Source organism: Neolamprologus multifasciatus, chromosome 9 (assembly GCF_963576455.1).
Source record: "Neolamprologus multifasciatus chromosome 9, fNeoMul1.2, whole genome shotgun sequence".
In the NCBI taxonomy this organism is placed as follows: domain Eukaryota; kingdom Metazoa; phylum Chordata; class Actinopteri; order Cichliformes; family Cichlidae; genus Neolamprologus; species Neolamprologus multifasciatus.
Genome location: NC_140447.1, coordinates 25,825,164 through 25,954,818, shown reverse-complemented (window position 1 = coordinate 25,954,818; position 129,655 = coordinate 25,825,164). Strand labels below are relative to the sequence as shown.

At 40.8% G+C, this 129,655-nt stretch overlaps 2 protein-coding genes, 2 long non-coding RNA genes and 1 pseudogene across 6 annotated transcripts; 4 read left to right on the top strand and 1 right to left on the bottom strand.

Moving 5' to 3' along the window:
- The window catches only part of LOC146511677 (serine/threonine-protein kinase H1 pseudogene), a 3,994-nt pseudogene extending 2,420 nt beyond the window's left edge, over nucleotides 1-1,574 (top strand).
- Nucleotides 1,575-8,995: 7,421 nt separating this feature from the next.
- On the top strand, nucleotides 8,996-14,685 carry LOC146511676 (uncharacterized). Its single transcript, XR_014876157.1, has 2 exons — nucleotides 8,996-13,194; nucleotides 13,381-14,685. It is a non-coding gene; the product is annotated as an uncharacterized LOC146511676 (long non-coding RNA).
- A 3,747-nt stretch (nucleotides 14,686-18,432) lies between these two features.
- Nucleotides 18,433-27,338, top strand: LOC146511675 (integrin beta-1-like). Its single transcript, XM_085173061.1, has 2 exons — nucleotides 18,433-21,050; nucleotides 21,461-27,338. The coding sequence occupies exons 1-2, from the start codon at nucleotides 20,835-20,837 to the stop codon at nucleotides 21,587-21,589; spliced, it is 345 nt and encodes a 114-aa protein (XP_085029187.1). The 5' UTR covers nucleotides 18,433-20,834; the 3' UTR covers nucleotides 21,590-27,338.
- A 4,016-nt stretch (nucleotides 27,339-31,354) lies between these two features.
- On the top strand, nucleotides 31,355-66,813 carry LOC146511673 (enhancer of polycomb homolog 1-like). Of its 3 annotated transcripts, none has more exons than XM_085173050.1 (15): nucleotides 31,355-31,731; nucleotides 32,434-36,447; nucleotides 45,271-45,430; nucleotides 47,114-47,259; nucleotides 47,701-47,907; nucleotides 48,507-48,655; nucleotides 51,620-51,773; nucleotides 52,856-53,014; nucleotides 53,254-53,343; nucleotides 53,534-53,682; nucleotides 55,168-55,580; nucleotides 60,917-61,041; nucleotides 61,475-61,622; nucleotides 63,015-63,461; nucleotides 65,117-66,813. In XM_085173050.1, the coding sequence occupies exons 2-14, from the start codon at nucleotides 36,295-36,297 to the stop codon at nucleotides 63,428-63,430; spliced, it is 2,469 nt and encodes an 822-aa protein (XP_085029176.1). In that variant the 5' UTR covers nucleotides 31,355-31,731; nucleotides 32,434-36,294; the 3' UTR covers nucleotides 63,431-63,461; nucleotides 65,117-66,813. The 3 variants fall into 3 exon arrangements, with proteins under 3 accessions (XP_085029176.1, XP_085029177.1, XP_085029175.1); XM_085173051.1 differs by having other exon boundaries at nucleotides 31,356-31,731; nucleotides 32,434-32,554; nucleotides 63,015-63,426; XM_085173049.1 differs by having other exon boundaries at nucleotides 31,356-31,731; nucleotides 63,015-63,426.
- LOC146511674 (uncharacterized) lies at nucleotides 48,328-50,238 on the bottom strand. The gene is made up of 2 exons (XR_014876156.1): nucleotides 50,156-50,238; nucleotides 48,328-49,918 (listed from the first exon to the last, which is right to left on the bottom strand). It is a non-coding gene; the product is annotated as an uncharacterized LOC146511674 (long non-coding RNA).
- Nucleotides 66,814-129,655: the final 62,842 nt, after the last annotated feature.

Genomic DNA, 129,655 nt, shown 5'->3' with positions numbered 1-129,655 from the left:
ACTGAGAGTGGTATTCATATGCTGAACTCTAGCAACACTCAGCGAAACTGTCTGTTTAAAGTGACTGTTAACGTGCTGTAGCTTGTTGCTAGCACAGTGATTGCTTGGTTTAAGGAATGCAAAATTATGATCAAGTTTTATACTTCTTTAAACTTCCCAAATAGTGCTGTGGTAAATTTAATTTGTGATCTACATGTTGCACTGGTTTCTAAACACAGGCACAGTCGGTTTATTTCAATATAACATGCCCAATCTCCCAAGAGCCATTCAGTTTGGAGCATGATCGCAAACTGAGTGATGACATTCAGCTGCAGGCAATTTCCTAACAGGACAGGCACTGCTTGTTAATTGCAACCAGAAAAGCATTTAAATTTAGGTCATACATGTATATATTAAATCTAGGCCTAATGTGGCAGAGAATCATTATAATGAAAACATTCTTCAGTAACTGACAGGCTCTAATGTGGGACTGCAAACCGTGCAAATATTTTTTGACATTGGTTCTGTAGCGCTCTTCTATTAAAACAACTTAGTTTTTTCTTTTGAAGTGATCTAACAGGAAATGCCTGATTAACAAAAGTTTATTTCTTTACCGTCAACATGTGCAACGCATTTTTTTTTGCAGATTTAATGGGGAATCGTGTGTGTATGTGTGTGTGCGTGCTTGTGTGTGTGTGTCTGACAAGCCATGGCATATAGAGCACAGATACACAGAGTGCATGCAGCTGAATTTGTGCAGGTCGTGTTAGAGGACAACTCATGAGATTATGGTGAAAACTGTGAGCGCTGTCCATGGTCCTGAAATTTTAACAGTTTTATTTGACTGCAATGAAAACTTTATTAGGGAAAACTGTGTTTGATCTATATCTAAGGCACGATTGTTTTCAAGATAGGGTTCAAAGTCCATGTCGTCATCCCTTTGTTCTCTCAGTTCTTCAGCTATTTCACTTCAAATCTGATGGTGCAGGCTGTGAAAATCCTGCACCTGCATGAGTTTTCATGCTTGATTTAAATATTCCTCTTTCTATATTTTATGCCTTGAGAAAGAAACTGCCAGGAATGCGTATGCAGAAGGCTCAGTTGCAAAAATCTCCAAGTTTCCACAAGCAATCTTGCCATTGCACTCTCTTTTTAAATACAAACTTTACTTTTGTTAGGGCAAAGCCCAGTTTGTGTTGGCAAAATCTTAATCTTGAAAACAGGAAGAAGCTGGAGAAAACTGTCAAGGTAACCTTGAGCATCTATTAGAAATGCGTCTTTGTTTATTTTCAACTCTTTGGCCAGCTGTGGCCTCACCCACTGAAGTGCATCTGCTTCCAGCATAATCATTGAAAAAACTGTAGTTTTAACTAAATCCCTGATTTTCATTTTGACATCTGGTCTTCTCCCTATAGTATAATCTGGCATTATTTATGACGTGCATGCTCTGAAATTATGCTAAACATTTCTTCACATATGGTCATTACATCTACTCACCACACAATAATAATTCATACCTTAATCACTACGCTATCAGAACTACCAGAAATGGTGCCATCCTTCCATCCTTGCCTGACATAAGTAGGAAAAAAAAAGTCAGCTCAGCACATTGCAGTGCTGGTGTGGTAACAAGGTGAACCTCTCCTTGTTTTCATGTCTTCTTCTGCAATATTGCAAAGCACATGAAAGAAAATGTGAAAGTTTGTTGTGATGTCTTTGAGTTCCTCGCTTGGTTTGGTTCTTTGAGAATGCTTTGAAATGGTGGAAAATGGGGCCTTGCATGATTTTCTCCCCCCTATGTCATATAACTGAAGTGGGTATTTTTAACAGCCTATTCAGTCAAGCTCAGTAGTGAGTTCGGGCTTGTTCTTTCACGCTGATTACACACAACGCTGGATTATTCACTGGGCTTTAAGCCTGGCTCGATTCTTAGGGATGCAGTCTGACATTTTAGTCTGGCATACAAGAGGCTCCCTTACATAGGCCCTGGACTATTATCCCTGTGTTTACCGCTGCACTGACCACCAGCTGAACAATAATGCAAAATCCTTCTAGACTTCATGCAAGAGCTTATTTTATGTTTTTCACGGTGGTTTTTGACATAGCTCATATGTAGGCCACGCTAGTGAGGAAACAGTCTTGACATTAAAGCTAAAAGCAACATTTATAGAACCGTACGCTCAGTCTCTCACATCTCAGTGAGATGCAGTCAAGGCATCAATCTGTAAATTCATATGGTCGTATTATAAAGACATCATACATGGCTGAGTAACAGTCCAGGGCTTGATAGATCAGCCATCAATCACATTTCCATGTTGACAAGACACTTATTCTCTGTCATGTGCGAGTATCCACCCTCTCCAGCAGAGTGACAACACAGTTAAGCGCGTACGCTGTGATAATAATGTAGTGAAGGTTGACAAGTAGCCACAAAACATGGACGTCTGTCATCACAAGGGCTCCTTATGTCATTAAGAAGGGTTCCTCTCTTTGGGTGCCTCAGGAATTTCTTTCACATACTAAACTTGACTTGAAGCACATCAGTTGGAATGATATGTCCACCGATTAAACAAAGTGACTATACGGTCGTTAAGTGATGACGGGACGAATCCTACTTCCGGGCCTAAAGTAGTCTGCGTTTAATATGGCTTTTGTGTTGTTAACATGTTTAATGTTTTGTATTTTCTTCTATTTAATCTCAAAAAGCTCCTAAAACAGTCAGTGATCACTGTTGACCTCCCTCGGCTTTTATTACCGCTAATCATTTATTTAAGCTCAGTTTTTAAAACCTTAGGATGTAACTACAGCCCAGCCCATGCAGCAGTATATGAATGACTAACCTCGTATTGTGGATGGATTATCTCAGTTGTTCTCCTGACTGAAGTTTGGTCCTTTTACAGCATCCTGCCATGCGATTACATTTGTTCCTGACCACCGAGAACACTCACGTTAACTTTTATCGAGTGGAAAAAAAGTTAGCTTGTTTATATTATGCTAACATAGCTGTGTCGCTAGCGGTCACGTAGCACATCATTATATACCAGCTAGCCAAACTTCAGTAACCCTACAAACGTCACTGCTGTTTAGTTTTCTGTCTTCATTTATGTTGGAAGTGATAACAGAGCTGTACGTTTTAATTTGTTTCCAAAACCCCGCAGTCAGGACATGCTATATTGTATTTAGATAGAAGCTAGCGAGCTAACTTCCTGCTAACTTCTAACTCCGTTAAATGTCATAAATTCTGTTTTCATGGATGCCTGGATGTTAAACTCAATTGTTACACCTGGTAGAGCAGAACGCTGATCATTTTATTAAAGATGAAAGACTTTAGACAGTTTTTCAACTCTCAGTAATGCCATAGTGTTTAGGCCCAGACACGGCTAGTGACGTCAGACTTAACGACCGGATTGGACTTTGCCCCCTTCCCAAAAAATGTACACAGTGCTTTTCGCAGCAAGAAGGGGAACACTGACTGACTGGATCCTCAGTGTCTTACGGCGTACTACTACTGAATGACAGGGGTGGTTTGCCTGGAGTAATATCTTCTTGACTTGTGACGTTACAAGTGAATGTGATTGCATGTCAATCCAATCTGTGCATTTTCACCTCCACAGAGACTGGAGCGCAGGTGTTGCCAATAACATGAACAATGGCTCGTTCCAATCAAGTGTCCCAGTATGGCGTAACAGTGCGAACAAAGCAAATGCCATAGCGAGACACTGAAAGTAAAGCAGTCGAAAGGAATGAAGACATAATTAACTCGATTTCTGTGGTCAGTAGGAAAAAAAGGAGTAAAAATAAAGTTGGTATGATCACAGATGCAGTCAGCATGCCAAGACAGCCTTTGAAGACATTTGCTGGCAGTGCACATTCTGCTTCAACAAGATGGCAGAGATGCAGTAATTTAGTACAATTTGACACAACAAGTGATAATATTAAACAGTGGAAACCATCTGGTAAATCTAGATATGGTTTAAAACCCAAATACCCGCTGCTATTTATTTATTAAAAAACTGCAGTGCTGTATTAGAGCAAGCCCGGTACATTTATTCGATTTTTGTTACCTATCCAGCGTATCAGCCCCTTTTGCATTATGAAGTGTTACGGCAACGCAAATTTGTTTAATGGGCTTTACAAAAAATAAATAAATAAATGCATAAAAATTATGTAGACTTGCTGCCTCATAAAATATGCCTATCTGCTTAATAAGGGTGAATAATAATATTTTGAGTGTTTAGTACTACGTGAACTAAAAGAATTTCAGTTTGAATTAAATGCACTTTGGGCAACCTAGATTTAGCGAATTTTATCATTTAAAAAGAAAAGAGAACTAAAAAAATCCCACTTTTGTTACATTTCTGTTCCCCATGCGCTGGGCAATAACAGGTCCACAAACCCTAACAACACCACTGACCAGGAGCACTAATCAAAACAAGAATCTCAATCACCACAGGACTCGAACTCAGACTGCAAAATAACTAAAACAAAAATCCCTGTGCTGCTAACTTAAGGGTTTAAAGTTAAATATTAACAGTGCAGACGATGAAACCAGATCAAATTATTAAATCAAACAAGTATGCAAGGCTGTACTCTAAAGCAAAAACTCAATGCAGATAACTCAATATAAGTGAGGGTATTGTTTGAATTTACAGTGTTACAGGAATGAGTTATTACTTTTAAGCCTAAAAGTTTTCCTCTACCCAGCCCAAAGCCATGTTAAGTAAGTTAGCATATTTCTGTATAACCACATGCATTAACACATGGGTTTTTTTAAGCATTAACAGCAGACTGCAGTCATCGGAGACCATGTATAAATATGTATTCAATGATGCAGCGTAGCAAAAAGGATTAACTTCAGGTACAGATTGACATAACTGTTTTTTCTCCTCTTCCTCACTATGTAAATTAATACACAGGGGCTGCAATTACAAACATTTTTCCAAATGTATCAGCAACCTTTTGTTTTTATTCAGGCTGAACGGGGACTTTGGGCACATGCATGTGTGTAATTTTGCGTGAAAATGTGAGTGGGATGGGGGAGGTTGGAGGAGAGAGGCGAAGGTGAGACTGAATCGGAAATGCAGAAGGCCGCTGGCACCTTCCCACGAATTGGGTCCCTTTGTCTCACCGGCAGCCCCCACCCTTTCTTTTATTGCACTAGCAGCAGACACACAAACGGTACATTCATACGTGCCATGCACGCTCCACTCACAGGTGCAGCAGCACCTCGCCTGAGGACCTGTAGTGCAAACTCACGCTGATGCGTTTGCTCGGTAGTGAGCGTGAGGAAGAGGGGGAGCCGGGGATTGATGGCAGGGGAGTGAGGGAGGATGCGAGTGAGGAAAAGAGGAGGGGGCAGAGGACAAGCAGGACAGACGAAGGAACGGATGTAGCCTCAAGGGCTTTGAACGCCTTATCACTTAGTCCCTTCTCTCTTTATAAGACAAATAATTTCCTTTGCACATAATCGGGGACATCTCATCTGACTGACTGTATTTTGTTTGTGTGCCTGCGAGCGTGAATGTGTGGCAGTCTTTTGCATGTAAAGCAGCAGTCCTCGCATTAGTTCTGTCCAGGTAGCCTGGTAACCTCCTCTGCATTCTGCCGCTGTGTTGTGGAAGCCACACTTTCCTGACCCAGCCCAAATGTCTACATCTCCAAGCAGGAGGCCAAATGGGGTAAAGGTTAGGCCAGTCTGCCCCCTAGTGAGCACCATGTGAACAGCCCCAGCCTCCACTTGGCCACAGTATATTGTACATGACAGCCCACTCTCTCCTGCATCCGAGTATTGATATTTTGATTACCGTGGGTTAGCTGGTACTTTCACCTGAATTAGCAACAGGCCACCTTCTCTATTTGGACTTATTATGATGAAGCATATTTACCTCGGCTTTCTTGCTCGGGGAAGGCTGCCGGGTGAATCAGATTGCAGTAAATTGTGAGACAAACACTCGTGGAGTGCTTCATGTGATCTGCTCTTGCTGCTTCTCCCTTTTTACTCCCAGCAGGAGCCTTGATGGTTGCACCTGAGAGGTGAGAGTGACAAAGGGCATAACGCCTGCTCTTTTAGTCCACTCTCTGGGCATCTTCTGCTTCTCCCTGTCCAGCACCCTGCAAACATTTACCATGCACCACTGACACCCGACACGTCCACACCCCACTACATGTTCAATTAGATAAACTGATCAGGAAATTGAACCCGGTTGTCCTTTGTTTGTTGCGGGCCTGAGCCGAGCCGGTAACACTCATTACTCAAAAGTGCGTTATCCTCCTGATCACATTAGCGCAATCCAAGCTTCTAGCGTTTTCTTCATTTGTTGCAATTACAGCTTTGTCAGGTAAAGATGTAGCGTGGCGCAAACACAGTCACTGGAGCTTCTCATTCACTCTAACAAGATGTTGCTCAATAAGCCGAGCCCTGTAGGTTTTTCCACTGCTTATACCGTATCTGCACTCCACTCATCTCCCTCCTCTCTCTTTCTCTCCCCTCGTTGGCTAGCTCTCAGCTCAGCAGTGATGTATAACACTAGCTCTCGCCCTCTTCCTCTAAACGCAATAAAGCCTTTGTGTATTTTGACGTGAAAAATGTTCAAAATAAGGGGGAGAGATAAACTTCCTGAAGGAGGCTCGGTTCCAAGGAGGCAACTCAGTTATGTCTCTTCTTCTTTAAGTGTACAGGAGGAAGGGAAACTTTTGATACCTCTCAACAGCAGCATCAAAGACTTTTACTGCATAATTCCAGCTTTTTTCTCATACATTGCCATCAGGCACTAAACGTATGTATTCCCGTTATTTCAGATCAAGGACAAAAGGCATCTGCTAGCCACAGCTGCTATCAAATGTGTATTTCATGGCAAGGTAATAAGAGGCCTCGCCAAATCACCACCATTGCCAGATAAAGGGGAAAGTCAGACTTGTTAGTCGTGGGAGCTCAATCAAACGGTGTCACTCTGCCTGCCTCTCAGGTGTGAAATAACAACAGTGTGAGAAGAAAGTTTGACTGAGAATCTTTTCCTTTTTTTTTTTAAGACTCGTTCTGCTGGCAGCTCAGCACCCTGTGCTGTGCTTACACTCTCACTCACACTCCCCACCCCACCCCCAGTCACTACACCGTGAGAATAAGAAAGTCCCCCACTTCTTTGAATTCCTCTCACCGGCAACAGTCTCGCGATTGTCAATTTCATGCTTGATTAATTGTCATTACTCCGCCAGAGACAAAAAAAGGAGAGAGAAATGTATTTCAGGATTAAAATGGAGAGCTAGACCTCCCTAAAGAGTGAGATTTAGTCGGAGCAAGGTTGAGCAAAGAAGCAGAGAGTTTTACACTCTGATTTCACTGCGTTTAGCTTTTTCAGTCCTCAGACAAACATGCCAGAGAAATATGTGCGCTCACTGTGCTGAATATGGAAATAGAGAACAGAGATTAAGAAAGGGATCTTTTCATTGTGCTCATTACAACTCGGTAATAATTGAAATAACCAAATTTGATGGAAAATCATGCAATTTGTTTGCTAATTACTCTAGTTACATAAGTGTTAACAAAGGTGTGCCACAGGGTTCTGTTTTAGGACCTCTTTTAGTTGCCATTTTTTTAAAAAGTGTCAAAATTTAGAAGGACTACAATTCATCTCTATCTTTAAATAATACTTTTTCATAGACGATAGTTCCTTTTGTGGCCCAAGTGGTACTGTACTCCTACAATTCAATCCTAAATTGATTTAACCCTTTAAAACCGGTCAGAGCGGCATGCACTACTTTTAAATCCTTGTAGCTCTGCAACCACGTAAGCTAGCGCAATAATTTTTTTTGCATATGAAACCTGAGGAGTTGTACTTACATCTTATGCCATCAGCTTGTCCTAGGTCACGGTTTCCTTCCACATATAGCTTTGCAAAAATTGCATAAAAAGCGCTTGCAGCAACAAAAACATAATATTCCAGAAACACGCTTTACCGATCCGATCAGCTGTTCATAACACTTCCTATGTTGGAATAGACGTCAGCGAGAACTATCGCATGTCTGCCATTACCTGCCCGAAACCGGAAGTGACATCATTTTCACGCAAATGTAGTTTTCTTACCATCAGGGCCTCATGAGTTTCTGGGATGCTTAGGACTTTTTTGATGCATATGCTGCTTTTTTGCAAATTTGCATTATAATACTTATTTTTGTTTTTCCTGCAGTGTATAAAAATTGGTGTATTTCAAAAATAAAACTATGAAGACACTCAAAATAAATTTCCTGTGGTGGAAAACTATTTTGTGCAACTTTTTTGTATTTACAGTTTTGAGGGATAAACCTCTGAAATTTCTCTAACTAGAAATATATGTTAAGAAAACAAAACCGATTTTCAATTTTTTTTTGTAGTTTATTGCACTTTTTTGCAATTTATGTAATTACTATGCACTTAATGCATACATGTTATTAAAATTTAGGCTGTAATGGTTGTATTGATGTATAGCAACTTGAAATGCTCCCAAAAATGGCACTACAACATGTAAAAATATAATATAAACTCTGGCGGACTTGGTTCTATGGTAGGTCTTAAAGGGTTAAACTCAGATCTAAATGCTGCCTTTAGAAGTAAACATCACTACTTTCAGCAGGACACATATCCTCTCATTAAAAAAAGAAAATAAATGTGCTTGGCTGGATGACAAACTGTGCTTTAAATAAAACATATAGGTGAGTTTTGGCAAATCTCTGGCTTCACATATATGTGAAACTATAAATCAGTATGGCACTGGACCAGGTTCTAAGAGGAAAACTGTCTCTTAATGCCAACATTAGAAAAAAATGGATTTAATTTGCTAAAAGCCAGACAAGTGGAACCATCTGAAATTTGTACAATTAGAGAAATTAATTTCTTTTAAATGTGAAACTTCTTGGTCACATCAAGCACAGCGACCTTTTGTTGTCATTTTTACTTAGAGTATTGCTTTATTATGTCAAGTTTTTATTGCTTTGAATATATTTATATGTATGTTTTCTTAGTTTAATTGTAATCAAGGATTTTTGTAAAATTGTGATAATGATTATGACCATTCAACATTAACCAGTTGCCTGTTTTTCTTTTTGCTTTGATTCCAGATCAATCTAGTTGAAAATCTGTATCAATAATATTTTTATTTAAAATTTGATGGACGCACAAAGGTCATCACTTTCCCGAGGCAGGCCTCTAGAAAGTTGATTCCCTGACTAACAACCAAGGCTGTGATGAATAATTTAATGAATTTGAATTATGATAAGGATTCTGGTGTCTTCTCTCATCCTGCAAAGATGGCTTTGCCGATTTCAAAGCACTCTTTAATGTCAGCTTCGGTCATGACAAGGCGGATGATTTCCAATGGATTCCACTGAAGCTCATCTTTGCTGCCTTTATTGTGAAGCTAATGCAGGCTAAGATTAAACGTGCACCCAAAAAAAAAAAAATCCCACACATGCAGCAGAGCTGTCCTACCTCCCAGTCTTTGTATTCATTCAGCCAAGACTGCTGCTTCCTTTTGCCCAGTGACATTTAGCTTTCTTTTGAGTTTAGTTCTGCTTGTTAGGCCTGCAGAGCTCAGGGATCATAGTTTTATAGCTTTGTTAGAATGAAATCTTGCATCCCGCTTTGAAGCAGCTCGGAATCTGTGCAGGCGCTTCTTCTAGATACCCAGCTATTAGAGCGCTGTGTGTCTGTGTGTGTGTGTGTGTGTGAGGGGTTGTGTAGGCTGAATTGTCATCTTCTTGGGTGAGAGCGTTAATAGTCTGCTTGTTTTATCCACAGCCTTGGCCTTCAGTGTCCAACTTGGCTAAGGACTTCATTCTGCGCCTGCTAGTATTGGACCCGGCCACCCGCCTCACTGCCGAACAAGCCGTCCGCCACCCCTGGGTGGTCACCATGGCAGCCAACTCCTCCATGACGAACCTCCATAGATCTATTTCGCAGAATCTCAGGCAGCGGGCGTCACGCAGCTCCTCCCGGTGCCCCAGCAGCAGCACCACAAGCTCCACTGATGCCAGCAGCCTGGGAAGGCTAATGCCACCAGAGACAACGCCGAAGCAGCAGCAGCAGGGAAGAGCAGCTGGACTGATTCAGCCTCAGAGAGCCATACAACCTCGAGCCAGAGGGCACAAGGAGCATCAGCATCATCCAACTAAAGCATTAGATTCACGAGAAGGCTAATGAAAGGATGGAACCAGCTGCCCCAGCTCAGCTCACGAACCACAGGGAGCCTAAGTGCCTGGGACAGGTGTTGTGACAAGAAAGTTTTCTGGATTGAAGTCAGGTTTTTCTACCAGAGTTATAACCCAGGTTCCCCTAAAGGCTCATTTCCATCTTCCATTAGTTTCTTGTGGGTGAATATCCTTTGATTCTGAGGTTCTGGCCAATACAGAGACAGAGCTGTCCACCTCCACAAAATCTCCAGCCCCTGGTTATTCACACTGCTCAGACTAATGGATTCAAGGTCTCATTTAGATCATTATGAGTCACAACATCACCTGCCTGTGAAGAGGTTCATTCTAAAAACCTAAAAATTATCATTTGAGCAATGGGAGATAATCATAGCCAGGATGATAAAATATTTCCTCTTTGATCAATTTTTTTATTATTTAAACTCCCCCATCACCACACAGCATATTTTGAGGAAAAAGAAGGAAGTATGACAGCGCTCTTGTCTTTCCCTTTGTTTTTATTCCTCCTACATAGGAGCACCCACAGTCCTGTGGAAACGCTGAAAGCACAACCCATATATATACAGTGGCAGGCCTCTATCACGTTAAAACGAAGCCCTGGGATAAAGAGCTGCATCTTCTCCTGTGTACTTTGTGTGAGCTGTAAACAACAGCAAAGAGCCTTCTTAAGAATATGTGTTATTTTCCAGTGAGAAGTTTTAAATTGAAATGCAAATATGTTACAGGAGGGGAAAGGTGTGGAAAGGCTGGATTAAAATACAAGTGTGATGCCAAATATAATTGCCAGTGAAATCCAGTGTTATTTATCAGACATCGCGCATTATATCTGGTGGATTTTCCTTTTGTTGTTAAATCTTTTAAAACTAATGCTTGGACTGCCTATGGATTCAAATTGTTTCTGGCAATTGTAAGAGTTGTAAGTGTAAGAGAGCGCAATAGAAAGACAGCACAAGAGAGACGAGACAGTTTGTATATTAAAGTTTAATATTCAAGTCCATGGTTGTCAAAAAAAAATCTAGATTATTTTCAAAACCACTGATGCACATATACAAATTAGCCACAACACTCAAACCACTGACTAGTGAAGCAAAACACATTAATCATTTCAGTGTGAAATCCTTTGATTTGACACGTACATCCTGCCTAAACAATGGCAACCACTGGGCTCCCTGGCGCACCCCAATGGCAGTGGTCTCTTGTAACAGAATAAAACACTTACACAACTTGTTCATATTATTCACATGGTCAAAAATGTCATAACACTGTTAGCTTTTTTAAATATCTTTAACAAAATGCTAAGATGTTCCATGCTATGCTCGTGGCCTTCGGCTGACAAATACTACAAGCTGTTTAGTATCAGCCTGAACTATCTTGGCCAAACACCAGTCAGGCAAAATTAACTTCAAAGTCACATCATTTTTGCTCTTGATAATGAAACTTTAGAGTTGGCCGTGGGATGCAGCTGGAATCTTTAGAAAGTGCTAATAACTGGACCTTAAGGTTGCCACTGAAATACAAGTTCAACTTGGAAATACCCCCAGCTCCATTCTCACGGATACAGCGAAGAAGATGCTTTACCAAGCTGTAAAAATGTACACTATGATGTAATTTGGAAGAGGTTTGTGTATTATTTCTTCAGCAGGGAGCACAGACACTTAACACTCGCCTCTCGAAGGCTGCCCATACTCAGTGACCCGAGATCAATGTCCCTTTGGGCAGAACAGAAGAGCTGCCGGTTGGAAGTAAAGGGAAAAAAAAACACAGAGAACAGCATATAAGTAGGATGGTGGTGGGCAAAGAAAATCTCCTTAAAAGACCTGAGCCAACACTGCGTGGTCTCCTTTCTCAGTCCTTTGATGCCTTTTCTATATTTTGCTTTAAAATGAGTCAGTAACTTTTTGCTCTTAGAACCGTATCGCTTCATATATTATGAGAAAACTTCATTTTCTTTGCCTTTTTTTCCCCTGAACTGTTTGCAAAGTTTGACAGCACGCTTGAGAATGAGCTGATTTGTTATGGATTTCTGTTTCAAACTCTGCAAATAAAATTCCATTCACGGGCTGATAAAGAAATTTGAATTGAATTAAACCAAATCGAAGTCAGCAATAGTGGAAAGTGGTCTTTTTGTTTAATCCTTTATCTTTAAGACGGGAAAGCAAACTAACTGTCGCGTCTTTGTATTGGCCAGCTCCTTTTTGCACACTGACTAATTCCATTGTTTTTGCTGTTATAGTAGGTTTAGAGTGGGCAGTGAGAGCCGCTTGATCTCGAGGAAATTTCTATACATATTTACTGCTGTCTTTAATAGAGCTCTGCAGAAAATCCCCCTATTATTTTAGCTTGCGATGCTATGTGATCAGTCAGCTGTTGCTGCGCGAGATAAAACCATGCTATTATTCATTATTCCCACCAGTTGCATGCAAATAAAGCTACCGTTATCGTTCACATAGCTTATTTTTTTTGACTTCTCTACCGTGCAAATTCAACGCTTTAGATTAGGTTTAAAATATCTCCTCTTGCAAGTGGAGGAAAGTCCTGAGCCTTTGTATTTTGAGCAAGAACCGTGTCCTCAAAACTCATTTAGCTTGTGTGCTGCTGGCTCAATATCTTTTGGGGCTTTAGTCGCATCCTGTGGTCAGCAAGGCCAAACAATCGAGAAAGCAGAGCTCTGCAAAGATTGTAAGAGATAGCGTGTGCTCTCTAACGCCGGCCCAGTGCTATATGAGGACAAGTATGACAAGTGAGTGTCTTTTTCTTTTCTTCAGCTTTTCTCAGCAGAAAGCTGGGGAATTATTCTCTTTATCTTTGGCCTTACTTGAAGAGATCATTTGCTGCTCACGACCCTGAAACATAAGCCAGTTGATCCACTTGTGGCTGCTACAGGAAAGAGGATAACAGAGGGAGGGAGAGGTGGCAAAGTCCCACAGCTCCTGTTTTGCACAGGATGTGTATAAAGAAACCATCTGGTCGCTCCCCCAGAGGGAAAGCACCCCTACTCTCCTTCACGTTTGTCTACACACAGTAGAATCAGTCAAGGTAAGTGCCTTTTATTTCTATTGTATAAACCAAACACCCACAGGTCAAATTCATAGTCTTTTGTGAGCTGCTCAGTGCAGAGATTATTTTCCTTAAACAGCAATTACAACTCCACTCTGCCTTAATGATTTGAGAGGAAAGAATGGTCAACGTTTTAGCCAGTAAATTACTTTTTTTCTCTTCCAGATGAGCATCCTATTTGCTGTTGTCCTGTTATTGTACTGCAGATGCAAAGCCACAGGAACACAAGGTGGGTCAATACTTTTCTCATTGAGGATGCAATGAAAGTAAACTGTCTCATTATTCCTGCCGCTCAGAAATTCTCATTTAGATTGTAGCCCGGATCCCACCAGTTGTTTGCCAGTCAAAATTTGCTCTTGTCATCTGCTGCAGGCTGAGCTGCTCTCTTTTATATGCAGCGCAGCTCCAGACGCCACGGGACAGCAGGTGGACGTGCGTTCACTTCTGTGGGGCAATTTTTCTTCTTTTTTTTATTCTTTTCTTCTTCTTTTTTTGCAGTGTGTCACAATGATAAAAGCAAATGGGTTTGAATCAAATTTTAGGAAATACACTTATGTTTGTTGCCTTCACAGAAAGATATCCAGGATTTCTTTCGTCTGTGTAATCACTACTCATTCGCAGACAGTTGTGAGAGGATAGACTCCCCTCTCGTGTGTCTGAATGCTAAATATGAAGCTGCAGCAAACAGTCAGGTACATAAGCTCAGCGGTCCAACCTTTTTTTTGCGCCACGGACCGGTTTATGTCCGACAGTAGTTTCAGGGGTCGTCCTTTAAGGTGTCGCGGATAAATACAACAAAATAAAACCAGTACCACTACCAGAAAAAAGAAGATTTATTCATAACACATGGCAAAAGACCCAGGGAAACCTAGTTAACGATGAAAACAATAACAAAATAACGATAAAAAACGATAAAAAAAAACCCATAAATTTCACACCTGAGCCTCCACTCTTTGTTTGTTTGTTTGGAGGGGTTATTTCAGTTCCATTTCAGTTAGCTTCCAGAGAGGATTTTCTTGTTTCAGTTTAATTTTTATTGTTTGAAAATGATTTCTTTTTAGTTTCGTTTTTATTGGTTTCGGTGTTAGTTTTTCAGCTTTTGAATTATTATTACATGGTGGGAATATGTCAGTGGCATGACATCCTGTATCCACACAACAAAATGTTCTCAAGTGTGACTGATCAACAGATAGTGCTACAAAACACCTGTTTGCTAGTGTTACGGATTCAAATATTGAGGATGGATACAGGAGGAAAACCAAAAATAACCACACTGGTCCGGCCGGGTCAAGTCAAACGATGATTTAATGAACACACGCGTGGGAGATGGACACCATACAGCAGACAGCATCAAATCTCGCTTCAGACACCACACAACCATTGTTTTATGAAAATCAGGGTATTAGAACGCCCCCTCATGCGTACAGGTGGTACAATACAGTCAATATTGACAACTTTAGACACAGCAAAGGAACATTCTCTTCTTCTCGAGGACAGACACTGGCTCCCACTCATCTCCTTAGAGCCAACTGTCCCTTATGGAGACACAACACTACAGCTGCAAGGTTTTGCAAATTATCAAGTTGACCTGTGTATAATACGCTGAATCAGGCATGCAATATTAAATGAATGTTGGTTTAATTAACTACCACTACTTAAAAACTTAATGAAAAGATATAACTAGATAAAAAATCACAAAGAATCACATGATATCAGTGTTATGTAAGCGCGTGCAACCTCCTGGGCCCAAAGTCATCCCACACCATGGATCAGCCAGTCATAACGCTGACTGTAGTTTTTGACCTTTATTAACTCGGGCACAACTCTATAATGAGCAACAAACTGCAATGTATAGAAGATGATCATGTTTACACCTGCAATGAGAGATCATATGATTATTCTGACACCTGTAAGTAGAAGATTAACACCAGGTTATAGCAATCCCTGTAATACAAATGTTAATATACTGTCAATAGCTTCAATCAATGTTTAATGCCATGCTTGATAAATGATTCTGATATAATAATGATGCTAATGCTAAAATAAAAAGTAAAACACCCCCTTTTCACCCGACACTAGACTACAGTTATCTGCGTATTCATAAGCAGATATCAGTTTATAGAGATTCAGTTAGCTTAAACAGTTAAGATACCTCTGTAGTTTAAAAAAAATAATCTGTTTATGGACTACAATTTAGGAGGTATTGATGCATACAGATTTTTAGTGTGACTAAACTGATGACAAACAGCCAGTAGTGTGATTCTGATGATATATTGGCTTGAAATGTAATTCACAAAGCCTGTATTTTTAACATGGGTCAAGTACAAACTATAGAATGTTTTTTTAAGTTGTAAGAAAAGTGTTGCTAGGTGACTGACAAGGAAAAATGTGCATTGACAATTTGTGATTTTGTGCTATGAGGAAAAATCTGATCTGATCTTTACTTGACTTCCAAAATGTATCCAGTACAGAGCATAAAAATCAAAGTTTGCTTTTCTTCTGCGTACGCTGCATTCACATGATGCAATATTGGAGCCTCTTGCTGGTTTCTGTTCTCTTGCAGACCATTCACATCACGAATGTGAAAGTCAAGGGGTCAGGAGCTGTGGAGAGTGCCTGGCAGCAGGGCCACATTGTGCCTGGTGTACTTAGGAGGTGAATGGCCTCGGAAATACTCTGTGACTTCTTTTTTGGCGGGTTCGCTGTTAACTGAACACCAAGTATATTTTTGGTCCACAAAAAGTTTTTCAGTACTCCAAATCTGTTCCCTTTAACAGAGAGATGCTTAGTGGATATAGAAATCTCCAATTTATTTGAGTGGAGACCTTGAAAAGTTAGCAGTGGATGGGTTAAGTCCTAGTTTGTATTTTGTGTTAAGATTGAATGCTATTACTGATTAATCCTAATAAAATTAAGTAATTACATATTTAATTACTCAAAAATACAGTACTGTGTAAAAGTCTCAAGCCACACCTTATATCTTCATATGCTGCTTGGGAAATAGGTGTAAAATATAGAAGGCAAAAACAGAGTCTGTGCAATCTAAGGAACTTGAAGGTGAATATTTTAAAAAAAATGGCTTCACGACAGCCACCCTTCAACTGAGAACATTTCTAATCAAGATTAAACTCAAGCACCTCTCACGGGTGCTACGTCAGGTATTTGCTGCACTTTTTCCTATTTCTGAAGAACATAACTTTCATAAAATCTTAATTTCAGCTATAGCAATAGCTGATGAAGCTTTGGCTTTTTTAGGCCTGCCACTTCTTCTGTCCTCTATTTGTCCAGTTCTCCAGTTTCCTTAATTTTTTATGGGCAGACTGCACACGATGCCAAAATATCGCATCTTTTCAGCTAATAGAATCAGCTTGTTGGTTCAAAAGTACTATTTTATGTCTATTGAATTGTGTTATCTCTTCCTTTCTCTCTTTCTCTCAGTGTTTAATGGTTTAACAACTAAAAAAGATCCCTCTAAAAATGGTCAGATACAAGGACTGAACTGAAAATGAGTGAAAAAGGAGCCACTGTCCAAAGGAAAACTTAGCAAGACCTTCAGAAAGTCTGAAAAATTATAGCTCAAGACGCCTTTTAAAAAAAACTGCATGAATGTCTGACTCCTTGGAAGCAAAAATATAAACTATTCGAGGGTGGCTCAAAACATTTGCACAGCACTGTATATTTAGTACATCATATGTTGTCGTGTGCATGTTGTGTTGTATTAAACAGTGATGTAAGCATGTGTTTTATAACAACACAAAAACCCTGTAAGCAAGTTTTGAATATGGAACATCATATGTGTTACATTTTAATGATGTTGTTGAAAGATGAAGGGCTTTGTTTTTTGAGTTAAAAGAAACACACAGAGACACACACACATTCACATCCTTTCTGTACTGCTTCCATTAGCTGCAGCACTGACTTTGCCCTTTTTACAGTCAGTGTTGATGTAAGGCGTTGAACTTAACTTAAACCTGTGTAAAGAATTTTCTAGAAGTGGGTCAGCACATATGGGAGCGCTGCGACACAGCCGGAGCCCTGCTAAAGAGGGGCTGTCCTTTTGATCACCTGGAGGACCCTAGAGGTTCCACTGTCCTTCTGAAAAACCGGAAGATCACCTTTCATCCTAAAGAACAAAGACACAAACGCCTGCACAGAGTAGTGACCCAGCTCCAGCCTCAGACTGTCCCGCTGCACCTCAGACCAGGTGGGTATAAATTACCAGTATAATTAATGCATTTTTAATGACATTGGTAATGTTATTAGCTTATTAGCTTTAGCAAACTGCGCATAAAAGAGTGATGTAGCCAATGTCATTAGTTTGTGTAATGCAATTTTTTAAGCACTTAGCCTTTATCGTGATAACATCACGGGAAGGAAAGGACACTACATGTATTGTATCATGGTGACAATGCAAAGTCAAGTGAATAAGGCCCGAGTCACACAGCCCTAAAGACCAGTCTGCAACCATTTTGCAACCACTGGTTGCTGGGGTGGCAGCAAGGTGGTGCGGTGATTAGCACTGTTGTTCTCTCTGGGTACTCCAGCTTCCTGCCACAGTCCAAAGACATTTGATTAGATTAACTGGTAATTCTAAATTGCCCATAGGTGTTAATGTGAGTGTCTTTATGTGTTAGCCTCTCACCCTCTTGCCCTATGGTAGCTGGGGTAGGCTCCAGCCTGGTAGCAGGGAGGATAAGCGGAAGATAATGGATGGTGGATCAGAGTGGATTCATATTTGCTAGGGAAAAATGTGTATTGGCCAAAAAAAACTCCTTGCAATTGCTTGAGTCACTAGCAGATTGCTAGTTTGCTTACTTGTCTAAAAATACTTTTTATAAGCAGTACTGAAACTCTGAACTGTGAGACATAAAATGCATTGCCTTTAAAGTTCCACCTGGTGAAATGTGTTGGCTTCAGCACTGACGCATAAGTTGTATTTTGAAAGTGAACTCTCTCCATTTCTAGTCTGTGTTGCTCCTTCTCAAGTTTTTAATATCACTCAGCTAGCAATTAACAAGTGTTTGAAGACAAGTCAAGGTCTTCCATGTAGACATAACGGATGACGGTGGCAATCTGCTAGTGACCAAAGTAGTCTGGAGATTTTTGGTGCAGCTCTCTCCTTGTGACTGATTTCACCTAATGACAGCTTTCCTGTTCGTCTTATGAAACTAAAGCAGTCGTAAGTCAGTCAATAAAAACTACGTTATTATTGTGGTAACGAGCACGGTAACTAGTTATTATGCCAAAATCAGGAACGCGTTAGTCGTTACTGGGATTTAGATAGGGTCGTTACTCGTTACTTCGTGTGGTGGCTATCGCGGAGCTTCCACAGATTCTGTAACATTAGCAAGTGGTGGAGGCAGCAGGTGGATGAGGGAAAGGGGACGCAGAAGGAAAAGAGACCTGAGGCGGCCGCCGGTCCAAGTGTGAACTGAACTACAGGTAAGAAGTTATGACCTGCAGTCTATCTGGGTCAGATATAAACCAAGTTTAGGTGGAGTTTATTTTCGTTATTCTGACTTTTTCCGTACTGCGTACTAGCTAGCATGACGGAGTTTCTATACAGCTGGGTGGGTGCTATGAAGTTAGCACCCACCCAGCACCCAGCAACTCTAATAACTCTAAGTTATTAGAGTTGCCAACCGTCCCGTCTGGTATTCAGAGAAAATATTACGCGTTTCTTATTGAGGTGAAAAGGAACAATTTGTCCCGTAATTCAGCTACAATGAAAAAGACACAAAGCTGGAGTTATTCTGTGTCTTTGCTGCACAGCTGCCTCTTCTTCTTTCATTCTCTCCCCTCCCTCTCCTGTTTCTACTTCAATCATGAAAACTGATCAATGATCAGCTGATCGGCTCTCTTGTTTGTTTATCACCCACTTTGCGCCAGAAAGAGGAAACCAGCCGATGTCACGTTAAACAACAGCAGCACGTTTAAGCTTGATCAGCTGTTGTTAGAATTGATTTAATATTAATTTCTAGGATCAGCTGATGTTTGCTGGAGCCACAGCTGCAAAAAAGCTGCTGGTCATGATGTCGGTTTTTTTATCTGGTGAGAGGGAAACATGAAGATGAAACCAGGAGATGTCCTTACTGAATCATCAGAGCTGAACAGGTGATGGAGAAACAGGTTTACCTTTTAGGTGACATAAATGAGTTGAAGGGAAGTTATGAACTGTTTCTGAGAGACAGATAACCCCAGAATCCTTTTTTAGGTAACTGACAGCTGGTAACTGTGCAGGTGCGGATCTAGCAAAGTTTTGCCAGGGGGGGCAGGTAGGGCATTAACAGGGAGAGGTGGGCACAAAGAAATACTTTTCTTTCTTATTCTCATTTAAAATGTCTAGCTTTTAAAAAATAATTATCTGAATCTTACAACAAACGATTGATAGATCGATGCATATATACCATCAAAACAGTGAACATCACTGTCACAACAGTGTTTGTTTTCATTCAAAGGCTTTATGATTTTTCCTATAATGGTGGGCCAGTCTCTAGTTAAAATGCCCGGGCCGATTTTTTGTCCCAGTCCAGCCCTGTATGCAGCTCATCTGCAGTGTGGTGTTACCTACATCTTCCTATTCAGAAGGCAGAATTTCCGAGTTCTGAGTACAATCAAAGCACCACGACTGCAGTTTTCATGTTGGATGTAAAAGGTACACATGACGCTGTGACGTAGGCTAGAATCATGGCAGCAGTCAATGACGGTCCAGGCGTGGGATTTCTCTCGTGGAAATATGCACATTATCTTTTCCTTTCTATTGGTAGGTGGCACAGTGCACTTGTGGCAAGTAAGCAAGCTAGAAGACTGGCAAAGTTATGGAAGCAACACATTAACAAGAGAATTCTGAGTAAAACCAAAGTTACTTTCCCTAGTAACTAGTTACTTTGAAAGTAACGAGTAACTTGAAGTAACTGAGTTACTTTTGATAGAAGCAACTAGTAATGTAACTAAGTTACTATTTTAAAGTAACTTACCCAACACTGGCCATCACGCTTCCAAATAGTACAGAGCTACTTTTATAGCTGTGGTGTGTTTTGCAGTAGAATTTCCACATTTCCCATCTATAGGAGAACCCCAGAGCTTTGAGGTGAAGTTCAAACAGGTGAAGGACTACCTCATAGACCTGTACTACCTGATGGATCTGTCTTTTTCCATGGAGGATGACCTGATGAATGTTAAAAAGTTGGGGGCTGACCTCATGAAAGAAATGAAGAATATCACCACTTCAGACTGGGTCTGTTTGCCTCAGTTTCCTTATCATATGAAATTTAGGTCAATGCAATTTTCTTATAACTTTTTATATCTGCATATTCTTTTTTTTTTTTTTTTTTGAATACCCTTGTGCCCCATTTACATAGTTATACACCTGGGAGCTGCCCAGTATAATCATAATCTTACTACTGACCACTGAGCAGCACTGCTGGAGTGATTGGGAATTAGGTGCTTTGCTCAAGGTCAACTGGTAGCTTTTGGGAGACAGGAAACCATTAGTTATCTTTCTCCCCCCAATCCTTTTTTTTTCATTCACTTCTCAGCACACAGTACTTCTTATTTTCCTTTGTTCCTTTCCACTTCCACTTCCAAAAGATTTTGTTGCATTTGTGGGAAAGACAGTGATGCTATACATCAGCACTGCAAAGGACATGCTCAGAAATCCCTGTAAAATGACTTCGCCCTGGCCCTGCACCCCTCCCTTCACCTACCACAACATCCTAAGGCTCACCACCAACGGAAGCCTCTTCACAGAGCTGGTAGGGGGGCAACGGATCTCCAGTAACCTGGATTCGCCAGAGGTTGGGTTGAATGACCTGATGCAGGCCACCATGTGTGAGGTAATGTGAGAAAGCCCAGCAGGGAGCTCGACTGCAATACAGATATTGTTGCTTTTGTCTGAGTGGGTGTTATGTGGAGGAAGTGGAAAGACTGCAGACAATAGATGAAAGGGCTATTACAGAATACTAAGCTTCCTTTGGGAAACTGCATCGCTCAGTTTTGGGTGTATCTTAGACTCACAAGCTCTTAAACATGAACATTTGATTTCTATAATTAAATTTCACAGGTTTTTGATCTAAGCCCTAAACTTGAAGGCACAAAGTATTACTCATTCCCAGTTATTTGATTACATAGAAAAGCAGGTAGGTAATTCTTTTTTAGAAGTCTGTCAGAAACACTTAGGTCGTGGTCGCTGTGTTCAATTTGCTGCCAATCGGTAATTTATTGACTAAATGTTCTTCACTTGCAGCGGCAGATTGGCTGGAGAAACGTGACCCGTCTGCTGGCGTTCGCCACGGATGCTGTTTTCCACGCTGCTGGAGATGGAAAATTATCCTGCATTGTGTTTCCAAATGATTTGAGGTGTCACTTGTTATAAATATATACATTTTTTAGAAGAAGTTCAAGCTTAAATGGTGTTTTCATTATAGGTTTATTATAGTTGGACTTACACTGAAATGGGCCAAACATTGAAAATCATTGCAGAATTAATGTTTTATTTAATGGTTTTAGGATATCCAGAGAAAAAAGTGCATTTTCAACAATTGCACAGTGGTTAACACAAGGATTCCTAGTTCAAACCTGTCAGCTGCATGTTCTCCCTGTGCATGCATTGGGTCCCTCCAGGTATTCCAGCTTCCTCTCACAGTCCAGAGACATGCATGTCAGGTTAATTGGTGATTCTAAATTGGCCATAGGGCTGAGTGACTGTCTGTCTCCCTGTATTAGTCCTGTTACAGACTCACCCATTATCAGTTGGGATAGACTCTAGCCCCCTGTTAAAAAAAAAAAACGGATGCATAAATCAACAATATGTCCATGTTACTTCAGTGTGCTACAGCAGACCATGGATAATATTTTTCAGCCCATGAAAAACACAAGCACTCTCGTGATGTGATCTGTTAGATGTGTGCTACAGTAAACAAAACAGTGTGTTCTCCTCTGTCACTGGACTCTATAGACAGGTACACCAATCCAAATTACTGAATTCAGGTGTTCCAATACCTTCGATGGCCTCTGGTGGAAAGGCGATTATATGTTGTTATTATAAGAAAGGAACTTTTAATGTGTCAACATAACAAGACGTTTAGGACTGTTTCATGTTCCCAACTTTTTGGGAACAGTTTGGTGACGGCGCCTCCAGGCTCCCACATGATCGCGTACCAGTGCACAAAGCTAGGTCCATAAAAACATAGATAAGTGAGCGAGTGTGAAAGAACGTGACTGGCCTGCATAGAGTCCTGACCTCAACCTTATAAAACACCTTTTAGATGAATTAGACCTGAGACTGCAAACCAGGTATGGGAAGATGGTTAAACATTCCCATAAACACACTTGTAAACCTTGGAAAGCCTTACCAGAAGAGCCGAAGCTGTTATATCTCCGATGGGTAATCCATATTAAACCCTGTGGATTAAGAATGGGATGTTTAGCACCCCGAGGTGACTGCTGTTGTGATTTGGCGCTTTATAAATAAAATTGAATTGGACTGAATGTTACCGAGGCAGACGAGCGGATACTTTTGAGATTATAGATAGATAGATAGATAGATAGATAGATAGATAGATAGATAGATAGATAGTGCTACTTCTGCTACTTCTAGCAAACATAGCATTTCGGAGCAATGCAAATTACTTTTAGATCCATTTTCACTAAAAAGGCTTTTATAAACTCAAAATATACACCAACAACAAAAGACAAATATTTTTCATGAATTAATAAAGACCTTGCAAGAACTAAAAGGAGTGTAAATATCAGATTTCTATCCTTTTATTGCTCTGCAACACAGTTTAATTGGGTAATAATGCTGCTCGTTGTCTGCTGGGGTTGTCTGTCAGTTTCTTTTCAAACTCATCTCACTTGTTGAGAAAACGGATTAATTCTGCCTTGTGAAATCCCACGGTTATACTCACAGGTAAAAACCGAAGCTTTACCTTGCCAGAATGAGCCATCACAGAGGTATATGTGTTTTCACTTACTTTCATGCATGCTTGGGTGACTGTGCTCCCAAGGAGCATACAGTGTTTATCCTATGGACCAGATATTGCAACGCGTGCTAAATTGATTCCCGTCTGCAGTGAAATAGAGGTCCAGGCAGCTGCAGAGAAAGTCAAAGACAGTGATTTAAAGGTCAGAATCAACAGCACAGTTCCCTGGGTAGAGAAGATGCTGACAGGCACACCCTGATGGGAAACAGCTGGAGTGTTTGTGGAGTAATTCAAACCAAAGCTTTCATCTCTTAATCTCACTCGGGTTGTGTATAGAAGGCTGGGTGGGTGTGTGCTGTGCAGGTGCTCAAAGAGCATGCACGCCTGGATGTGTGCTCGTGAGTGTAATTCTTTATACGCGTGTGTTAAACATCCATATAGGTGTCTCGTTAGGTTCATGAGACTGTTAGTGTCTTGACCTCATTCCAGTCCAGACACTTGACAGGTGGAGTGAATATGGATGCATTATTAATCTATTTCTGTCTGGATGCATGGCCAACCAAGGCTGAAAATGGATGTGCAAGATACGGGCGTCACTGCTCTTTGAATGGTACTTATTTATCTATTTGGAGGGAATGGAAAGTCTGTTAGGGTGAGTGAATGAAATGAGCAATAGAAAGAGTTGTTAGATGGGAGGGAAAGAGGGAGGACAGCAATAGAAGGAAGAGGTAGAGCATGCTTAACTACTTATTACACATATATATTCTGGCCTGACTGTTATGCATTGCAATTTGCATCTGCCCTGACTCCACTCTGACAGGACCATCCTTCGGTGGCTCAGATTGCTGTAACACTGAGACAGAAGAACGTCCAGATCATCTTTGCTGTCACTGAAAAAGTCGCACTCTTGTATAAGGTATAGCAGGGCCTATCTGCAATAATTTATCATTTATTTGCTTGTGTTTATTTTGATGCTTTGCCGTTTGAGTTGTTATCTGAAGCTGACTGTAGACTGTAGCCCATATAAAAGACATCACCCAATGATTAATGGACTACATTTCGGAAGCCTCAAGTCTGGCATTTCTTCTGTCTACATGTTGTTTTATTGGAACCAGAAATTATCATATTTGCATTGATTAGCTAATGCTAGCTAGCTTGGATAACACTCGATGACAGTTTTCAAAGGATCTTCTGCAGTCACATGAAAAACTAAATGACTCAATAGGTTTTATAGCTTGTAGGAACAATACCTTTAGCAACAATAATCTGAAGCAATGATTTTCTGTACGACTTCATCAGTCTTTCACATTGTTTTGGAGGAATATTAACCCACCTGTTCTTCATAGCTTTTTCATTGAGGTTTGTTGGCATTTCTTTATGCACAGCTCTCTTAAGGTCTGACTTCAGCATAACAATGTGGTTGAGGTTTGGACTTTAACCGGACCATTAAAACACCTTCATTATTTTCTTTTTCAATCATTCTGTTGTAAATTTGCTGCTCTGCTGTGCTTGGGGTCATTGTTCTGCTGCAATGACCCCAATGACCCATGACCTGCTGCCATGATCCCAGTTTCAGTCCAGCTTTAGCTGTCAGACAGATGGCCTCATAATTGACTCCAGGATACTTTGGTATACCATGGAGTTAATGGTTGGTTTAATGATTGCCAAGGTCCTGTGGCTGTAAAACAAGCTCAAATTATCATCCCTCCACCACCCTTCTGATAGTTGATATGAGGTGTTTGTGCTGATGTTTTGTGTTTGATTATCTCCAAACATGACAGTGTGCATTATGGCCAAATATTTCCACTTCTTTTCATCTATCCAAAGGACGTTTTTCCAGAAATTTTTTTGTTTTGTTCAGAAGCAACATGGCAACTTAAGCCAAGCTGCCATGTTGTTTTCTAAAGAGAAGAGGAAACCCCCTCCAAACAAGCCATTTTTGGAGGTTTTTAGGCCTGTAGAGTCTAAAATGTAGCTCTTGAGGGTTTTTTTAGCAGTTTCTCTGAGCATTGAAATGCCTGACCACGGGGTGAATTTGCTAGGATGCCCACTCCTGGAAAGACTGATAACTGTCTTGAATGTTTTGAATGCCTAGACGTTAGACAACATACTCTTTTACCATGCATAACTTACTATATTAAGCTCTATTAAGTATAGCTGTATTAAACGGGAAAACCAACTATTGTACTATTTTACTATTTATTTCTACTATTTGCTGTAAAAATGTTTACGTTTTAAGCTTCCCTGTTTCCTTGGATGCCAACTGAGTAAAATTATGTAGCAGTTTCTGGAAAATCTATCATTTTTTGACCACTTGCATTGGACTTTTGCAAAAAACCTTCACCACATTGCATCTTTACTGGTTACCTTTTACATAAACAAACAAACAAACAAAAAATAATAATGTGCATTATTGTAGAACTGTTTTCCACTGTGCATTTGGTGCTCCAGTAAATATTAACTGCAACTCTCAGTTGCTAAAGTAAACTAAACTACTCAAGTGCATTATAATGAAGATAGATGAGACTGTGCTGGTGCCTAATCAAGGACCAATACCACCTATTTCCACTTAAAAGCAAAAAGCTACGAAAAACTTTACTGATGATTTGCCTGCAGATTCTGTCCGCTCACGGAAAATACCCTAACTTTAAGAACACAGTCGACATCTATAACACACAGGAATGAGCTGTTCTACATTGCCAGTTCACTGTTGTTCTGAATCTTTATGCTATATGTTGGTGAATCCAGAATTAAAGTTAATCTTTACCTTGATCTATCAGAGGGGGTTATTTTCACCATAACTATTCAAGCCCCTGTGCTCTGACAATACGTTCCACAGTCCTTAAGTAAGTCATCTGCTTAGCAGCCATCCTTGTTATAGCTCCAGGCACGCCTCCTGTCTAAATGAAAGGTTCCACATCTTTAATTTAATTGCATAGCTGGTTCATTCAAAACCAGTCAAAGAATTGACTTTAAATTAATGAATGACTAAAGCCATCCCTCCACACACAGTTTATGTGATACACATTTGAATTAGCTGTAGTTCAGTCCAGAGATTTGACATGTTTGTATTCTCTGGATCTTTCTGTCAGAGCACTTGAACAAATGCCATGATTATTCCCATTATGAATACAGTAAGTCATGAAAAATGCCTACTTGCCTGCTTCTGTGTTTGTAATGAGTCTGCTTCCGGCCACACTGTTATAACTATCGTGAACCTCTGGCATGCATCAGCGCAACAACACGACAGGCTCGTATGTTAGTTTAACTCGTGGAAGGGCAAAGGTTGCACGCCACCATCTTTACTTATCAACTCTTATAATCTCTCTGAAACATTTGGCTCGTTTTTTGCTAGTCCAGCTGGAAGACTTTGAATAAACGCATAAGCATTAATTTGACATTAAAGATGCCGTTGGGAAGAAGATGCTTCTTTAGGAAGACGCATCCCTTCTTCTTTGGGAAGAAGCATCTTCCCAAAATGTGAGGTCAGAATGCTGTCCAACAACTCCCACAACATCCTGCAGATAATTGCTGAAGCATATAGTGTAAGTGAACCTCAAACTCCCTTCCTACAGAGGTCATTAGCCTCATGTGTATAGCTTGCTGACACCACCTCATCTTTGAGAGGTTAACTGCTTTACTGGCTATAGGCACTGACCTCTGAGGTTGTTATGGAGCACAGCAAGTTTCCACCGGGCTTGCACATCTCCTATACTCCCACTGTAAGGACCACAGGCTGAGGCATGGAGAACAGGGGAGGAGATGCTCCAACATCTCTGTAGATGACGAGGTGCGTAGCTGCATGTAGCCGCGGCTCTGTGTGTGGTAAATTGTGTGAGTGATTCTGTTAGCATGCGGCCATCCTCGGTTGAAGCGATGGTAATGCTGATTATGATTACCTCATTAGTGGAGGATTATAATGGTGCTCAAGGAATTCTCACCCCCCTCTAGGTGAGCTTTAATGTAAGCATCACAGCACCTCTGTGTGGCTGCTTCACAAAGACCATGCCGCTTTATTATTAAGCCCCAAGGCTATAGTGAAGAGGTTGAGGTCCTGCTGAGCCCCATATGTGAGTGTCCATGTCAAAAGGACAGGGTCCCACACAGTCCTTCTTGTAGCCATGGCAACAAGACTTTGGAGTGTGGCGCATGCAGGTAGGTGAAGTGGCTTGACGGCATCAATTTGGCTAACAAGTTTAATTCCAGGTTATTAAGGTGGTGGTGGTGGTGGTGGGGGGGGGGGGGGGGGGACAGGCTGATGTGTGTTCCTGTGTTGCAGGTGTAAAGCAGGGAGAGCATTTTGTGAATGTGAGCAAGAGGAGTCGGGCACAGCGGTTGACTCACACCTTTGTCGCCGTGATAATGCATCTGAAGTGTGCAGTGGGCACAGAGAGTGCGTTTGCGGGAGGTGTGTTTGTCAAAAGAGCAGCAAAAAGCTCAGCCATGTGTACTATGGGGAGCTGTGTGAGTGCAGCGATTTCAGCTGTGATCAGTACCGAGGACTACAATGTGGAAGTATAGTAGCAGGAACACATCTACAAAAAAATAGCAGGAGGCCAGTATGTCTCTTTTAAAATGGTTTGTTCTACTGTCCCAGGGCGCGGCAGGTGTGTGTGGGGGGAGTGTTTGTGTTTCCCAGCATTCAGGGGCCGAGCTTACGAGTGTCTGTCTCAGGATGGACAGATTTGTGGAGGCAGCCACTGCGGCACCTGCATTTGCCATGACAAGCGCTTCCAGGGCCCGACCTGTGAGCTTTGCCCTTCTTGTCCCAGCATCTGTAACTTGCACCACTACTACGACCTTTAAAGTTCAGGGCACAATTAAGAAAACGTGAAAATGAAAGATTCTGCCACACTCTTTTTTTAAAAGCTGACATTTTTATAATCATGAATATGTCGAGTAACGTTAGTCACTTGCTACTTTCCAAGGTTGCTGCCTTTGCAATACAAGAAATGAAGTGCATGTCGGTTTGTATGCAGCCTACTACTACGCCATAAAACCAGCAAGACGCTTGTTAATTTTCCTATGAGTGACTGCTCTGGCCAAACTAAGAGCTACCTCTTCTGTTCCTGAGCTCCACCACCGCCATCATTCCCCTCCTCAATGTGCCACCAGTGCTGTGGAGCTGCTGTGCTTAGTTAGTTTGCAGGCATCCTTAATCAAATTTGAAGTAGTGCTCCTCACAGCTGACAGACACTTATTATCACCCAGGCACAGTTTCCTTTTCCCTTGTTGTTCTTTTCCCTTTCACCCATAAATGTAACATGTTGCAAATTCCTTCACCTCACTGACTAAGATCCACATGCACACTGACTAATATACTAATAAACAACATACATACAAAAAAGCAGCGGACAAACAAAAAGAAATGCATTATTAATCTGTTATGCTTGGTTCTGTGGAAACAAAAGGAATGGGTAACACTAACTTAACTGTAATGGATTGCTTATATTAAAAGTGACTAAATAAATGATTGCTTGAACTGCATAACTAACAGAGTTCTCTGAAGAGTTACCCCCTACATTGAGAGCACGTTGGGGGCGCTTTAATTGCCTTTATAACTAAACACATTTTCACTTTTGATTATGGTTCTTTTCACAGAGAATGTGTGTCATGCAGGGCCTTCTCAGTGGGCTTGAGTCCAAATGAGTGCAAGATGAAGTGTGCCCACCTGAACCTCGCCTTGGTAGGTCAGACTGGTGTCTTAGCAACAGTGGCTTTCTCTCCAGGCCTTTGCAGGTGAATGGAAGTGGACTCAGAAGGTTGTATAGCACATTTTTGGGTGAGGACCCTAGGAAGAGAAAAGTCTTTCTACGTAGCATGCAAACGAGGTAAGCAGAGCCAAATGCTCTATTTTTTTTATGACTACGCCAGTATATCAACATTAGATGAAGAAATTCTGTCAGTTGTAGCAGCTCCAGGGAATTGTTTTATGCAAAAATACATTTTATTATCGTAATAAGGGAAAGGCAGGGCACCGACAGAGATATAGATTAAACCTCTTTAATGCGCCTTATTGGCTGATGGTGGCATAAATGCAAATCACGTCTGTAGAATTCTTTAGGACTTTGTATTCTGCAGTCTGCCCTTTGTAAGTTGGTTAATGATGCCACAGTGAGATTGTACAAGCACGTTCATTTTATCTGAAATTCACAACCACGCGGTCTATGGCTGCTAAAGCGCTGTTGCTTCTTCTTGTCTTTCAAGAGTGCCCACCGGGGCCGAATGTGATCCAGATTACCACAGTGCTTTCAGGCTCTGTTGTGGTGCTGGGTGTGGCTTTGTTGCTGCTATGGAAACTACTCACCAGCATCCATGACCACAGGGAGTTTGCCCGCTTTCAGAGAGCGCTGGAGCAGAGACGCTGGTACAGGGTGAGCCCCTGCCCAAACAAATCCTTCAGTCTGTCACAGACTGCACAATAAATGCAGGAGTTTTTCTAGGGGACACCAGTACAGAGACCTATCAACAGTTAACACAATAAAGTGGGGTAAATTCAATACCAAGGCAATAGGAAATTCAGCAATAGCAAACAGAAATGTATGAATACATTAAAAGTAAAACATTCATTCACCTACACCTCCAGTCAATCAATAGGAAAGTAAATCAAATGCCAAATAACAGTCATGTCGTGACACTTGTTTTGCTGTGTTGCAGAAGGACGACCCCATCTACAAAAGTGCCATCATGACAGTTGTCAACTGGAAATATAAAGAGAACTGATAGCAGCCGTGGAAGGAGATCAACTTTTCAATCAGGATCCCCGTCGTGAAGCACAATGAAACAACATCCTTCCCCCTGAACTGTTGTCAACAGATGGGACCAACTTGTCTGTGTGGGTTGGCGGGTTGGGGTGGGGGGGCTGGGGGCGAGGTGGATGTTGACGCTGATGTCTAACTTACTCGCCTTTGATCTCAAACACGCAACCTTGTCTGCCTGTCTTCAATCCTTCACTGCATGCACGGCACGCACACATATTCAAAGAGCATCTCCCCTCCATCATAAGCTGCTTCTTATATACAAGCTTGCTGTCCGTGGGATATATGCAAAGTTATGCCCTCACATTTTGAAATTCCACAAAGGCTAATTACATGTAGCCAAATATTTTGTTGGGGCATGCATATGTGTTGGGGGTGGGGGGGGGGTTCCCATTTATGCTGATGGCTGGCTCAGCTGTGTAACTCGGGGCTCGGGAGGCGAGAGATTGTGAGGTGAGCATCCTGCATTCTGCATTGCAATTCCAGCAGAAGCGCGCGTCTTTGCGCAGGTCTCCACTGCCCTCTAGATGAGAGGAAAAGAAAGTGTCACTATGCAGGAAAAGATGGAAGGTGCTTCCAGTCACTGTAGCTATAGAAGATGACATTTTTGACACCAGTGCAAAATCCTGACTCTTGGGATTATTTTTTTTTGTACTCCAGCAGACCTGTGCATTTGTTAAACAGATATAGAGACAGATATGCTGCACAACTTTAAATGTGCAGCTAGTGTATGTGCCAACCACTTAACCGGTGCACTGGGCTGAATCGTGTAAACGCAGAGAAACAATGGGATGTTCAGATCTAAATGGATATTAGGGTTTTTTCCCACTGCCTACAGATGGCTGCTGATGACCTTGCTGGGAGAGTTGAGCAAAGCAATATTCATCAAAGTGATGCCTCCCCTCCACTCCCAGAGTCACTAGGCAGGCGTGCATGCAGCTTTAACAGCTAGTGGGGGTAGTGGGAGGTGGGAAGCGGTGGCGGCAGCAGCAGCAGTGGTGGTGGTGTTGAAGCAGCACAGAAAATGACTCCATATGCTTCCACTATACTATGCAGCATTCTCTTTGGACGGTGTCTGATCATGAAAAATGTGCAGTGCAGATATCAGAGCATCAGAAAAGGAAGGAAGAAGGAAGCAGGAGCAGCCCTGCCCTGCGACAAAACTAGTGGAGGGGCAGAGGGCGGTGGAGGGAGGTGACCAGCCCAGGAGACAGTTATGTAACAAATACTGCAGCTATGTTGTGAAAAAAATGTATCTGATTATTTGCTGTTCAGTAAGTGGCTCTAATAAGTTTTGCCCTTTGACTCCGTCTGTGTTTAAAAGCCTATTTAAATCCTATTATTTGCACACTACCGTAATAAATTCGCATTAATGCATGACAACATTTTTCCTATTATTATTATTATTATTATTATGTTGTTGTTATTCGTGGGTGGGCGGGGTTACTAGTGAGCTCATCCTCCCCGAGTTCTCCACAGGTGATTGGTGGCTTTCACCGTCCAATCACAATCCGCCTGTAAAGTGGTTTGGTGGTCACTTTGGATCGTTTAGGTTTTTTTTTTTTTTATCGAAGTAACCTGAGCTAACTAACCAAGTTTTTCGTCAGCGACAGGACATCTCTTCCTTTACCCTTGCTTTGGCTTCCAATGACCTCTCTTTTTGCATCAACGGCATTTGCAGATATATAAAAAGAAACTGAATATCCTTCTTTTTTTCCCTCTGAGGCGTCCTAGAAGGGAGCTAACAAGCGTTAGCATTAGGCTAGCATGACAGCCAGAAGAACAACTGCCACCATCACCATCCTCCTCCTCCCCTGTGGGTTTGCTGGCATCGGGTAAGTTGCGAGTCAAGCTCAAGCTTGTTTTCCCCGTGTTGTATCATTGGGAAGCGAAAGTTGTGGCTTTAAAGTCACTTGCGAGCTCAAATGAAACTGTTGGTGGCTGTCCGCAAACTGTTAGCTGGCTAGTAAATGGCGCAGGGTCAGGGTAACTGGGCTAAGCTAGCGTTAAGCTAGCATCTATATCGCTGTTCTTTGTGCAAGCAGCTGTGTCTGGTCTTGAGAACTGAACGAATTAAAAAGCCCTCGAAAACTCATTTTTTCGGGTTCGAAGCGGTGCCCAATTGCTTGTCATTTGCTAAAACGATACCTTACAGCTTTTTTGCTGTCGTGTCCTGCTCTGTTTACCCATCTGTTCCACCATATATGGCTTACTCTACTGTGTACTCTATTGCAGGAGCAAAACTTGCTCTGTGTGCTTTAAAACAGTCCAAAACCGATGGATATGGGAAAATTCATCCGTACAAACGTTTACTTGGCAGCGTTAGTGTATACGTAGATAGCAGATGTAGAAATTGTCGAGGTTTTCTCCATTGTAAACCTGCATACAGAGTTAAAGTGTCCTATAGAGAAAATAATCTCACAGCAGATGCTGAAATGTCTTCTGGGCTTAGAAATTATATTTGTTTCCAGTAATAACTTCCAGTAATAATGATGTTTATAAGCACTTCTTCTTTTTTGACTCATTTTGTTTCACAGGCCTCCATTATGGTCTACAGATGTGAGCCTATGTCTCCCAAATGGATGATGATTATTGTGACCGAAATCTTCGCCTGGATCTTGTATTCAACGCCACAAAAATGTTCACCCATCTCTTCAGGTTATTTGCGTTTCTTCTTATTTTCAGTGATTTTGATGAAGACTGTAAGGGGAGGGTAGCTGGTTTCCATGGTTTTCTTCCACTTATCCAATTCAGGGTCGTAGTAAGGCTTGGGCCTATTCCAGTTGTCAATGGGCAAGAGGTGGGGTACAACTCTCGACAGGATGCCAATCTGTCACAGGCCTAACACAAAGAGCCATAGATTCACATTTATGATGAATTTAGACTCACCGCTTAATCTAACATAAATTTCGCTAGTAGCAGGTCTGAGATTTATGGATTGAAGGCCTTGGTGAGGACTGGCAGTGGCCCCAGGTCAGACAGATCCTTGTGTACTAATGAGGGGTGTGAGAACTGGGAAAAGTGGGGAGGAGGGTGAGGCATAAAATAAGAACAAACAGGCTGCAGTGCAGGAATGATTAAGGAAATCAAGGAAATGGAACAAGCCAATGTATCTGTAGAGAGAAACCAGGCATGTACAGGGAAAACATGTGAACTTCACATATAAGGCCCTAGCTGGTCTGTGCATTCAACATCATCTATTGTGCCTCCTCCTAATATGCGTATTAATGCTGTAGTTTTTAATGAAAACTGTAAGCTTCCCATTTTTTATTCCTCAATACTGTGCCTATCCATTATAGTATATGTAGGGGCTCTGTGGTGTAGAGGTTTTACAGAGTTGGTTAACAGCCTTATCTTTAGCTTTATAAAGTGAAGAAATCGAAATCACTCCAAACACAAGCCTCTCAGATGCTTCTGTCAATATCGGATTGGCAAAGCTCTGCTTTCCAGCATCCTGAGCAGATCTTATCTATTAGCTTAGTTTACTGATGGGTCAGTAAGGCAGCAAAGGATCAGGCTGGCTTGCTTTATACAGAACGGTGAATGCATCATGCACAGAATAGAAAAGAAAACATTGTATAGTTTGGAGCTTGTCTAAGTAAGAGTTTATATTCAGTTTCTGTATTGAGTCTTCGTGTATAATAGTGCATGTTTGCATGCCGAGAAATCATCTTGGAGCAGTAATATTAAAAGTAAAAAGTGCTGTGTTCATAAAGCCAGAAATATCCTTATTCAGGCTGCCTACTTTCTTGATCAACTATAAAAATGGAAAACAAGAATTCATGCAGCTAAAGGTCAAGACTGAAGAAGCTATTGCATTTAGTTATTGTTCCATTAAATGAAATGGACCAGCAAATGTGCTGTGATAAACATTTGCTGAAATGAACAAGTTTGGAAGTTGGTGGCTTCCCTGATTTCTTTCAGCTCTCTGCAGTGAGAAAATGTGACGCTGATAATGATGCACCAATGAAAGTGAGAAATGTGTCATCTAACATTTGGTCAGATGTAAACTACATCTCAGAAGGACCAGTCAGGGTGGTAGGTTTACTTCTCTGCAGCATTTCCTGTACTGGCAACCACCAATGAGAAGATGAAGCTTCGCCGAGATGAAACTACAGCAAATTGACACTTAACAAATTAAAGCATTATATGCACCAGTGTATTTTTGTTTCTGTTGCCAAAAAAGGCATGAAACGTTGTGGTTAAAGCGGCATGTATGTACCGATTAGAAAGAGTTATTGCTCTGGGGTACTTCTTATTCTTACTGGCCAGGCACCAAAAAGATGATGCACATTGTCAAATATGAAATACACAGTAAAAGTCACTTAGTAAAGTAATGCACCTGAAAAATGACATAAATAAGGGCGCTTCCTGGATTCAGATGTTTTTTTTTTATATTGGGATGTAATCACTTTGTTAGATATACCTTTTCATTAGTGGTAACTCAATGCATTTAGGCATGTAAACATGGCCAAGGCAACCTATGAAGTTCAAACTGAGCATCAGAAAGGGGAAAGAAAGATGGTTTAAGTAGCTTTAAACCTGGGATGTTGGTGCCAGATGGCCTGGTCTGAGTAGTTCAGAAACTGCTGATGTACTGGGATTTTTCCACACACAACCGTCTCTAGGGTTTCAGAAAATGTTCACAAAAGAGAAAATATCCAGGGAGCAGCAGTGTGTTTTGTGACAGTACCATGTTGATGCCAGAGGTCTGAGGAGAATGGCCACGCTGCTTTAAGCTAATGGGCAAGTTAAAGTAACTCAAATACCCAGTGGTTACACAGAGCAGCTGAATGAACAACACGGTGAACCTTAAAGCAGATGATCCACAGCTCAGAAGACTACACTGAGTGTAACTCTTGTCAGCTTAGAACAAAAAACTGAGCCCGCAGTTTGCAAGTACTCACCATAATTGGACAGTAGAAGTTTGGAAAAATGTTGCCAGGTTTGAGTCTTCATTTTCTGTTGTGACATTTGGAAGGGTCACAAGTTGTTGTAAACAACATGAAAGTGTGGATCCATACTGCTTTTTATTAATGGGTCAGGATGATGTTGTGTGGGATATTTTCTTTGGGCCCCTTAGTAGTAACTGAACTAACCTGGTACTGACCATATTTATCCCATAATGACCAGTGTGCCCATCTTCTGGTGGCACACATAATGTTATATGAAAGATCATATAAATCATACTTTTCATGAACATGATAGTGAGTTCACTGTACTTCAATGGCCACTACAGTCATTAGATCAATAGTGTATAATAATATAATATACAAAAGATACTGTCATTTTTATATATATGGACATTAACTTCTTTACAGTAAGTGTATTTTATATTCAGTTTCCAGGGTGCACTGCTCTTCATTTTTGTTTGTTTAGAGAGAACACTACATGCAACAACACAAATAAGGCCAGAATACATATTTGTTTATTGCTCAACCTAAAGCAGTTTTGTTCCTGTTGCGTTCACCTTCTAGAGCATTTTATATATTCTGTAGTATTTGGGCGTAACGTTGCGGCTGTGATGACGACACATCGGACTACTTCCTGGCTCTGACCATGTTAATACGTTTTGTGCATTCGCATGAACACAAGCCAGTCCAATTATAATTAAAAGTGTAGTGTTTGTACCACAGGGTGGCGATATTTGCAAAACAATTCACTAATTGATACAGCATGTTCTGGTTGTTCATAATAATTTTAACACACGATACAAGTTTGAAGAATTGCGTCCTTGCTGTGTTAGAAAACACCCGTGAAACCTCTGAGTTTGGGTGGTGTGTCAGTCTTTAATACGATCTGTCTATATGTGGCGGCATAATGAATGCGTTACGTCCTTTTTACATTTTTAAAAAATGTCTATATATACTTTTTTTTGAAGATGTAAAATATATGTATTTTCATACGTCAGCATCAGCCTGTCGTATAACAGCATGAGAACATCCCGAGCTTAGGAAGTTCACATCCCATCATCAGCATCCAGCGTTTTTGCCCCCGCTGTCGATTCAGCCCCTCCTTCCTCCCTTTTCTCGTACCCCAAGGGTCTCGCGAGCGCGCACGCGTGCGAAACTGCGTGGGAATGGCTGTTTGTATGATCGAGGGGGTTGGGCCGCTTGGAGCGAGCGGTGAGCTGCATGAGTTTGTAATGTCCGCCATGTTGGCAATGGCGTATTGAACCAGGGAGGAACAGCGGTGCCTACGAGAGAAAGAGACCGACAGAGAGCGATCGAGACCCGGGCCTGCCCGGCTCTGTTCGCGCTGCTACGGACCCAAGCCCGCCCTCAATCGACCGGCTGACTCTCAGAGACCGTCACAGATTCATCCATGAGAACTCGAGGCAGACCTGCTGTTATTCCTAGCAGATCGAATAGATTTATGCTGCATCTTTTATTATAAAAATGAGTAAATTGTCGTTTCGGGCACGGGCACTGGATGCTAGTAAGCCCCTGCCCGTCTTCCGCTGCGAGGATTTGCCGGACCTGCACGAATATGCCTCAATCAACCGGGCAGTACCGCAGATGCCAACGGGGATGGAAAAAGAGGAGGAATCGGTATGTTATTTTATTGCTGCCCGACTGGCGGTGGATCTTTGGCGGCATTTTCATAGCGCGAGGCGCCGCTATGTTGCCTGCGCAAGCTTGTGCAAAATGGCCGCCATATTTTCTCTTTCGTGCGCACGATGGAGCTCGATGAAAACTGAATTTTACTAACCCGTTTCACCACGAGTGGCTGTGTAAGGTTGCAATATTGTGATATTTTATTGGTAAGCCGTGTTGTGTCCGTTTATTTTCTTTTAAGCAGTACCTGAATGCACAAAGAAGTCACGTGACCTCTATCTGTTCCACCATTTTGTTGACTTTCTCGTTGGTAAAGGCGAGCGGGATAGGCCTTGGACGTGGTGTACTTTTCGTTAGCGAATGCCAGGGGGAGACACTGAGCCTTCAGCCCCGGTTGACAGCTAGGCGCCTCGTGTTGACAGCCACAGCCCTGCCATGTGTGCTGCCTGTTTCGCGGAGAACGCGGGGTTTAAAAAATATGTCCCAGAGCTCTGCTTTATGATTAATAACTGCACACCTCTTCACATATACGTGGTTCAATGCCTGTAAACTGTGTTACGACATGCATGGTGTAGCCATGACGGTGCCATTCATGGGGAAGTTTCATTCGTGTAGTGCAGCACGCGGATGTAGTCTTCATTTCTGGAGCCATATTCCAAGTATCTTATTGGTTAGAAGCGTCGATGGCAAGAAAACGGTGATGATAGAGAAGTTCAGTTATGTTTCTGAAAATTGCGCTTAAATTACTCTTATGAAAGTGTCTTATTGCAACTACTTATTTATTACTTGAATTTCCTTCATAATTGCGTGAGTTTGTCCCACTGAGATGTCTGTATTGTGGTATTAGTCTGATTTTTGTTTTTTAACACTATAGTATATTGTTCTGCTTTTACTCACGTGTTTTGAGATTACACATATTCAAATTATATCCAAATACACAAATTTGCATTTGGCTGTAGGCAGATTGGGCTATATGTTTTGACCACAAAGCCTTTCATTTAGAGTTTATACCTGAAATGAAAGCTGTTTTTCTGATTGTAGACAAAGTTTAAGTTGCTCATCTGGTCGGCCCCACTGAATTTTTCTAATTCACTTTTATACACCCCTTGAGATGCCTCAGCAGACACAAACATGATCCACAGATGGGATGTAAAGCAAGTTGAAATCCTGCTTTCATACCCTCCTCAACCTGCTGTGCACATACACAGCAGAAATTACATAACAGTGTGACAGAAGAGATAAAGAGGACAGTTTTACTACAAGCCTGTGCGTGGCTTAGCTCCCTGACCCACATCCTGTCCAGGAACAGTGGGGTGTTGTTGCACTGACTAAATACCCAAATGTTGGCTGAGAGTTATGTTGTTCTAACTTACCAGCAGGCACAGTTTGTGAGTGTTTGTTGCGTCACAATGCATATGCATGACTTTGTCTCTTTAATTCAGAATTTTAGCTTGCAAGTGTAACCAGAATCTAAATCAGGTGGAAGTTTTTGTTGTTGTTGTTGTTATAATATAATCAAGGGACTAATTTCATCAGCATTTAAACCTTCAAACCTCTGGCGAGCAATTAACTTCTGACACAGTCTATTTTTGCAATGCAACAGGACATCTTTGCTTTCACCATGTCCTGCATAGTGTAAATAGTTTGTGTGTTCCAGTGGCCGTTACCTTTACACTCACATTGAATTGTTCCATAACGTCTGGGGAAGTTAAAAGGTAAATCTGTAAGCCACGTTTTTGACTACAAAATCAAAATGCTTTAGAGATGGACTTTGTCCCTGCGACGCCACAGTTTATGATTCACAATACGTCAGCCAGTAAATCCTCCTGTCCTTAATTATAATTTACAGAATTGCCTCAATGTTTTATTCAGTATGATAAGTCAGCAGGAAATTGTTTACTGATGGAGGGAAAGGGAGTTGAGGCTAGTTTTCCCATCTGTAACAGTAGATGTCCTTATTCACCTAGAGAAGTCGCCCCCTGCTGGCTGTCAGGTATATGCTTTTCAGTCCTGGAAGCTACATCTGTCCTTCACACTGTTTGCAGTCATGATTTCTCTTTGTGTGTATTTATTAACACACAAAGTATTGAACAGTTTGTTTAATCGACTAACGGTCTTACTTTGAGTGATTTCTAGAATTTTCACTGATTTCTGGTAGTGTTACTAAAATGTGTGGCACAGTGAAATTGGATGCTTCTGTGCAAACAGGAGAAACATGTAAAGACAAACAAAACACAGGCACCAAAATGCTCCGTGTGGATCTCCTTCAGAAAAACCAAATGGACAAATATGATGTCTGGTGCACACTACGTCCATAAAGCTACCATATTACAGCTTGATTACAGGGTCATTTGACAAGTATTAGGCAAAATAAACTGTTTACGGCAATATTTTTTCACTATTTTGATGGTCACTGTAGTGGCTATATTAATTTCTTAAAGTTCTCTCTTTCTCTTATATTTAATATAACCACACTACAGACAGACAAGCGCTTGTTTTTATGCGTTGTGGTTAGCAACAACAACGGTAAAACCACCGCGTGTCCGCTTGTTTATTTTCCACATAAACCTTTCACAATAAAGCTCAAGATCCTGTTGAGACTTTTCAAAATAAACTGAATCACGTGAAAGATACAGATTATTTACAGAAAAAGAGCCGCCAGGTGCTAAAAAATAAACCTTAGACTCAAACGTTAGAACAGGCTTTTCGCTGCAGCACGCCAAGTAATAAATACTCACAAAGAAAACGGCGGCCGTTACAACCTATGTCTAAAAATGTATCGTTTCATGCATCGGTTAAAACACTCGACTCGAGGTACACGACGCACAGCTGGAAACACTGCAGGAGATTCACAGAATTTACAGAAAATGTTACATTTTTATGATTTATATCGTTATCGGGACGATAGATGTCTTAATATTGGGATATGAGATTTTGGTCATATCGCGCAGCCCTATGCATTCGTGACCACTTTAGCTATAAATTGAAAGGACGTCCCCCTCCCCCATACTAATCATATAGTACTTATGCACCTGCGTCATGCCGTGTTTTGTGAGGGTTGATATTGAGCGACATTGTTTCTCCACTGAATTTTGAGTGTTGTTCAACATAAATCACTTTTTCTCATCTGTGGAAAACGAGCAGTACTTGTGGATTTTACACAATGTGTGTGCTTGGATTTGCTGAAATGCACCACTCTCACTTCCTCGCCTTCCTCTGGGCACGTTGAGCTGAAAACACCTGCTGGAGGCCACACTTTTGTTGCCATGGCAACTTTTATTGGAGTCGTCTATTTTTTTTCTTGGGAACATTTAATGGAGGGAACGCGTGGTGCTGTGAAAAATAGATTTTCATTTGTCTCTCCTCGATCTGCATCTGTGACCGTGACAGAAAGCAGAACTGCCACTGAGTCCCAGAACATTTTGTGTGGGAAGAACAAGAGAATCTGAGGTTCAATATTAGATTGTGTTTTCTCGGGTGAAAAGCCGCTAGAAGCTACTTTGTATCCAGTTGTTTTCACTATTTGTGCCCACTTTGCACTAGATGTGTCACAAGACCAAAAACGTTGTCTGTACCAAAATAATAAGTCAAATGCATACATTACAAAGCATAATGTGCTAATACATGATCATGAATCATCATATTCTTATAAAATGAACAGTAAGCCTACTAGTTAGCTATTAGAGTAGCTTTGCATGATCCACTGCTCAAATTAATTCTTTGCAGCCCCTCAGTTCGTCCTTTGCGTAATGCAAACTGTGCAAGCTCCTCTAAATTTAATCCACCTTTCTTCTTATTGGCTGCATCTTACAAACAAAAGGATTGACCTGAAGTTGGGAGTGGCCGCTGTGCTCACCCTAAGCTGGTTCCCTGATTTGACCATATGAGAGAGATCTGCTTTCACTGACATCATGCAGAGCCAGAAAAGAAATTGTGTTCAGATAAGTGTGGAGCCTGAGCATCAGGCCTTGTATGATACTGGTAAATATGCTAAACTCATCATTTGAACCTTTAGCTTTTTGTAATATGCTCATTTCATCATTGTAACTTGATTGTACAAAGCAGGACATAAGAAAAAGCATAAAATTTAATTTACTTAAAGTCCCAGTTTCTTATTTTTACTTTTTTTGGAAGCAAGACCATAGGGACAAGTCATTTTCAGCATCCAAAAACTGTCGAAAGTTCAAACAGCATAATGGCACATCAACTTGAAAGTTTGGCTAACACAGGCTTTCGCTGTGGGTCCCGTAATAACCTGGTTCACTTGTTCTCATGTGCCATTCACAAAATCCTTTTATCCGACACTCGCTCAACTCCTCTGCAGAGGAAATCCCAGGCTGTGAACCATGCTTGTGAGGATCACAGCTGTGAAAGATCAGGATATCTTTAGGTCAGAGAAGGCTCAGGGCTGCCTGCTGCAACTTGCCGAAGCAATATCCTTTATAGAAGCTCGCAAAGGCAGGTCTGGGCCAGGCTCAGGTTTAATTGGCACCTTACGTGCACGCTTTATGCAGGTTCCTTATCTCACAAAGCTCCTGGGTTCATCAGCATGTCAAACGGTAGGGTTCAGAGAGGGCAGTTTCTTTGTGGCGGCTTTATGAGCAAACGCATCCTTCACTGTGCCAGTTAAACATTGGATCATGTAGTTTACATAAGCTCATGTCATGTCAGTAGACAACGCTTTGATAAGCAGTACTCTCTAAGCTGTAACAGTTGCTGAGTAACAGTGCAGACAACAGTTAAGTACATTTTGTAAGAAATGTATTTCATTTGAATACTAGTTTGGAGTGGTTTGATTTCTTGCATCATTGTGCTTCAGTTTTTGCTTGTAATTATCAATACAGGCTGGTGTTTCAAAGACTTAAACTATGCTTTTAATTTAGATATGAGAAGTTTGATCTAAAATGTGCGTGCAAAGCTTAACTTTTAACGTTTTACGTCTCTGAGCTCAGAACTACAGCTTCTGCAGTTTGGGTTTAACCCAGGAAGGACTTTTTAAATGTACAATGACACAGAGCTGTTGGCTAATTTGCAGGAAGTTGCGTGTTTGTGGGCAGTGAACATGGCTGTGTGAAATTTTTAATAAGTGTGCCTGCTCATGCTCGCAGTCGCAGCCAAATCTGCCGCTTTGTTTTTGTCCTGACCCTTCAATTTGTGTAACCGTGCCAAATTCACTCTTGGTTGAGTGCTATTCAAGCTTTAGATTGTGATTAAGTTAGTGCTTGGTAAAAAGTTGTGTATTTCTCTCTTGTGCTCTTTTAGAGCCTGCGGCAAGCAGGAAATGCTGGGATTTAGGATGTTGTGGATGATATCTAAAATCCTCAGTGGTGAACACTTTCACAGTTGACACAATAAGATGTTTTTCTTGGCGTAGATGGTGCTTGATGGGTTTCCAAGGGGCAGATGGTTCAGCTCTGGGCACATGCTGTGTCCTTTGATGCCAGTTCACAGCTCTGATATGGTTCCCCTGTTACTCCATGCAGAGCTCCTCGTGGCTTTGAATTATATTTAAGGCAGTTCAGACACCCATGCAAGTGTGGAAGTGTATAAAACTGAGTCGTTGTTTGTGGTCATATTTGCCAGGCGCAGTTGGTATCTCTTAACATTGACCCACATTTCAGAATCTAGCCAATAAACTGTCGTTGAGAAAACGTGTGTGAAGTGTAAAATGAGTAGGAGCTCTGTTAAAATACTTGTTAGAGCAAGACGGATCTTGAGTTGGTTTGACTTAATTGGCCGTCTGTTGCATCGACCACAAATAAAAGGCCTACAGATATTGTGCGCTACAGAGTGAGCGTGCAGTGCTAGTAAGTTGCAGTGTCTTTGATGCAGATCTTAATGCCAGTGCATCAGTGAGAGCTTTGCTTAAACTTCTGTCATTTAGTAATAACACTGATTCTGAACTCCGAGGAGCTAGGGCTGTTCGATATAACGATATATATATCGGATGACGATATAAAAACGTCTATCGTTTCATTTTACGCTATCGTTTGTTTCAAGGTGTCGCAAAATAAACTGTTTATGGCAATATTTTTTCATCGTTTTTTTTAATGGTCACTGTAGTGGCTATATTAATTTCTCTCTTTCTCTTATATGTAATATAACCACACTATGGACGGACAAGCGCCTGTTTTTATGCGTTGTGGTTAGCAACAATGACGGTAACAGCATTGCGTGTCCGCTTGCTTATTTTCCACATAAACCTTTCACAATAAAGCTCAAGCTCCTGTTGAGACTTTTCAAAATAAACTGAATCACGTGAAAGAGCAGATTATTTACGGATGAGAAGTAAAAAAGTAAAAAAGGTGCTAAAAAATAAACCTTAAACTCAAACGTTAGAAAAGGCTTTTCCCCGCAGCACGCCATGTAAATACTCATAAAGAAAACGGCGGCCGTTACAACTTATGTCAAAAAATGTATTCATGCATCTGTTAAAACACTCGACTCCAGCAACATGACGCGCAGCTGGAAGTCGAGCTGCCCGAGATTCACAGAATTTACAGAAAATGTTACATTCTTGTGATTTATATCGTTATCGGGACGATAGAATTCTTATATCGGGATATGAGATTTCGGTCATATCGCACAGCCCTACGAGGAGCAATATGCTGTTTGGAAAATTAAGACACTGTTTTATACAGGGGGAAAAAGATTGATGTTTTTGTGTGATTCTTCCAAACAACACATATTTCAGGTAACTATCAGTTGTGTAATATGAAAACATTTTGTACTTGCTGAGTTCAAGAGTCAAACCGTCTGAGTCATTTGCCCACGTTTATGCTTCTGCTGCCAAGTTGGAGTACCAGATTTGCAGCTGAAGAAACTTTGCAGGTATTTTAATACGATCCATTGGCTCAACATAGGCAACAGAATATATGTAAACTTTTTTTTCTCCTCTCTCCATTTGTTCCACCTGAGAGGTGCAGTAAATAATAATGAGTCATTGTTGTGAGTGATAGTGGGGTTACCTGAGGGGTGCTCAATAGGAGGTGTTTGCCACAAAGCACATGCTACAAAGTCCAACTCGGCTGACTGTGAAGCTCACCTTTCCCAACTCATTGACATGGCAGTGCACTTGCTGATACTCCTACGCTGTTCTCCTGCTGATGACTCATTTCTGTGAGACATCATTACTGTGTTGGCATACATTATATAGACATAACAAACTATGATAAATATTATGCTTTGCCTGCCAGACAAGCCTAGACAAATGAATTGAGATTAGGTTTAAAATGACAGCTAAGAAATGCCACACAAACACTGAAAGATAATGAGCGAAGGGAACTGGAGAGGATTCACACCCAGGAGGTGCGGGATGTTCAGACGAGTGCGATTTTTATTTTGACCCAGCTGACATGTTTGTCCCTGACTCTGATGATGAATACACCCTAGAGGAAGAGGAAATGTTGGCAGCACCATATGAAGCCAGTGAGAGTTTCACAAGGGATGGAGAGATGACCATTCATGTAGCAGGCCTTTCCTGTTTTGGAACATTTTGTATTTGAACAACTGCCATCATGTTTTGCACTGACAAGTAAGATTGCAGTAGTTGATGTTTATATGTTAAGTGTAAATTTCTGTTTTGTTTCTGTGTTTATTTCATTCAAAGGTTTGTGTGATAAAAGGATTGTAGACTTTAAACTGGTTTGCAGGGGTTTCCTGCCTCTTAAACAGGTATACGAAAGGCTGGATTTACAAAGCTGAGTCTGGGGTTCCTTATTTAACAGAAGTCTGTGATTGTTCTTGTGGTATCTATTGCTGTTTGATAAACAACAATGGTGTTTATGCTTCACTAAATGAAGCCCAACTAAGAAAACATTATTACTATCCTGGTGTTGATTTCAAGGAAGACAAAAACTAAACTAAATCCTGGTTAATTTTGGGTGTAAATTTGAGTATAGATTTTTTTTCTGGCACAAGATGTAAACAGTACCTCAGTCTACTATCAGCCAAAAATATTTCAAACATCTGCATTGGCTCAGAATTTCATAATTCTGTATTTCACAGTGTGACAGATGGAATAAGCAATGCCAATGTTTTTTGTATTATTTCTTCTGTGCCAGGGAACTAAAGAAATCCCCAAAATGAAAACAACATTTAGGCAGCGCTAAATTGTGCCAACACAATAGATAAACATCAGCCGCTGTCATCTTATTTGCCAATATACTGATGAAAGCCAGCCAGACCATAATCATTGGCCAGCCTAAGACATTTGCAGAAAAAGGCTAATATCAGCCAGTCCTGACGTGCATCCTTTGGTTTTACATACGGATACTCGATGTTATGTACATGAAACATTTCACAGCTCTGTCCTCGCAGACCTTCCTCTGGAGCTCGTCCAGTGAGAGGTTTACGCTGTAATCTCTTTAATGTGAGAGGTCTGAGGCCACAGATCACATTTATTATCCTGTTAAGTACAATACTTTAAGCACTTGGCGTTCTTTAACATCTGGACTGCTCATGGTTATTAGTCAAACGATATCATGCACCTCATAATGAAACAACTTTTGGTCTTAACTAAATCACTCATTGTTATTGTTTCCATTAAACACTGTTGTACGCACATGCAGATGCACAACAGAATGAAATGAAGGGGGAGGGGGGGGTGATGTGTAAAATGAGTATTGAAGTAATTAAAAGATTTTTTTAGTTTGTCAACTTGTAAACAAGATGGTTTAAGAAAACAATCCGGAGTCTTTTTTTCTTCTTTTTTTTAATAATTCTTTGTGTACTAATTTCTCTTGACAAATCAAGATACCGATCACTGCAGAAGTCTTTACATTTTTTTCTAAACAGCAGCTTCTTTCTCTCTTTCAGGAGCACCATCTCCAGCGGGCCATCTCGGCGCAGCAGGTATATGGCGAGAAGCGGGACAACATGGTTATCCCCGTCCCCGAGGCGGAGTGCAACATCACGCACTACGAGTCCCTCTACCCCGGGGAGTTCAAAATGCCAAAGCAGCTTATTCACATACAGCGTGAGTAGCAGGCTGCGTGCAAGTGGATTATCTTCTTAGCTGTGTTAGTGGTCTGTGAGCATGTGGTGATGTTGCTGTTTGGCTGCACCGGATGGCTTCAGGGTGTTTATTCTGCTGATTGAGAGATTTTAGTGTTTGTGGTTTTGATGAGAAACCTGTGAGTAATTAGTAGGGGTGGGGGGAAAAATCGATACCGTGTAGTATCGTGATATTTTGTTGACTTCAGAGCATGTTGATCCTTTTTCTGAGCAAGAATCCTGACATTCCTTCACTGTCCAAATGTGTTTAACTTTTTTGGCAGCAATAAACATGACAGTTTACTTATTTTAATTTAAGACATGTTTTATTTGAATTAAGTTTAAAACTTTTTTATTTAATGTAAAATTATATTTTGTTTTAATTTACTTTCAAATTCTTCAGGTACTGAGTGGGCTGCATAGTTTTCATAAATTGCATAGTTTAGAATAGCTATAATTGTACCAGATGGTTGCATTCAGTTAAGTTGGACTAGACTGTAATACAAACCGTTCAGTTTGTCAATAAAACTGACTGAAGTGCGAGACTTTGATTATTATATAAAATGAATATTGATAAAGTTTACCTTTATGTACAGTATCTGAATATTGCAAAATATTTTAAAAAATTGCAATAATATCGTATCGTGCGTTAAGTATTGTGAAAATATCATATCGTGGTATGTATGGTGATTCCCACCTCTAGTAATTAGAAGCGCTTTTCTAAGAGATGTGTATTTATATTGTATGTTTTCTGGACGGTTTTCTGAAAGTTAGAGCTTTCTCATGTGGACATAATATTGACACACATAGTTGTTGCTTTTTTTTTCTTAAGAAAACTTTAAGATCAAGTCTTGTTGTTTGGCATTTACTGTAGCCATGAAATGTCCTGTGTTCGCATTAGTGAAATGTCAAACTTTGAGACTGCTGTTGCAGATACTTTCACCATAATTTGGCAGTCATCTTAACATTTTAAATGTAGGGGCGGTGAGGGTAACACTGCAAGCTTTTCCAAATGCCACTGGCTTTGACAGGTTAATGTGTTGATTACAGTGGCTCTGATAGTGGCTGTTCAGTAAACATCTTATTTTTTCACCTGAGGGCCACAGTAGTGACAGCCACTTTGAATTTATTTTCTGCAGAATCTCAATGTCAGCTTGGCAGGGCCAAAAAAAATACAAAGCCAGGGGCAATATTTATGTTCAAATAGTAGATTAAATTCACATCTCATATTTGTCCTAAAGTGTTGCCTTATTGAATGAATTGAACTAAACTGAAGCACAGCGCTTTGTTATGATAAAATGCTGTTTATTTTTTGAGCAAAGTTCGGCTGCAGTTGGCTGAAGATAAAGGCTTCAGCAGTTTATATCCTATGGGTTGTGTTATTGACATTGCTTGAAAGGCACTGTTGCTAAATACAAAATGATGGTGAATTATAAAGTCTCTGTATTGTAAGCCCAGGCTTTGCTGACTGAAATGTGTCACAGTCATCTAATATTGATTCATCAATTTGATACACACTGCAGCCTCGGCTGGTATTGTTCAGAAAAGTGATGTTTTGTTTAGTTCAGCAGCCTCATTCCTGCAATGTCTTTGAAATATTTTCTTGGCTGCATGTGTCTCTCCAGTAACCAGCTCTTTTTTTTTTCTTTTTCTTTTTTTCCCACAGCTTTTAGTTTGGATACAGAGCAGCCAGACTATGACCTAGATTCAGAGGATGAGACGTTTGTGAATAAGCTGAAGAAGAAAATGGAAATCACTGCTCTGCAGTTTGAAGAAATGATAGACCGGCTGGAAAAAGGCAGTGGACAGCAGGTATGTGTAACCCTGTGTGGGGAAAGTATTGCTTTGCATGCACACAAGTCTTTTTATTCACTTTACACTGAATAAAATGTACACTCTGAGTCCCTTTTTGCATTACTCCATTATGTTTAACTTGTATTTTAGTCATTTGGGAGGCCTGTCATTCTCTTTGTCAGTGGTTTCTTTAAAAGTTACTATTTCTGACTTTTCTTTGACGAATCAGCACTTCACGTGACTTTGAAAAAGACAAAATATGAGTTTATGTGATGTGCCTGAAGGCAGCGTGACTGCTTAAAATCTAAAGCCTTTGTTTTGTTGTGTCTTGGTCTGTTCATAGTGACTGCTTGTTTAAACCAGCTGGGCTTAATTATTACAGATAGCTGAGCACTTATTTCCAGAATGATGTGGCTCAGGCCATTACACTAACTTGGTCTGGCCTGTGTTGCTCTGTAGCTTGTCAGTCTACAGGAAGCCAAACTGCTGCTGAAGGAGGACGATGAACTGATCAAGGAGGTCTTTGACTACTGGAGCCGGAAGAGGAAAACCAGCAAGGGTGGCTGCCTCATCCCCAGCGTCAAGCAGGAGAAGAGGGATGGCTCGAGCACCAGCGACCCTTATGTGGCCTTTCGCCGACGGACAGAGAAGATGCAAACTAGGAAGGTAGGACTTTCTAGCCAAAAAATGAGTAAGATAAAGGCAAATTAAAGGACATAAATTATGCTGACCTATATTTTATGTGCATATTTGAGTTGTAGAAGTCTACTGGGGCTTCACCAATCCAACTTTTGAAGATAAAAACCTAGAACCCTTGTATTATCTTTTTACCAACGTAATTATATAAGCAGTTCCCATGGGTTTTGGTATGGTCAAAACATATTGGTTTTAAAGTGGTTCAGATGAGGCAGATAAATATTTTGTCCCTACAGTAGTGTTCCCCTAAGATGAAAGATGAGCAGTTGAATATTTCCATACCTTAACCTTTTTAAAGGTTTTCAGTTAAAATGGAAACTAATTTAAGGTGACATCCACCAGACACCTCACGGAATGAGATTATCACAATATTTAACTCACAATATGTCATTATTTTGGTGTTTAAAAAAGATTTTTTTTAGATTGTGTGATTTGCTGACTTTTGCAGTAACATTGTGATTAATCACCTTTTGTCTATTGCAGCTACGCTTCTGTATTGATGCAGTATTCACAAGCAAAATGTTGGAATTTAGATTTCTGACACTGAATCATCACTGCTCCGTTTTCAGAATCGAAAGAATGATGAGGCCTCATATGAGAAGATGCTGAAGCTGCGCAGGGACCTGAGTCGAGCTGTCACCATCTTAGAGATGATCAAAAGAAGAGAGAAGAGCAAGAGGGAACTGTTGCACCTCACACTGGAAATTGTGGAAAAGAGGTAAGAAAGTTGACTAAACTGCACCTTGTCAGACAAGTAGTTGCTATAAAGGAGACCTTTTCACTTGTACTCTCAAACTGCATGCCCCACTTATCTGATTGGATGAGATTTTCAAAAGCAGGTCATTCAGGGTAATAGCTAACGGCTGTGCCCTTGTCCTGTTTTGGGAATGCTTTCTGATAACATCTTAAGAAGCTGAGATGATAACAGTGTGGTGTTTTGGACAGTTTATGTGGTGAACCTCCATATTTGATTACCCTGTTGTTTACTTGCCAAGTCTGAAATTCAGCACAATGCTTGTTTGCATGACCGATCATACAAAAGTCACCCACATATTTTCTGTAAGGCTAGGCTTCACTGCTCCTGTTAATTGGGGTCACAGTTAAATGCACTTTTCCATGCAAAGTTCACCTTGTTTATTCAGTAGTGTTTGGACCACATTAGCTCAGTGATGTCTGGGTCCTGGTCAAGGCTTTGCTTTCCCCAGTCTTTTAAGCGGTATAGTGGACTGTATCTCTGTATTATAAAATATAAACTTTGTGTTTTCCCGAACTTCATTTTGGATTGTCCTCCCTCCACCCCCCAGTGGAGCCTTTGCAATCCATCTAAACATGACATCCGAATGGAATGAATTTACTCTGAAAGTAGCTGTCAGCGTGAGCTTAAATTGGACCCTTCTCCTTGAAGTGCTTTTGATTTGTAGTGACATTTCAATTTCCTCTTGTTATCCCGGCCTGGTTTCTGCCTGCGCATCACAGCTAGTGCTCACTCGCAGACTGGACCACTCTGTTCCCAGTAGGTAGTTTTTCCCGGTCACTTTATGATGCTATGCTGCTGTAGAGGGGCTCAGGTGTAATGTCTGGTGGGTGCAGTCTGTCATTTGTGTGTCTCAAGCCCTTACTGTGCATCAAAGTTTAGGTTCTTTTGTGTTTAAACTGTGGTTGCATGATGTTAGCAGTTATACATTATTCATGGTAATGTTAGTGATAAATTGAAGTAGTTTACACAAATTTCCAAGCTTAATATAGTCAACTAAAACTATGTGGGAGATGCATCTGTTAGAGGCCGAGCGGTCTTCATGACAGTATGTCATCTACAAAATTTAAGACTGAAGCGAATAAAAACAACTTGAACCTAAGTGTGTAATATTTCGTATTATTATGTCTAATGTTATTGTTAAACTGACAATGTTGCCTGAAGTAAATATTAGGGATGCACTGATCCAACTATTCATTTCTGATCCGATACAGTATTTGTATAGCGCTTTTACTAGTCCCCCCTAGGGACCCCAAAGCGCTTTACACACCCATTCACACACTGGTGGAGGCAAGCTACAGTTGTAGCCACAGCTGCCCTGGGGCAGACTGACAGAAGCGAGGCTGCCATATCGCACCATCGGCCCTTCTGGCCAACACCAGTAGGTGAAGTGTCTTGCCCGAACTCCCAACCCTTGAGCCACGATCGTCCCATAGTAAGGCGATCTATGGGGCCCAAGTAAACAAACTCTGCTCCTCACTGTGAAACTCTGAAGCATTCTATATTTCTAAGGCATCCAACCTACCATTGCTTTGCTGTTAACATCCAGCAAAAAAGAGAAGTCATCGCAAGTAAAAACCGGGCACTCTGTCCATCTTCACAGATCTGGAGTTGAGTGCACTGTTACTTTGTATCCTGTACACTTCCAGCTTCTTTATTGATGCATTATCTCCTTCCGGCAACTCATACACTGCTGCTGATTTATTGTGTAGTAAACTGGATCAGCTATAGATGAGCTGTTGTCAAATATCCGATTGAGCTTTGTTTTACCAATAATTGTTCATACTTACTGTGTGAGCTGATAAAGCTGAAGTTGGCAGGAGTGCAGTTGTAATACTAAAAATTAGGGGTGCAACAATACTCGTATCGATATTGAACCGTTCGATACAGTGCTTTCGGTTCGGTACGCATATGTATCAAACAATACAAATTTTTTACATTTATTTTATCAACTTTTCTTCTGACGATGCTTTCTGTTGCTCAGTGAATCTGCGCTCGACGACTCTGCCTAGGCTGCACTGTCGAGTGCAGATCCACTGAGCGCAGCGCAAGCTAGCAAGACAGAAGCTAAGCTCGTTGCAACGTGGCAAATTGAACCTCCCCCACCCTCATTCAGATCTGGCCTTTGGAACTATCTTGGTTTTCATGTGACGTATGACCCTGATGGTAAGCACGTCATGGACAAAAGTAAAACAGTATGTCGGATGTGACACGCAATGCTCAATTACATTGTTGGGAACTAGTGCGTTAGCGCAGTTAGCTCGTTAACGTGTTGACGCCGTCCAGCCCCACGCACGGGGCGATCCGTGGTAACTCGTTAACGGAGATTTGCCGTGTTATGGCGTTAATGTCATTTTAACGAGATTAACGCTGACAGCACTAGTGGGAACTCAACGAATATGACTGCACATTTACGCCGACATCATCCTAGTGCAAAGACAAGTGGAAGCAGACAAAAACAACAAGCACGCATGCTACAAACTTTACCAGAGTCATTTAGACAGCCGTTAGCACATGATTCTCCTTATGGGGACCTGATATGTTTAATATGCTGCTGAGAATATAGCCCAGAAGAAGCATATAGTATAGCTTTTATTTTGGAAAGAGCCATTTCTCTGTAATAAACTCTCTTTTCCAAAGATGAGTGATTTCTCGATCAGATAGATTTATTTATTTTTTATTACTTTGTTGTTTCAACAACATTAAATTTAAAAACTGTACTTTTGAGTTAAAATATATATTTCTAATTTTAATAAATTACAAATTAAAAAGGCAGCAACATTTTTTTGTATCAAACAAATATCGAACCGTGACACCAAAGTATCGAACCGAACCGTGAATTTTGTGTATCGTTGCACCCCTACTAAAAATGTTAACTTCTTTGCTTTGAGTTTCCTCATATTTTGCCTTTCTCTCTGTGTCCACCAGGAATGTGTTGCCAGACTTTGGCAGTGAGGTGATGGCAGAAGCACTGGCACAGCGGGCTCTGGTGAAGCCTGTTTACACCATCCCCATCATTCCCCTGTCCAGCAGTAACCAGTACAGACATCAGGACCACTTGGACATGAAGGACTACAAGAAAGTAAGGACATGTTCATCAGGAATCGTACAAAAAAAAAAACAAAACACATTTCCCTCCTTTCAGCTCTGTCTGTGTGTGTGTGTTGAAACAGAATGGCGAGCAAACTACGAGAAATTGTATTGACTTTGAATTCGTCCTTTAGTTGAGTCGATTCACTCAAGCTGCTTAATGCTGTACTCTGTATTGGCACACTGAGTCATACCAGACCTTGGCATTTTCATTCTGAAAGGGTGCATGGTTTGAAATGACAACTAGGTCTAAATTATTAAAAATAATTTCCCTTATGCACAAGAAACTGCAAATTTGTACTTAAGTTTATTATAGTATAACAGTTTTTAACAACACACAGGAGCAAATGTTGGACAGTGTTTTACCACAATAAATATCCTGTTTATCCATTAAATGTAATGATATAAAGCTTTGTTTACATATTATAGCACTTAATTACTTTGCACAGTTGTGACCTCAGTGTCATCCTAACTTCATTAGCTCCAGTGTCCACCAGCTCTCCCCTTGCCCTGCAATGAGACACCCATTTCCCCTTCTTTTATCTTCTGCCTCCTCCTCTTCCCCTTTACCAGCTGGCTGACCTTTTGCTTTTATTTACACACGTTCATTTTCAGTTTAACTCTACCCCTCCTCCCTCATCACTCCAACCCTTATTTTTTTCATTGATTAGGCACAGCCGTTCTTCACTGTAGCCTCCCTGCCTCTCTGTTTGCTTTGTCCCCAGAGTGTAAGGACTGAATGAAATCCTACTAATCCTAGCAGAAGTTGGACCGTGTTCAGACAGGGAGGGGTTGTCCCACTGGGGAAGTTTGGGGGTGAAAGGTGGCATGGGGTAGATTTAGGAGGGAGGGGGAGGACAGCCATCTGGCTAGGCAGCGGCATCTGGCACGTGCCGCCATCTGCATATCAATGCCTCTCTTTACTTGCTGTTGTTTCTGCACACACTCTAGGCGCCTGTGCATAGACCACCAACACTCAATTGCCGCCAGCAGTATTGTGTCGCGTATGAAAAGCGTTCTTGATTACACAGACTGCAGTATAAACATGTTTTCATTTCCTTTCCTTCTTCACAGCCTGAGAAGACGGAGGCAGTTCGAACCAAAAGGAAATATGAAAAGAAACCCAAAATCCTGCCTATGTCAGCGCCTCAACATTCAGGGCCCTCTGTGTTCAATCCCAAGGATCTTAACCAGTATGATTTCCCCAGCTCAGATGAAGAACCATTCTCACAGGTAACATTTGGTTCCAGCCCTTCTGTTGTGATGCAATTTCAGTGGGATTTTTACAGAGACTAATATTACACATGAACAAACATGGAACAGAAGTTGAAAGCAGTGTGACCTAGCTGATATTGTGTGTTCCATCTGTAAAAACCATGTTTGGCTAGTAATACATTTCTTATTTTCCCTTTAGGAGGGCATGAATTGAAGTCCCTAGCTTTTCCTTTGCTTACATTTTTTGTGTCATGTAGATCCATTCAGGTTCCTCAGAGGCAGAAGAAGAGAATGACCCAGATGGCTGCTATGCGTTCAGGAGGAAGGCCGGCTGTCAGTACTACGCTGTGAGTGCCCTCCTGTGACTCCTGTGCTTCTATTTATAGTGCCAACAGCAGGCTGGCCAGTCTGGCTGCTCTCTCTTCCACACTCTACTGGACAGAACAATGCAATAATGAAATCACCTGTTTTATTTTCAACTTCTGTTTGTTCTCAGATCTAATCGTTTTTTGTTTTTTTCCCTTTATCTTCCCTCAGTGTCGTCCAGACGAGAGTGGCAGCTGGCCCTGGGTAAGCCCGTCAGATGGTGGGCTCGGCGACCCACGCTTCCGCTACTGTCTGACCTCGCTGAACATCCCAAGGCGCTGCATAGGTTTGTCAAGGCGCCGTGTGGGCAGAGGCGGCAGGTGAGTTCAGTCTGGCTGTTTGTTACAGAGCCTTTGAGGGTCATGCATGTGCAGATCATTTGGGTAAATCAACCCGCCCCAACCCACTCTAACAAAAAAGAAAAAACAGTGTTATTTCTTTAATTATTCTTGCGAAGTACTTCATCCCTTGTTGCTGACATGAACAATAAGGGTGACACGAAGGTATTACTATTCATGGTTTTCATGATGTACCAACTTCCCCAAATTCTGGAGAAATTAAATATGAAATGTGTTTAGGAATGTTGCCAGTATCAAATGGAGCAGAGGAAATTGAGCCAAGTGTTAGCTGTCACTGCCAAGGTTGTTTACCATTCCAACTCTTTGGCAGGTTACCAGCGACCGTTTGGCAGGCACATTTTATTATAAATATCAAGCTGGCAGGTGAAATGAACATGACAGTCCCATTTTAGGATTTACCTGTCACTGTAGCATGTGTTTAGTTTAAAAAAACAAAACTTAAATGTGCCCTGAAGCCTTTTCTGATATCTCCTCAGTATTTACACAGACAGATAAATACACTGAGCTGGGTAGCAGCTTCCTCAGTGCCAGGTGTGAAAGAGACCAAACGAGGGTCACACAGTATCTGCTCCCCGGGGACACATGAGATAAGCAATGTTCTGTTAGTGTCTGCAGTGACCTTATCAACTTCCCCAAGGGAGATTGAAGGATTCCTCTAGCTCTGAATCGAAACATCTTTTCAATATAATGTACTATGGTAATACTTGATCGTGTTAGGAAACATGGAAAGTGGGTTAAGAATAGTGTGGCTGTGGGGTTTGCAATGTCAGTGACGGTTCAGTTGTTTGCCTTTCTTGTTTTGTTTAAGAGGATGTCTGTAGGTTGATAAAGTTTTTTTTTTTTTAAGATGATATTTTGTAACAAACACTCTTTAAAGGTGTTAAATTGTTTTAAAGTTGGAATGGTCTCAAATGGTTTCATTCACTTTTTAAAAATACATTAAAAACACAAAGAACTGATTTGATTATGTTCATTTTAATGTGTATTTTAACTGCAAGTTGGTCTTAAACTTCAAATAGTGTTATTTAAAAAAAGAAACTCTTAACTAAAACCTGTAAGTCATGCGTATAAATTGTAGTACTGTGCTTCAGTATTTTTTTAATAGGGCTAGAACATGGCGTTGCACAGTTTGAGTGATAAGGCTGTAGACGTCTAACAGCAGTTGTTTCCTTTTTGCTAAATTTTACCCAGCTGAACCTATGAAGTAATAAGCTACACTAATGTCATTACAAAAGTATTCTGTTTTTCTCATGAATGAGGTCCTATGAGGTCCTCTCCAGTGAACATTTTTATTATTTCAATGGTAAACAGGGAAATGCTTCACTCAGTGCAGTCATTATCGTAGGACCTTGATGTTGTGCTGTTAATGACTAAAGCATGTTTTTCATGTAAACAGACCTTTAATGACTGGTAGTAAAAAGCTCACGTAACATGTTGATGTTTTAGGATCTTGTTGGACAGAGCGCACACAGATGTAGACAACATCTGCCAGAGCCTGGACTCTGACCCAGAGCCCGAACCACTCGCCTCACCACTTCCAAGCTCTCCGCTCCACATCTCCAACGCCAGTACCTCAGAAACCAATACCTCGGACCCAGCCAGCTCCTTCCACCTTCCCCCATCTTCATCACCCTTGTCGTCATTAAAACCGAAGGACCTCAGCCAGATTCTTTTGAACATTAAATCTTGCCGCTGGAGGCACTTCAGACCACGGACGCTATCTCATCACCCTTTGGGTGGAGATTTGTCACGCAGAGGATTTAGGGATTTTAGTTGGACTGTGTCGGGACTAAACCGAACCCTGTCTGGAGGAGCCAGCGCCCAGAATCGCATTGGGCCAGCCACCACTCCTGTAAATGGTAAGTCACTTGTTTATTCTACCATGCTGGTTATTGTTTTTAGAGATGGGATAGGATTACATTACTCGGTCACAAGTGTCCCTACGCCTGCAGTTAAATAACATTAGTTGTCTACATGGCTATGAAAGTATACTGAAAGGTTTAAATCACAAATGTGGGACTCTCTGGGAAGGCTGTTTTCACTTTGTGTTTATTGTCATAGCTCTGAGTGGAAGATGGTAAAACACTGAATTGTGTGTTTGAAGAAATTGGTTCATCTGAGTAAAATATACATTTGTAACACAATCTTTAATTGGAAATAGGTCAGCACATAAAATGTACAGGCAAATTTTGTTTTCGGAAATGTGTTGCTGGCATCAAATTTTTTTTAAAAAACAGTAAAATGTTGGTTTTGGAGCCTTGGTACCACTGAGGATCACCTCATCTTTAAACAGTGCTTGCTTGGAGGGCGCTGAAATGAGAAAACCAATTCTTCTAGTTTTGAAAGCAGAGTGTTATCAAATACTGGTGTAGATACAGTGCTATGCTGTCATGTAACTTCATTACTGAAATTTTGGACTGTGGAATAATAACAGATCTCGTGGGCTATTCAGTGTTTTTATGCAGACAGTTTTCCTTTTTAAACCTTAGTCTTACTTAAAATGAACTAGGGCCTATTGGAGACTGCTGTACATGTATGCATTGTTTTTCTTTGCATGGTAAACATTTCAGTTGCGTTCAGTGATCCACTGTGTTCACTGACAGTGGTTTTCAGAGAGGTCCAGGAATAGAGTTTTTTACTACAGAATCTGCGTTAGTTTCCAGCTTTGGCTGCTGCATCCAGAGATAATTTTGTTTTTTGTCTTTTGGTTTGCATTACACAATGTTGCTATTGATTTTTTTGTTTGTTGGTTTGTTTTTTTGGGGGGGGGGTTTTTTGCCAATGATCAAACTTTTTTTTGTAAGTGTTTTGAAGTTTTACACTATGTCCCAACAGTTCTATAAACACATTCTGTGCTCAAAAGAAGTTTATTATAGCATCAGGAGTGTGCAGCCACTGCTAGCTCCATGTCACAACTATAAACACATCATTTTGTATTTTACACACACATACACACAAACACACTTTCAGGAAGAAATACAGTTTTGTTTTCAGTTAATTTTACAGCTGCTTTAATTATGGGTGTTCAGTCATCTTCTAAGAATCTGGAGACTTGTTTGGAGTGGGGTTTGTAGAGCACCGTGCTGTACTTTATGATTGTTTTCTTATTGCTTCTTGATTTTGTCAGTTTTAAGCTCATCTTGTGTTTACAAAAACACATCCGGCAGAATTGTTTTTCTGGGTTGCACATGGAGCACTGCAGTTAACTTTATCCACGCATAATGCAGCAATAATGCTGTTAGTTGGCATTTATTTTGGGATGTGACCTGTGTAACATTTTTTGATGAGGCACCTTAAAGGTAGATTGCTCTGCTCATGCCTGGTAAAATCACAAACTTTGTACTTTTGTTCCCCCTTTCCTTTTCATACATAAAATGATATGTTCCCCTAGCTTGGGTGATTCACTAAGAACATGGCTTTTTCTAAACAGATTTGTGATATCCTGTGAAGTGAATCAATGCTGGAGATAGGAAAACAGGGTGGTGATTTCAGAGACTGGGTAACAATTTAAAGAGGATATGAATTTATCAGAAGCCTGGCTTGACTTAGTTTACACTTATTTGTTTGACAGTACTGGCAAGTTAAAGAGGAAACTCTTATTGATTTTATTGTGTAATGACAGAAATTAAGCACAGATGAAACCAGTTTTTCCTCCATGTCTTCTCAACATTTCACCTGCCTTTACAAAAAAGGAAAGAAATGCGACTGCCAGGTTACTTACTATCACCAGTTCACTGTTTTGCTGTTCAGCCCTCACAGCTCCTGACAGTGCTAATATCTGTAAGGGATGCTGTAAACAAGTACGGTCAACTCGGACAGATACTCCACCTCTCTCTGTGATGGGACATTTTAGATAAGCAACATGTAAAGTTTAGTCAGCTGAAAGCTGTGAGGAGCAGTGCAGTCCTGCAATACTTTGGTGTAGGAAATAAGTGGTTGTCTGGCAGCTGTGTCAGAATGAGCTGACATGTAAGAATTTGGCCCAAGCACATTTGTTCAGACATTAAGCGTCATACATTACAAAAAATCCTCAGTTTAAGAGGAGACACAAATTCATGGGGCTTGTGTGCTCATATTGTCGGTCACAAGCCCGGATAAATGGGAGTGTTGTGTCAGAAAGGTCATCCAGTGTAAAATCTGTGCCAAACTAAACATGTGGATCCATCTACTGTGGCTGTCCCTTAGTAAATAAAAAAGAACCAAATTTCTTTATATTTTAAATATAATATTAATTAAAAATAAGTCTGGTATCCCCTGCAGGGTGTAGCCTCCCTCACCCTGTGACTGGGATAGGCTCCAGCTTCTTTGTGACCCTGAGTCGGATGAGTGGTTAAGGGGGAGTGAAATAAATAAATAAATAAATGGATAAAATACAGACGTTGGGGAGGTGGGGCGCACAAGGTTATCTGGTAAAGAGCTGGTTCCTGACCAAGCAAGGGCGTGAGGGCATCTGTTAGTCTAGCTGATCTATGAATCATTTTATTGACCCAAAATTAACCAAATAGTTGAGTTAGGGTTTTCAGAGAAGGGCAAAGACACACTACTTTATAGGACAAACTTCCTAAAAAGCCAGTAGTGAACATTTATACCAAAATTTCAGCTTTTTTTTTCTTTTTCCAATTATTCAAAAAACAAAATCTTATTTTTAATTAAAATGTCTTTTTTGCCCAGCCTTTGCTGCCACCTTTGAAAAACTTGAAATGAAATGATGTTGATTGTGTGCATGTCTACAGCTTGGAGTCATGAGGTGGCAGTCATTTAATTGGATAGCCTGTAATTGGTGGATATCTGAGAAGCTATTTAGCTTCAGATATAACTGTAAACTACATTTTCTTGGGCGTTTAGTCTTCTCTTATTAAGCATTTGAGCTCATTTTTTCAAAACATTGAGCCATAGTTTCAACCTGAATAGAGATGTTGCTGTTTACAATGCAGTGTAAAACAAACTATGTATGAAAACATGAAATATGTCCCTGTTTGCTATTGTTATTCTTGTCCTAGCTTAACACCTTCTCGGTCACAGTGCAGTGTTGTACACCGTTGAGCTCTCCAACATGTGCAAGCTCACGAAGTGGCCACAAGCCCTGCTAGCATGAACCTTATATCACTGTGTATATACAGGTTTGAAATGTACAGTCATGCCCCTGGAGCATAAACCATTGTGTGACTGTGTTTGAGAGGCCTTCAAACTGGTCTTTCTAGCTTATTTTACATTTTTCTGTACCCTGTGACAACACGCCTACACCAACCAAACCTTTGGATCATGCTCTCTAAAAGCCCCCCAAAGGAACTACGTTTATATACATCTACAGACAGCCAAGTCGTGTCTGTAACTGCTTGTATTAACAATCATTCTTGAATGATTTTGAAATAAATAAATGCTGCATGTATATGTAATTTATTTTACCGGACCAGCAGATCGGGATTACTGGCCGCCTGCGTTTTTTTTCTTTTGTCTGCTAAAAAGGCGGAAGTAGCTTGAATTGTAACAATATGGAATCATGTTTTAGTTACTTTATATAACATTATTAATAAAGTATCTAAAGGTTTTTTTTTAAATGTAGTAAACCAAACACTATTTCCCTCTTTTGACATCCCTGCAGGCTATCAGCAGCCAAAGAAATCAACCAGATTAAAAAATTACGCTAAACCCAACATCTGCTTAGAAATGTTTTTGTTTCAGCTTGTTCTTACTTCAGCACCTTCATTTCTATGTAAAACAAAGTGTTGGTCGTTGGAAGCAGCTGAAAAGATTAGCTTTCTTCATCTTTAAGCATGTTGATGAAGTGGCTTGATAAAGGACCGTTATTGGCGGCCCCTTTTTCTGACTGATGCTAGAAATTTCACAGCTTTAATCTGGGACTTAAAGAGAAACCACAGTCTTTAAATACAACTATGGTATGCTGTTAAATTAACCATCTATTAACTTTACAAATGGACAAACTGATGGCTCTTGCTGCATAACACCTATAGTTAGCTGTTTTAAATTAGCCTTATCTGCTTGCTGCTATCATAACGATAGAAAACAGCTAATATGGCTCCCTTATTTCCACAAAGGCTGACAGAGCACATTAATCCACATGTTTAATTTGTCACTGATTTTTATGCCAGATGAGCTTCCTGTCGCAGCTCTGCCAATTATCTGAGCCTTTAATAGGCACCAGGAGTACACTAGCTTGTGACTCCCAGAAGCTGGGTGTGTTACTGTTGAGTAGCTGCTAAAAGTGGCTACCTTGCATGTATGCACCAGCCAGGGTTAACATTATGGATAAGTGTTCATTAAAGGAGTTGAAACAGGAGGAGTAGTGACCTCTTGTGTTGTTCAGCATTGTAAAGGTGAACTCTACTGCAGTTGCTAGTGAAGGGGGACTGTGTGCCTGCCTGTCGGCAGCAGTGTTAGCTGAAGTTGTGTGTAAGCTGGAGGAGGCAAAGACTTTCTGTTGGTATCAATACTGTCACAAATGAGTAAATAATCCAATAGTAAGCATTTTCAGGATCAATTTTTATCTGGGAATTGATTTAACAACCATAATCTACTTGCTGACAGCTGGAGCATAAACACACACCCTTAACAGTCCTGCAGTCTTTACTGCTGTGTAGAAGCCAATTGGGCTCAACCTTATATGCTAATAATGTTGAGGCCTGCACCACCAGCATCACTTTCCTGCTGTTTCCACACTAAGCAAAACTGCTATCTCCCAGTAACTTGAAATATTTCATTAACATGAAAATACTGAATACAAGAAAAAATCCTCATTAGTAAGTGTTGCTTCAGCCAATTTGCTTCACAAGTAAATTTGTAACTGCAATTAGAGGAGAAACAGTCCCAGGTGGCCAATCAGCTCGCTCAATAAATTCTTTGCCGTCACATGGCCATGGATTATGTGGAACCCTGTTTAAATGGGCTCAAACTTATCAGTGACTATTATCTTGTTTCAAATTTTTTCCAAATTTGAAATACATGATTTCTGTGCAAAACATTAATTGCAGCATTAACAACAGAATTTCTTGTATCACTTTGATGTATACTGCATCTGTAATTGCATGTGATAACTAGGGATGGGGAAAATAAGTAGTGATGTAACCTATTGATTCCTTTTTTGATGTGGGTGTCAGCCCTTAATTCCAAGGAATGTTGAAGCGAAAAAGCGCATTCCCCCATCCTGTTTTTCACCCTTGCCTTTTATCTCACACAGTGTTCACGGCTGAGCAGTACCAGCAGCACCAGGAGCAGCTGGCCCTCATGCAGAAACAGCAGCTGGAGCAGAGCGAACAGCAGCAGCAACAAGCCAACATTGTTCCTACAACTACCAACACACAGGTCAGTGTAGACAGACAACAATACCCTTTCTGTACCTTTTTATTGTAGTAGACGCAGGTAGCTGTCCAGTATTAAGAAGGCAACGGGATAAGAAGGAGGAGGTGGTATTACCACAGAAGTGTAATATTCTGTCCAGAATTGCTGGGATGATTCTCAACACCAAGTGGCACATTTAAAATGTGCTTTTCTGGCCAAGTAGTCAAACTAAATGAGCCAGACTTCTCCCACTGATTTACAGCTGAAGGTCACTTCCCGCATCCTTAGGAAGTGGGACACATCCTGATTCCCACGAGCAGCATTAATGCCCTTAGCTGCTTTGGCAGCAAAAGTGCTGAGCTCAGTTGTTTCAGCAGGTTCATACATTTTAACACAGGAGTCAAGCATTTGGCACAGACCCACGTTTTCTCTTTTTCTACATGTCTCTGGTTTCCAGGCGCTCATATCCAAGACATTAGACCAGGCCAGCGCCCAGTTTGCTGCTTCAGCCCTCGTCACCACGGATCAGCTGCTGGCTTGTAAGTCCAAAGAGGACCCAGTACCGGTAGTCACGAGTGGAGTCAATGGGATCCTCCCAGGTGCAGGTGAGTGACGGAAATATGTAGTCGCTATGTGCATATTAGGGATGCACCGATACCAGTATCAGGTATCGGCCTCAATACCACATTTTCTAAAGTACTCGTACTCGTTAAAAGTCCCCCGATACCGGGGACCGATACCACGGTCTGAGACCTGTCTATGTTTGAGCAGCATGTAAGGGGTTAATCACAGGCGGCAAGTGCCCGCCCCCAGGCCCCGAGTGCCCGCCCCCAGGCCCCGGCTGCAGCTCAGAGCTGAGAGAAGGGCAGGCGAGACAAGTCAGCTGTGTGGAACTATTTCAAAGTGAACAAAGACCCGAAAACAAAGGCGGACTGCAAATTGTGCTCAGCGAAATTGTCCAGAGGAGGCTCAAAAGGTAGCGCATTTAACACAAGTAATTTAATCAAGCACCTAAAATCCCAAAACGACAACAAGTACAAAGAGTTTACCCACGCTTATTTACCCATGCTTATGTGTATCCGAGCACGAACTCCCTGACTATCTCACCGCTCACCAATGGGCTCTTAAGGAGACGACTGTTGCCATCCTCGCCCCCTTTGAGGAACTAACTAAAAAAGTGAGCAGCTACGACGCACTAGCCTCTGATGTCATCCCAGCTGCGACTGTGCTAGTGAGACTTCTAAACAAGAAACAGACGAACAAATTTAAAATTAAATTTAGCTTTATTTATAATTATTTATTCTGTAATATGTTGCATACAACATGCTTTTCATTTTAAATAAATGTTCTTAATTCCAAACTAGTCCCTTGTTGTTGTTGTTTTTTTTTTGTTAAATTATAGGACTAAAGCTGTTAACTGTAAATTTAAATCATGTTTTTATTAAGTACTCGGTATCGGCGAGTACTGAAATGCAAGTACTCGTACTCGTACTCGTTTCCAAAAAAGTGGTATCGGTGCATCCCTAGTGCATATATCTTTATGTTAAAAGGAGCATGAGCCAAAGATCTTAGGTAGAATTTCCAGGATACATAATAGTTGGAGAGATCAATTTAAAGTAATGTCTTTAGGGCTCAATTTTTGGAAATACTTGGTTTAGATTGTGCATTCATGTCACCTCACAGGCTGAGGAGAAAAAACAAGCCCCAAAAAAAGCAAACGACAACAACAAAAAATATGGCTGCCAACAGCCTCACAATTACCATAGTGTTGCATCAGCACCTCTGACAGTGTCAACAAACTTAACATAAGCTTCAGAGAGATGGAAGTTATTGCAGCACTGTTGGTTAGGATTGCATTAGATTGTGCAGGTGCACCTCTGATCTAAAATGGTATTTTGTCATCGCACAGGGAACTTTATAGCTCCAGGTTTGTGTGGCTGCCTGACTACATTAGCTGTTGTCATTTGCATTCATGAGACCGTTTCTTCGTCCACCAGGTGTTTTCAAAGGTTTGCACCTATCCAGCACAACAGCAGCCCATCACCAGACCAACCAGACGACGCACACTACCACCACCGCAGCCCCCACTTTCCTCCAACCTTCCTCCAACTCGGCCACCCCTTCGCCCGCAAATGCCGTCCCCACCTCCCTCAACTCCAACCCCGGCGCTCATGCAGCAGCGGCACTGGGGCTCCTGGGGTGCAGCGCTGCCAGTGCCACCCCTGCCACCACTCAGGTCCTCCTCGGGAACAACATCTGTCTGGGCGTCACGTCGGCCGCCAGCCTGGCTGCACGCCACATCCCCCGGACCCTTGGCAATGTGCCATCCTCTGCCTTAAAGCTGTCCACCACCACCAACTTGCAGATCCCCAAAGTATCTGGAGCAACATCCATGGACATGAGCTCCAGGTGAGGCTTTGCTCAGCATTTCTAATGTGTGGCAGGTAAATATAAGTTTGTTTTTTACTAATCTTATTGTTAAGCTTAAGGGAACTGGGATAATGCTGAGTAAGCATGAAATTCCTATGTTCTGTTATATGTACTGTATTTAAGCTGTGCCCTATAAGAAGCATTGGACAAATGTCCCACATGCCTCCATAAAGAAAGATATACTTGTTGAATATGATCACTGTGAGAGATTGTGGCAGTCATGTATGGGTTTGGGTTGCTGTCATGTGTAAACAGGAAACCAAAGCCAAAAAAATCAATTAAAATACAACCACGTCCAGCTATCTTTATGAGAACCATTTTTGGTTTTGTGATTACATTTAGTTCAACGTCTCTTTTCACACAATTTCAAAAGCCTGATTAAGTGCTAACACTTGAAGAAAAGAAGGTTTAGGTCAGGGCAGTGGCTCTCAAGCTTTTTTGCCATGCTCTGCTTCAGAAGCAAAAAATTTTACGCCCCACCCCAACAAATAATTTCCTCACTCAAGCTGAGTTTTATTTAAAAAAAAGAAAAGAAAAAGACCTCAGTGCAGTAGTATGTCATGTTTAATTCCCCAAGAAATTTTTCTCCATTCAATTTTTTGTCATCCCCGTCTGTTGGTGCCTCAAAGCTTGAGAACTCCTGAGTTAGGGTTTATCCCTACATGCTCATGCTCAGTTCTTTTTAGCCCCCATGAAAGAGGTTTTGACTTTCCATTCAGGGGAATTTAATTTTGTTCAGGACATGAAGTGACATTAACAGGCTCCTTGCCTTAACTGCATATTGACCAATGAGGCTTACACGTGTCCAGTCATCCCCAATACCCAAGAAAATACCAGCGTTTCCTCGGCACTGACTGGGGAAACACTGGTAACAGAGCCCAGAGAATCTTTAGCCAAAATATGAGAATTGCTGATCGAAATATCATCAGATAGGCAGCTGGACAGACTTCTTGAAATATTAGGCAGATTTGGCACTCAGAGGTTGCATATTGGTTCAATCTGAGTAAAACTCGCTGCTGATCACTACATAGATGACAGTTGGTCACATTTGTAATACCAGTCAGCACTATTCGTTGCTTCAGTTCAAAACTTGAGTCGGAGTTACAATTTTTTCCCCTTGTTTATTGGCATAGTTGCCACATCACTTCCTTCCATCCTGCCTGTACACACCCTTTCAGAGTTAAAGGTTTACAGCATCATTACACTTTGTGGCATTGCTTTCTGTTCGTTTTGTTGTTGTTGTTGTTGTTGTTTTGACTGACTTCACACTGTCACAATCTTTAATTAGTTTACAGCAGAACCAAAGCTGCCCAGACACATCATAAACCTACCTGAATTGAAGAAACATAAACATGCATAGAGGAAGAGATATTTTGATATGTATTCATTCAGTCATCACATATTACACAGACTGTACAAAACAACTCACAAGAGACTTTATTGTTAGATTGTCAGTGTTGCAGAAGTCTCAGATTAACTTTTATATCATTTGTTTCGAGATAAGCGCTAAAGCTTTTGCATTACGAGACACAATCCCTGGTTTAAGTAGTCAGCTGGACCTGGCAGATATGACCAAAATAACTGCCAGCAAGCCACAAGTGGCACATAAAGTCTGTGAGAGAAAAGTTTGAAGAACAGAAGGGATTAATGTTTTTCTTTGTCTCCACAGGGAAAATCACGATGAAGAGAAGCCAGCACTGAACAATATAGCAGACAACACAGTGGCCATGGAGGTGACGTAGTAGCGGTGCAGCAAAGAGTCCGCTCTTTAGGTGCTGTGCATCGTAGCATCGGGAATGCAAAAGGGACGGCAGGACTCGGACTCGCAGACGGGACGTGTGGCCGCGGCCACTCGCAATTCTCATCTCTCTCATACTTTTTAAACCTTTTCTTTCTTCCCTTTTGGTTTTTTTGTTACTGTTAAAAGTAAAATATTGACACCTGTAAATTATGAATATGGCAAAGTTAGTATCTGTACAGTAACTTCATATTTGTAATATCCTCCCCACCACCCAGTGTATATATACTACTTGAATACAGAACTGTCCATTTGTGATGTTTTGCACTTGGGAGTCAAAGGAAAAAAAAAAGTGAGCCAAGTAACTTGTGGCGAGTGTGAGAGACGTGCGAGTTGTATAGAGAAGAGTTTTATTACATCATGTGCATGGTGCGGAGCCTGCTGTTTTTATCTATTTATTGTGCTGTGTTTACAGTTTCTTTGTTTTGTTTTTTTAATTTTTGTTTTGTTTTGTTTTGATTTTTATTTGTACACTGTACCTTTTGTTGGTTCCTGTGCTGTAGTAAATGTTAGGTAGCTACGGACTCCTGGGTATTTTTGTATATTGTGAACACAAAGCAGGTCTCACCCCCCCTACAAACACACACACACACACACACACAGATTTATTTTGGCTCCCCGTGCTTCTCTCTGTGGATCGTGTTAAAATCAGTGGTGACATACATACAGACTGGAGGCCAGGAGAAGTGGGTGGAGGAGGTGGTTGAAGAGGAGGTGGTGTGGTTCCCTCATGGAGAGGCACTCCTCTCTTCAGGGGGCTTCCATTAACATTATCCCAATTACAAGTAACAAAACAGGGATGAAGTCTCTTCCCAGAAGCTTCTGCCGCTTCTGATTTAAGCACTATTGTATTTTCTTTTTTTTTTTTTTGATGGTTTTGATGAATATCAATGCTGCTTTTATATTTTATTTGTTCTTTATGGGGTTGTCCTTCATTTTCATGCAAGCGGAGTCCCCCGTTTTTGTATTTGTTTTATCCCACAAACATTTTTATGTAAAAGAAAATCAGTTATTTTTGTATTTTTTTTCTCTCTCTTGTGGTAAACTTGATTGTAAGCCTTCGTTCATTGAAAGACTTCATTCTTTTGTTTGTTTGTTACTTGTTCATGCATAGGTGATAAGGGAGGTGAATGGACAGTAATCGCTGTACGTGTTTCGTCATTCCAGTTTTTAATAACAAAAAATGCTAATGAAGGGGCAGAGAGTTGTGAGAAAGCATCAGTTCTCTCCTCTCTTCCCTTTTCTTCAAGTTCTTTTTTGTTTATTTCTTTTTTTTTCTTCTTTTTTTTCTTTGAAAAAAGAATCTCCAGACGGCTGCAAGGCCAAAAACCACAAGTATTGGGTGCCTTCCTTTGGGGAATTTTATGTTCTCTCTTCTATGAAGAGTTAGGCACAAAGGCAGCATTACTTAGTAGTGCTTCTCGTCTTTGTCAGAATCTGAATGCCCAGTCCAATGGCAGGATATATCCTTGAGGTTTACTTGTCCCACCTGGAGGCTGAAAAGACTAAAAAAATGTGACAAAACTCTCACTAAAATAAGACAATAAAGCCCAGGGCATTAAATGTGATTTGTTCAGACCCCTTCTTTTATATTTGTGTGTCTGTGTGGGTGTTTTCAAGGTTGCCAAACTGTACAGATAATACAAGTGAGGTTAACTTTGGTTTATCTGCGAGTTTACTTGTACATGGTCAGAAATGTAAGGGGTATACTTAGGCACCCACTATCGGGTCAAAAAAAATCGTGACACTGAATTCCTCAAGCAGTTTCACTGGTATTTACATTGGAAGTCTTACCGAACAGTATGTTCAAATTACACATATATGAATGTCATAAATAATGTAGGCTATTAGTAGTTTGATATTTAAGCTCTGGCTACATAAGTCGGCCACGCCAATGTTTTACCCATGTTTTAAATAAAGTCTTTGGGTTAAAATTTAGGTCAAATTACTAAAACTGACTTGGATCTTTCAAAAATACTCATTACTTTATTCTGTTGCATGTAAGGAAAGATTGATAGCTCTCACAAGTGTGATTCTTTACATTTTAGTTGTGAGATGGGAGTACTGTGCCCCCTCCCCCAAAAAAGCAGTGCCCTTAATTTCTTTATTTTTGTTTGGGGTTATTAGTTAGCTTAAACAAATTCTGAAGGTCTTTCAAAGTTTTTCTGTGGACATTGGCTACTTTTTCACCAATTTCAGTCCAGTTTTTGTACTTTTTTTTTTTTGCTAAGCTACTTAACGCAAACCTATGAATCATGACCATAAAGAGGCACCTAAGTGAAAGGATGAACCAGTGTCTCCATAAAAGAACCAGTTTTAGATTGTAATCCTTAGCCTGCCAGTAACAAAGTGCCTGTCACAAAACACATGATTTGTTCCCATTTCAGTGTAAAGGCCAACACAAGCACAAAATAGCATTTCTGCACCAACAAGGCCATTCCTGATGAACTATTAGCCAAAATCGATTATAACTAGTGTTGGGAAGGTTACTTTTAAAATGTATTCCACTACAGATTACAGAATACATGCCCCAAAATGTATTTTGTAACGTATTCCGTTATGTTACTCAATGAGAGTAACGTATTCTGAATACTTTGGATTACTTAATATATTATCATGCTTTTTACAACTACATGAATGTACTATTGCTGTGTGATTTATTACTTTTACTTAAAGTTATTCGCCATACCAATAGCAACTAGATTTTTAAATCTTAATATAAAATGAGTAACAGTAGGGTGGACATTAGGTGAGCACTTTTTGCAGCAATCTCGTATAGAAAACTATTCTATATGAGATTCTATATGATATAAAACAGCTCCGCGGCTCCGAACCGTAAAGGCATAAAACCGTAAAGACACCTCCGGCTAATACGTCGGGATATATTTACATGCTTCCATCTCCCGTTTCTGGTCGGTGACATCTCGTACTTCTCGACTCCTTTTCTCCCTCCTTTGCGCTCACAGACACATAACGGGTATGGCAGTCCATTCTCCCTGCAGCACAGACTACACTGCCCATGAGGCTACATTCTTTAGGGCTATGCCTGTAACACTCTGCCTATTGCCTTCATATTAAATAATTTTTGTGAATCCTTTTATAAAATATTTCTTCACATCATTATGCGGGCCGCAAGTAGGGGTGACATGAGAGCCTCTTATTGCATGTTTTGTTTTGGTTTCCACCGGCGTGGACGCCAAAAATATAGAGTTCATAGCCTTATGAAACAGGAAAATACCGCCGTGTAATCCATTCATTTCAACAAAGTAACTGTATTCTGAATACCACCCTTTAAAAAGGTAACTGTAACAGAATAGTTACTCATATTTTGTATTTTAAATACGTAACGGCGGTACATGTATTCCGTTACTCCCCAACACTGATTATAACTTAGCAGTCCAGTGTGACCTTAAAAGACTGGAGGAAAATAGACAGTTGGAGGACAAAAGAAGTGTCAGGGGTTAAAAAAATAAGCTCAGCAGTAAGCTCAACAATATCTAAAACTCCTTAAGAAGCGGGTGGCGGGGCATGGCAGCAAAGACCTGACACAGATCTGACAGATGCATGAGGCCCTTCAGTTGATCCATCTATTGTTCACTGAAGCCTCATCAGAAATGGTCTTGGTGAATAGGTGATTGTTCTAAACGTCCTCTGGCATTAACATCAGCACAAAAACTGTGTGCCAGGACACAAGTGTGGCCACTCTTTCAATGATGAGGATATGCACATCCTGGACGGAGAGGAGCACTGGTTTGTAAAAGCCACCTCTGAACCAAAGAAGGGGCCTAAGAGTGCAATATTTGCCATGTTTTAGTGCTGTGATTGCAGTCATTTCTCCGGTTCTTTGTGAACAGCCCTTGGGATTAATAAGTTGGTTTCACAATAGTTAATGTGTAATCTTGTGGCTCATTGTTATGCAACTATCTTGTTTATAAGGTTGGGGAACCCTCCAGTCACCCAAGTTTAAGAAGTCAATTTGATGAGTATTTATCAGACTGAAAATGTTGCATCCAGATCAATGAAAAAATGAAATAAATATATGTTAGAAATAATTCTAAAAATTGATAAAAGACCAGGATGATCTAACTTAATTTATTATCTAATGAAGTGGATATTTCCCCTTGGTGGATTGCAACCTTAAATCAAAGATCTAGTTTAGCCTGCCCAGGACAGCAGCACCAGACCAGCGCCAGGCCTTGGTTAAAGAGGCTAAACTGATCTGCCTTCTAATAGGCCCACCAACCACACCAGGGGCTCTGAGAGTGTGGTGCCTTGTGGTTGGGTGGCAGTCAAGGGTCAAAGATCCTTGCGGTTGACTCTTCAGCTTCCAAAACTAGCTTGAGGTACATGGCATTGACTCCTCCTAGGTGATGTTATTCATGCATGTCCTTCGAGGAGGAGGTCCTGGGGCAGACTAAGGAATCACTAGAGAGATCCATATCTTTTAGCTAGCTTTTAAACCCCCCCCCAGATGCGTTGAAAGAGGTGCCTAGACTGCTGCCTCCTCTACCCAAACCCGGATCACTGGCCTGCTGAGTGGTAATTATCCAAGCTGAGCTCCAGCTTTGTTTGATGAATTATATGAAACAGGGACATCCTAACACAGCTGTATATCACTAACTGATAGTGGTCCACCATCTTTTCCAAATATGGTCCCTTCTAACTGAAAAAAAGGGTTCAAAATGCTAAACCTGAGACATTTGGGAGACACCATCTCTGTTTTTTAGATTATGTTTCAGATGTTCCTTTTTAATAAAGCTTATATCCTGGCAGTTAACTGCAGGTTTCTTCCTGTTAAAGAGGAGTTCTTCTTCCCCACTGTCACCAAGTGCTTCTGTTGGGGTTCTGGGTTTGCTGTGAACTGGCAGGATATAAATAAAACTGAATTGAAAAGCTTCACAATAGTAGTTCACAAACCAGTGGGTGAAAACCAGAGCTGGGCGGTAACGCGTTACAAGTAATGTGTTACTGTAATCTGATTACTTTTTTCAAGTAACAAGTAAAGCAAGGGATTACTATTGCAAAAAAGGTAATTAGATTACTGTTACTTTCCCGTGTAAGCGTGTAAGCACGCTGTGTTACTGCGTTACTAAAACCGTGATTTTTTGCGAGTGTCTCATGACAATGACGTGAGCGAGTGCGACATTTGTGGCAACAGCTGTGTGCAGATCAACAATGGATAATATATCGAGTGTGGGAGAGAGTATGAGCGTGCAGCGTTTAAAGCATGGAAGTACTGACCTTACTTTGAGTTTGATTACATAAAAAGTGACAAAAACATTAGCGTCCGCTGTTCACAGCGTGGGAAGAAAACTTCTTTTTACATCGAAAAAACCCCATAAACTTCCGAGCAAGCACCAAGTACACTGCCACTGGAATGGGAAATTCCCAGAGAAACTCGCGGATTCTTCCACTGACCGCTGCGGCACACCTGCACCAGGGCAAACATCCGCCTGCCCCACTCCTGCTATACAGGTGAAAATAGAGCAACAGGACCGCTGAGTCTTTGATTTTATTTATTTTCTGCTGTGTTTTACTTGCATTTATTTGAACGAGTGAGTGTAAACACAAAAAGCTATTTTATTTTATGTGCTGGAATGTGCAGAAAATAGGTTTAAATAACAAATTTCTTCCAGTCAGAGAATGTTGCATATAATTAAATTTTTGCTTGATGCATAAAGTTAGAAGATTAAAACTAATAAAACAAAATTTAAAAAGAGACTTTTTCCATTTGATTACATTTTATATGATGGATTATGCAGAAAAAGTAGAATTGGGCTGAAAGATCTTTTTCTATTCTATTCTATTCTAACCTGCTATTCAGGTTGTAAATCATGTTTTTAAAAAGTAACTAAGTATCTAATTACTTTTGAAAATAAGTAATAAGTAAAGTAACAGGATTAGTTTTGGGGGGAAGTAATCAGTAATTAGTTACTGATTACTTTTTTCAAGTAACTTGACCAACACTGATGATAACACAGTGGCTATGTCGTTTTATATCGTCTATGGTGGGATCACTCTGCAGCATGGTCTCTAGTTACCTTTGTGCAGAGCATATCTAGCTGTTTCCTGTTTTCATGCTAAGCTGATACCTCAGCTACACATTTAATCTTCTCATCTAACCTTTAGCAAGAAGGCAAAGAAGGGGAAATATCACCTTCAAATCTCACCAAACAAATAAGAATACATCTCGCTGGTGCAGAAATGAAAACTGTCTACAACAGCTTTGGTCGACTCAGCGCCTCTTCCTTTATTTACAGTTGGCTCTTTATCAGCATTCGAGCATGAATAAAACAACACAAATCCAGCGTAGAAACTCAGCGGTGTAGATATCTCTTTCTCATCACGGGCCAAATTACTCCCAAGTTTTTCAATTTAGCTGCGCTGGAGCGCTGCCAGCATTATTCAGTCACAGATTACTCAGTTGCAGAATTGAAATCATTCAACAATGAGACAACTGGCCCAGTGCACAATCTGCAAAGTGGGCGTTAACCCTGCTACATTTCTCCTCATTACTACAGCAAGTATTTTTTTTTCTTCTTGTTCTTTTGTGGCGAGACTTGAAATAAAGTTGTTTTTCTCATCAGCTCTGAAATATATCACCAGTGTCATCAGGGAGTGAATAGCTGCAACTGTAGCTCATATCTTGATTTTTTTCCCCCCCATTAAATTCACTGCACACCCCCCACCCACCACAACCACCACCGCCCCACGGTGACTTATGTGCATGAGTCTGCAGCTGCTTTTTCAGGAGTAATTTAGTATTTAAGGGAGTAAACCATGTGCAAGGTGACCATGTTTGTTTTGTTTTTTACAGAGGGTTGAGTAATTCATCTTCTCACGCTGCATTCTCAGAAGTTTCAAATTTAGTTTCCTCACACATTTTGTTTTCTGCCAAATTCCTCTACAGTCATAGCACATCATGGGCAAGCGAGATCTAAAGGGGTGATTGGTGTCACAGTGCTGACAGCACTTTGCAGCTGTTGGCCACCCCTGGATCAGATATCCCCCATCAGGGTGCAGGGCCGGGCCTGCTAGCACTGCTCACACTTTTTCTGTCTCCCCCAGCAGACAACAGGTGTAAAGCTGGAGGCAGGGCTTCATGTGGTGGTGACTGACGATCTGGCTCTGTGAAAGGTGACCCCACTTTCCAAGTAACCGACAGCATAAAATGACACGCACGCCTAATTACTAGCAGGAACAAGGATGTCAGGATTTGAATCCTCAGTTTAACAGCCAAGCAGCGTTAATGTGGGGAGTTTGTTTTCCCCGCTCTGTGGTGGTTAAAAATACTGATCCCAGTGCTGTGGCTTTAGCCGGAGCCTCTCTTCTCGCTGCAGTTTTTTGAACCGCGGCTGAAGTGCTCAGACCATGTGAAGAGGAAATGACTCACACAGGCTGTGGACGGCAAAGTGCAGCAAAGTACAAGAGCTGTCTTTCTAACAGCGGTTCAGAGGAACTAGAGTGTGAAGAGCTGCGTGTGGACGCTCTTAACCACACAAGAGATGGTTTCATTCTGAATGCTGTGGACCTTAGACTGAGTACCACCGCAGCACTAAAGAAACCGCTTCACTGACTTCATCATTATTCCCAGTGCCAGAAAAGGCGGAGTCTTTTTCATATATAAATCTTATTTTATTTATTTTACAGTTTGATGGTGGTTATATGGTTACAGACAGCTCTTATATGAACATGCTTTTTTTTTTTTTTTTTTTTTTTTTTTTTTTTTTTTTTGCCTGTCCCATTTGGCTCTTTTGCCATCAGAATTATTGTCTAAAGGCGAAGAAAGATGCCCAACGGATTTTCTTTACCAAATTGACCATCCCAGCTTTGCCGTAATGGTCCATTTGATTCACCTTTTATTCTTTATTTTATTTTCACTTGCTGAATACGGGACAGACTTGACTGGGGGAAAGAAAAGGGAGAAAGAAAGAGGGAAAGAAAAACAGTTGAGAAGAGGGACGGGGGAGAAGGGCAAAAAACAAAAACCAACAGAATAAGCAGAAGAAAAAAAAAAAAATACATATATCGATCACCTGGATCACCTGTTGAGAAAGAAAAAAGAAAACAAGCAGAAGAAAACGAGAGTAATACAATAAACCACATCACAATGATATATGGGAATATGACAGTAAATACTAAATATTAAACATTATTGTGCAGCACGTAAGATCGACAGCACAGTGTGCATTGAGGTAGGAGCCAAAAAGGGTGTAGTTTGTGTGTGTGATCACCCGTGTGTACACCTGTGAGCATGGACGCGCTTGTTTTCTTAAAAGGTTCCCTCATGTAATGATCTGCTAGAGGGTGTGGGGGGCCACTGCCCCGTCCTCCAGGGCATGAAGCAGGTATGGAGGAGATCAAAACTCCAGACATCCAGAGGCCCCCAGAACACAAGAGACCAAGGAAGACCAACAGAGGGGCAGCCGTGCCACTGTCCCAGAAAGAGCTGAGGAGAGTCCCAGATGAGGGGTCACCCAGCAGCCACGGAGCAGAAGCCAGGGGGGGCTGCAGTGACGTGCCCGTGAGCTCCGCCGGCAGCCAGCTGTGCCTGAGTGACCGAGCCCCAGGCCGAGAGGCCGGGGGCACCCCACCTCCGAAGTGGCCCAAGCGAGCCCCAGGCTCCAGGCCCCGATAAGCAGCCGCCAAGGAGTGAGCCGGTGTGTACCCGGACGCCCACCCCCGGACACAAAGAACCACCAACGCACCGATGTCTGAGGGAGTCCGCCCCCGGTAGGGGAAGTGGTGGGGGGGAGATAGGCCTCCAAACCTTGGAGGGCCTGAGCTGTCCTCAGAGAGGTGGCATCTGATACCCAACCTGACATATAGACACAGACATACAGGCACACACAGATACAAACATCCATTCCCACCCTCATGCTCTCATATGCACTTACTCCACACTCAACCAACGTGGAGACAGACATAAAGAGACGCAGAACACACAATCACACTCCCCAAGCGTACTCTACGAACCGGGTCTAGGTACCCTTGCCCCTGGAGGGGGGAACTGCACCCAGACCCAGGTTGTGTTACCCTTTTCCCTGCGGTGGGGAGAAGCAGACCGCCCCGACTCCGCAGCAGCAGGGAGGCCCCACATTCCGGATCCCAGTCGGACGGCCAACTCCTCCTCCTAGCCCCCCTGCTCCAGCAGAAAGCAGAGAACGAGGGTGAGAGAAGACTCCTAACCTCCCTCCACCCGCTCACTGTAGTGTTGATGTATGTGTGTTCTAAGGTGCATTTAAAACCCAGGAGGGCATGGAGCTACCTGCCAGAGAGCAGCAGGTAAGCGCATAGTCCCTCCTGCTAGCCCTCAATGTCTACGTGTATTTAAAATTGAGAGGTGGGCAACGACGCCGGGGGTGAGGTGTACACCCTGATGGTAATTGGGATTCCGTGTAGCGTGCCCACCCCCAAGATCCTATATGTATGTGTAATGAGAGTGTGAGTAATGTGAATGTCTAAGTTGCGGGATAAAATTGAGGCAGAGGCAGCCAGAAGGGGACAGAGGGGATGGTTACCTCCTCTGCACCCTGGTGACACACCCCTACTCCAAGGCCCTGCATGTGTGGGTGGTTGTGGTGGAGCGGGAAGAGGGAGGCAGCTGGAGATGGGGAGGGAAGGAAGGGAGGGGCAAGTGACCCCTCCCTGGGGCCAGCTCCCCCGCTGACCCCAGTAGGCACCCCCATACTCCGCGACCCGCCAGGGAAGGGGGGCCCAGGCCCATCCGAACCGGGGCCCAGCGCAGCGGCGCCGCCCAGCCCCACAGAGCCCGGGGCAGTCCACCCAACCCCACAACAGAGAAAACTGCACCCACCCCATCATCCACTCATCTTCCAGACTACATAAGACAATAGACGCCCAGGCTGAGATCTTCCTCCACCTCTCCTGTATCTCCCCCTCTTGTAGAGAGAGTTCCTGAGAGAGGAAAGCTCCTGCAAGATGTGACAACCCCCCCCCCCCCCCCCCACCAGTTGAAGAGCCCCCCAGGTGGCTCGGCGCACCGGCGGCACCCTGCGCCAGTGGCGGGCCCCCATATACCCACCGGCCCACAACCCCGGCAACACACCAACCAGGACCCAGGCCCCCGAGGCCCGGCCAGGGCCCCAGGCCAGAGCCGGAGCGCCCCCAGAACCTCACGCCCGTCCCGGACCCACCCAGGGGCAGCCAGGCCACCAGGTCAGTAACCCCCGTCCGTCAGCACAGACCCTCCCCTAGCCCCGCTGCACGTAGCCACGAGGAAGCCGTCACCTAAGAGCCAACAGAGCCCCTAATTGGCCATGACCGCTACCCCGGGTTGAGCCCCCCAAGGAAGATGCTCCCGGGGAACCCCCCGACACCCTAAGCCTGACCCTACCCCCACACCAATCACAACAGTGAAGACGAGACCAAAATATGACCCCCCACCCCCACTAGGTAATGGAGCTGATCAGAGGAGCCCAGAGCGATTGATCTGATGTGGTGGCAGAGGCTGTATCAAGACTAATGTAATCTAATAGATAATTTCTATATTGGTTAGAATTAAGATTGTTTTTATTTTTCCAGTTCATGAGGACTGTTTTCTTGGCTATGCATAGGGCAGTGAAAACCATATGGGCTATATTCTTTTCTGAAGTGACATTATCTAAGCTGCCCAACAAACACACTAAGGGGGAAGTTGGAATGTTACATTTCAGACACTTTGATAAGTCTTCACATATCTCGCGCCAAAACTTCTGAACTGGTGGACAGAACCAAAGAGCGTGGATATAATTGTCCGGTGAATTGGTTTGGCAGTGTGAGCAGTTGTTGGTAGATGCAAAGCCCATCTTGAACATCCGATGACCTGTATAGTGCACTCTATGTAGTATTTTGTATTGAATTAATTGAAGACTGGGATTTCTGATTAGATGAAAGGTTTTTAAGCAAATCTGAGACCAGAAGTTTTGGTCTAAGTTAACTGATAAATCCGCTTCCCATTTTGCAATAGGAAGTGATATTGATTCATCTGTTTTAGAAAGCATTCTGTATATTTTGGATAGTAATTTGGGGGTTTTAAGAGTAAAAAATTGAACCACACTTGGTGGTGTTTGTAGTTCAACTTGACCCAGTTTAAATTTCTTTTTTATTATGGATTTAATTTGTTGATATTCTAAAAATCTTTTCTTGTTGATCCCATATTGTGTAACTAGTCTGTCAAATGAAATAAATTCTGTTCCTTCTAGTATATGTTCTACATATTTGATTCCTTTACCATTCCAATCTGAAAAGTTTATCATATTATTGTTTTGTAATATGTCAGGGTTGTTCCAGATAGGTGTACGTTTGCATGGGATTAATGAAGACTCTGTCAACTTCAGAAACTCCCACCATGCTGTCAGAGAAGAGCTGATGTTGATGCTTTTGAAGCATTCATGTCGTTGGATGTTTGAGCTGATAAATGGTAGATCTGAAATCTCTAGATTATTGCAAAGTGCTTGTTCTACATCTAGCCAAGGTTCATCTAAGAGGGTATGTTTTAGCCATCCTGAGATAAACTGAAGCCTGTTGGCTAAGAAGTAGTGCTGAAAGTTAGGTAGTTCTAATCCTCCTTTATCCTTGGTCTTTTGTAGTGTTTTTAAGCTTATACGTGGGGGCTTATTTTTCCAAAGGAATTTGGACATATATGAATCTAGAGATCTGAACCAATCTTGCGGCGGTTTAGTTGGGATCATTGAGAATAAATAATTTATTTTTGGTAATACCATCATTTTTATAGCAGCAACCCTTCCCATGAGTGATATGGGTAGACATTTCCATCTAGCCAGATCACCTTCTACTTTCTTTAAAAGTGGGGTATGGTTTAATTTAGTTAGATCTGCAAGCTTGGGAGAAATATTAATACCTAAATATTTTATATTTCCCGATTGCAGTGGAGTAGAAGAGGAATTATGGAAGCAGCAATTAATAGGAAGGACTGTAGATTTTGACCAGTTAATTGAGTAATCTGATATTCTTGCAAAAGAGTTTATCAATTCAATCACCCCAGAGATATTGGTTTGTGAATTTTGGAGAAAGAGTAACACATCATCAGCATAAAGGCTGATTTTATGTTCTACGTTCTTGCATTTTATGCCCTTAATTGCTGAATTCTGTCTAATTGCTGCTGCTAGTGGTTCGATAAAAATTGCAAACAGTGAAGGGGAGAGTGGGCATCCCTGCCTGGTGCCCCTCAGGAGACATAAGCTGGAGGATGTCTGGTCATTTGTTCTGACACAAGCTGTTGGGGAATTATATAATATTTTTAACCAGTTGATGAAAGAAGATCCAAAACCAAATTTGTGTAAAGTTGCAAATAGAAATTTCCAGTTAACTCTGTCAAACGCTTTTTCTGCATCTAAGGAAAATATTGTAGTTTCAAGGTTTTTACTGTATGAGTAGTCTATCAAATTAAGTAATCTACGTGTATTTGTTGATGAGTGCCTACCTTTTATGAAACCAGTTTGGTCAGGATGAATTAAGAGGGGGGTTATTTTCTCTAGTCTCTTCGAGAGAGCTTTGCAGATTATTTTGAGGTCTACATTAATAAGGGATATTGGACGATAGCTTGAGGGATATACAGGGTCTTTGCCTGGTTTTAGCAGGAGATTAATGTTTGCAGAATTCATATTTGATGGAAGTCTGCCCTTTTCTTTGATTTCTAACAACGTTCTGTAAAAAACTGGTGCTAGAATCGTCCAGAATTCTTTGTAGAATTCTGCAGGAAAGCCGTCTGGACCTGGAGCCTTATTATTGGACATATTTATCAGGGCTTCCTGGAGTTCACCTGATGTCAGTGGCGAATCCAGTGCCATTGCTTGAGAGTCTAATAATTTTGGGAGAGTTATGTTGTCTAAAAATTGATCAATTTCCTTTTTAGATGGGTTTATTTGTGGTGAATACAACGTTTTATAGAAATCCCTGAAAATGTTGTTTATTTGTTTCGGTTCATATATTGTGTTCCCAGATGAATCTTGAACAGCACATATAGTTGTTTTTTCTCTATTTATTTTTAACTGGTTTGCTAGAAATTTACCGGATTTATTACTATGTTCATAATTTTGTAAGCGTAGTCTTTGTACTAAGAATTTTGTTTTTCTATCAATTATCTCATTTAATTCTAGTTTTGTTTTGCGTATTTTGTTCAATGTTTCCTGATCTTGGTGGGACGCGTAGGCTTCTTCTAGTGATTTGATGTTTTTTTCTAATTCCTGAATATTTTTGTTTTCTTTTTTCTTTTTATGTGATGAGAAAGAAATTATTTTACCTCTCATCACAGCTTTCCCTGCTTCCCATAAAACAGAAGCTGATGTTCCGGGAGTGTCATTAAAGTCTAAATATGAAGTCCATTCTTTTTTAAAATATTTAATAAAGTCTTCATCTTTAAGCAGTGATGTATTAAATCTCCAGTTTTTACTTGGCATAGTATTATTCTTGTGCATTAGTGTTAAATATATGAACATGCTATGGCACATAAATCTTTCGATATCTACAATCTACGTGTTGGCTCTCCTAGTTAATGCACCGAATCAGATACTGAATTTATTTCTACATTTCTAAAACAACATCTTTAGGCTATTTCCATCTTTCTGCATTCATCTATTAATTGCTTTGTGTATTTACAGTACTGTGAAAAGGTCTCAAACTACACATCGTTGCTTTGTATTTTGGTAGGAAGATGGGGAAAAGCTGCTGTGATTTATTAAAATGTGCAAGCATATAATAATAATGGATTGGATTTATATATCGCTTTTGGAGGCAAGCTACGGTTGTAGCCACAGCTGCCCTGGGGCAGACTGACAGAAGCGAGGCTGCCATATCGTGCCATTGGTCCCTCTGGCCAACACCAGTAGGGTGAAGTGTCTTGCCCAAGGACACAACGACCAGGACAGAGAGCCCGGGGATCGAACCGGCGACCTTCCGGTTACAGATATGCTTCCCAACCCCCTGAGCCACGGTAGAGAGACAGAATTGTAATACTTAAACAGAGTTTGCACAATTAAAAAACACCTTGAAAATCAGTATTTGGTGTGACCGCCTTCATTATTCAACACAGTCTGAACGGTCTTAGACATGTTTTCTTGTGATTTTCTTAAGTAGTCTTAAGGAATAGTTCCCCATACGTTTTGAAAGACATTCAAAGCTCTTCTTTAGATGTTGGCTGCCTTTTATTCCATTTTCTCTCAAGTTGATTCAACATGTTTTCAATCATTTGCCTCCTTTAGGGGTCAGAACAGTGGATCATCTGCCTCCATCTCACCCAGTCTTTTTCTGTCAGACCAACCGTCTGCATGTCCTCCTTCACTACAACCACGAATCTTCTCTGAGGTCTTCCTCTGCACATGTCCCAACCATCTCAACCTTGCCACTCATTCTTTTTCAATTTGAGCTGGACCTCTGATGTTCTCATTTCTAATCTTGTTCATCCTGGTCACTCCCAAAGAAAATCTTAACATTATCAGCTCCATTTCCTCCTAGAACATTACAGCTTTCACCGGATTAGCATGCTTCGACTAGGCATTAATAGCAGAGGCAGCTGTAACTGATCAGTGTCCATCAGGCCTCACCTGACTGCTAACCAGTGAGCGTTTGTGCCCTTGCTAACTTTGAAGTATTTTAATGGAACGAGCTGGGAAATAACATGAGCTGGTGAACGAGCCATCTAAAACCTTTATGCTTCGATTTTGGTGAGTGAAATTCTCCATCCAAAAGTTCAAAGATTGTTTTTTAATAAAGCCAACATTGCGAGGACTAGGTCCATCTGTTTACTGTCTGTGGTGAAAGACAGAGTAGCAGAATATTGTGGCTATCTGTTTTGAGAATTTTGGTACAATGTAAATGATACTGTTCCAACAGCTAACGTTACATTAAAGAAGCGCTTCACACTGCTGCTTTTGCTCCTGTCAAACTGTCCACCTTTGACTGCACCTGATTTCCAGTTTCCATGAACAGGTTGAAATGTGAGAGAGAGGTTGTTGTATTTGGTTGCTCTTCAGGCCTGAAAAGCCAAGGAAGATTTAAAGGAAATTGTAAAAGACCTTTCACGGTGCTTTGCTTGAGTCGGAGAAAAGAAGCTACCCTCAAACACACTCATGCAGACGCTACATGCCTCCAAAGCCTATACTGCAATCTCTTGTTTCATGCCAGTGGCACAAAGGTCTACAATCGCTGCACCATTCAGGCTGCCTCAGAGTCAATAAAGTCTTGTCTGAATTCGTTCTCGTATCAAACCACAGAGGCTGTATGCTAATATTATCCCTCAGACAGACTTCTTGTTCCAGTGTTTGGCTCTGGCTTAGTGTTTCGCTGTGCCAGGAATGAGCTGCCACTTTGATGACACATTAAAATATTCCAACACGAGAACAGAGAAATCCATCTCCCCACTGAGTGCTGCCACTCGCAGAAAGGCAGATGCATTGTTGAAGGTGACTGTGGGGGAATGTTAATGAGAGATGGGCTTGTTAGGTGTTTTTTCCATTATGCATCCAGGGGACTTAGCTTTGAAGGTTGCGTATAGCTGTGTCTGTTTTGTTCTGTCTGATAAAAAATTTGAAACGGTATTGATCAGACCACAGGAGTGGCTTTTTAGATGGAAGGAAAAACCAGATGAAAGTGGCTCGAATGGAAGTTTTTAACACTATGGATGCTGGCTTTATATCATGTTTGAAGTTCATCTACAATCGCGTGTTCAGTCTTTGAAATTCAACCTTGTTGTGTGGCAGTATGAGTATTAAACCAGGGGCATGGGCTTTTAATTATATTTTCCTAGAGAAAATGAATAGTGATAACTGAAAAAAAGCAGTTTTACAGCTTTAAAGCACAAGTCTGAGTTAATCTCGAACAACTGAAGACAAATTCAAGTAATCTTTAGCGTTGCTTTAAGTGTTAAACTCAAGTCCGAACCAAGTCTGAAGTAAAATTCAGGACGAAATGCAAGTTGTTAATGTTTCTAATAGCTGTGTGTTTCAAAATATTAAGTCAAAGTCAAGTTTTAAGTCTAAATTAACAAAGCTAAAATAATTTCAGACACGTTTTTTAGCCTGAACTCTCTTAGGTGAGTTCTTTTAATTTTGTTAACCAGTCTCAAGTCCATGACTGATAAAGTTTCAGTGTGTATTCTATCCAAGTATGCTTTTGGGTGGGTGGTGGGTGATGGGTGGCTGTAGCTCAGGTGGTAGAGCAGGTCATCTACTGATCGGAAGGTTGGTGGTTCGATTCCTGGCTTCCCCTAGTCTGCATGCCAAATATCCTTGGGCAAGATACTAACCCCAAAATTGCTCTCCGATGCATCCATCGGAGTATGAATGTGTGTGAATGTTAGCTATAAAGCACTTAGAAAGATGTGCTTGTGCGAATGGGTCTGAATGGGTGAATGCACAAGTTGTGTAAAGCGCTTTGAGTGCTCAGATGAGTAGAAAAGCGCTATATAAGAACCAGTCCATTTACCATTTTACTGCAGTGGGAGAGTTATTTCATGCGGAAAATGAAGCTTTCCCAATCAGATGCTTTACAGATGACATGTATTGCATGGTCATGGTAGATCATATTCTGATGGTACACTTCTTCTTTTGACAAGATCCCCAACACCACTGGCTGAAGTGGAGCCCCAAACAATGACAGAGCCTCTACCTTGTTTTACAGATGGCTGTAAAAACTTGCTGTTGTACCTGTTTTCTGATCTCTATACATTTGGAAGACAGCTTGCGCCAAAACTTTCACATTTGGATTCATCACTTCATAAGACCCGTTGCCAGTTCAGTTAAGCTCTTGTGTAGTTTGGCATACATCAGGCTTTTCTTCCTGTTTCTCCTCCTTAAGAAAAGCTTTTTGAAATCCAGCCTTCCACTGAGACTGGATCTGATGATCACCTGAATGTTCATCTTGCATGTCCTGTACCAGGTCTTTGTTGGATTTTGATCCTGTTTCTTAAAGATATGACTTTCAGATATCATTTATCTGGTTTATCAAGGTTTGTTTTTTGTTTTTTTTTTTAGGTATGTCACTTCTTTTGCTCTCTACTTGTTCAGTTTTGTCAAATCATTTCAGAACACACTGCACACCATGCTGAGTTTTCAGCCAATACTTCATTGGGAATGACCTTGTTGGTGCAAAAATGCTATTTTATGCCTGTCAAACTGTGTTATCTTTGGCATTTTTCATGGATTCAAATAAAGAAACTGGAACAAATTGTGTGTTCCTCTCACAGACTGCTAGTAACAAAGTGCCTAAAGACTAAATCTTTGCTAAACTGTTTTGTGTGGACACAACACCGGTTCATTCCTTGAGATCCTTTTCTTAATTTCTCAATTGAGTCAAAGGTCATTGTTAAGTTGCTTAACAAACGAACAAAAATATTCCTCTGAAAATGGTCTTTGCCATGGTTATTTAGAATAGAATAGAATAGCCTTTGTCATTGTACAAAGTACAACGAAATTGGAGTGCCACTCCCTGCAATAATAAATGTAAATGTAAAATATAAAAAGTACAATAAAACAACCGAAGTACTCAGACAATAATAAGTACAATATATACAGGATAGCAGCATAATATAATGATAGTATGAATAGCAGCATAATATAGTGACAATGGCAAGTATAGTTAAGCAGGTTTAATTGTTTTGTGCTTATTTACTACGGTGATAGCTCTGGGAAAGAAGCTATCCCTGAATCTGTTTGTCCTGGTTTTATGTGACCTGTACCGTCGGCCTGACGGTGCATTTCTCCCATTATAACCATTAATTTTTATTTGAATTGTACAGTTTCTGGTTGCCACATTGTTGCTGGCCTTGTTGCTGACCCTCATTTCAGGTCTGCCTGACAGAGACAGGTCTTAGTGTTAGACAAGTACTGAGTACAGAAATCTGAAGTAATTTGAGGATGTAAACAGTTTCCCTTTAACTACCATTTAATAGTGTTGCATAGCCTTGAGCATTCCATACTGAATTAATCACTGCACTGTTGATTGAAATTCTTAAGGTTTCTCATTGTTGTTAAGTCTTTATAAAATCTTTCAGAGGTCTAAATTAACATTGATGACAACCTCTGCTCCAGCATAACCCCAACTCCAATCCTAGGCAATCCCTGTGTGTGATTTTTGTATTTTTAAAATAGTTTTCTCAAGTCTTGGCAATCAGGGAACAAGGAAAAAATAATCAGTCTAACTGATGCATATCGAAAACTATTCACATTCCTTACTAGGGTTAGGGTTGTCATCTGTAGTAGACCTCAGAGGGTTGAGATAGAAGAGTATGAACAAGTCTCAAAACCACATTTTTTTTAAAGTTTAAACTGAACTAAACTCTCTACTTTCGCATTTGATTTTTAGTGGTTTGTATCAGGAAACCGTGCAGACACACAGTTCAAAAGATTTTGGTCAGCATTGATTGGTCTGATGTAATGGTCTTGCTCGAAAACATCTGGATCGAAGCTTCTTGAAGTTACAGTCCATGCTTACAGTTCAAGGAGAGACCCATAGATTATCAATCTGCTGTGAACGAGAGACCATTTATTTCGCAATGTAGTCACGTCACGTCTCCTCACATAGAGATGGGACTAAATTCATTCAACTCCATAAATGTAGCTCTCCGCCTCCCCCTTCGTGCTCCCATTTTCATTCTCTTTTCATCACAACCCTCGGCTACATTCACCTCAGTAAAATTAAAAAAAAACCCACCACTGCAGTGCAGTTAATGGGCTCTGTCAAATTCATCAGAATGAAATATGCATGTCAATTTGTTTTAATTTCCACCTCATAGCTTTCACTCTTTTTTTCCCTCCTTTTTGTAATAAAAATGTAATTTCACTCTTCTTCTGAGAATATGTAATTGGGGTCTTGGCACAACTTCCTGTTGAACACTTTTAATTGAAATGTATTTTTCTGTTCCTTTCACAACAATTGCAATGTGCGGCCAGTTAATCAGATGGGTTTTAACCACATTATCATATGTAAGTAAATAATTGAAAAAAACAAAGTTATTACTGTGTTATTACTTATTATAACTTATGTTATAACTTATGCAGTTCTTCTGCCACCAGAACCTCTTGCGGTGTCCTCTGGCATTAGGAACATGTATCCACTCGGCCTTGTGAGTTTCAGCGTGGAGTGTCTGTGGATCTGGTTTGTTCCAGTTGTTGTTGCTGGGGAGTTTAGGAGCCGGTTCAAGCCTTTGGGCTCTTTGTCGTTCCTGAGCAGTTTTTGTAGTGTGGCAGGGTGCATTGTCTGGCAATTATGGGGCTTGTCATGCAGGATAATTGCCAAAACCCAAAGTTTTCCATCAGTGTGGTATCCATTTCACCTGTCAGTGGTTTTAATGGTCCAGCTGATGTGGGTAGAATATGACAAATATTTTGTCTTCTTTAACAATTCTTAAGTAACACATTTATCCAGTCTTGAAGAATGTGTTGTTGTGGGGGGTGTTTTGTACGCTGACATTTGTCGGGCTGGAAAGGGTTTCTTGTCTTCGCACTGCAGTTTGTTGATGATGTGTTGATCAAATTCTATACTACTCACTAATCGCTCAACTGCAAGCAACTGACAGTCATTGTTTCAAATTGTTCAGCCATTGCTTTAAATTGAGAATCAATGAATACTTACACACAACACAACAGAAATCCACACACACTTGGGTGCCTGATGCCTGAGTACCACAAAGCGGGTAGCTGCAAATAAAAGACAGAAATATAATTTTCAAGTCGTGCACATCTGAAAACTAACATAATTAACAATTTGTCCATTATTTGTAACTTATAGGAATCATCAAGCATGCGCTTGAAATGTCGCAAAACGAGGATAAACTCGTTTTCCTTTGAGCGCACTGATAATCTGTGCAGGGATCAATTTGCCTTTGCTTTCTGTGCCAGCCTGTTCATTTCTCAGGGTGTCAAACTCTGTTTCAAAGACACGTACAAGGTGTCCTTCGACGTTCGTGGCATGAAGCACCAGGCTTTGCTATGGTCTGTCACTCCCAAACTGTCTCACATGGATGCTTCGGATCATATTGAAACACACTCTCAATGCACAGTCAGTGTTGTGTCATATTTTAACCCGAATTTCTATTTTTTCCTAAATCTAAGTAGTTTTTAGGACCCAAAAAGCCAGTAAAAATGATTCACAAAACACAACCCCCCATCTCCAAGCTGTCAGCATTATAATCTACAGTACTAACACCCCTCCAACCTTCTACTGCAAAATTTATTAAGAGGGACTTCCCTCTCATTGTCCAGTACTGCCCTGGCTAGTGACATGAGACACAATATCTGGCATTTAGACTCTCTTACATAGAAAAGCAGAGTCCAACAATGATAGGAAGTAGGACAGGACCCCCAGGAGAGTAGACACTGATAAAGACCATCAGGGGGAGACTTAAACCCTTTCTCTATATGGCCAGGTTGAGGTGGGGAGGAGGTGAGACGGGTCTGAATCTGATAGGCGTGGGTTGCTTTGAGCTATGGATTTGCGGAACAAAACACATTATGGGCTTGTCTGCGATTCGGACATGGAACTGCTTCCACCCTAAGTGAGAGATCAAGTCCATGGCTTAAAGAAAGACGATATTTAATAGTCCACAATGTTAAAAGATTGTTTTTTGTTTTGCTTTTTAATCGCGCAAAAATGCTGACTTAAATAGACGGCGGTAAAAAAAAATCACAGAGAACCAAGCCCGGGCAAAAACAAACGAAGAGGGGGAGAAGGCTTTAAGCCAGCTATGTAGAGCACCATCAGATTATGAAATCGAGACTGCTGGCGACTCCCATCTCAATTAAAAATTAATAAACAAATCTTGAAAAAGAGTTTTGGTAAAACAAAAGGCCAATGCTGCCCCTCAACTGCTGCACTTCCTCTGGCTTCTTATGCAGATGGGCGAGCCGCCACAGCTAATCAGCACTAAAACAGCATAAACACAGGAAGCAATTAGCTCAACCCACATCGCTTTGGTTCCTAGCAAACATTTCAGGCTTCGGCTGCATAGGTAACCCTCTAATGTAATTGCCATCTTGTCTTACGTCTCCCTGTAATATCCCTTATTCACATTAGTAGTCACATCAACCATTTCATATCACCATTGGATGTTTTGTTTTCTCCATTTTTACTTGATTTGGCAGACTATCGCTGACCTTTGACGGTCTATGGTTTATGTCTAGTGGTCTGTGAAGAGCACTAGACACTTTGGTAGCTGATTTAAAAAACAGACACTTTAAATGTGCTGGTCCATTTACATGCAAGTAACATTCAACTATGCCATCAGGATCTGTCAGAAGTCCAGTATTTGAGACCCTGAAATGAAAAATTATAATTTTGCAAAGGAGTTCTACAAATGCTCACAACACAAGGCTTTGCTGGCTTTGGCTATGGCCATGTCTGTTTAATAAAATGCAATTTCTGGGCTAATGAAAATCCACAAGTCTAAGTTATTTGAACATAAAGCAAAAGCTAATCTATATTTGCCCACAATACTTTTCTATGACGTTCTTCAGTAGCTTGTTCCAGCATTTCTGCATGGATATGGTGCGTCAAATGTGCCCTAATGAATACAAAAGATGACCAAAAATACAATACAATGACCCGGTTTGTAAAAAAATAAAATAAAATGAAACACTTTTCCTTTGATAGCGCTCCACAGGGCCTTTGACCTATTGAAGAATAACAATGGAGCAATCCGATAGGGTAACATTCAGCGTGCGATGAGGTAAGTGTCGGATTATTGATCTGGCAGCAAAACCTCCCCCTTTACAACTTCGATCACCAGGTCTGTGGAGCTGCTGCTCTGCCCACTCATCACCGAATGTTTTGCACCAACACTCAAGTGTCCTCCCCCGGACTCTCTCTCTCTCACACACACACACACACACACACCCTCTTGATAGTTTTCAGAAAAGACAATCTTTGCTCTGAGACGAGGCGAGGAGTGAAGTGACCTTTCAATCATTCCTCCGGGGACGGTGAGGGGCGGAGCTTCTCCCTGACAGAAGATTGGAAAAACGCCTGCCCAGCTTTTGTTGCTAGGCAGCGAGACCCAGCAATGACAGTGTGTCAACAATAAGAAGAGAATGAGAAATAGATTGCGCCTGGTCGCTTGAGATGAGAGGGCATTTGATTCATGGCCGCTCTGTATGTGAGCTCCTACCGTTGAAACACTTATTTTTCCTTTATGTCAAACTCATATTGAGATGACCCTCACCTCAAGTTTAACCATGTGAAAACACAACAGAGGCAGGTTTTGCATTGGTTAATGGTGCTTTGGAGGATCTAAACTGTACATCACAAATGGCTGATGGTTTATAATGTATTAATGTATTCTTTAATCTTGAGCTTTTTAGCAGTATCCAACAGCATTATACTGATGTAGTTTTTTTTTTTTTCCAATTAGGTAGAAATGTACTCCTAAAAAGGTTCTAAAAACCCATTACATTTCTTACTTAACAATTTGGATGATCATTAAGGTAACAAGGCTTTTTTTTGGGGGGGGCATTTCACATTATGTTTATTTCATGTTTTTCTCAGAGCTCTTCTCTTGGCCAGCCACAGAGTGAAAAAAAAATCTCTTATGACAGCTATTTACTAATGGACACATTGGTGTTTGAGGTTTTAGTTTTAGTTGGTTTTTCTTTCTTTCTCAGTTCCCTTGTCTTTTCTCTGTGGTTGTGTCTTTGCGCCGCCTGGGTTTCTTTTTTTTCTCCATATCTTGTTGTCATCAAGTTTCTAGCATCCAGCCTTAAAAGCAACATACGCAATCAAGCCTTTGTGATAGCTTGGAATGAATTGTTTACATCACTGTGGAGGAATTTTGGCCCACTCATCTTTGCAGAATTGTTGTAATTCAGCCACCCTGGAGGGTCTTTGGTCATGCCACAGCATCTCAATCAGATACAGGTCAGGACTTTAACTAGGCCACTCCGAAGTCATTCTTTGGATTTTCTCGATTTCCACTCCGAACCCAAGTGTGCTTCAGCTTGAGGTCATGAATAGATGGCTGGGACATTCTCCTTCAGGATGTTTTGATAGGCAGCAGAATTCATGGTTCCATTTATCACAGTAAGCCTTCCAGCTCCTGAGGCAGCAAAACAGCCCCAGGTCAACACAACACAACCACCATATTTTACGGTTGGTGTGATTTTTCTGAAACGCTGCGTTACTTTTACACCACATGTAATCGGACACACACCTTCCAAAAAGTTCAACTTTTGTCTCAGCAGTCCACAGGGTGTTTTCCCAAAAGTCTTGGGGATCATCACGATGTTTTCTGGCAAAACTGGGATGAGCCTTTATATAATCCTTTTGTTCAGCAGTGGATTTTGTCTTGGAACTGTGCCAAATGTGCCTTTTTTCACCCAGTCTCATAATTATGGTGGCGTCATGAACACTGACCTTAACTGAGTCAGAAAATTGAATTGAATTACTGGAATAAGACAGGAACTCAAACAGCAAATAATTGCAACTAAGGTCTGCAGAAGAACATCTCTTAATTCAGGCTGATTCAGCTGAAGTAATGATGTGGGAGATATTTTACAGGCACACTTTGAGTGTGTTAGTACCGACTAATCAAGATTTTACAGAATCTGCAAAAACTGGATGCTGCTTATGGTCTAAGTCAACATGGAAGTGCTTAAAACCAGCATTTAAATTTTTTTATTTTGTATTTTTTACGGCCACCAGGTGGTGATAACAGTGGGTGCAAAGTTACTGTCATGCTTCTGCACCTTTCATTGATGGATGTAAGTTAAATAAAAGATGACTCCCAAATAAATGGCACACAGCGTTTAGCGTTCATTGAAATCTGGAAAGCAGTTTCTGCAGTCTAAATCAGTGCAGTATTGATTTTAATGTGTCTATCAGAGTAGAGAAGACTTCCAGACTTCATACTGAGCTGGAATCTGAGGCTTCTATCGGTTTTGTTTTTGCAGAGCTAGCCATCTGTGGTGAGACGAAGCACAGAAAAATGAGTTGTACTGATGTCCTAAATGAGAGTTTGATCACTTCTTAATAGTTCATTGCCTCTTTCAGAGCCCATTACCCTTGAGAGAATTGTCATTGTGGTGGGAGACTCATCTGCAGTGCAGGTGTTGTTCATATTGATGGTGCAAAATTCAATTCAAAGAGGAAAAAAGAATTCTTTTACTAAAAGAATCCTGTTTGACAATATGCTTTGTTGAATATTTGTTCTGTACTGAATCTTTGTGTATTTCAAGGACAAAAACAATGACTCACAAACATGTTAAAAGTTGATTTCTTTCTGTGACTTATCAAAGCAACCAGCCAAGCTTCAGTAGGTACAAAAATTTGGCTGGTTAGATAAACGATGTAATTTAAACACGAGTTGAGTTGATGTTGGGTTCCACATCTTAGGATGTGACATATCTATTTGTCCAGGAAATACACTCTTGTTGGATTTAGCATTTTTTTTGTTGTTGTTGTTGTTGTTTGTTTTATCTTCATCCAGTGTAAGGAAAGGAGAAGGATAAGAGAAAAGAAATAAATAAGAGTGGGAGAAATGACAGGCAAGGAGGCAAGGAATCACACTTGTCTGTGATGGTGGTGGGGCTGAAACAGCATGAGACAAAGTGAACGTGCAGGAGGGGGGCAGAGAGAGATGGACGAGTGTGGAGAGTCCCTCAAAGGAACCACAAGTGGCCCACTGTTCCCCTGCAGCAGCACCTGCCTCGCCACCTCCCTCCTCTTCATTAACCAGCAACAGAACACTTCTTAAGGCCAGTCAAAGGGAGGCGGGGGATGGTTATTAAGTGTGTGTGTTTGTGTGTGGATTTGCAACAGTGCGCATGTGTGTTTATGAGCTCACAAAGACGGCCTTTTACTGTTCACATGGGTAGGTTCTGCCAGGTAATTCATGGTCGAAAAACAACAAAAAAACAACTAACTGAATTTCACTCATAGGTTTAGGTTGTCAATTTAGTCCTTTAGGTAGTACCAGATAACATATAGGAGACTAATAACAAGGTTATTGTCTAAATTATAGGAGTAACTGCACATACTGCCAGCTATAATATTGTTGGCAGCCAGTGTTGGGAAGGTTACTTTTAAAATGTATTCCATTACAGAATACAGAATACATGCCCCAAAATGTATTCTGTAACGTATTCCGTTATGTTACTCAATGAGAGTAACATATTCTGAATACTTTGGATTACTTAATATATTATCATGCTGTTTACAACTACATGAATGTACTATTGCTGTGATTTATTACTGTTACTGAAGGTCCGCGGCTCCGAACCGTAGTAAAGGGACCTCTGGCTAATACGGTGGGTTCTGTGTCGGCTCGTAGCCGAAAACTAGCTTTACTTTGTTGTCTGGGTCAACTTTGCTAGCGAGAGACAGAGAGAGGCGTTGAAAGGCTGCTCCAACAGAACTTATTGTTTTTGGAGGAAAACACAAACACGGTGTACAGTCGAGTCTTAATAGCTTACTTACAACTGGGCTTGTCAGGCACTCTTCTTGGCTGCAGTGGTTATTATTATATTTACATGCTTCCAGCTCCCGTTTTTGCTCGATGACAGCTCGTACTTTTCCTTTTTCTCCCTCCCTCGCTCACAGACACATAACGGGTATGGCAGTCCATTCTCCCTGCTGCACGGACTACACTGCCTATGATGCTACATTCTTTAGAGCTATACCTGAAGCATTCTGCCTATTAGCTTAGCACAACAACAACAGGCGCTCTCTCACCCAGGAAACACGCAGAGAGAGAGCGTCACCCCGTAACCATGGCAACCGTAACGCTGCTGCCTGGAACAACAGAACGTAGCTGTCAAACAAAACCCAAACAGTCCTGACCCGCCACAATATGAAACAGGGAAGTACCGCCGTGTAATCCATTTATTTCAACAAAGTAACTGTATTCTAAATACCACCTTTTTAAACGGTAACTGTAACGGAATACAGTTACTCATATTTTGTATTTTAAATACGTAACGGCGGTACATGTATTCCATTACTCCCCAACACTGTTGGCAGCTAATAAACCTAACATCACCTCTATGAGTTGATGAAATGTCTTTTTTGATTGATGAGCCCATCTACAAGATACGGCATTGTTCACAAGATGGTTCTAATGTCGAAAGTAAAAACACAAAGTAATAAGCACAAGTATTGATTTTTTATTGAGCTCTAACTTTTGAATTCTTTAGCCAGCTGTTAGAGCTAATTATGTTAGGCTATTTAGTCTTTTTCACAAAGTGTGTTGTGGAGAAAAAAAAAACAGCAGCAGGTTTGATCCAGGAGTTGAAGTTTTATCACGACAGCTTTGGTACCTATTTCAGGATGTCAGGGGAGCAGACTGAGCTCTTTGGCAAAGTTGGCAGCAGAGAAATGATTTCAGAGAGCTGACTGACCTGGAACAGCATTTAGTTGATGTAAAACAGTATTATTTTACTATTTCCATATCATTGCCTATTCAGTACTGGTGCGTGTTTTAAGCTACAAGCACTCTTGTTGCCAAATGCAGTGGTCTGATTAGTCAGATATTATTATTCACATGAGCAAAGCTGGAAAAATCTAACTTGATCATAAAAATTTATGCTGCAAATTCATGCGAATAGATGCGGAGAGTGTGAAAATATTTTAACACGTGTAAGCTGAACATAGCTGAACATATGAGCTGTTGTGCTATAGCAGTGAAATACATCCTTCTTTAAATGTAAACAAAAAAGAAAACACAACTTACTTAAAGCCCCATGCACACACTTTAATCATTTCAACTGCTTATAAACTCCAATATCTAATTAACCTACCACAAGACAGCAACTCAGTGCATTTAGGCATGTAGACATGCTCAAGATGGGGCGGTCTGCTTCTCTCCACCCCAGGGAAAAGGGTAACACTACCTGGGTCTGGGTGCAGTTTCCCCTTCTAGGGGCAAGGATACCTATACTTGGAGTATAGAGTACGCTTGGGGAGTGTGATTGAGTGTACAGTGTCTATTTATGTCTGTCTCCACGTTGGGTGAGTGCTGAGTAATTGCATATGAGAGCATGAGGGTGGGAATGGATGATTGTATCTGCGTGTGCCTGTTTGTCTGTGTCTATAAGTCAGGTCGGGTATCAGACGCCACCTCTCTGGGGACATCTCAGGCCGTCCAAGGCATCTCCCCACCACCACTCCCCCTGCCAGTGGCAGACGCCCTCAGACATCGGTGCATTGGTGGTTCTTGGTGTCTGCACCGGCTCACTCCTGGTGGCTGCTTGTCGGGGCCTGGAGCCTGGGGCTCGCTTGGGCCCCTTTGGGGGTGGGGTGCCCTCGGCCTCTCGGCCTGGGGCTTGGTCACTCTGGCACTGAAAATGCTGACTCTGGCTGCCGGCGGAGCTCACGGGCACTCTGAGGGTCTCTGGATGTCTGGAGCCTGGATCTCCTCCATACGTGCTTCATGCCTATGGCTCCCCACACCCTCTAGCAGATGTTTACATGAAGGAACCTTTTAAATACAAGTGCACTCATGCTCACAGGTGTACACACGGGTGCTCACACACACAAACTACACCCTTTTTGGCTCCTACCTCAAAAAACAGAAAAAAAAAAAAGACATACTCAAAATGCCCTGCTAAAGTTCAAACTGGGCATATCTGAATGACATCTTTATATCACTTATTGCAACCAATGCAGAAGAGTCTCTCTGAACACACAGCCATCAAACCTTGAAGCAGAGGTTGACGTAAACCAGTGTAATATGCTGGTTATTTCGCTTTTAATCTGCCAGCCTTAGTTGAATGCGCTACTTACTAATCTGTAACAAAAATGGCAAGGTTAGAATGACAACATCCTCAAGCCTTGGACCTCAGTTTAAATTAGCGGTGGTATAAACTTTAAATGTGTTATTGACTTCCCCTATCTTCCTTGAAAACGAATGCAGGCGAACAAAAGAGGAATTTTTGAAAAGCAATTTCTTACAAGGGCGAATCCAGCAGCCAGTCAATGACAGGCCGAGTCTTTGCGTGCTGCCTGTCGGAGATAATTACACCACAGATAATTGGCTTGTTGATTTGGATCCATTAGTGAAGCCTACTGCTTTCCAAGAATGCATGACTGTTCCCTTTATTTTCATTATTGCTGCAGATTTGAAAAAAAAATGCTTTTTGAGGACTGTTGCTGGATTCTGGGGGGAAAAGGAGCGTTTCCGGTGAAGATCACATCCAGTGTGCAATGAGTAGAAGTCCTCAGTGACCATTTTCAGTTGAAGTTGACGTTTACTTCCTGCTTTTGCTAGATTTAGCTTCAAACTTGTAGCACAATTTTAAATGTAGACAGCCATAACCTTGCTATTCTAAAAGAAGTCAGCATTTTCAGTTGCATTGATCATCTTAGACAGATAACCAGCTGATTGGAAATTAGATGAATGATCTGCTTTCAAATATCCATTTTTTTAAAACTTCTAATTAATTGGTAGAAATTAATCAATAACCTTTTAAAGGCTTACAATCCTTGTTTTTCCCTAAGAGACAGGACTGACATGGTAGGCTCCTGTTACAGATGCACTCCACAAAAATGCAGCGTCCATGGTTGGTATGATATTCTTCGCTGTCATTGCTTGTCGCTTTAACCCTTTCACGCAAAGTGGTCACTACAGTGAGCAGCTATTCAAAGGCTGTTTTCTTGTATTGGTGTCAGTGTTGATGGCATACTTGTACATAAACCACTACATTGGACACTGATGTGTCACTTCATACCCTGCCACCCACCTCGTTTAATGCTAATATAGATGTATGACGTGTTTCATTGTAATTATCGTTATTTAATCCTGTCATGCATGAATTATTACAACCTCAATCAGGATTTTTTCTCAAGTATTTTTATTCATCTTTAGGACTGAAAACATGAATAAAAATACTTAAGAAAAAAATCCTGATTACTTGTGTCAAGCATGAGAAAAGAGAGACACTAGTACGCTAATGTGTCTTATGCTTGTTGTTATGTGTCAGTGACAATCTGTGGTTATTGCTTCCTGTTTCGATGTCCCTTAAGTGTCTTTGTGTCATTTCTCCAGTAAGCACATTTTATTTTAAAGCCTGTTTTTCACTGTCCGAAGTTGCCATTACACTTGGGCTCAATTCCAATCCGACTCCTGCACCGCTCAATTCCAGGATTAATGTACCTCCATGTGGAGTCACATCACACCTGCGGCTGCTGAAGGATCACTTAATTTAGTCAAAGAGTAGCAGGTTTGAGAAACAGCACCTTGCAATTATCATCTTCAGATGGTCATACCATTAATAGATGTCTCGTTAAGATTATGTTCAGCACTTACTGGCAAATGCAGCTATTCAAAAAAAAAAAAAACAAAAAATTGTAAAAGACAGATATGCAACACATACAAGCTTGCATCTGTGCAGGCCTCCAAAAACAAAAACCAACTGCACATAGGTCAACATGGATGGCACGGTACATGGGTCGAATGCTGAATGGTTTGACAGTTGACCAAAACGGGAAGGGAGTGAAAAAGGAGTTAACTATAAAATGGAGAAGTTCATAAAAATATCTTTTAATTGCTTTTAACTGTCACTTTCACTTTCTTTTTATGTTATAACTTTATTATAACTTTAATTTTTCTCTGTAGCAGGCAACAGCAACACAAGCAAGAGTAGCCCATGCGGTTGATTGTTTGTGATGCTGCTCTCTGATGATAGTAAACAGTAACAACAACATGTAAATGACAATCTGTAAAGTTGTGTGTTGCACTATCAACTATGCACCACAACTATGGTGTACTCTTCTAAATAGGTTTTCATAAAAACAAAAAATATCCTCCAGAGAATATAACAAAATAAATACTGCATGGTTTACAATAGCTAATATACTACGCTCAACAACCTTTTCAGATATTCATTTATTTATACTTTTGTCTTTGTGTATATATCTTTCTGTAGGGGAAGAATATGAATCATTTGTCTTATTCAGTGAGTAACATGTAGCACGAGACCTATTATCTATAATTTTGACATTTAATAATGTTCAATCCGGTCGTTAAGTCTGACGTCACTAGCTGTGTCTGGGCCTAAACTCCGCTGCAGGTCCATATATCAAACAATATCTATGGCATTACTGAGAGTTGAAAAACTGTCTAAAGTCTTTCATCTTTAATAAAATAATCAGCGTTCTGCTCTACCAGGTGTAACAATTGAGTTTAACATCCAGGCATCTATGAAAACGGAATTTATGACATTTAAGTTAGAAGTTAGCAGGAAGTTAGCTCGCTAGCTTCTATCTAAATACAATATAGCATGTCCTGACTGCGGGGTTTTGGAAACAAATTAAAACGTACAGCTCTGTTATCACTTCCAAGATAAATGAAGACAGAAAACTAAACAGCAGTGACGTTTGTAGGGTTACTGAAGTTTGGCTGGCAGGTATATAATGATGTGCTACATGACCGCTAGCGACACAGCTATGTTAGCATAATATAAACAAGCTAACTTTTTTTCCCACTCAATAAAAGTTAACGTGAGTGTTCTCGGTGGTCAGGAACAAATGTAATCGCATGGCAGGATGCTGTAAAATACGGAGCCCCGCAGGGGACATGGGAGAAAAAAAAATTAAGACGGACTTTTGCGAGATCTCGCAAAACTAACTCGGGATCTCGCAAAAGTTTTAGACACATTCTTCCCGTTAGCTAACTAACAGGAGGTCGAGACCTACTACAGCCGGGAGGAACACCGCTTTCCAGGCACATCGGGCCTTGACCTCCCGGTCGGCTTCGAGCCAGCGTCCGAAGAATGCGGCTAAAACGTTTGCAAGATCTCGCAAAAGTTTTGCTAGATCCCGAGTTTGTTTTGCGAGATCCCGAGTTTGTTTTGCGAGATCTCGCAAAACTTTTGCGAAAGTCCGTCTTAATTTTTTTTTCTCCCATGTCCCCTGCGGGGCTCCGTAGTAAAAGGACCAAACTTCAGCCAGGAGAACAACTGAGATAATCCATCCACAATACGAGGTTAGTCATTCATATACTGCTGCATGGGCTGGGCTGTAGTTACATCATAAGGTTTTAAAAACTGAGCTTAAATAAATAATTAGCGGTAATAAAAGCCGAGGGAGGTCAACAGTAATCATTGACTGTTTTAGGAGCTTTTTTAGATTAAATAGAAGAAAATACAAAACATTAAACATGTTAACAACACAAAAGCCATATTAAACGCAGACTACTTTAGGCCCGGAAGTAGGATTCGTCATGTCATCACTTAACGACCGGATAATGGTTCAGTGATGTTTTTTTTATTTTTTTTTTTATTTGATTGTTCTTCTGGATACAGACTAATTTCCTTCTTTTTCACACATAATCCCCCAACTGTTTTAATCTCTCTGCAACCATACAGTACACATTGTTCTTATACGCATTTCTACATGTCTGGAATGTATGGTATGTATATCTGGTATGTGTGTGTCTGTCTCTGCACATCCTCTCGGGCTACGACTGTCAAATAAAGGCACAAAACAGAAATAGAAAATGAAATCTTGACTTGGAGGAGTGGGACAGGTGGAACTAATAACTTTAACGACAGCTCTGTTCCATTTAAGTGTCCGACTAAGCCGCTGCAATGAGCCATGCAAGACAAAACTAATTTGGTAGCAGCCTTCACTAATGTTATCAATTTTTTGCTCTAACATTTCAGAATGTCTGCTGTGAAATGTTGTGATAAAGTGTCTTCTTAGATTGCGACTGACAGCAAGAGCCTGGATGCATGACGGCCTTAACACGCGTTTTACAAGCCAAATTCTAAAATAAAGCCTCGTGGTTTTTAAAGGGTGTAAATCTATTTGTGGAGACAGAAAGTTTGCTTTACTCACTGTCGCCCACATCATTTGGCAGCAGAGCCTCAACATCATGTGTGTACCATAGCCTGCAATCATGACAGCGCCCACTTGGATTTCTTTTCTTTTTTTTCTTTTGGTGCCTGCTGGAAATAGCAATATGTATAGATAGAAAAGTGAACATACACGAATGTTAACCTATTTAGTTTAGTCTTTTAATTGAGCAGCGAAACTCAATTTCTCAATTAATGTAAAACAGAACAAGCTAAATTTAGCTATGGGTTTTTACTGAAGCAAGAAAAATGGATGAATAGGTAAAATACCATCATACTGACTTTAGTTTTATTCCTATATTAAAGTAGTCAATACTTTTTTTTTTTTTTTTTTTTTTTACTGGATTGTCATAAAAAAATATTTCTAAAGATTCAGGCGAGATTTTTTTGCAAAAGACCAAAGGATGTGATGCTTCTGTTTGTTGTGTCCAACAGCAGCTAACGGTAGCTTGGAAATTGAGTCATAAGTCAACAAACAACAGCTCCCAGCACAAGAACTGCAGCACAAACTATACATAAGGACACAAAAGCCAGCAAGCTAAGGTCAGAAAGTTTACTTCTACATTTAGATAAGATATACGAGGAAATTTGTCCATGTCTGCAGAGAAGCTAATGTTGGCTAAAACTAGCATGTTTTTCCACCATCGTCTTCTTGATGTCCTAAAAGCAGATATTCTCCCCTTTGGAAACTTGCTTGATTAAAATTTAGAAAATGGACTTAATTCAGGTAACATCTAATAAAACTTTATATCACTCAGCCCATAAACTCATTAGAAAAGTATCTCCTGAGGTCCGGTTATCAGTGCATTTTGTTATTATTGCAGGCTTATGATTGGCCAGCAGTTGACCTGTTCTTTCAGTTTAAAAACTACTGTCTCAGGTCCCAGTCCCCAGGTTTCATGAGCACTTTTTTAATGGAAACAGGAAAGTAAACCTTTGTTGGTAAAAATTAATATTAAAGTCATGGGGTAGCTCTCCTTTGCTTGTTCTCTCTTAAAACATTCCTCACTGCGTTTCACCATGCAACATTCTTTAACTTGGGTTTGGGTGTTTTGTCTTTGGGATAAACCATTTTTTTTCCCCTGAGGGGTGGCTGGGTCTCAGATTTGGGTTCCATGCATTGCCAACGTTATCAATACCTAAATCCTACCTGAGTGGATATAGCTAGATTGCTACTTACTTTAATTTTACTAACATGATCCATGATGCTAACTTACTAACTTATTTATCAAATGAATATAATTTTACACATGACATACATCGTGTGGCAGCTTTAAACCGAGTGATGGGTCTTCCAGCCCGAAGATTGGTGGATCAGTCCTCAACTCTTCCAGTCTGCATGCTAAAATATATATAAGTGTTTGTTTGTGTGCGTGTGCATGCGTGTGTGAATGTTAGATGAAAGATAAAAGTGCTGTATGAATGAGTGTGTGACTGAGCGAAAGCACTTTGAGTGCTCACCTAAGTAGAAAGGTGCTATATTTGCTATTTACATCTCATCATTGTCTGGTTAATGCAAGCTAGCATACTACAAATGTAAGTTCACTCGAGGGCCACAGGCATCATTAATGGTTTCCTGAGGTTACACGGAGCTCCTTTTTAATATGCATGTTAACTCCACATGGTTTTAACAGCTTGCATATTTGTAAGTATATAATAACTTCTGAAACCTACAGGGGATCTTCCAGAATGGGCTTAGTGCAAACACATGAGATTCATGTCTCACGAACACACACACACACACACACCTCCTCAGTTAATGGGAAGGAGGACTCAGCCAGCTGGTGGAGCCCACACTCACACCATACACACAAACACAGACACCTAATCCCCCGTTCGATTTGTCACCCCTCCAAATCCTATTCATCCAACTTCCTATTCACTGCTGTAGAGCCACTACAGCGGAGTGTCTCCATCAGCCTCTCATCTTTGTTCTACGTCTCAATAGTTTGAGCCTCACAGCCAGTGTGATATACCGAGAAGCTGAACACATTCCCTGCACTGGAAAAAATAAAAAAAATAAAAATGCCCGGCTGAGTCATCTAATCAGATGTTGAGCTTCAAAGACATTGTTTTCTAAAAATAGTTTCACTTGAAATAAATATTTATTTTGATAAACTGTCTCATGTTTACTACTGAGCATTTGATGGTATCAGGACTGCTCTATGTGCGTTTTAAGAATCCAAGAAATGTAAAGCTAATGAAGTGATTAAAAAAAAAAGATGTGATTTTTGTGGGAGGTTGTGTTTTCACAACTTTTACTTAAATAATTTATTTACAGAGGATTTAAAGAGATTTTTGGTGCCAACAGTGTCAGTGAAGGTGAAAATCACAAGTTAATAAAGGACAGTATGCTATAAATAGTCTTTTTAACAGCGGCTATAAGAAGTGTATACAGGGCATAAGCATACACACAAAAATAATGATATCGTGCATAACTTGAACTTCTGTTGTTCAGCAAAAACAAAAAGAGTAATTTTAGCAAAGGCAGCAGCTCTGCCGCTTAAAATGTAGCCGCTTCCAAACTAAGCGCTGTCTTCACAAACTACTTAACACTAATCTTAGGCCACCGTATGTGCACTGAGACAGTCTCGGCCTGGAGGCTAATCATATGCTGGTACACACTGTTGGGGGTACTGACCAATAGCAGGGCTGCATAGAAACTGAGAATGAACTCTGGTGACCTCATATTATCACACCAGGTCACCCAATAAATGCCTTAATAGGTGTGATTAGAGGCCCAGGTTTAAAGACAGACACACGGGGAAACACAAAGCACTAATAAACCTCATTCACATTTTCATTAGCTGTTGCTTAAACAAATCCAGTGTGGATGTCCTTTGAGAGCTACAGTGCTGTGAAAAAAAGTGTTTGCCTATTTATTTATTTTTGTACATTTTTCACACTTACATGTTTTAAATCTTCAAGCAAATGTTAACACTAGACAGAGATAACCGGATTGATTATTGTAGCTTTTAAATGACGATTTCAGTTAAGGGTAAACTTTTTATCCTGTGTGAAAAAGCAATTGCCTGCTAAACTAACAATTGCTTGTATGATCTTGTCAGCAAGAACTGCAACTGGCAAGAATCTTTTTAATCACTGAGGAAGAATTTTGGCCCATTCTTCTCTTGAGAAATATTTAAATTCAGCCAAATTGGATGGTTTTGAGCATGAGCGGCCTGTTTAAGATCGTGCCAAAGCATTTTACTCTTACATCTCTTTTTAGAGCCATTCAGATGTGGACTTGTTGGAGTGTTTCGAATCATTGTTGGATCACTCCTGCCGGGTATGAACTAATGATCGGACATTCTCCTTCAAGATTTTCTGCAGAATTCATTCATGGTTCAGTCACTTATGACAATTCGTCCAGGTCCTGAAGCAGCAAAGCAGCCTTGGACCATCACACTACCACCGCCATGGTTGACTGTTGCTATCACAGTCTTTTTATGAAGTGCTGTGTTAGCGTTACACCATATATACCAGGACACAAACCTCCCAAAATCACTTTTGCCTCATCAGTCCACAGAATCTTGAGTATCAATTTTTGCCAAATGTGAGACGAACCATTGTGTTCTTTTTGGTCGGCAACTGTTCTTGCTCTTGTACTCTCCCATCTACTCCATTTTTGTCCAGTCTCTCTCTCTTTTTATTTTACTTTTTTACTGTTGAACTGTGAACACTGACCTTAAATGAGGAAAGGGAGGCCTGCACTTCTGGAGATGTTGTTCTGGGTTCTTTTGTGACCTCCTTGATGACGTGGTCTCGGGGTCATTTTGGTAGGTCACTCACTCCTGGGAAGGTTCACCACGCTTCCAAGTTTTCTCCATTTGTTCATAATGCCTCTCACTGTGGTTAACTGGAGTCTCAATGTCTTACAAGAGGCTTTGTAACCCTTTTCAGATTAATAGACGTCAGTGACATCGTTTCTCAGCTGTTTCTTTAGATCACGCCTTGACATTTTGCTTTTTAAAATCTTTTAGTCTGTTTCACTTTGTCAAACACTTTCTATTCAAGTGATTTCATGATTCATTAGGTCTAGCAGTACTCAGGACTGTGTGTCGCAAGTGAAACTGAACTTTCTAACAAATGAAGTTAATGTCAGTTCATTCATGATTTAACACGGGGGTCAGTTACAATTTCAGACAGAACCAAGTAAGTTTCATACCTTTTTGCCCCTAATAAGTCAAATAATTATTTGAATCCTGTATTTATTCTGGTTATCTGTCTGATAAGAAACTTTGTTTGATATTAAACATGTGCAAAATATGTATTTAAGAAAAGGGAGGGAGAGAGAGAGAGAAGAGAAAAAATCTCAAAAAGGGCAAATAGTTTTTCACAGAGCTTTTCTGTTGAAGTCAAAACAGTAATCAGTGATTAAAATAAAGCAACAGTCCTTAAAACCTTTAACCATTTTTTTAAATCCACATTTAAAAAAACCCCACCAAACAAAAACAGGATTTAAATTTTTCCTTTTTCTTAAAAACATCCCCACTCCTATTGTTGATTTCAGAAGTACCAACTGGGGATATCACAGATTTGCAGCTCCACCATGTGGATACAATTAGCATTACACTTTAAGTGTTAAATATCAACATCAAGGCTATACGATGTTGTTTAAAAATATTCCAGAAAGCACTAACAGACCAGATAGTGCCATAGAGTGAATGTATATATGATTAAATATAAAGCCTGTGTGTCTCACACAGAAGCTATAGAACATTTCAGTAACAACACATAGTCCTGAATTAGGTCAAAAGTGGTTTTCATCTTTTAAAACCAAAGAACAGGTCTGAACAAAGTGGTGCAGTAGCAGAAAACATGTTCAGTTAAAAAACATGTTGCATCACCTCTCCATAGAGGCCATTTTCACTCAGCAGTCAGACATCTGACACTTATCTAATGTGTGGGAAACTCTGACCACCATATAGCAGACTATATATAAACTCGCGAAACTCTGAATTTGCTGAACTAAACCTGTGGTGTTGAACCTGCAATGGCTCTTTTCCCCTCTTTGTTTGCCATTGTAATACAATTTAAATGTACAGTGTAAGCATCACTATGGTATTCATACCCTTTACGTATGCAGTTTATTTGCCCATCTGTTGTATAGCGCAAGTGTAGCATTCAGTCTTTTTTTACTTCTGCTTCTGGTGTGTGCCAGATCAGAATGTGGCTGATTTTAAAAACTCCACTCTGTAGATCAGACAGCTGATGGGCAGGTATACCTGAAAAGCATCTGCCTGCTGTACTGATGGGTAACAACATGACAAGACGCTGAATTCTGTGGCTTTATGTTAGCAAACTGTCAGTTAAAATTATGAATTATAGCTACCTTAATTTTTGCATTCTGGTATTATTATTTGTATTTTTTTAGACTCTGTTAGAGTAGCTTTGCTTGATTCTCAGCTCTAAATGTGTATTTATCTATTTTTTGGCCTTGTGCAGCTCTTAAGCTCACCAACTGTACTTTACTTCCTCTCCCTTTAAGCCAACCTTATTCTTTTTGGCCGACTCCCTTAAACCAGAAGGTTTGCAGAGAAGATGTGTTGGGCTTTTGTGCTCACCATCAAATCTCTGTGGTGCAATTGGGAGCTTATTCTGCTTATCCAATTCAGGGTCATGGGGGCGCCTGTCCCAGCTGTCTTAGGGCGAGAGGTGGGGTACACCCCGGACAGGTTGCCAGTTTGTTGCAGAGCTAAAACACACAGACAGACAACCAGTCACACTTAAGTTGCCCATAGGTAACAGGGTAGAATTATCAGTTAACCTAACCCCACTATTTGCATGACTTTAGACTGTGAGAGGAAGCCAGAGTACCTTCATTGACCAATACTAAGAACGATAAGAAATTCCAAAGAACTCAGTGGAGATCAAGTTAGCAAGAACTCTTGTCTCATTTCTAAAAAAAAATGGCAGATTCCAAAACCTATGAACGCTGTACCAGTCAAGTATGGTGGTAGTAGTGTTATGCTCTGGAGCTCTTTTGCTGCCACTGGTACTGATTCATTGGACAAAATTGATGGAATAATAATAAAGGACTGCCTCCTCCTTCAATTTCACCTTAAATCAAAAGCTAAGTAGTTAAAACTTGGACACAACTTGCTGTTCCAACAGAACAATGATCCTAAACACACATCAGAACTAGCTTTAGAATAGAAAAATAAGGCTAACATTAAGCTTCCAAAGGCCTGTCCTCAACGCTAAACTTTTATAATATCACTGTTCCAATTCACAGCAGACCAAAATGACACTTACATGAAATATCTCGGTTCTCCTGATGGACATTGCTCCACTGCTTCAGTGCTGAGTTTTGTGTTCCTTTGCATTAGTTTAGGCTATAAATGCTGTATGCTATGTGGCATTGGTTAACGCTACCTACTTGCACCTAAATAAAGTAAAAATAAAATAATAAGAAAATCTCTTCATCGTTCACTGTGATCTAACTAATCTGAGAATCAAAGCTTTTGTAAATTGAATTCACTTATTGGTTCATTGTTTTTCTTAAAGATGTAAAGTTGCTGTCCAGTAATATATCTTTGCATGTCTGGCAAGTGTTAAACTAAACCAGAAATGTGTTTAGTGTGTCTCACTGAATAGTTCTGCTCCCACATGCATCATGTGTGCAGAAGTGGGTGTGTTTGCAGCCAGTAGAGGGAGGTGGAGTTTCATATTTAGACACAAGAATAACATGCCCCAACGCTGATACAGAAGTTTACATCGAATGTGTATGTTGGGACATTTTAAATGAAATCTTTCAGCATCAAGACACAGAAACGTCCTCTGCTGTTAACCACAACATCTACAAAAGGGCATTTCTTCTTCTCCCTGTGGAGAACCAGTTTGTCCCCTACTGTTGGTGTTTAACACCCAACTTTGTCTGTTGGCTTCCATTACCCAGCAAACAATTTAAAGTTCAGAGAAGACCTCACATAGTTGGAAGATGTATTAACAGCACTAACATAAGGTGATATGTTTGTGCATCCTTTACTGCGGGCCAATACCTTATTTTCATTGGGCACCCTTGATCTCTTTATTTCCCAGATCTTTATTTTCTCCTTCATTAATTTTCCATCTTTTCTCATTCTCTTGATTTCTGTGCTTTGACTAGCAAATGATCGACTTTCATCTCATTTATCTTTTCTTTTTTTAACCCAAGGCTCATTTTTAATGTCCCTTTCCTGCTTCTCCTCCTTTACTTGCTTTTTTTCACTTTCCCTCTTGGTCTTTTCTCATACCTTCCTTTCACCATCACTTACTTTTCAATTCACTGACTGCTTGCCATCAATTCTTCTGCCTTACTCTTGGACCCATCTTCTTCTCCCTTCCTCACTTTTTTTCATCAGATATTTAATCTGACTCATCGATACAAGCACACTCCGAGTCTTTATTTCCTGCCTTTACTCCTTTTTGAGATGTCTCTTCCACGGTGCTGCCAAAGCTGTTCCTCACCTTCCTCTCATTCTCTCCAGCTTGTGACTCATCCACTCTCCTGTGTTATTTTTTCCCCTCGGTGTGCATCGGTGTTGATGCTGGTAGAAATTTATTAGCACGGGATGTGCGAATAGCTGATGTCGTGCAGATAAATCCAGATGCTCCAACTCACAGCTTGTGAACAGAATTGGCACACAGGACAGAAAATTACAGCACTTTGTTCAGGATTAATGGCTCATGCTGTAAAATGTTTAATGCCATAGCGAGTAATTTTAAATAATGAGCAATGGGTGTGTTCACTTAGTGATGCCCAAACGCTGCACAGCACTGCAAACTGGTGTTTAATTGCATTATTTTAAAGCTCAGAGTAAAGACAAACCTCCCTTTTTGTTTCTCTGCCGTAATTTTTCTGGAAGCATTCCTCAGCGATTTTGGTCCACATCGACATGGTAGCGCCACATTTGCTGCAGATCTGTTGGCTTCACATTCCCAGATCTTCCACCAGTCCCCAAAGGCGCTCTGCTGAACTGAGATCTTGTCATGCTCAAGAAACCAACTTGAAATGATTTGAGCTTTGTGACATGGTGCATTAAGAAGCCATCAGGCCGTGTTGTCATATGGATTTGGACATGATCAGAAGCCATATTTAGGTAGGCTGTGGTGCTTAAGCGATACACCATTACACCAACAACAACCTGAACCATTGATACAAGGCAGGATGGATGGTGCTTTTATATTATTTCTACCAAATTATGACCCCACCATCTAAATATTACAGCAGCAACTGAGACTCATTAGACCAGACAATGTTTTCCAGTCTTCTATTGTTTAACTTTAGTAAATCTGTATGAATTGTAGCCTCAGTTTCCTTACCTTTGCTGACAGGAGTGGCACCTTGTGGTCTTCTGCTGTACCCCATCTGCTTCAGTGTTTGACATCTTGTGTGTTCAGAGATGCTCTTCTGCATACTAACAAGTGTTTGTTTGGCTTACGTTTGCCTACCAATCAGCTCAAAGCAGTCTGGCCACTTCTCCTCTGAGGTCTCAAGAAGACATTTTTGTGCAGACAACGGTCTCTCACTGGATTATTCCGTTTTTCAGAGCAGTTTCTGTAAACACTAGAGATGGACGTGTGGGGAAAATCCCAGTAGATCAGCAGTTTCTGAAATATTCAGACCGTCAGGCACCAACAACCATGCCACATTCAAAGTCCCTTAACTTGGACTTCTTCCTTATTTTGGTGCATGGTTTGAACTAGACCATGATTACTGACATGCCAGAATGAACTGAGTCACTGTTATGGGATTGGCTGATTAGATATATGGATTAACTAGCAGTTGAATAGCTGTACCTTATAAATTCTTGTATTTGTTGCATTTTAAATATATTTCTAGTTTGTGTGGCTCAGCCAGGCCTTTTTTATTAAAGCATTTGGATTTGACTGGAACTTTATGGAAAATAAAGATATATCATATTTTAAAAATAAGAAGTTCTGCCAGATTTAACAGGTGAATCAAATGTATGATATTTAAATTTGAACTTCACACTATGTTGCTTTGGCCTGAATGGTTGAATCTCAAACTTATAATGAATTTAATATGAGAAAATGATAGTTTTTGGGTTTTTTTGTATACAATAGCTATCCTACCCTTCCTGAATGAGTGGGACCAAACAATAAAAAATGAACCTTTAGCACTTTACTTTGTATTTATTCTTATTCTATTTTTGACCTCTCATGTCTTGTCTCTGTTTGCAATCCAACCCTCTTCATCCATTTGCAAGTGCCTTTGTGTCGTCTTCAAACAGCCAGGGCATCAAATGTAACTGCTAAGTGTTTGCAGAGCATTGAAAGCCACCCAAGAATATAGACTCTTTCCCTTTCTGGCAGCAAACTCTTAGTCTGGTTTCATTTAAGCTACCAGCTTGAAATGGGCTACTTCACCATAGCAACAAAGATATGGACTCATTTCAACAGACACTTGTCTGTAAGGACACTTAAGTGTAATGAATGTACTGTTTTGTATAGATTTAATTTAGAACTTTAACTATTTATCTATGGGGAACGTTCTTGTATGCTCTATTTTGTCAGGTATTTTTCAAGGGAAACATCTTTGGGTGCACGGCTTCACCTAGAGTGGCTCCAGGTGAAGAGTGTTGTTCACCTTCAGGAAGTTAAATTGGAAAAAAAAATCTTCAGCAAAGAACTACTGTTGTCCTGGTTACATGTTATCAATAACAATGCAAAAAGAAAGAAAAAAGAAAATCAGTGAGTACAGTGAACTAAGCATGTCTTTCATCTGCATCATGCAGCATGGCCAGCTGTGACTCCCACATGAGCTTTTGCTGCGAGCTTGTTCCTCTGGCGGAGGCTCTTATTATGAGGCTTGGAGATCTGCTGTGGTCTGGCTCACATTTTCCGCAAATACACAACAGCACAGAGAGAATCGACAGCACAGTGACAACATGCTGTGAGGTCCTTACTGTTACTGCAGATGGCTGATGTTGGCGGTCTCCTGAGTGGGACAGTAAATTTCGAGCATGTTCCTATTTACTGTTATTTCAGTATTCAGTTATGCATGACTTATTCTGCATTTCTAAGCAGATAATCTTTATTCCTGGCGTGCGTCAGCTGTCAGTTCGACACCCTTTGCGTGGCTACTTAGAGCATGTGCTGGCACGGTGTGATGCTCGGGCCGGGATTAATAAACGCTGTCATATTCATTTCGTTTCACTATGATTTATAGTGCCAGTTCAAAGCAACCATCTTCTCAATCTCTTATGAGGAGCACTTGGTGAGAATGGGGAGGAAGAACTCCCTTTTAACAGAAAGAATCATTAGTGAGGGCACGCCATCTTCCACGTGAAAAGTGAAGATAATTAATAGAAACACAAAGATATGGACTTGATTTCAGTAAAAGCTGCTGTGCAGTAGCTTGAGGCTAGCTTTGCAGTCTCTGCATTTTTGTCCTACTAGTTTGCTGGTTTGGCTACACTGGTCCACCAATTAGGTCCAAATTGAAATATCATAGAGCCAAGTAAAATTTGTAGCCTGCATTCAAGTTACTTTGCTTGATCTAATTCCAGCTCGAGGCTAAGTGTGTGGATTTCATTTAACGTCCACTTTTATTGGGAGAAATTGTAATGATTTTATTTAACTCCTGACTTTTGCTCAAATTCTAATATTAGGTACATTTTTCAGTTATGATTATCTTAAAAATGACTGATTTAATTTTGTGAATTGATAAGCTAATGATAGCATGCTAGCTATTAAACGTTATATTGCCCAACACCTTTTCTCTTCTGTCCAGGTAGCATTAAGCTCCAACAGCTGCTACCATGGTTACAGACTGCTAACTATGTTCATTCTCAAAGTCGCTTTAAAAACCATTTTAAATGAAAAAGCATATTTTGTTTTATGTTCCTTTTTACTGTTTAAAAAAAAAAATAAAATACAAACCTCGCCAGAAGCTTTTAATCTCAGGCTGAACTGGTTTTGGCACTGGTGCAATAGAATAAGTACAACCAAGCATTAATTTTAACAAAAAAGAATAAACTTATAAAATTATATTTTACAACATAATAAAATAAAGTCTGTATTTTTTAATAAAGTATACAAGACTTTGATCCCATTGAAGTCTAAGATGACGAAAAGCCAGAAATCTTATCTTCTCCTTTGAGTACACAGTGTCTCGGGTAGGGATGGTTACAGCACCGGTTCTGACATAAACGGTAGTAACCAGACTGAAAAGCAGCGCACATTTTGGTGCTTTATTTCCCCTGAGATGTCACACACTTTGGATTCTAGCCAATCATTTTACCTTTGCAAGCGTAGTAGGTGGGCCCAGGTACATACTTTCTTTTAGAGCAGAGCTACAGATTAAAAATGCCCAAGGCGAAGTGGTCAAAAGTCTGCTGTACTTCACAGCAAAAGATGCAAACTCAGCAGCCTGCAACAAGTGCTTTAAGTTGATACTGTGCAAAGGAGGTAACACCTCAAATCTGATGAAACACCTGGCGATGCATAGCGGGGGGTTTTTAAGCCAAGAAGTGCACCGTATTTGATAGTTTGCTGCAAGACCGAGCACATCTTCTGCGGGTGTGGTGCCTGTTATCGGACCCGGAGTTAGCAACATCCCCCAAGAACCCGAAGAGTACAGTCCTGGCTCCTAGCCCTGCCAGTGTAGCAGAAATGAAGACTGATGATGATGCAGCAACAGTCGTTCTTCTCTGAGTGAGTAGCTTAATGTTGTTCGAGTGTAATTTACGTTGAGTAGGCTAACCACGTTATTAAATTAATGCATGTAAGGTGAACTTGCAAACATCATCATAGCTACATGCGGCTGTCTTCTTGTTTGATGGCAGATACTCCCTTCACCCTGGCCAAAAAGGCTAAAATGACCAAAGAAAAAGTGGAAAACAGCTAAACATGGGAGGTTTTTGGACAAAGTTTGTGTTTTTTCCATTGTTTAAGCACTGCTTCCAGCCAAGAGTGATACCATATCTACCTCTATAGCTGCAGAAAAAGATAACATTGTTATCTTTTTACAAAAAACAGCTAAAAATGAGAGGTTTTAGGACAAGTTTGTGTTTTCCATTCTTTAAGCACCGGTTCAAGCACTGGTTCAAGTACAGTTTAAGCACCGGCACCATTTCAAAAGTACCGGTTTGGCACTGGTATTGGATAAAACCTAAACGATACCCATCCCTAGTCTCGGGGTACTAAAGGATGATAAAGTCTGCATTAGGCTGTTGCTTCTTGGAGTGTTAGCCAAAAGATCATGGTTTAAAAACTTTGGTTTAAACTTATTACTAGCTGGCTCATTCCCCTTTTAGCTGTTTTTAAACTTTCATTTATTACTTCATTATGTCTGGGCACAAACAACTCCTCCTCCTCCTCACTATTTCCATCACCAAGTATGGGATGGCATCATCAGACATCATATGCATGTCTGTGAGATGTCAGCAGTTTTAGAAACTTGGGTTTTGATCTTCTGTCTGGGATGAGAATAAGCTGTTTGCTGTCATAAATGTTTTTTTGTTTGTTTTTCCTGTAGTTTGTGTTTCTTTTTGTTAAATCAAGTTGCAGACATGCATATGTGTGTTCCATTGCGCCTGCCCCCTTCCTAACCCACCTTGGTAGACTTTGGGGCGCCATTCACGTGGCTTTTTCAGTCTTGCTGACCACTCAAAGCGCTTCAGGCTACAGGTCACATTTAGCCATAAATTAATACAGCTCTTTATTCTGTGCACTTAAGGCACTCTATCTAACATGAGACATGGGAGGGTCATCAGCTAATGCAGCTTACCTGGGGATGCTATAAAAAGAACTGGCAAATGTCTCAACCTTCACAGCACATATGACGCACATTGATTTACTGCTCAAATTGCTGACTTCCATGCTTCATTTCTTTTCCATGTGCCTTATACTGGACCCCCATTAAACTTCTAACATTTCAAAAAATATATTCTACATAAGAAAATTCTTTGTCATTATTGACTGACTGGTTTGCTGCTTAGTTATCCTGCAAACTGCAGACCCCCGACTGTTCCTTCCTTACAGCTCTCCCTGCGGGAAACCGCTGATTCAGCTGGGTGGGGACGACAAAGCTACACATGACAAACAGAGAAATATACAAGTACAAACACTAGAAAATTGCAGATAAAAAAACTTGTTTGGCCAGTCACCAGTTCGGAAACAAATCATGTTTAATGAGTTATTTTCTCCATCACCCACTCACTTCTCAGGGGTCAAAGTTTATTTGTGGTGATTGGTATCATAGCAACATTGGAAAGCCCCCCCTGTACACGGTCGTGTTATTTCCTGCGATTGGTTCAGCTTCACTCTCCTCTGGCAAACTATGTGAGAAGTGAAGAATTTTAAAAAATCCACTAACATGGAACTGACCATTCTCTTCCACTGACCTTATCTGACACATGCAGTCATGAGAGACTTTTTATTTTCATGCTCACTGAATATTAATAGTTTTCACACTCCACCCAAAAAAACCAGCACAGACAGTTTTGCTTGTAAAGCATTAGTATGATATACATTTTCCACAAGCCATTCTATATTATTTTACTCCGTATTACTATATTCCTTTGTTCACATTCATCTAAAGACAGGTGGTATCTACTGAGAATAGATCTACAAACATATGAGGCGTGGTCATTAAATGTCAAGACTAAGGCTTTTGCTCAGTTCCTTTTCCCTTCAAAATATTCCTCTTCTGCAACTAAACACCGCTGCACTCTGATCTTCCCCTGATCAGAGTTGTGCAGTGGGTAATTTCCTTCTCATTTAAAAGTCCCCTTGAGTACAAAAAAGAAAGTTGGTTGGCTGTAGATCAGAATTTGAACAGGAGGGAGGCGACTCAAGTACTGCAATGCATCTCTCAGCCAAAAAAACTGCTTCACTGGGAGCTCTGTGCTGGTGCATTATCCTGAAAAAGGATGAAATCATTTCCCCCCAGCTGTGGCCTCTTTTTTTTCTGGCCCTTTTTCTCAAAGTTATAGAACCTGTTTGTAGTGATTGGACAAAATGACTCTTTGAAGCTGTTGTTCACTCACCTAAAATACTGTTTGGTCAGCTCTGTCAGGGCCCAAACTGCATCATAACAGAGAGGAACCATGCAAACAAAACTGGGTTGGAGTAGGATACTCACAGCGTCCTCTATTAATCTCTTGGACTCGGCCTTGTCAGGATATCATACATGCTGCAGAGCATTCCACAATACAAAAGTAAAAACGTGAAGAATGTGCTCTGATATATTAATTAAGACATGAATGATACGTCTTTTTTTCATGTCCCTGAATGTGATTTTTAATTTTAGCCTCAGATGCACTGATCCATCCATCCACTTGTTTTGCACATTTTTACCTTTTATTTTTTATATTTTTTAGAACTATATTATAAATTAAATTTAGAAAAATTGGTTATGTTTAGAAAGACGTGACAGTTTGGGTTAAAATAGAGAGATTATGATTATTTTTTTTTAAACCTGTTTTACTAATTGCCATGATGTCACATCCCTGCTTTGTCATGATATCATACATGCTGCAGAACTTCCTGTTTAAATACTTTAGTTTCAAAGTCATGCTGGTACCAAACAGGGAATAATGTGTGTCAATAAACATAGACTATTATGATTATGACTGTTATTATTTCTATTAAATATAAAGTTCTAAAAATGTTACATTTGATAATGTAACATGATATTATCTCAACTTTTGGTATAGTTGCATAAATAATATACTTTTTATTCATCTATAATTTTACCAAATAAAAGTTTCTGTGTGGTTTTGTTATCTTGTATCCATGTAACAAAGTCATAATGCCACCAGTCGGTAATGCTGCACTCATCTATTAACCCAATGTTAGCGTAATCTGTTTGTAAGGTAGCCTACCAGAGTTTCTTGTTCACCGATCAACCCACCAGCTCCCTTCTTGGCTTAAATAGGTCTCAAATTTGAGCCCCTCCCTCAGACAATACAGCCAAGTTGAAAAATGCCCAATTATCACCAATGAACATGCTTCGCACTTACCAAAACACAGTAAGTATGTGGAAAACTGAGACAAAATCACAAGAGGAAACAAATGTACGTGTGAAAAGTGGAATGAAAAGTCTGGGAAACAGATTGAAGGTTTGAGATTTGGTTATTATAGAGATGAGATGTTCTGTGTGGTGGAAGACGTTTGAAAGTGCTTGAATGATTGCTCATCTCTTTTAATTAGTGAGCGAGTTTAGCCTTCGCCAACAAATGTGCAAAGGTGACAGAGTGTTGCACAGTGCATGGTATTGGCCTTGTTCTTTTTAAATAACCACTGTTTCCATAATGACTGACAAGTTTAGTAGTGTCATAAGCTATCTCACACATAAAGTATATACAAAGGATAATACTCCTTCGAAAGAAAGACCTGCTACCATCAGAGTGAACCAAGCATAAATTACAAGCTCAACTTCCAATTTTAGCTTTTAAAAAATTCAGCCCCAAATTTCCCTTTGGTTGCTGCACAATTTTGTTTCTTCCTTCCTTCCAAACCAGAACTTACCCACAGCTGAAGTTTTCAGAGATTGTAAAAGTCTCCACATTTATAAGTCACAACTAATTCAATTAGGTAGTTCAGTTAAATCAGCCAACATAAAAAAAACCAAACATGCTGCAAAACCAGTTTACTGGTTGTTTCCCATAAAATAAACAAAATTAGAGCAATTTTTTAAAAAGTGACATTAAGGCATTTAGTTTAAACAGCATGAGTTCATAAAAACAGCAAATTACGTACAAAAACAGGATTTTCAGGTGCTACTGTTAAAATGAGGTGTAGAAGGAGACGGAGGCAGTTCTCAGTTCTCCCAGTTTACTTGAGTTCGTTATTGACTAATAAGGCATTTACAGCCATTTATAATGTGGATTTGGCTGCAAGCTTACTATATATTACTGGGCCATTACATGTGTAATCCGAGAGGTGCTGTGGTTTATTTCAAGTTCACCACATGCCTCATGCTGTATGCCATTACAGCTTTGGAATAAAACCTTACGCTCAGATAAGGCTGAACCTCTTGCCAGCAGTGATATCATGCATATTATGACATGGAAATAGTGTACAGAGTGTATCTAGTGTTTTTAGTCCCATGTTATTGATTTTTATGTCTCTTCATTTGGATGTTATTTCTATCCATAACGCTATAACTTAGAATCCAATGACTGGCCCAATGAGGTTTTTCAATTAATAGTTGTAAAAACTTGTAAACAATATTAAGCTGGAATCTGTGTTTCTAAATGAGTCTCATCCTCTCCAAGCTGGAAAAGAAGAAATTAGACGTTTGTTTCTCAGTTATATATTTCATATGTTGTTGGCATGACATCCACAGGAAGCAGCTTACTCACTGTACAGTCCGTGGGAGGGTTGTGTCACTTAATCTAAATACCATTGTTCTTACATCTTCTCCCCCGCAGAACAGGCCTGATTCCTGAAGCATATTAAGAAGGAACAGCTCAAACAAACTGTGAATCATATGTGAAAACCATCAGGACAATGCTGGCAAGAGTCCACCTCTTCGTAGGCTTGATATGGTTTCCAAATGCCTCTCACGGGAGCTGAAATGACCATTTTTGGTCAAAAAGGTGCAATGTTTATTTTGCCCTGAAGGCCCGTTCAAAGCGATAACAACCAAATTCAAACCAGAAGACCTGTGGAAATCGATGCAGGAGCACAGGATGAGATATAATGAAAAACTTCACAAGATGTGGCCTGTTGAGGTTGTTCCCCCTGTGAGAGGATGTGGGGTGAAGGAGGGGGAGAAGGTAAAAGAGAGTCAGAAAGAAAGAGGAGAAGGCACATGACAAAAAGTTTGATGCAGCTTTTTGAATCAAACTGTGACTGTTGTGGTCCCTGTGGTATCCATCAGATTCCTAATGCCATTTTCTCCCTCTGCCCTCCATGTTTTCTGTCATTATCTTTAATATTACTCTTCATGTCTAAGTTCTACTGCTAACAGTCTGAAGCCTAGTTTTTCTCATTCATCTCATTATGATTTTACTTCCTGCCTTTGTTCTTTTCCCTCCTTTGTGATTCCTCAGTGTTTCGTTACTTCCACCTGCCACTCATTCCCACCCACGTCTCATCACCAGTTACGACCGACATGTGTATATGAAGACCTGTCTTTCCCTTGTCTGTTTGTGCTCTGTGTGCCGTGTCAGTTTTGCCTGCCTATGTGTCTGCATTACCAGCACATTTACATCCTCACATCTTCAGTGAGTGCAGCTTTGCCAAAGCCACTAAAGATATAAGATATAAAGAGTCCTTTGGCATTTGTGATGTGATGCATGAATAAGAGTAATCGGTCATTTCTGATGCATCATTTGTCAGTAAGCAGGGTTACTGTTGTGTTAACCCAAACCAAAATCTTACCATTTTACTTACCATTGCAATGCAAGACTCTCGAGACTGGTGTATGAAAGACCTTGAAACTGCTGAACTTCCCCCCGAAAACCCCACTGTAGAATCAGGTGACTGTAATAACTAGTAATTAAACATGAATATCGTGTTACACATGAATTCAAATCTACTCTGTGTGGTCTTCAGTGACCCAGATGTTCCTGTTGTAATGCTTTCACAAGTTGTATAATAATAATAATAATAATAACTAAGCTGCCCACTGTGTTGCATTGTATTTAGAGTTGGGTGAAGAGGCGCACGATGATGAGATGACACAGTAGTCTCCTTGATTTGACTGATTTTTGGCCTTTTGAAGGAATTTTGTTGCTGTCACAAAGGTCTCAGTACAGTTTCAGAAGCCTCCCCAGCTCCCAAGGAGCAACATTAAGAGGAAACACTAGTAAATCAGGATATTGGCCTTTGGGGCACAGAGGATGTTCCTGAGCCTGGCCTCTCTCTGTGGACCTAGGTGTTTTAAATGGAAGGCTTGTCTTCTCTTTTTGCAAAGCAGGCCTCGGGAAGGAAGCGTGGACCAGTGTTGTGCTGTGCTTCTGCAGTGCCTAAAATATTCACTTCTTTAAATGTTCCTTATCTTCAAAAGTCAGAGTTCATAGTTAAGTATAAATGATGCACAACTTAAAATAAATATAAACTCCTTCTGTCGTTTGTTCCATTTATATTTCCTGCATTGTCAGTAATTTTTTGAGCCACCTTGAAATTTAAACATATTGCAAAATTACACATGCTACATCTGGTTTAAAAACAAGAAAACAAAGGAAACAATCTTCTAGTGAGCCATTGAGCAAAGATTGGAATCCATTATTCAGCTTAAGCCAACCACCCGCATGAAATGTAATTTGCATGTATAATAATGCTAACAAAAAGGAATGCAGAGCAGGAAAAAAGATCTTTCGCTGGCACAAAGGAGCCAACAGAGCAGAGCTCACTGAGCAACAAAAGGACTGTTGCTGCAAATATCTCATTCATGGTTGTTTTCCAGAGGTGTTCAGTGTACTGAGAAATGTGAATGTACCATCATGGTTTACTTTTTGCCACCCTGAAACAAATGAGTTACATATAGTTACAATACTGAATGGCTAAATATCAAGGTGAAAAATGAGAGTCAGTTTGAAAAGACTGTGTTATCCAGGTTAAAGTGTCTGTGAAAGTTTAGTTGGGTACAGTGGTTGTTTAAGTAGAACGGTTGCTAAAATGTCACTGCTAATACTGGATTCCATTTCAAATTGAAAGCTGGAAATTTTGAGTTTCCAGTCAGGATTTTTAACTGGAACAAAGGGAGTTTTAACTGACCCTCAGGTCAGACCTGACTTTGCAATCCAAGATGGCAACAAGGGACATAAACGGTTGCAAAACTGCAGATGTCTGTACTACCACTGTTGTGTGACTCACAACACACAGGCTATGTTTGGAAATGTGTTTGGAAATATGCTGCAGTGGAAGATCAGGACATGCTTTAAGAGCAAAAAAACAGGCACTGCATTAGACTTACAGATTACTAGTAATGGCTTAATGGCTCTACCTTGCTAGGGAGCAAAACAAAGCCTGTTTTTTCATTTACTAGTACTTAGAAGGTAGTCAACTCAGATATTATGTCACTCTCCAGCTCTGACATCTGAGTTAAAAGTGCATTAATCTGCAAAACTGTCGTTTTTCTAATGGCCACTTGAGGCTGATTCCAATAGCAAGTCTGTTCCTTATTGACTCAAAGGTTAAAATATCTAACTTTAGAGTATTAAAAAAGCATGTTTAGAGGCTATGACATTTTCTTTTCACCATTATGTTTCATTTTTTACCTTCATAATCACTTTATGGGTATTTTGTTTATTATTGGGGTTTTTTTGTAGCTGACTCTTATGGATAATGGAGTCAGAGCCATGGCATGATTTAAGTGACAGATGAAGGCAATTAGCATTTCACCCATTTCGACTTGGTCTGATCTCAACTGACTGAAGTTGCTGAACTGAACCTTGAGGTTGTGTTTTTCCATCTGTGCCCTCTGGATTATTATTTTTAACTCATTATTGATAACTAATAAGTGATTTGAGTTTTGATTGAGTTTTTAGTCAATTTAGCTGTAACAAGCTTAAATTTGTGTCTGTGCATTGCACCAGTACAGTATATGGATACAGTTTGGTATATGGCTCCAAAGGAACAGTATCAAAGTAGCCATAATGCTAACAAAAAGGTGTAGTTCAAAACCAGTAGATGACATCAAGGTGATGTGGTATCCATCTTTTACACTGACTATATGTTTAGCATGTATGCCACCTTGATTTAACCACTTAAGCCCCACGCCCCCGGTACCGGGGGCAAAAAGGAGGAGATCACGTTTAATCGGTTATAACGCGGGTTGAGAAATATAAGTCCCAGACATGTGTGGTATCCACAGAAACCTCTGAATCTCAGCTAAAATGTCATATAAACCATTTCTACAACCACCAAACACACCAAAAACAAGCCGTGATTAAACGAGCAGTTACGTAAATGCACAGAAGTCCGCTAAACAAACAAAACCGAACCAGAAATTCTTCAGACTTCGTGTAACCGGCTAAAGATGGGCTGGTTAGCTTCCAGGGCTATCACTGACTCCACACACCAAGTTTCACCACGATCAGACCAAAATTCACTGAATGAGCCGCAAAAGAAGACCACAAAAACACACAGCGGCACAAATGCGCTAAGACAGAGATTGGCTTACCGTCCCGATTTCCTCCGGTATTTTCGCCGGTAGCCGGTAGCCACGTGACTAACAGTAGTTGCCATGCCTACCTAGCCGCATCAGAGCAGTTTTCCGTCAACAACCTCCATTTTAGACCCACCTACAGACACGTGACTGGACAGACGCTACATGCAGTAAATTTGGGCCCATGTGGGTTTTGGCATCACAACGTCTGATTGGTTGAAGTGACGTGAACGTGGCATCATTACTATGAATCTATTGGCTCAAACAATTAAAAAGAGGTGTCAATCATGCAAATTGACCAAAAGAAACCAAAGTTACAGCCCCTCGGAGTCAAAGGAGCTTGCAAAGAAAAGCGTCTGGACTTCTTTAAGTTACTTGAAGACGTTTCACCTCTCATCCGAGAGGCTTCTTCAGTTCTAAGGTCAAATGGTGGGGAGTCCCAGATATAAACCTAGTGGGAGTTTCCCCCCACAGAGGGACAAAAGGACCCCCTGATGATCCTCTAATTGCCTGAGCCAAGGTGTGGAACTGGGTGTGGCTCCCAATCAGCCAGAGTTTCGGGTGAGTTCATTGTGAAACCTGGCCCCACCTTATCATGCGAATTCCTGAGGTCAGATGGCCCAGGATGTGAGTGGGCGTTAAGGCGTCTGGGAAGGGATCTCAAAACTGGTTTATAGATGGCAGAGAGTTGGTGTCGTAAACCACCGCCTCTGTTCAAAGATGGTCGCTCACAGTGGACATAGATGGCTTCTTTCACTCCTCTTTCAAACCATCTGTCCTCTATGTCCAAAATGTGAACATTGGCATCCTCGAAAGAGTGTCCTTTATCCTTAAGATGCAGATGGACAGCTGAGTCTTGTCCTGTGGGGGTGGCTCTTCTGTGTTGTGCCATGCGCTTGTGAAGTGGCTGTTTGGTCTCTCCAATGTAGAGGTCTGGGCATTCCTCGCTACAACTCTGACATGCATGTTTGAGCTGCCGCACAAGTCATGAACTAGCTGTTGAGGTTTGTTTGCTTACCAAAGTCGACTAACAGAGAGAACAAATAACTAAGCTTAAATATACCTGTAGTTATGCTAACATTGCTAAAAATGATACAGATCTATCGTATCATTATATTCTGACTCAGTTTCATAATTAGGCAGTGAATGTTGGTCAGGTACTTTGATTTCTTCTACAGACTTGATTTTTTTTCTCCCCCACATTCACTGGACGTATAGTCACACATTTAAAATCCAGATGATGGAACTCGAGTAGAGTAACACCAGTGGGTGATCCCCTGTTGATGTCATTAATCGCTGCAGAAGACGTCAATTTATGTCTGGTGGAGTAAAAAGCACCCACGTGTCATCTGAGCCGGGAGCGAGCCCCCGCAGGTTTCTTGGCACGCTTGACTTCAATGCATAATATTGACAATGTGTGATTTTCAGTGTATTTGTTACAGTTAGCAGCTAGCAAGTGCAGCTATGTACTTCCTGTTTGGGAGGTCACATGTTGATCTCAGTGACAGCAGAATATAATATGTGTATATATTACCTTTCCAAAGTTAAAAAAAAAAAAAGACAAAGAGACAAAGACAGATTGTAATGGTTCACTTTAAGAGTAAAGTGGTTTTTAGCTGCATCACAGTTCACGGAGCAACCATGTCAATAATCACACAAGGTATTTTCAAGCCAGTCAATACCAGTTTTATGTATATCTAATAAATATGAGCCAGAAAGAATCTACCTCAGCTTCACTTAGCAGAAAGAAAAATCATTTTCTTTCTTGTTTAATTCATTCAAAAACCCAAAGGTAAAAATGACTAGATGGCTTTTCACAAACCTTTGGGCTACAGTACCTCCTATGAAGCAAAACTTTACTGATCAGACACCAAATGTTGGGGAGCAATCAACAGCTGGAGACATTATTTAACCAAGCAGCATCCACACGGATTGATGACAGCCATATGCTAAAGCCTGCTGTTCCTCCAACTTTAAGCTGGATTCAAATGCAAGTCATTCTCCACACACTCCCATGATCATGCCCATCTTTATAAGAGAAATAAACATATTTACATATTACTTAGATTTTATATCCAACTTCCCCCTTCATGACATCTATAAAGGGAGTTAACTGCAGATAATTTATTTGAATTTCACTAGCAGACCACACTTCACACACTTCCTCCCCTGACTGCTCCACCATCCCTCCCCATTTAGTTCTCCCCTCCCCAATCCTCACTGATGTTTTCCCTAAACTAGGCCCAGATCTTTGATCTTTGATCACTCCTCCCACCATTCTCTTTTTATAAACATTGTCTAATCGTATTTAAGGTGTGGTCCCTGCAAGTGAAAGTGTACAAACGCCTTAAATTATGCTTAATTAACATGTGAATGCAGTCTTTTCCTCTTCACCGCTTCACTCTTCAGTTGTTTAAATAACCACTGGCAACACAGTGTGGATTGGTCCAGGTCCTGGGTAATCTAATTTAATCTCAACGTTGAGCGAGTGAAGTGACAACCAGTGAGAGTGAAGGACACTTCTGTTGACATATGACATGACCAGTAAACATATAGGCCAGGATATATATGTGTATATATCTATATAGGATTACCTAGGCAACTGAAATCTGGACTTTTGACTAGCAACCAACAAGCAGTCAAGTTAGTGAATTGTATCCTCTGCTGAGGACCCTTAAAAAGTGTGAAAAACATGATTAATCAAATATCAGAATAGCACATATAAACACACAGCTGTGGTCCCAAATGGCCCCAATCGCTAAGCTGAAGGTTAATAGTCACTAATGGGCCTGTTTTAGTCATAGCACTGACTATCTCCACTCCACTCCACTTGCATTTATGCTCTAATGGCTCAAAGGGATCCTCACTGCTTTGTTAATGTACTTTTTGCAGCTGATGTCTGCAGTCAGCTTGAACTCAAATGGCGAAAGAGGAGGAAAGTTACCTCCAACCACCAATTTGCAAACTTGCAGTGGCATATAAAATATCAGCACTGGCGATGCAGCACATTTTATTTGGGATATTTCACATCTTGCACCGTTGATAATGTTGCTTGAGTCAGCTGCCACACTTCATTCCCCTCCCTGTTTTCCACAAGTCCTTCACTGTTACCTTGGAGATAACTTAGCCTTGCATGCACACACAGACAGCCACACAAATATCACACACAGAGAGACGCGGTAATCCCCGTGGGAAAGCCAGTAAAAGTTTGTGATGAGGTTTTTGGAAGATAGGGGGAGCATTCATTACCTGTAAGTGATAGCCTCAGAATCTGAACAGAGGAGCCATGCAGACCAACAGGTTCTGCTGGTAAGTGTTCATCATTACAGAGTGACAACATTTTCATGATGATAGCAAAGGCAACATGTGAGTTTTCTTAAGTGGTTCCCCCGCATTTCGAACAATCCAAATTCAATTCAATTCAATTTCAATTCAATTTTATTTATATAGCGCCAAATCACAACAAATGTCGCCTCAAGGCGCTTCATAGATACAGAGAAAAGCCCAACAATCATATGACCCCCTATGAGCAAGCACTTTGGCGACAGTGGGAAGGAAAAACTCCCTTTTAACAGGAAGAAACCTCCGGCAGAACCAGGCTCAGGGAGGGGCGGCCATCTGCTGCGACCGGTTGGGGTGAGAGAAGGAAGACAGGATAAAAGACATGCTGTGGAAGAGAGACAGAGATTAATAACAGATATGATTCAATGCAGAGAGGTCTATTAACACATAGTGAGTGAGAAAGGTGACTGGAAAGGAAAAACTCAATGCATCATGGGAATCCCCCGGCAGCCTACATCTATTGCAGCATAACTAAGGGAGGATTCAGCGTCACCTGGTCCAGCCCTAACTATATGCTTTAGCAAAAAGGAAAGTTTTAAGCCTAATCTTAAAAGTAGAGATAGTGTCTGTCTCCCGAATCCAAACTGGAAGCTGGTTCCACAGAAGAGGGGCCTGAAAACTGAAGGCTCTCCCTCCCATTCTACTTTTAAATACTCTAGGAACAACAAGTAGGCAAATGACTTCAGCTTCTTATAATCCTTTCTTAAAATGCAAGTATTAAAACTCAAGAGATAAGAGAAAAGAAGTCGTCATTACCTCCTGACTCCTGGAGTTTTAGAAACTATGGATCATAGCCATCTGCTTCATTAGTCTCTCCTCCAAAAATCAGGCCAGCTTTGGTAATGGTCCGCCTTGAAGGCTTCTGCTTCTTTCGTGCTTTCAGCTTGATTTATTGTGAAGTGGGAGTTTGTGGGAGAGCACTTCAAGCTTGGCGAATGTTTCAGCGAGGTGAACACGACAAGCCACAACTTTGTCACATCAATAAAGAAAAAGAGGAGAAGACGAAAGAGCGCCGTCACTTTCTCTGTCATCCAAAAACACTTTCAAAAATGCATTCAGGTTGAACAATGCCCTTTATAAATATGTCAACACAGGCGGGTAGTTTTTGACATGTAACAGGATGTAAATGGCTCCAACAACGCGACATTTCCTGGCTTTTTCGTCCTCTGTCACTCTTCAAGCAAAACACCCACAAATGAGCTTCCCGATTCCACTCATTAAAGCCTATAGTGTATTTAGCTGTAATTGCTTTCCCCTCGCCACACATTCCTCCTTCTTATGTATTTCAGAGGCTTAAGAAAGCAGCAGGAGAAGCAAACTCGATGCAGAGGATCAGCTCAGTGGCAGACGCAGTGTGTTTAGAGTGGAAGGACCACTGTCTTCAATTCAAAGTTGGCTAAACATGGCGGCTTTTCAGAAGTCTAGTCGCAGAAAAGAAGATAAACATGGTAGATAGCTGGCAAAGAACACAAGTGAGTAAAAGTGCAGTTTTTCCATTTTGAATTTACGGGTTATGCCGGGTCAACACGAAGCTGAAAGTCGCTGTTTGGCTTTTGTGAAAAATGTTGAATCTATAAAGCTACAATATGGGGTCTTTTCAGCAGAGCACACTGTGCTGAATGAGATGCCCTGGGGCAAATAAATCACTCGGCTGCTAAAGGCTGCTCCAAAATTAAATACATTTTTCCTCTAAGTTTTCTGTAGAAGTTATATAGAGCTAGCTGCTTCATTAACTTCTGTGACCCAGGGCGTGCTCTTACTTTGGATGTTTTGCACTTAACTTATTAAGATAACAAAACAAACAGCATTAACTCCAGAATTTATATGTACATCTGCCACAAAAGAAGTGCATCCAACAAATGCTGGCTCAAGATCCAGCTGCTTCTTCCTTTAAAAGTATCAGACCACTGTTGTGTATTTGCTAGATGACAATTTTATGTGTTTTGTGTGCTTTGACAACCTTTAAGAGTCCTCATCTTGGAGCTGCTTGGAGAGTAAACAGGAACAAACAAAAAAGACAAGAGGCTTAGTCATACCAGCAGCTACAAACTCACACTGAAACATACACACACACACACACTGCAGGCTTTCATGTTTTGATTCTTGTACTCACACACAGACAAAATATTCCTCTTTTCTACACAAGATGCTGATGTAAAGATACATGTAAAATGCAAGGAGACTCGTAGTTTAGGCTAAAAACATCGTCATAATGGGATCTCTCCACAAGCTTAAGACTTCAGCCAACACCGGCATCTGTTCTGTGGCTCTGTGAGACAGGGCAGAGGCACAGAGAGGAAAGTAAAAACACCAGATTATTTTCAACCCACCGCGAATCTGTTATGCAGAGCGCTAAATAACAACATGTCAGAGGAAAGCTGCAGTTTGTTAAGGCGCTTTGGATCCCTTATTTGCATTTAGCAGGTATTTCATTCAGGTGCAGATCTCGTACTGAATTTTCTCACCGATGACTTTCAGTTCTCTTTTATCATCATTAGGGATTTAATACGTTTTGAGCTTTTGCAGTATTTTCTCTCCTTTACTCTGATTTGGCTTAAAATAAGATATTGTTTTTGCTTTAACTCCTTTAAAATGCATTTTATGCAATTTATGTAATGAATTATTCATTTATTATTTAACTTTGCAAAATGGCCCCACTTTAAATGAGCTCAGTGAAATCTGTAGTGTATTTTTCCCACAGAGCTTGCTAAAATGATCCCAGACACACATGTTTAGAAGCCGGTTGACAACCAGTGGTTGCCAGGCGGTGGTTTGCAGACAAGCTGCATCTTCCGTGCAAACCAAGGGCAACCAAAGCAATCAGAAACAGGTTTTTGATGTTGCACCCTGTCTTTGCCATCGATTTCACTCAGTGAATACCAGCAACCTTAAGCGACAACTTACTAACCAGTACAGGATTACCTTAGTAACTGGAGGTTTTAGGGGGTCACTGACTGATCACTAGAACTATGTGACTGAAGTCTTAGCCCTTGTTCTTGCCCTCGTGAATGGCACCACACCACAATAGCCACACTACTCAATTTTCTCACGTTTGCTGTTGCTGCTGGAGCAATTTTCAAACTGCACGAACTTGAAGTAAGACTGTGTGAATAAGTCTGTCACTTCCAGTTGGCACAGAACTCATAGATGGAGTCTCCGCAATCGTGCAGGAGAAGATTGCAAATTGACAAAAAGTGCATTAACGGCAAATATAACTGGCTGTGTGATGACATCCACCAATGTGGCAGGCAAGAAAGAGCTATTAGGTTAAGGTTTTGTCACAGACTTTATTAAAAGACACAGTTTTTGGGTCTTGTTTCTTAAACCTGCAGTCTTTCTAATAGCCAACACTGGGCGACTCCCTTGGTTGCAAAAGAAGCAACATGATTCATGAGGGAAAACGACCTCATTACACAATTTCCCCATGAGCTTAAGGTCTGAATTTCAAGTCTTATTTAATAACAAAATATTCAGTTTGTGATTTCTGGTCACATTTAGAGTAAAGTTAACTAACACGGGGCAGAGCTATCGCAGGAGTCACAAGCCTTGATTCATGTTTCAAAAAAGCAAGTTGGAAATTGCTAATGTGTCCAAATCAAGTTCCCAAAACACGATGCCACAGACCATCTCTTATATTCAGCTTATGGATTTAAAGTGGATGCTGCACCGGGTTGTCGTGATGATCAGAAATCTCAGCATGAAAGCGAAGCTGTCATCACCCGGCCCTGGATAAATGTCAGAAAATGGATGGATGGATGTAGTTAATGTACAGAAACAGCAAGAAATATCCTGTATTTTACGTGATGTGTAAACAATGTGTCAGACAAAAATTCTTGCAAAAATATATGACGAGTTAATGATTTTACTTTGTTTTAGGTAAGATTGTGTCACATTTAGGATGAACTCTGTGTGCTTCGGTGCGTGCGCGTGCATTTCCACCCCCACTCAAATGGAAAGGCCACCTGTGTCGTCCCACGCCGTCTCTGACGGCTGCAGCTCCTGATTTTCCTGCGGCTGTTTCCTCTAAGAGGTGGATTTGGAAAAAAATCCTGCAGAAACAAAACGGGGACTCCCAGGCAGATAACGTGGCAGCCAGCACAGGTTTCTATTAGAGCGCATTGCTCTTGTTTGATAGAGTTGGCCTTGATTTCAAGTGAAACCAGCTGCAGTGGTTTTCTCTGAAGATCACATCTGAGACGTTTTATATACTAAAAATAATAACAGGCATAATTAGGCGCTGCTTAGATGCTTGTTTACGTATAAGCACTTCCTAAGTCAGTCAGCTGTGTATTTGAAATCTCTGAAATGGAGCATTAGTGCTCGTAAGGTCTGAATTAAAAACAAAGCTAAATCCACCACAGCAGAGTCTTCATTCAGCTTTACTTTCTCATTGTGGATGGGATCTATTCACAGTCATATATGGGAGTTTTTATATATAGAGAGAGGTTGCTTTTGAGGTTAAGGTTTTCCCACAATCAAATTCTGTGTTACGACTGTATTGAGGGCAGTTTGTGGCTTTGACTCATTGTTTGACAGTTACTGAGCCACAGAAACGATGACAGATCAGTTTTACGCTCAGCCAAATGGAAGTGACAGTCTTTGGACACCATTGTTTTACGGCTAAATTAATGGCACATAAAGATGTCGAGATTTCCATCCCTCCTTAAGTGAAAAAAATAATCAGTCTTCTTTATTCGCTTTAACAGTGTCCCCAATAAAATCGAACGCCCTCAACTGGCATACACTTTTTTTCCCAGCCAGAAGTTTTGGATTTTCTTGTCAATTCCTTGATCTGACAAGTTGTCTAGACTCAGTCTCAGTATCGTTCTTGTGGAGTAGAAAAAGGGTGACTGTTGTCTGCTTTGCTCTTCTCTTTTACCAATTATATATAATTATATAAAAAGGACCAAATGTGGTACTTAAATGCACTTTAGAGTGTACTTGAAAGCACCAAACTGATTTCTGCTACATTATTAGTAATCAGTTGTTGATTAAAAAAGGATTAAACACACATCCTGATACAGAGAGTCAAAGTTCAGCTGATTCAGGACAGGAACAGGGGATTCCCTCATTACTGATGAGTAAGAGCATTGTTTCCAGGATGAGTCTTTGTTTTCCTTCCAGTGAAATCCCCTGTGGGTAATAAACATGTCCAGGTGTTTTTCATATATAAAAACAACGGATGGTGAAGTGTGGTGACCAAACTACTGTGGCATTTTCTCCACTGAGCCAAATGTCTCCTTAACACTAACAGTGCTATCCCCACCACTGCAAACCGAACCTGTCAAACTTGCCAGGTGGGGATAAAATAAAAGCTGCTATTTGAGACGATGTGAACCTTCAACTTGACAGTGTTATTAAGGAACTAATAATGTGTTGCTAAGTGCGCATATTTCATTTCAGCTCTGTGTGAGTCTGCCCGTTTCCCTGCTCTCCTTTAATAGCTGCACACATGAATGCTATAAAATCTCTGAACAATAATGGGGTTCACAGTTGGTTTTGACATGATTTAAAAAGCAGTCACTAAGTTTTTTATTTAAAAAAAAAAAAAAGCATAATTTTATGTGAGGATTTTTGGGAGATAAACATTTTCCACATTTTTCCTGAAGTCTCGCAGGGTGTATGTCGCAGTAATGCACCTGGAAGCTGGATTCTGACCTCCGTTAAACAAAATAAAAAGAATGCTAACTATGTGATCAGTTTCCTATAGTGCAGCTCACTCTTATTTTGAAAACAGGGCCTTCACCTAAGGCTGATTTAAAGGCTAGGCTGCACTTCAGCTGCTTCCCCACAGAGGATTTTATCGCACAGTCCAACATCACTGTCTTGGACTCCAGCTGGTTGTGGTCGCTCATTTGCTGCGAGCTGATGGGCTAGTCGAAGGTTAGCACATCGAGCTCACTTAGAGGAACTCGGATCAGAAACTCACTGAAGAAGCAGCTGATTTTACTCACACTTACTCAACTGTCAGGGAAAAAAAATTAAATAGTCATTAAGTTATCATAAAAGTTGAAATGTCTAGTTTACCATTTATATTTGCTTTCCTTGCTTAATTTTCAGACTTGTTCAGACTTTCTCTTAAATATAATGAGAAATCAAGTGAAACGCTCACACAGTCGACTCTCGTTTAGCACCCCTCCCCCTGCTTTACCAGCTGAGGTCTGGTCCACATCTGTGTTGCCACCACAATTGCCGGCCTTACACAAAAGTGTGTGCAGATTCCCCGCTGTTCTCACCTGAGGTGAGTGTGTTTGTTCATGTAGCAGCTTCTTAAAACACTCCCACTGAGGTGGCACTTTTTTCTGTACGCACAGACAGCTTTCTTCACATTTTACACTCACACGCACCCACATGCACACACACACACACCAAATTTAAAGGGCAGTGATATAAAATGCAGCAATACCTTGAAGATAGCAGGAAAGAGGCCTCAGCTGTCTTCAGTCCAGAGGAATGCTTTCAATCTGGAAAACGCTCAAGGCTTTCAAATGACAGTTGGCACCAGTGGCGTCCTACATACGACTGTATGTGCAGGGATTTATTATGCCTGTAAAGCCTGCATTCTTGTGTGACTAGATATGTGCGTCTGCCAGCATTTTGCAAGGGCAAGATAACGGACAGGAGAAGTGAAGGGGAATCGTGGCTTTTGAGGTAACTAGTGGCGAATTAATAATCACTGGTAATCAAATTGTCTTTGATATCAAAACTGGCAAACGGGTCTCCTCTGTTAACTCCTAAAGATGACAACTTGAGACACATGAATAGTGAACATAAAGTGGATTACTTCATATTTTTAGGACTATATGAGGGAGGGGAACAGGGGACAGACACGAGCTTTGGACAGGGAGTAACTTCACAATGTATAATAATATTTTTTTTATTATTCCACTTTCAAGTAGTTGTATTTGATTACTTTGTGGAGCATACTTAAAATGTTTCATATTACTTTCAAATTTACAAACCTGGTTACGTATAATCCATATAGAGCTAAGCTGCAGCATTTCAATCACAATAAAAACAGCAAAGTCCCTGCGAGGCCTCTTTCTAGGCAATGCATACATATCCATGTTTGTGAGGAGTCAGAATCAGCCGTACAAAATACAGACAGTTGTATATTTTTGATGTAAAAAAAATTCATTCAAATCAAAGATGTGTGCAAAATGGCTAACTCTAGCTATCTACCTGCTCTCTATACAGTTGTTTGGAGTTATGGTAGACATCCTCCCGATATAGTTCTGTGGGACTGTAATGCATTTGGTTCGATTAACGCAGCGTGTCCACACTGTGTGTTACCAGTTTCACTTTCAAATCCACCAGTGACAAACTGGGCTGCCACACCCATTGCACTTGCATGCAGCATCTGCAGAAATGTGTTTGGTATTGCAAATTCCATGCTTTGCTTGAAAGTGTGCACAAACTGAGTGGCTAGCTGAATGGCATGCCACTGAGCAACTCTTTGGCGTTTTCTCTCTTACACACACACACACCTGGTCAAAACTGACGGACATCGGAATGAAGACCTGCTTTGCTTCCATCTGGGCATTCCTACAGAGTTGTGACATCAAGTAAAAACTATGCATTGTTTTACTGTTTTTCATTGGAAGAACTATGAGATGGTTTTTGGGTGGTAGGAACTTCCCATGTAGGACTTCTTCCAGACGTCTTCTGGAGGTGAAACAAGCATCTGCTGAGGTACAGGGACCTCTGGGTAGCCCTGAAATATTCTCGTTTTTCAGATCTTGGTAGGTTAAGCTTCACTTTTCAAATCAAAATCTTCATCATTCTTTTATATTGTTTATGGTTTGTATGCTGGCCATCACACAGACTGCACATCTCTCACACACAAAACAACGAAACAAACAAGACGGCGAGATCCAGTGGTGTAAGCCAGTCACTATGTTTTAATCAATCCATCTAAGTCCATCTTATTAAAGTTTTTTAAATAATCTTAGTGGCTCTTTTCCCACAGTCCAAAGGAATGTAAAACCAAGCTTGGATATTTTGAATGGGTATAATTGTCTTGCATTTTTCAGTACTTCTTCTATTGGTCTGGTCACTCAGACTTAATAAAATGGATTGGAGTTGCTTCAGCTTTATCTTTGGGTGCATTAGTTTGTACTTTTTCCTCATAAGTTTGTGCTACAAGCAGTGAAAAACTCACATTGGTACTGTATTGGAAATCTTTGGCAGTTGACTTTTCTAAACCCAGGAGCGACTGCTGTATAAACCCTCTGTGCATCTTGCATACTTTATGAACAATCCAATGAATCTTTAAGCTGCACAGAGTGGGTAAAAGTCCCCGAGGAGCAGATTTTGTGTCTTTTCTTTTAAATATTAAACAGTAGTAAATAGTTGCCTGCTGCAGGTCTCCAGGGAAATGGGGAGGTGAAGCATTATGGATAATCCTGCTACCAAAGCAGCAAACGTAGCCTGCAGTGAGGGGTGAACGGTGAATGACTGTCAAATAAAAGGCCATGGGAACAAAAATGATCTGATCTGTGTTGCTAATTTTATGGGGTTAGTTATTTTTCTCATAGTTGTAATTTTCCTGTTCTCAGCTTCTACTTTACTTCTGGTTTGCCACTGGTGTTCTCATGGCTCTTTATTATTTTTTGCATTTTGTGGCACTGAAATGTGGGGAATCCCAAGGGAAATCCTGACCATCTACTGCACTGTTTTTCAAAAGAAATTGGGATATTTTTTTTTTTAAATTAACTAATATCTTAACAGTAAAGCTGTTATATCCACACATTCATCCATCCATTTCTTTAACCACTAACCCAAGAGTCTCTGGAAGGAGTGGATGGGTGTAGTGCGAGCCCGGGTACACCTTGGACAGATTGCTATCTGTGTTGAATACCCAGTGGATATAAGTGGAATATGCAAACTCCACATAGATGGGGCCCAAGAACCCAGGGCGGGTGAAATTGCTTCCCTCCTAAATGTTCTACAACAGCGGTCCCCAACCCCCGGGCCTTGGACCGGTACCGGTCCGTGAGTTGTTTGGTACCGGGCCGCGAGAGTTGAGGCTCAGGTGTGAAATGTATGGTTTTCAGGGTTTTTATCGGTTTTCAGCGTTATTTTGTTATCGTTTTTATCGTTAACTCGGTTTTCCTGGGTCTTTTCACGTGTGTTATGAATAAATCTTTTTTTTCGGTACCTGTACTAGTTTTATTTTGTTGTATTTATCCGCGACAC

Coding starts and splice junctions, on each gene's coding strand:
- LOC146511675 (XM_085173061.1), top strand. CDS start 20,835: ATGCTATACATCAGCACTGCAAAGGACATGCTCAGAAATCCCTGTAAA. Junction 21,051..21,460: donor TGCAGGCCACCATGTGTGAG/GTAATGTGAGAA, acceptor CTTCACTTGCAG/CGGCAGATTGGCTGGAGAAA.
- LOC146511673 (XM_085173049.1), top strand. CDS start 36,295: ATGAGTAAATTGTCGTTTCGGGCACGGGCACTGGATGCTAGTAAGCCC. Junction 47,260..47,700: donor AAAAAGGCAGTGGACAGCAG/GTATGTGTAACC, acceptor GTTGCTCTGTAG/CTTGTCAGTCTACAGGAAGC. Junction 63,427..65,116: donor TCCATGGACATGAGCTCCAG/GTGAGGCTTTGC, acceptor TTGTCTCCACAG/GGAAAATCACGATGAAGAGA.